The sequence below is a fragment of the Podarcis vaucheri genome (genome assembly GCF_965113315.1).
Source record: "Podarcis vaucheri genome assembly, chromosome: 3".
In the NCBI taxonomy this organism is placed as follows: domain Eukaryota; kingdom Metazoa; phylum Chordata; class Lepidosauria; order Squamata; family Lacertidae; genus Podarcis; species Podarcis vaucheri.
In genome coordinates, this window is record NC_138761.1 from 12780251 (window position 1) to 12898524 (window position 118274).

The 118274-nt window shown below is 46.9% G+C and overlaps 3 protein-coding genes across 8 annotated transcripts; 2 read left to right on the forward strand and 1 right to left on the reverse strand.

Annotated features, from left to right (window-relative positions):
- Positions 1 to 2132: 2132 nt before the first annotated feature.
- Positions 2133 to 29046, forward strand: MTIF2 (mitochondrial translational initiation factor 2). 2 transcript variants are annotated; one of them, XM_082217540.1, is made up of 15 exons: positions 2133 to 2560; positions 3159 to 3185; positions 4995 to 5211; positions 5621 to 5741; positions 7164 to 7335; positions 8938 to 9098; positions 9739 to 9915; positions 10467 to 10606; positions 11586 to 11710; positions 13403 to 13607; positions 22240 to 22492; positions 24658 to 24798; positions 26150 to 26314; positions 27846 to 27986; positions 28680 to 29046. In XM_082217540.1, the coding sequence occupies exons 3-15, from the start codon at positions 5002 to 5004 to the stop codon at positions 28847 to 28849; spliced, it is 2181 nt and encodes a 726-aa protein (XP_082073666.1). In that variant the 5' UTR covers positions 2133 to 2560; positions 3159 to 3185; positions 4995 to 5001; the 3' UTR covers positions 28850 to 29046. The 2 variants fall into 2 exon arrangements, with proteins under 2 accessions (XP_082073666.1, XP_082073665.1); XM_082217539.1 differs by lacking the exon at positions 3159 to 3185.
- Positions 29047 to 31624: 2578 nt separating this feature from the next.
- On the reverse strand, positions 31625 to 36942 carry RPS27A (ribosomal protein S27a). The gene is made up of 6 exons (XM_082218031.1): positions 36852 to 36942; positions 36702 to 36766; positions 35226 to 35280; positions 34599 to 34684; positions 32782 to 32913; positions 31625 to 31809 (listed from the first exon to the last, which is right to left on the reverse strand). The coding sequence occupies exons 2-6, from the start codon at positions 36747 to 36749 to the stop codon at positions 31660 to 31662; spliced, it is 471 nt and encodes a 156-aa protein (XP_082074157.1). The 5' UTR covers positions 36750 to 36766; positions 36852 to 36942; the 3' UTR covers positions 31625 to 31659.
- A 163-nt stretch (positions 36943 to 37105) lies between these two features.
- CLHC1 (clathrin heavy chain linker domain containing 1) lies at positions 37106 to 53199 on the forward strand. Of its 5 annotated transcripts, none has more exons than XM_082217620.1 (12): positions 37106 to 37230; positions 38910 to 39177; positions 40352 to 40539; positions 41973 to 42106; positions 42384 to 42585; positions 44804 to 44922; positions 46031 to 46118; positions 47974 to 48080; positions 49372 to 49546; positions 50331 to 50533; positions 51423 to 51602; positions 52869 to 53199. In XM_082217620.1, exons 2-12 carry the CDS (start codon positions 38995 to 38997, stop codon positions 53063 to 53065), a joined length of 1776 nt encoding a protein of 591 aa, XP_082073746.1. In that variant the 5' UTR covers positions 37106 to 37230; positions 38910 to 38994; the 3' UTR covers positions 53066 to 53199. The 5 variants fall into 5 exon arrangements, with proteins under 5 accessions (XP_082073746.1, XP_082073750.1, XP_082073747.1 ...); XM_082217624.1 differs by having other exon boundaries at positions 38910 to 39015; XM_082217621.1 differs by lacking the exon at positions 37106 to 37230 and adding an exon at positions 37296 to 37396.
- Positions 53200 to 118274: the final 65075 nt, after the last annotated feature.

A 118274-nucleotide genomic window follows, 5' to 3' on the forward strand; every position in this document is an offset into this window, starting at 1 on the left:
GAGTCGGAGACAACTAAACGACTAAACAACAACAACATCCCGCCTTTTTCATAGTTGAACACCAAGACAGTTCATGTTAATTACGTAAAACAACACAGATAAAATACAGGTGGCTAAAAAAATTATTAATAACAATAGTTAAAAAGTAATGAAACTATAGCAGAATTAAAACATAAAAACAGAGGAGAAAATAGTATAAGTTTCAAAGTGATTTTTCACTATGGGTTTAGTAAAAAGGAGACAATGGAAATATGGCAAGGTATGTTCTGACCAATCCCAGTCAATAATCTGACCGCTGTATTTTGAACCCATTGAAGTTTCAGTGTCATCCCCCAAACCATCCCATGTACAATGCATTGTGAAAGGCATAGCAGACTCTTTTGCCAAATGATTAGCAACCGGCACAGGGAAGCATAAACCTGAACTTGGATATGTAAAATGTATTTGCAGAGTCTCTCAAGTCCTTTCCAAAGAAAACTCTACAGAATGCTGTTTGTCTGTTAAGGACAGCACCTGTCAAAAGCACTTTCACTGACATGGCAGCAGTCAACATATGTCTGCTGTGCTCACTGATTGCCTGTGTTTTCCTCTCACCACCACCCCCAACCCCCCACTGCAGTCAGATTACAGATGGCTGGGTCTTTTCAATGAAATTCTTCCTGGCACACACATGACATCAGTCCCATAGATTAGAAGAAATTCTAGGCAGAAGCAGTGGTCCTTTTAAAAGCCTTTGAAAACCCTTAATCTTCTTCTGCCCTCCCCTCACATTAACAATGCAGAGAAACCCCAGGGATAATCCCAAATGACACAGTGCAAGCAAGTGCTCTTTAGCCTGAGGAGAGGAAGGCGGATTTTTTTATTGGGCCTGGGAGGAAGGAGCAGAGGATTGCTGCAAATTATAGTGCCTTGGCAGGAAAGAAAATTAGAGCTTAGACTATCAGTACAACCCTATGCAAATTTACTCGAAAGTAAGCGCCACTGAACCCAAATAGGTGCAAAGGGGATTGCAGCTGGTGTCATGTCAAAATTACTGTGCTTGAATACTTCAGAAACTTTGTATGTGATAATGCATGTTAAACAATGTTTGAACGCCCCAAAAGAATGTGTCTGACTACCCAAAGGAGAAAAAAGAAAAATGAATTAAACATGGGCTGTAAAATGGAGAATCAAAAGAGGAACTAAGTAATATTGTTTCAGTCTTCCAGTTTTGCTTAAGAAACAGCACACACAGCCATAATCTGGGAGTGGGGGTGGGGTTCGTCTTTGTCACCATAAATTTCTATATTACATCCATGCTTTTTATTGTTAAATTTGCAGCTGTTAACAATCTGCCCATCCTTGCAGCTGCTAAAAATTCCAATCGCTCGCCAGCATATGGAAGACAGAACTTCTGCCTAGTTTAATAGTATAAGTCTAGTATACATGTCTACTCAGTAGTTCATCCCATTGAGGTAAGTACATGTAGGAATGCCAACTCAATTCTGCAGAAACCAGTAATGGAAAAACTCTCCTTTTGCTTAAAAACAAACACCATCAAGGCTAGGGCAGACTAAAGCTGCAATACGCCACCACAAATAAGGCTGCAAATATTCTCCCTGCTTATTTGGATGCAAATGTCATTGAACAATCAATGGATGCGGGTGGCGCTGTGGGTTAAACCAGAGCCTAGGACTTGCTGATCAGAAGGTCGGCAGTTTGAATCCCCATGACGGGGTGAGCTCCTGTTGCTCGGTTCCTGCTCCTGCCCACCTAGCAGTTCGAAAGCACGTCAAAGTGCAAGTAGATAAATACGGTAGGTACCGCTCTGGTGGGAAGGTAAATGGTGTTTCCATGCGCTGCTCTGGTTCGCCAGAAGCGGCTTAGTCATGCTGGCCACGTGACCCGGAAGCTGTACGCTGGCTCCCTCGGCCAATAAAGCGAGATGAGAGCCGCAACCCCAGTGTCATCCACGACTGGACCTAATGGTCAGGGGTCTCTTTACTTTACCATTGAACAAAGGAGTGGGTTGCATTTATTTATTTGCATTTATTTTGCAGCACCGAGTACAGTGGAACTTCTGCCTCATATAAGTGAGGGAGGCAAATGCAACCCTCAGGGACGACTCAAAATCAGGACTGACCCCAACATTACACTTTATACGGTTTATTTTGTGGCTTCAGTTTTAACATTGTAAACCAACTTTTGCGTCCTGGCAGGACGTGGGTATATAAATAGACAGCTTCAAGTAAACTTGCGACAAACATCAGCTGAAAATTAATTACTAGGAAGCAAAACCTATAGAACTCAGCCAGGGGCTTACTCAGCTTTCACTCAGCAGCTATCTAACATCCCTTTTCACCACGTGAGTTGCGGCCCCGCCCTTCCCGAGTGAGGGCAAGAGAAGGGCTACAGGGCTTCGGCCGCCGCTACCGAGCATGCTCGGGAAGGGTGGCGCATGCTCACTGAAGAACTCGGCATGAAGAACACCTTTCCTCTTCTTTTCTTTTCAAGGGTTGCGCTGGGGCCTTTGATTCCTCGCTGAGGAAGGAGGAGAGGGCAGGCTTCTTCCGGGGAACAGGTAGCTACAGAAACACACGCACCCGGGTGGGGGTGCTCGGTGCGGGGGGTGGCGGCGAGGACGGCGCGGAATACCAGCACGAGAAGCGGCGGCGGCGACAGCGGCTTTCCTAACGGCCCTGTCTCGAGACGCGGCGGTTGGGCTGCGCAAGCGCGAGGGGTGGGTGGTTTTGGTTTTTTAAAAAAGAGCCGTTAGCGGCCGAGGAGCGCGAGCGCCACCTTCAGGCAGGGTGGTGGCAAAGCAGGAGGGAAGCCGCACGGCGAGGGGACTGAAGCAATGAGAATGTGGGCGGGGCTTGTCAGTTTTCTCCCGCTGATTTGAATGGACGAACGGGAGCCTTGGAGCAGGATTGGCTGTTCCCTCACCCGCCCTGTTCCTTTTCTCTCCATATATGGAAGAGCGGCCCATTTGCCATAGAATTCATGTCACAAAGCCCACGGCCATCATCATCATCATCATTATTATTATTATTATTATTATTATTATTATTATTATAATACCCCTGGCCCCCTTTGAATGTCTGTGTCCCTGTTTTCTGTCTTCTACTACTGTTATTGTTACTGTATTTATTTATCCCCCCCTTTTTTTTGCTTGACAGTGACTCAAGGCAGGCTTACAGATAAAAATAAGACCTTCATATCCTGTATATATATATATATATATATATATATATAGTGTGTGTGTGTGTGTGTGTGTATATATATATATTTCATTTTTTTATTATTAAAGATTTTCTTGTTTTACAGAAGTATTTGTAATATATGTGTGTGTGTACACACACACACACACACACACACATACACATACACACACACAGCAGTTTACAACAATAAAGAAACAAAACCAGAGAAATAACATCAAGAAAAGTTTAAAATGAGTTAAAAGCAAAAAAAGAAGAAAAGGAATTAAAAGCAGACGTATGGAACTAGGGGTACTCAGGTGGTGTTGTGGTCCAAACCACTGAGCCTAGGGCTTGCCGATCGCAAGGTTGGCGGTTCTAATCCCCGCAACGGGGTGGCCTTCCGTTGCTCGGTCCCTGCTCCTGACAACCTAGCAGTTTGAAAGCACGTCCAAGTGCAAGTAGATAAATAGGTACCCCTCCGGCGGGAAGGTAAACGGCATTTCCATGCGCTGCTCTGGTTCGCCAGAAGCGGCTTAGTCATGCTGGCCACATGACCCGGAAGCTGTACGCCGGCTCCCTTGGCCAGTAAAGCGAGATGAGCGCCTCAACCTCAGAGTTGTCCGCGACTGGACTTAACGGTCAGGGGTCCCTTTACCTTTACCTTTTATGGAACTAAGACTTTGGGAGGTTCAAATCTCCCCTTAGGCATGAAGCTGAGCTTGGGGGCCTGACACTTGTTTACCAGCCTAGTTCAACTTACCGTGCTGCAAGGTTATTGTGTAGGTAAAATACGGGAGAGGAAGAACCATTTATGGCACCCTTTGGCTCCTTACAGTGGGAGGTGGGACACAAACCAAGCAATGAAACAATTAGCAGAGGGTATGCAGCACCTAGTCAAACTATGGAACTTGCTTACCCAGGAGGCAGTGATGGCCTTAAGAAAAGGATTAGGCAGACTCTTGGAGTAGAGGACTGTTGATGGCTACTGGTCATGATAGTTATGCTCTACATCCACAGTTAGAGGCAGCTGTGGCGCTTTGGACTAAACCTATGAGCCGCAGGGCTTGCCAGTCGGAAGGTTGGCAGTTCAAATCCCCACAATAGAGTGAGCTCCTGTTGCTGTATCCCAGCTTCTGTCAACCTAGCTGTTCGAAAGCACACCAGTGGAAGTAGATAAATAGGTATCGCTGCAGCGGGAAGTTAACAGTGTTTCCGTGTGCTCTGGCACTCATCATGGTGTCCCATTTCACCAGAAGTGGTTTAGCCATGCTGGCCACATGACCTGAAAAAGCTGTCTGTTGACAATCTTCTCATCTTTGCCGTGTGCAGCTTCTTCCATCACTGCAGCACAGTCCACATCTGGGGAGATTCCTCCTTTTGATTCATAACGTTGCCAGATTTCTATCTTGGGGTCTGGACATGACAACCTATTATTATTTTCTGATTAGGGTGCCAGGAACAAAGGAGGATTGGAGCCTCTGTGGTTTACAATAGTTATGTAGAATATTGAATTACAGTAAGCATGTCGAAATAAATTAAAAAATTGTCCAGTAGCACCTTAGAGACTAACTAAGTTTGTTCTGGGTATAAGCTTTTGTCTGCATGCATACTTTTTCAGATACAGTAAACATGGTTTTCTCTCTCTCACACACCCCAATAAACATTTCCTGCTGCCATTTCCTCTTCCACATAGCCATGGAAGACACAGCATTCCTGTTCCTCTTTTGCATCTGGTGCCACTTTTTCTTCCCATTTGTGGCTTCTAATGGTCCATATATCTTGAAAGGTGACTCGTTATATCCTTTCCTTCAGAGAAGAAATGAACTGGAGGGTGATGCTGACGCTGGAGAACTTGGGCCAGTTGCATCGTGCTTGCCGGCAGCTGCACTCCCTCGCTTATGGGAAAGGACACCGAACACAGTGGAAGCCTGTCTTGTCATCTGCCTACCCCATGTGCCCAGTTCAGCTGCACCCTCTGCTCTGGCAGCCAGACACCAGCTCACAATTCAGGCTTTTAACAACCAAGGAGGTAATTAACAGCTACTTTATTCTTGCTTCCAAGAATTCCTGTTGTGTGTGCCTGTGGAATGAACGATGGTTAATGCAAAAGAAACGTTGAGTAAAAGTGTTTGATCTGTTCCGAACAAATTCAAGTGTGCCTTTTGCCCAGCCCATCTTGAAATGACAAAAGTGGAAACCATTGGAAACAAGATGAAAAATGGTAATACGGCACAACATATGGTTTAATTGTTCCTCTTTCAAAGTGCATCAGCACTTTGTTCACCGGAGCTGAGTCCCTGTGGATCTTTCTTACATAGCTGTGTGTGTCCGGCTGCCGTATAAGCAAAGCAGGCATTGCGTTTTAAGATTTTACAGCTTTGCTTGAAACTTCTTCCCCTTCCATCCATCCCATGTGCACTCCTTGAACTCCCTTGCAGAGAAAGAAATCAGCCAAGGAGAAACAGCGACCTGTACAACCAAAACCAGAGAAGCAGGAGGTTGAGATAATGTCCAGGATGACTGTAGAAGACCTTGCAAAAGCCATGCATAAAGACATAGGTGAGACTGTTTCTTTGACTTTGCAAAGGTTACCATCATCAGAATTCATTCTCAGCTGCTCCCACTTGAATCCCCTTTTAGTGAAGCTCAGTATAGCATCTGCCCTGCATGCATACAAGTTGGGTTCACAGCCTCTCCAGGCAGCGCTGGCAATGTCTCCTGTCTGAAACCTTGAAGAGACCCTGAAATAGATGGACCAATAGTCTAACTCAGTATATTGCAGTTTCCTTTGCTGACAAGACAGGAGAATGTGGGCCTTGTATCTGCTGACTTGGGAATCCTGCAGCGGAGCTTATGTCCCTCATTAGCCCATTTTAATTGTTTCAAGATTTCCTGCCTTTCCAGTGCCATAAAGGAGGTTTGTGTAAGATGTCTTTCATCCTCTAGAGAGCATTCCTCAGCCATCTGCTTCCGATGTGCTTGAGCTACTTTCATCTGAGAAAGGTTTGAATTAAATGAATTTGCCATAGAATTGGTCCCAGTTGGATGGGGTTTTTTTATGTGGGGGGTTGGGAGAGGAGAAGTGGGAAACCCTTTGTTGTACTTCTTTAGCTTGTTTCATTTAGAGTTTTTCCCCCACATGTGAAATATATTTTCCCAAGGTGGTAGTGATAAATTTTGTTGTTTAGTCATTTAGTCGTGTCCAACTCTTCGTGACCCCATGGACCAGAGCACGCCAGGCACTCCTGTCTTCCACTGCCTCCTGCAGTTTTGTCAAACTCATGCTGGTAGCTTCGAGAACACTGTCCAACCATCTTGTCCTCTGTCGTCCCTTCTCCTTGTGCCCTCCATCTTTCCCAACATCAGGGGCTTTCCCAGGGAGTCTTCTCTTCCCATGAGGTGGCCAAAGTACTGAAGCCTCAGCTTCAGGATCTGTCCTTCCAGTGAGCACTCAGCACTGATTTCCTTAAGAATGGAGAGGTTTGATCTTCTTGCAGTCCATGGGACTCTCAAGAGTCTCCTCCAGCACCATGATTCAAAAGCATAAATTCTTCAGCGATCAGCCTTCTTTATGGTCCAGCTCTCACTTCCATACATCACTTCTGGGAAAACCATAGCTTTAACTATACAGCACTGAAATCCAGGCTTGAATTCAGCAGCTGCTGTGGTGGTGACTGCAAGTCCCTGTGTGACAAAGACCCTATCCAGCTAGGCTCCAAGTAGTTCAAATTGCTATGTTTTACTTCCATTGTTGAAGGCAGTATGCGTCCAATTGGCAGTTGCTCGGAATCACAAGTGGGAGGGAGTGCAGTTGTTCTCACTTCCTGCTTTTGGGCTTCCCATAAGCATCTGGTTGGCTAATGTGAGAACAGGATGCTGCCCCAGATATGCCACTGGCCTGATCCAGCAGGCTGCTTCATCAACCATGTTCTTCCTGAGGTTGGTGCACTGACCAATACAACTTTCTGTTTCTGTTTTCAGATCATATATACGAAGCCTTGCTAAACACGAGCGTTGATATAGATGCACTAGAACCCGACTCGGTCCTGGATGAAGTGTTGATCAAGGACATCGTTCAAAAATCCGGCATGAAACACAAATGGGCCAAGTTGAAAGAAGACAAAATCAAAGAAAACAAAGATGCCGTAAAGAGGTAATGGCTTGGGTTAATTGACTTTGGTTGCTAGGTTTATGCAGACCCTGTTTTCCATCGCCCTTTTGCTATTCCGGCTTATGTTTAATGTCTATAGTCTTTGATACTCATTCACAAGCTTGGATCCTAACTTTTCGCTTAGGTTTTTGTGTGTGCTAATATTGATTTAAAAATATTAGTAACTTTATATGAATGTACAAATTATATCTAACTGCATTTTCATAATATTTTGTTTTAAGTTGTCTCTTGTTGCTTCAGTTATTTGTATACCGCTTAGAGATATTTTCAATGTGTTAAGCAGTATAGAAATTAAATAGTCAATCAAAGCCTTAATTAATATTGAGCCAATTTTGTTTTCTCTCTGTCCACACCCCTTTTGCTTTGCTTATCCTCTAGCCCAGTGGTTCTCAACCATTTTTCTCTGTGCCGCGCTTTCAGAATAAAAATATGCTTGCGCCACACTGAAATTTTTATTGATAAGAAATACGTTGGAAAATGATTCCTGTGCTTCTGTCTACAAGTCCAAATAAAAACCATTTTAGCCGTTATGGAAATCTCATTTGGTCAGTAGTATTTGAAATAAACCCTTCTCAGATCTTTTAGGTTCTATAACTCAATAAACAAAGAAGCACTGACTGAAGTAAAGCCCTTTGCTGTGAAGAGAGCACCCCGTTTCATTTAGCCACATATCCACGTGTACTCCATTTCCTGAAGAAGAAAATACCACATCTTGGCAGGCTACTGGCATTGGGCTGTGACTCGTTGCTGAGGATCGCATGCTGAGGTCATTGATGCTCAGGAATTTTAAGGGATCTGTTAAGAGGAAAATGTTAAGGAGAAACACAAGGAGGGTTTACTTCATGGGTAGGCAAACTAAGGCCCGGGGCCGGATCTGGCCCAATTGCCTTCTCAATCCGGCCCACAGACAGTCCAGGAATCAGTGTGTTTTTACATGAGTAGAATGTGTCCTGCCTGATGGTTTTACATGAATAGAATGTGTCCTTTTATTTAAAATGCATCTCTGGGTTATTTGTGGGGCCTGCCTGGTGTTTTTACATGCGTAGAATGTGTCCTTTTATTTAAAATGCATCTCTGGGTTATTTGCAAAGGGATCCCTAACCATTAGATCCAGTCGTGGCCGACTCTGGGGTTGTGGCGCTCATCTCGCTTTATTGGCTGAGGGAGCTGGTGTATAGCTTCCGGGTCATGTGGCCAGCATGACTAAGCCGCTTCTGGCGAACCAGAACAGTGCACAGAAACACCATTTACCTTCCCGCTGGAGCGGTACATATTTATCTACTTGCACTTTGACGTGCTTTTGAACTGCTAGGTGGGCAGGAGAGGGACCGAGCAACGGGAGCTCACCCCGTCGCGGGGATTTGAACCGCCGACCTTCTGAACGGCAAGTCCTACGCTCTGTGGTTTAGACCACAGCGCCACCCGCGTCCTGGGTATTTGTGGGGCATAGGTTCTCTTCCCCCCCCCAATATAGTCCAGCCCCCCACAAGGTCTGAGGGACAGTGGACCGGCTCCCTGCTGAAAAAGTTTGATGACCCCTGGTTGACTTCATTTGCAAGCCTTGCGTGTTTCTGTTCATTGCAGGCCGCCTGCAGATCCTGCTTCATTAACTCCAAGGCCTCCAGTTGTTACCATCCTTGGCCACGTCGACCACGGGAAAACCACGTTGCTTGACACGCTGAGGAAAACTCAGGTGGCAGCAATGGAAGCAGGCGGCATCACGCAGCATATCGGTGCCTTTCTTGGTATGATTTATCAGAGTCATTTTAACGTGCATTGATAATTACGCTGACTTTTCCTCAGATTGTCCCGTCCACACCATACATTTAAAGAACTCTTGGACCACTTTAACGGTCATAGCTGTTAAGGGTCTCCCCTCAGCACCCTTGAACAAACTACAGCCCCCAGGATTCCTTGGGATCTCCACACAATCTTGTTTCCTAAGGTGTTTTAGTGTCAGAAAACAGTCCCAGATCTAAAGGTTGAGTTGCTGACGCTACTGTGCTGTACAGTACGGAAATGAAGACCAGCTTCAAGAATAAGGGGCGCGGCTTCCAAGAAAATAATATTTATCATGAAGGCATACAGTGGAGCTTGGGACTGCAGCAGTGACAGTAAAAGAAACCTTTAAAAAATAAAACATATAAGAAATATATGTTTAGCAGATTCCCTGAGTTTGGCTTTGTGAAGAACTGTTGCTACCTTAACAGAATCCATGTTCAAAAGGAATTTGAGCAGTCTGCAATCGTGTAACCATTTTTTGGTGGGGAACAAGACCCATGGAGCTCTGTGGGGCATAGATTTTTGACATGCATTAATAATTTTTACAGTAGTGCTGTATAGATTTGATTGTTGTTGGGGTTTTTGTTTTGGGTTTTTTTGCAGTGCGTTTGCCTTCTGGAGAAAAAATAACATTTCTGGATACACCTGGCCACGCTGCATTTTCAGCCATGAGGGCGAGAGGTACACATGTCACGGATATTGTCATATTGGTGGTAGCCGCAGAAGATGGCGTAATGAAGCAGACTGTGGAATCTATTCAACACGCTAAAAATGCCAAAGGTACAGCACTTTTCTTTAAAGTGGGTGGGAGGAAGGGAGAGATAAGTGCCATTGGTCAAATAGCATACATACCGTATTTTTCTCTCTATAAGATGCACCAGACCATATGACGCACCTAGTTTTTGTAGGAGGAAAACAAGAAAAAAATATATTCTGAATCTCAGAAGCCAGAACAGCAAGAGGGATAGCTGCACAGCGAAAGCAGCAATCCCTCTTGCTGTTCTGGCTTCTGGGATAGCTGCACAGCCTGTATTCGCTCCATAAGACACACACACATTTCCCCTTACTTTTTAGGAGGGGAAAAGTGAGTCTTATAGAGCAAAAAATACAGGAATCACTGAAAGCCTTCACTTTTTTCCAAGGCCCTTAGGTCAGATGCTTACCTGTTTGCGAGCTGCTCATTCTGATATGGTGGGATCAAAACAGCTTCACAAATAAATATTCTTTCACTCGATTGAACTGTAGTTTTGGGAAAACGTCTTTGGTTTGCTGCTTCCCATGCTTCGCTGTTTGGACTTTGGCATTCTCCCCCGTTTTCTTTTCTCTCGCAGTTCCAATTATCGTTGCCATTAATAAATGCGACAAGCCTGAAGCCGACCCGGATAGAGTGAAGAAAGAGCTTCTGGCTCACAATGTGGTTTGCGAAGAATACGGAGGAGATGTTCAGGCTGTCCATGTTTCAGCACTAAAAGTAATTTTAACCTGTTGTCACGGTACTAACTGCAGGTCATAGGTGGGCTTCATTTCTGGAAGCGTGTTATTTCCAGAAGCATGTTTCCTTTTCCCATAAGCTGGTTCCAGCTAATTCTGGAAGGTAATTTGTAGTGCTTTTCACGGTGCAAAATAAAAATGCTTGTGCCATTCTTGTGTGTCCGCAGGTGTAGATCTACAGATCATTAGATTAACGCTAAGATGTTTCTTACATCGATCTGGGAGAGAATTAGTTGGGGCAAATGTTAATTTTCGAGGCTGAATAAACAACTAAATCTGCAGTCCTAAAATGAGTGGGACCCAAAGATGATTTCGCTGCCGTAGGCAGCTAAGCCCTGCTGTGTTTTCACCAGCAGGGCAGAAGGGAGGTCCATTTTGTGGGTTTTTAGAAACCCTGTTTTGGAGGGTAATACAAAGGTGTGATTTACACCATCACCTGGGCTTTTGGATCTGTCCGATTCAAGCTGTTTCCTGGTGCTCCCTCGAAACACCCTCTTTTTGACTCTACCGGCATCCATTGGTAGGGCCAGGTTTTGGTAGCAGCAAGGAGGTAGAATTCAACTTCTGGCCTCTCTCTGTTTATCCTGTAGCCCTAGGGTTGCCTCCTTAAAGAGCAGAGGCAGCAACAAAGCTGCTCTATGACGGACCATACAGATTGGATGTCTTTTCCTCATGCCTTTGCAAATGATCAGAAAACCCACAACCCAGCAAAGGAAGTACTGTGGGTTGGGGAAAAAATTCCCTGATGCTGATGCATGTTCCTAGACATGAAGGAATACCTGGCCACACCATGACAGTCTCCATGCAGAGGGGCTTAAATCATCCCCATCCTCAAACGGCCGCCTATGCAGTAATCCAGATTTTAGAGCTATTCATCTCCTGTCGTAACGTAACTGAAGTGTCATTTCCTTGATCCCAAGCGACTCAGCTCTTTTCTGAACTGTCTTTGTTTGGTGTAGGGTGACAACTTGATGGCTTTAGCAGAGGCAACCGTGGCTCTTGCGGAGGTGTTGGAACTGAAGGCGGACTCTACGGGCCCCGTGGAAGGCACCATCATAGAGTCTCGTACAGATAAAGGAAAAGGGTGAGCCACAGGCACAGGCCCCTTCATTCCTTGACAGAATCACTAGTCATTTGAGTCATTATTATTACTATTATTATTGGTAAATGTCAACCATGCTTTTTTCTTCAATGTTATCTCCATTAATTGCCACCACCAGTCCTCTGTATTTTCCCATCCATGTCCATGTTAAAATCTCTCTACTGCAATCACATATTGGAATTACAGTAAGAGCTGTTTGACAGTGGAATTTGCTGCCAAGGAGTGTGGTGGAGTCTCCTTCTTTGGAGGTCTTTAAGCAGAGGCGTGACAACCATATGTCAGGAGTGCTCTGATGGTGTTTCCTGCTTGGCAGGGGGTTGGACTCGATGGCCCTTGTGGTCTCTTCCAACTCTAGGATTCTATGAATAATATTCCATAATTTTCTCCTCCCTTGATATATATCCTTTAATTCATGCCCAGTTCCAGATGTCCAAATTCCATTTCCTGTTGCATTTCCATTTCCTGTTATTTAGAAGCAAAGTGGCTTCTGTTACTGCAACACTAAGCGAGGTTAGGCTATTGAACCCAGTGTGCAACCGATCTATCTCTTTCTGTGCTTCTGGGAAGCCACAGGAGAGCCACCGGGAATGTAGTGGGTGAACTTGGGACTGGTCCTTATCTCCATCATAATTCACCTAACAGGGGTAAGGAACTGTGGGGTTGGTGATATTAGCGAATCAGCGGCCCTCCAGATATTGCAGACCTACATTTCCCATCATACCTGATTGTTGGTTGGAGCTGAGGGGAGTTGAACCCCAGCAACATCTATAGGACCACTGATTTCCCCATCCCTGACTTAAGGAGTGGGGAATCTAGGTACAGTGGTGCCCCGCAAGTCGAATGCCTCGCAAGACGGAAAACCCGCTAGACGAAAGAGTTTTCCGTTTTTGAGCTGCTTAGCAAGACGATTTTCCCTATGGGCTTGCTTTGCAAGACGAAAACGTCTTGCAAGTGTTCTGATTTTTTTCCGCTTTCCCCCCTTTTTCTAAGCCGCTAAGCCGCTAATAGCCTTTTAGCCGCTAATCTGCTAAGCCTTTAATAGCCGCTAATAGTCTTTTAGCCGCTAATTCGCTAAGCCTTTAATAGCCGCTAAGCCTTTAATAGCCGCTAAACCGCTAATAGCGATAATCCGCTAAGCCGCTAATAGGGTTGCTTCGCAAGACGAAAAAACCGCTAGACGAAGAGACTCGCGGAACGGATTAATTTCCTCTTGCGAGGCGCCACTGTACACTGTCCTGATCTATTTGGAAGGGTCGGGCTCAAGTGTGATAAAACAGATATCAAAGTACAGTGGCACCTCGGGTTACATACGCTTCAGGTTACAGACTCTGCTAACCCAGAAATAGTACCTCGGGTTAAGAACTTTGCTTCAAGATGAGAACAGAAATCGTGCTCCGGTGGCACGGCGGCAGCAGGAGGCCCCATTAGCTAAAGTGGTGCTTCAGGTTAAGAACAGTTTCAGGTTAAGAACAGACCTCCGGAACGAATTAAGTTCTTAACCCGAGGTACCACTGTAAACAGAAAGCATATGCATTGCGAATTTGTTTGCTACCATCCACATATGCTATAAGCCACCTCAAGACAGCTCACTATGAAAAAAAATGCAAATAAAATTAGTGGCATAAAAATGGCTGTACGAATTCAAACGCGATCTTCCCTCCTTCTCCCCTCTAGTCCAGTGACCACTGCCATCATCCAGAGAGGCAGTCTGAGAAAGGGCTGTATTCTGGTTGCAGGGAAAAGCTGGGCCAAGGTGCGTATGATGTTTGACGAGAACGGCAAGGCCATGGAAGTTGCCCCTCCAAGCATGCCAGTGGAGATCGTGGGATGGAAGGAGGTTCCTTCAGCCGGAGAGGAAATCCTTGAAGTAGAGTCTGAGGTACCACAGATTTCCCATTCAGCATTTAAGCCTGGCGTCCCCAAGGTGGGTCCTCTCACTGGGCAACGAGGACACACTCACCTTGGGCTCCAGGCCTCTGGGGGGGGGGAAGCAGCAGGGACAAGCTACCAGGGCAGGGATGGAGAACCTGCGGCCTTCCCCATGTCGTTGGGCTGCAACTCCCATCTTTCTGAGGCTGATGGGAGTTGGAGCCCAACAATATCAGGATGGCCACATTGGGCTCACGTCCCTGTACTAGAGAGAAGGAGCAGAATTAATGAACACGGATTGGCTTCGGCTGTGGCAGCTCAAGAAGCTATTTACACTGCTGGAACGGAAGCTGCGTGCAAGCTGTTTGCATCCTGCTTTCTTCCACTCCATTACAGTGGTACCTCGGGTTACAGACACTTCCGGTTACATACATTTCAGGTTACAGACTCCGCTAACCCAGAAATAGTACCTCGGGTTAAGAACTTTGCTTCAGGATGAGAACAGAAATCGTGCTCCGGCGGTGCGGCAGCAGCGGGAGGCCCCATTAGCTAAAGTGGTGCTTCAGGTTAAGAACAGTTTCAGGTTAAGAACGGACCTCCAGAATGAATACTTAACCTGAGGTACCACTGTACCTAAGATGGCAGGGTGCAGCGGCTCATGGAGAGCACAGTGGGCCCCACAATCTCTGTGCACTTAGCAGCGCTTGTTCTGATCTTCCTCAAGCCACCAGAACCATAATAACCTCATTGACCACCTCTTCTCCACAAAAGGTCTGGAGGGTTGTAACATGAGAAGGGGCCTTCTCTGCAGTAGCTCCCTACTTATGGAATGCTCTCCCTGGGGAGATTTGCCTGGCACCTTCATTATACACCTCTAGGCACCAGGCAAAAACATTCCTCTTCATTTTTTTTAAAAAATAATATTTATTAAGCTTTTCCAGACAGTAAAATTACAAAATTATAAATAAGAAAATAAAAATACATAGCAATATTAAAAGAGAAAGAAAAAAATACAAAAATAGACAATAAAGAAGAGAACTAATAAAAAAGAGAAAAAGAGTCAATATTTTCATGTCATATCTTTCATTTACTTATTTCCTGACCTCCTCACACCCCCCTTTTCTGTATTCCAGTTCTCACATAGTTAGTTCAGCAAATCCTTACCCTCTATCATTTATCTTTACTTATTATCTTAACCTTTTATAACTATATATCTCTGTCAGGGCTGCCACCCAGTCCCAGCTCACATAGGACCAAGTCCGCCAGCGTTCACTTTATAAGAGTCTTTATTAAGTTACAGGTTTCATTTCCGAACTGCAGCGTGCAGCTCTACACCTTCTGCCCTAGGTCGGCGAAGACCCGTCTGAGTCCCCGCCTCTTGCACACCAGCTTAATACCCTAGCCTTGCTCCACCTCCTTCGCCTCTCCCTACGTCTCTGGGTCCTTCTGCCCCCCTGGGCCTCCTCCCTTCTACTCTCCTCTGACGCTGACCCCCCTGATCCTTCTGCCTCCTTGCGGCGGGCTTTAGGACCTGGCTCACTCTCCGGGCTGCTTACTGCTCCAGCTTCCGCTGCATTTGAACTTGGCGCGCGCGCCCAACTCTCTACTTTCCTCTTAACCGTTGCCTCGCTCTCTGAGGAGGGCGTGACCACCCCTGACTCGTGCCCTCCCTCCTGCTGACAGCCTCCGGAACCCGATGCCTGGCTACCTTCCTCCCTGCTGCTCTCAGTCTTGAGCGTGGGTCCCGACTTCCAGCTGCTGCCGCTCTCAGTTATGAGCGTGGGTCCCGACTTCCAGCTGCTGCTCTCTGAATCTCCTCTGTTCCCTTCCTCCTGGGGTGTCCCCCCGGATTCCCCCCTTGCTCTGCTCACTGGGGCTCCCTTTTGGGAGTCCTCTGACTCACTGCTTAGGCTTGGAGATCTCGGGTCGTCATCATCACTCATTTTCCCTTCGGATTCCTCCCCCTCGCTCTCTGCTTCCTCCCTTCTCTGCGTCTCTGCTCCTGAACCCCTGACATCCATCCCCCCCTCGAAGCCCCCCTTTCCCCCCTCCCCGCTTTCAGGTGTGGGTGCTGGGTGCTCCATCATCACGGGAGGGAATGCCGGATACAGTTCGCTCCCCGTGGTTGGCCGCCAACTGAAGACCTCCGAGTCTTCCTCCTCGCGGTCGCCGACGTTGACCTGTTCCGCTTCCATCTCTGTACCGCCGTGCTCGAACCCAAGGTCCTCCCCGAACACGTCCATGTCAGTCTCTGCGTCGGTCGCTCGACCTGGCATCTCCAGCCACTTCCGGCGCCATTGCTCCTCCGGTCGATCGTCCCACCAATACGAGGTGTCTGACGCCGAACCCGCCGGCGATCCTTCTGGGGAACGGGTGCTCAGTGCGGGTTCCCCGTCCGAGTCGAATCCATGGAACGTGCTGGAAGAAAGTGTGGGCGTGAACAGCCAGTCGTCGAAGAAGCTCGCTGGCATGGGTCTGTGTGGGAAAAGGGCATGAAACTCGTCCTTGAGCAGGGGTTCCTCCAAAGCGTAGTCTGGCACCCAGCTATTGGCGCTGGCCCGGGTGCCCTCTCTGGCTAGGAGGTATTCGACTCCCTCTTCCCCCCATCTGGAGTCCAAAATCTCCGTGACCTCGTTGATGGGGTCTTGCTGCGTCACCCCTCGCGTCTCCGTCCGCTCCCGGAACGGACTCGGTGCCGTCCCTGGCTCCTGGAATCTGTGAGGTGCCTTGTAGGGAGTGAGCACCGACCTGTGGAACACCGGATGCATTCTGGAACCCTCCGGCAGCGCCAGTCGGAAGGCTACCGGGTTGATCTGTGCTTCGACTTGGTACGGACCAATTTGCTTGTGCCCCAACTTCTTCTTGGCTAGTGACCTGGTCGGCACTGCGTGGGCTGCCAACCAGACCCAGTCTCCCACTTGGATCTCTTCGCCAACCCGCCTGTGCTTGTCAGCTTGCACCTTGTAGGCGTGCTTAGCTAGCTCCAGCTGCCGTCTGAGTTGATCGTGTACCGCCTGCAACTCTGACGCGAACGCGTCCGCCGTCTGTGGTTCTCCGTCCCCCACTCTCTCCCGTCCCGGGAAGGTTCTGGGATTCCTCCCATTGTTGGCGAAGAACGGCGTCACCCCTGTGGACACGTGCTTCGTGTTGTTGTAAGCGAACTCGGCGAGCGGCAGGTAATCCACCCAGGTCGCAGGTTGTTGATTGGCATAGCATCTCAGGTACTGCTGCATGATGGCATTGACCCTCTCTGCTTGCCCGTTGGTCTGCGGGTGTCTTGCTGATGCCAGATCGACCTTGACATTTAGAAAACTCATCAGCTTCTGCCAGAAATTCGAGACGAACTGGCGCCCGCGGTCGGACAGGATAGACCGCGGCAGACCATGCACTTTGAACACGTGATCTATGAACAGTTTGGCGGTTTGTTCCGCCGTGGCCACCTTCGCACACGGAATGAAATGTGCCATCTTGGTGAACAAGTCCACCACCACTAGTACAGCTGTCTTGCCTCTCGAGCTGGGTAGATCCGTAACAAAGTCCAGGGCCACTCTCTCCCACGGTTCAAACGGCGTTTGCAGCGGTTCCAGCAGTCCCGCCGGTGGTTTGTGCACCGGTTTGGCCCTCTGGCAGGTGTCGCACCTCGCAACGTAGTCCGCGACTTCCCCTCTCAGTCTGGGCCACCAAAAGTCCCTTGCGACTAATTCCACCGTTTTTTCCGTGCCAAAGTGCCCGGCCGTGGGTGCGTCGTGCAGCTGCTGCAGTACCCTGGCGCGAAGTTCGTCTCCCGGCACGTAGATGGCCCCTTTACGTAAGAGCAAGCCGTCTCGTATCTGGAACTCGTCGCCCTTCGCCGTGCCCTTGTGCACCTCTGCCACCTTCGCCTGCGCGAAGGAGTCGTCCTGCAACGCCCGCCGCACCGCATCCAGGTCTACTGTGGCTGAAGCGCACGCCCACGCTGTTGGCGCGAAGATGTGCATGGCTGCCGCTGGCGTCGCCTCTTCGAGGTATTGCGGTTTGCGGGACAGTGCATCCGCCATGACGTTGGTGTCGCCTGGGACGTACTCTATTCGGAAATTGAAGTCAGCAAAGAACTCCGCCCAACGTATCTGCCTCTGGTTCAGGAACTGAGCCGTGCGCCAGTGCTCCAGATTCTTGTGATCCGTGCAGACCTGCACCGTGTGCTTGGCGCCGATCAGGAAGTGCCTCCACGCCTTGAAAGCTGCATGAATGGCCAGCAACTCCCTGTCCCAGATGGTGTAGTTCTGCTCCGACTTGCTGAGCTTTCTGGAGTAGAACGCTCCCGGCCTCCAGACCCCCTGTGGGTCCCTTTGCAGCAGGACAGCTCCCACTGCTCTATCGGACGCGTCTGTCTCTACCCGCATCGGCCTGCTGGGGTCGATATGCAGCAGTTGCTCTTCCGACGCGAAGAGACGCTTGAGTGCCTGAAAGGACTGCTCCGCCTGCTCCGTCCAGATGAATTTCTTTTTCTTGGAGCTTAGCGTGTCCGTAATGGCCGCCGTCTGCATCGCGAACCCCTTGATAAACTTGCGATAGAAGTTGGCGAAGCCGACAAACCGCTGGACCTCCTTCCGGTTGCGCGGGCTCTTCCAATCCAACACCGCACGAACCTTGGCGCTGTCCATGGCTAGCCCCTTGTCCGACAACTTGTAACCCAAGAAATCCACCTCCGTCGTGTCGAACTGGCACTTCTCCAGTTTGGCGTACAGTCTATGCTGCTGCAGTCTCTCCAGCACCTCCCGAACATCTTGGTCATGGGCTTGCTGCGATTCGGAGAATATCAGGATGTCATCCAGAAAGCAGACGCACTTCTTGTAAAGGAGTCCCGCCAACACATGATGCATGAAAGCTTGGAAACAGTGAGAACCGTTTTGCAATCCAAACGGCATCACTCTGTATTCGTAGGTGCCCAGAGGCGTGAACATGGCTGTCTTCCACTCATCGCCCTCCCTCATGCGGATGAGATTGTACGCACCTCGCAGGTCCAACTTGGTGAACACGCGTCCCTTGCGCACCGTCGCTAGTAGGTCGTCAATCCTGGGCATGGGGAAATCAGAAGGCTTGGTCATCTTGTTTAAGAGGCGAAAATCCACCACCAGTCTTTTTTGGGGCGTGTCTTTCTTCTTCACGAAGAAAACAGGACTGCCCCCTACTGCCCTGGACTCCCGGATGAAACCGCGCTGCAAATTGTGATCTATGAACTGTTTGAGTTCCTGTAATTCGTCCTCAGACATGGAATACAGCTTCCCTTTCGGCAGCGTCGCCCCTGGTAGGAGGTCAATCTTGCAGTCATATTGCCTGTGCGGTGGTAGCTTGTCAGCCTCTTTCTCGCAGAAGACCTCCAGAAAGTCTGCGTATTTGTGGGGGACTGCTTGCAACGTTCCCAACTGCAGTTGTGATTCCTCCTCCTCTCCCTCCTGTCTGGGCAGGATGCAGTGTTCTGCGCAATAAGAGGAGCCGAAGATCAGCTGTCTCTGGTACCAAGCCAGTGTCGGACTGTGCCTGTCCAGCCAACTCATGCCCAACACAATGGGCGTGTCCGACAGTCGGGTGACATTAAAACTGATGACTTCCCTGTGGTTGCCAAGGCGCATCACCATCGGTGGCGTTTGCTTCACCACCTGCCCCCCTAGCAACTCTCTGCCATCCACTGTGACGACTTGCAGGGGCAGAGTGGCAGGCAGTAGCTGTATAGCGTGCTGCTCCACAAAATCCTGCGCTATAAAGTCTGCGTTGCTTCCAGAATCCACAGAAAGCGGCACTTCGATAGTGACGCCATCGGGTAGCTGGAGAGATGCTGTGAGCTGCACTACTGGTTTGGGTGGGAGGGGGTCCGTGGGTTGCAAGATCGCTGGGGACTGCTTCACTGATGCGTCTGGCTGGGCCCCAGTGCCTCTGTCTCCAGCCAGACATCGTCGTTTCCCTGCTGTGGTTCTCCTTGCTGCGTTGCTGTAGTCACCATTGCTGAGGCTGCAGTGTGCTTGTGGAGCCTCCGGGGACACTCTTTCGCCAAATGGCCTGGATCCTCGCAGATGTAACACTTCCTGTTCCCTCTAGGAGGCTTCGCTTTCACTGCTGTCGGTGCTTGGGCTCTGGCTGCTGACTGAGCCCTTGCACCTCCAACCTCCATCGGTTCCCCTCCCCCTCCAGGCGGAGGTGTGGATTGCGCACGCGCTGCTTCTCTTGGAACGAAAGAGAAACTTCTCGCTGCTTCGCGCCCTCCACGTCCTTCATCTCTGCACCATGGACGTTCTTCCAGCCTCACCCCCACAGTCAGCGCCCTTTGGACCACCTCCTGCGTGCTTCGGGGCCTCTCCCCCCTTGCAATTTCATCCTTGACCGCAGAGCTTAGACCCTCCCAGAACAGGTCTCTGACAGGGGGCGAATCCCGGTCCCACTCTAAGGCACTGACCAGCGCAAAAAAGCGGGCGTGGTACTGCCGGACGCTTGCCCTCCCTTGTTTTAGTCCATGAATCTCCCGTCGGGCAAGATCCACATCAATAGTAGACAAAAAACACGCATCCATCGCTTTGATAAAGGCATCTGCATTCTGAAGCGCCGGATCTTTATCCCTCCACAAATTGCGTAGCCACGCTTTAGCATCCCCATGCAAATGGGATAGTATGAACCCCACTTTCTCTTCCTCATCTCTAAAGTCTTTTGCCAGCAGTTGCAGTGCGCACATTACGTCTGCTCGAAAATTGGGGTACTGTTGTAAATTCCCATCGAAGTGAGCCACAAGCCCTCCTGCTCTCCGTGCCAACCCAACCCCCTCCGGTCTGGGTCCTGGCTGCCCGTGTTTAACCCATGCTTCAAACCTGGCGTGGAGATCTCTGTAGGCGGCTGCCGCATCCTCCTCCCTCTTCTTGGATGCCAGTACCTCCGCGTTCAATTGGGTAACTGCCTGTTGCAGCGCTGCAACTGTCTCTGCTTCCGTCATCTCTGCTAACCGTCGTGAGCTTGCTCCCAAACACCGATCCCCTCCTCCAGCTGCCTCTCTCTCCGCTGCGAGATATCAGGTGTCCGAAGCTTTTGTGAGACGGGTCTTACTGTCAGGGCTGCCACCCAGTCCCAGCTCACATAGGACCAAGTCCGCCAGCGTTCACTTTATAAGAGTCTTTATTAAGTTACAGGTTTCATTTCCGAACTGCAGCGTGCAGCTCTACACCTTCTGCCCTAGGTCGGCGAAGACCCGTCTGAGTCCCCGCCTCTTGCACACCAGCTTAATACCCTAGCCTTGCTCCACCTCCTTCGCCTCTCCCTACGTCTCTGGGTCCTTCTGCCCCCCTGGGCCTCCTCCCTTCTACTCTCCTCTGACGCTGACCCCCCTGATCCTTCTGCCTCCTTGCGGCGGGCTTTAGGACCTGGCTCACTCTCCGGGCTGCTTACTGCTCCAGCTTCCGCTGCATTTGAACTTGGCGCGCGCGCCCAACTCTCTACTTTCCTCTTAACCGTTGCCTCGCTCTCTGAGGAGGGCGTGACCACCCCTGACTCGTGCCCTCCCTCCTGCTGACAGCCTCCGGAACCCGATGCCTGGCTACCTTCCTCCCTGCTGCTCTCAGTCTTGAGCGTGGGTCCCGACTTCCAGCTGCTGCCGCTCTCAGTTATGAGCGTGGGTCCCGACTTCCAGCTGCTGCTCTCTGAATCTCCTCTGTTCCCTTCCTCCTGGGGTGTCCCCCCGGATCCCCCCCTTGCTCTGCTCACTGGGGCTCCCTTTTGGGAGTCCTCTGACTCACTGCTTAGGCTTGGAGATCTCGGGTCGTCATCATCACTCATTTTCCCTTCGGATTCCTCCCCCTCGCTCTCTGCTTCCTCCCTTCTCTGCGTCTCTGCTCCTGAACCCCTGACAATCTCCAACCATTGTCAATCCACATTTACATATTCTTGTTCGTCTTTTTACCAATACCGCTTATTTTCAGTCCAACATCACTTCAACATTCATTAATTTTACAGTATTTCTGCAGATAATCTTTAAATTTCTTCCAGTCTTCTTCCACCACCTCCTCTCTCTGATCTCAGATTCTGCCAGTCATTTCTGCCAATTCCATGTATTCCATCACCTTCATCAAAAACATTCCTCTTCAACCAGGCCTTAATGTTTTTTTTTGGGGGGGGTAGATTTTTAGTGTGTTATTGTTCTTATTTTTATTACGTATCTTGTGTTTTTTATATCGTGATTATATATTGCAAACCACCCTGAGATCTAAGAGTATAGGGTGGTACACAAATGAATAAAAAATTAAAATGAAGTAATAATAAAAAGTGTAAGGCAAAAAATATAGTTTTAAAAAAACCTAAGATCATTTAAACAGAACAGCTGTGTTTGGAGGCAACATAAATTTGAGTACCAGCTGCAATGGCTGACTCCATCCTAGTTTGAGCTGTTAATATCTGGCTGGTCAGTGCTGCAGATGTAGGTTTGACTACTACCTTCCCTTCCAGGTACCGAACACAGTTCCCAACTTCCCTCTGTAGCTCTCAGTGCACACCAAAAATAAATTGCTGGTGGGAGGGGAACCCTTGGGCTGTTGGGTGGGGGCTGCAGATGGAGGTGGGAGCCCAGATCCTGGGATCCCAGCTATCCTGCTAGATCAGAGAGGCAGTTTTTTTGTTCTTCTACCAAGCAAAGGGCTCGTGAAGTTGTTGAGTGGAGAAGCTACACCGAGCAACAAGAGAAGGCGAAGAAGGACCTAGAGGTCATTGAGGTGAAGCAGAAGGAGCACAGGGACGCCTACAAGAAGGACAGAGAAGGCATGGAAAACATGTCCTGGAAGCAGAGAAGGGCAGCTGTGTACAAGAGCAAAAAGCATCTCCTGACTATACGACCGAAAGAAAAAGGGGAGAGTGACAAAAATGTGCTGCACATCATCATCAAAGGTGGAGTCCTTTTGGTTTGTCCTGCTCCCAAGAGTTCCTGCTATTATTATTATTATTATTATTATTATTATTATTATTATTATTATTATTCCCCAGCACCGAGGCAGTGGGCTGGGCGGGGTACACTTCCCCATATAATATTAAATAGCACCTGTAATGGTATCAGGGGGTTGCTCGAGAGCAATCAAGCAATCAGGCCAATTCCTCCCTGGTCAGCTGTAAACCCTTGTTATTGGTGCCAAAAAAAACCTTCACCATGAAGAGCGCCTCTATTCCATGTCTTGCTCATTCACTGGCAGAATCTGAGAGTGGGCGGTCCTTAAACCTTCCCCAGCAAAGTAGTTTGTTGACACCCAGCCTGCGCTTCCCCTCTCTGCGCAGAAGCCTACTGCGCAGGGAGGGCGTGGGTAACAGAGGACCTCTCTCCTCCCCGCTTTGCCCAGGCGAGGTGTCCTGGCACCTCCTCCGAGCCCTGCAGCTCGTCTCCGCTGGAGGCGTGGTTACTCTCCTCCACTGAGGGCGTGCTGCTTCCCACAATCTTTGGGGGCTCTCTGTGATCCATCCTGCTTTTCCCCTCTCGCCCCTGAGCCGATGGCAGCTCCCTGACAGCACCATTTGAAGCCTCGAGAAAGCATGGCCCACAAGAGGGCACACATGGTACATAGGAAGCTGCCTTATATCAAGACAGACCATTGGTCTGCCTAGTTCAGTATTGTCTGCACTGATTGGTAGCGACTTTCCAGGATTTCAGACAGAGCTCCCACTGTCTTGCTTGGAGGTGTTGGAAAGTGGACTTAGGTCGTCGTCCTGCATCGAAAGCAAATGCTTTAATGCTTGAACCGTGGTCCTTCCTCATGCTGCTTAACTGACACACAGGTGTGGCTTAACTGGCATTGAGAATGGCACCTGTCATTGTTAGCCATTTATGATAAAATAGGCACCATACACAGGACGCGGGTGGCGCTGTGGGTAAAACCTCAGCGCCTAGGACTTGCCGATCGCACGGTTGGCAGTGCTGCGCTCCCGTCGTTCGGTCCCAGCGCCTGCCAACCTAGCAGTTCGAAAGCACCCCCGGGTGCAAGTAGATAAATAGGGACCGCTTACCAGCGGGAAGGTAAACGGCGTTTCCGTGTGCTGCGCTGGTGCTGGCTCGCCAGATGCAGCTTGTCACACTGGCCACGTTACCCGGAAGTGTCTGCGGACAGCGCTGGCTCCCGGCCTATAGAGTGAGATGAGCGCACAACCCTAGAGTCTGGCAAGACTGGCCCGAACGGGCAGGGGTACCTTTACCTTTACCTTAGGCACCATACACAAGACGTGAAGATAAATTGAGACTTGTCAAGTTGGCAACAGTTGAACAGCAAGTATTATTCACGTATATGTTAATGACTACAATGTGTTTCTCTCCCTTGAGCCCAAGATAGGCTTTAGTCCTTTTTGTTTTCAAAACGCCTTCATAGCGGTGCATAAGTTACTAGTTCATAGCTTGCCTGTCCTCACAAAATCCTCCAGACACCCTCACGGTTCTCAGCCAAAGAATCAACTAACAGAGTAGCTTGCCAACTGCCACCTCCTTTCCCCATACCAGTTATTCTTTGTGAAATGCATTTATAATGGAAATACAATACCAATGCTAACAGTCACGACTGTTAAAGGCTGTACTTGTAGACTCTTCTTTATTGAGCAAACCCACAACATTTTAATCAGACTGTTGGAAAGTCCTGGGAGGTTTTAATTTCAGAAGAGTTTGGATTTGATATCCCGCTTTATCACTACCCGAAGGAGTCTCAAAGCGGCTAACATTCTCCTTTCCCTTCCTCCCCCACAACAAACACTCTGTGAGGTGAGTGAGGCTGAGAGACTTCAGGGAAGTGTGACTAGCCCAAGGTCACCCAGCAGCTGCATGTGGAGGAGCAGGGAATCGAACCCGGTTCTCCAGATTACGAGTTTATTGCTCTTAACCACTACACCACACTGGCTCTCAGTGTGTCTGTGAGACACAGTTTCCGCGAGTTTAATCAAAGCTCTATTCATTGCTCAGCTCCTTCTCATTTAATTGCATGAGACTTAAGATCCTCATGGATTGTACAGTAATTAGTTGTGCTATTCTTTGTTTTGTGTGTGCCACTCGCATTTAAACTCACTGGGACTTTTGCTCCGCCCAGGTGACGTTGATGGTTCTGTGGAAGCCATCTTGAACATCTTGGACACCTACGACGCCGATGAGGAGTGTGAACTAGACGTGGTCCACTGTGGGATTGGGGATATTAGCGAAAATGACATAAACCTTGCAGAGACATTTAAAGGTAAAGGGTGGCCATTGAAGAAAGCAGTACAAAGTCATGTGTCTTAGATGGCTAAAGAGCCAGAGCACTTTGCCTTGCAAGCAGTCAGCAGCTCAGTAACCGGCCTTAAAGTACAGTGGTACCTCGGGTTAAGTACTTAATTCGTTCCGGAGGTCCGTTCTTAACCTGAAACTGTTCTTAACCTGAAGCACTACTTTAGCTAATGGGGCCTTCTGCTGCCGTGCCGCCAGAGCACGATTTCTGTTCTCATCCTGAAGCAAAGTTCTTAACCCGAGGTACTATTTCTGGGTTAGCAGAGTCTTTAACCTGAAGCATCTGTAACCTGAAGTGTCTGTAACCCGAGGTACCACTGTACACAGAAGGTGTGCTGCAGTGACTGCAGGCAGGGTTCCCATGGAGCAGAAGGGGATGCACTTTCCCACCCATGTTGCAAGGCAAGTCAGGAATGCGTCTCTCATCCCCTGGACACATTGTGTTACCTGTCAAGACTGTGGCCAGCTGGCACCTTTGATGCCAGCTATTGGAGCTGCACATTAACTCTCCTGGTTTAGGGGTAGTTGCTGCATGCACCATCCTGATTTCTGAATGCTTTGCATGCAAGATTAAGAGTCTTCACGTAATGCTTTTCATGTAAGTCAGCTTGAAGCCCTTTGTGGGACAAAAGGCAACTTGCAGGTTTTTATAAGCGAATTTTCGCTCTATAACACGCACCCGACCATAACACGCACATAGTTTTTAGAGGAGGAAAATCTGTAGGCATGCCACCCGTAGGCATTTCCTCCATAACACGCACAGACATTTCCCCTTACTTTCTAGGAGGAAAAAAGTGAGTGTTATGGTGCAAAAAAAAGGGTAAATGGTTTTCTGCATGGCTGTGGGAATTCAGGGCACAGAATTTAACATTGCAAGAAACTCATCTTTATTGTAAAGGAGGTTTCTCTCCCACATGGCTGCAAAGAGGTGTGTGTGTGTGTGTGTGTGTGTGTGTGTGTGTGTGTGTGTGGAATGCTTGGTGAAATCATGGAAGTCAGAGAGGAGTAGGGTAGGATTTTCAGTTCCCGAGACGTCTCTTCCCCATCTCTTTCTTTCAGGTGTGGAATAAATTATGCAAAATAAGCAGGTGCGTGTGAATGGGTGCAATTCAGTTGGGTTTCAGAATTTAGCATTCCTTGGTGCAGAATGTTACCATGCTGCAGGTGTTTTGGATTTTCTCTTCATGAATATACTCAGCCCTGCCCTTAATGTTTGGTAAATAGAGCAACTCTGGAACTTAATTATGCTTAATTTGAGCCATTAGAAAGAAGAAGTAAAATAGCAATTTTACACTTACCCTCTTTTGTTGCATTGTCAGGTGTTGTATACGGGTTCAACGTGGACGCAAATAAACCTATTCAGCAGCTGGCTGCCAAGAAGGGAATAAAGTTGAAAATGCACAAAATCATCTACCGGCTTGTTGAAGATTTACAGGCGGAGCTGAGCAGCACCCTGCCCTGTTCTCTAGAGGAGCATGTGTTGGGTATACTTCTGAATTTGAGATGGCAGAAAGAGGGGTGGGTGGGTGGTAAGCATTGCTGGCCCAGGTGGTTGGCTTCCCAAAAGCAGCTGTCTGGCCACTGGACCTTTGGCATGATGATACACCAGAAGTCTTTCATTCAAGGGATAGCAGTTTCAGCATGGGTATTTCTAAAAGCGGGATGCGGGTGGTGCTGTGGTCTAAGCCACTGAGCCTCTTGGGCTTGCCAATCAGAAGGTTGGTGGTTTGAATCCGCACAACGGGGTTAGCTCCTGTTGCTCTGTCCCAGCTCCTGCCTACCTACCAGTTCGAAAGCAGGCCAGTAGATAAATAGGTACTGCTGCAGTGGGAAGGTAAATGGCGTTTCCATGTGCTCTGGTTTCCGTCACGGCATTCCGTTGCGCCAGAAGCGGTTTAGTCATGCTGGCCACATGACCCGGAAAGCTGTCTGTGGACAAACGCCGGCTCCCTCAGCCTGAAAGCGAGATGAGTGCCGCAACCCCATTGTCGCCTTTGACTGGACTTAACCGTCCAGGGGTCCTTTACCTTACCTTTTTCTTAAAGTACTGATGTTCATGGAATAGTGACAAACCAGAGACAGGATTCTCTGCAGAAATGCGCAGTGCCGTAACCGGCTGCAGAAATTCCACTTCCTAAGGATCTATTTTCCTTTTTTAATGCAAATTTCTAGGACTTGTGGCAGCCAAGATAATAATTATGATAGTTCTTCATTTATATGGCACCCATCTGACTGGGTTGCCCCAGCCACTCTGGGCAGCTTCCAACAAATTAAAAACATCAAGCACAGTAAAACATCAAACATCAAAAGCTTCCCTAAACAGGGCTGCCTTCAGATGTCTTCTAAAAGTCAGATAGTTGTTTATTTCCTTGATATCTGCTGGGAGGGCGTTCCACAGGGCGAGTGTTGACTACTGAGAAGACCCTCTGCCTGGTTCCCTGTAACCTTGCTTCTCACAAGGTTAGAAAGCCCTCGGAGTTGGACCTTGAGTCCTGCTGGGCTGGACGATGGGGTTGGAGACACTCCTTCAGGTATACAGTGCTTGAAACTTTGCTTGTAATGTTTGCTGCAATCTTACAGCACTTGGTGAGGTGCAGTTTGAACAGAACTTCTGTAGGTCAAGACTAGGGGGGAAAGGGATGGGCTTCAACTTTTACTCAGAACAGACCTGCTGAGTTCAGTGGGTCTACCAATCACGTTCATTTCAATGAGTCTAAGCTCTGAGCTAAGTAAAACTTTGTTGAATGAAGTAAAACAGGCTAAAGCTGCAGAGTATTGCAAAACAAGAAAGGGGGAAGATTGCAGACTTGTTCAGTTACGTTATTTAAACGGCACAAAATCCAGCTTTTAACTTGAAAAGTCTGGATGCTGGGTTTTTTTTAGTACTGGATACAAGTCACCTTAGCTTTTGCTTTTTGATTGGAATTAATGTTCATATCCTTTTTAATGAGCAGAGACTGCCTAAATGGCACTTTTACACTTTTAAGGATTCTCATGCTTTTTTGTTTTCCTTAGGAACAGCTGTTGTTTTAGCAATCTTTGATGTCACAGTTGGAAAAAGTACAGTTCCAGTAGCTGGCTGCAGAGTACAGAAGGGGCAGCTGGACAGAAAGATGAAATTTAAATTAATTCGTAATCAAGAAGTTATTTGGACAGGTGAGTAGCGGTTGATTCCCTAAGCAGACAGTTCTACTGCCCAGTTCTCACAATTGTATGAAACTCTTGGATTTCGTAAGCCTGCTTTCTGCCCCCCCCCCCCCCGGTGAATTTCTTACTAAAAAAATAACAATAGACTGAATAAGGAGCCGATATTTAAGCACCTCTTTATACAAAAATAAAGTTTGATCCTCCTCAGTCAAATGTCAGTCACAGACACTTTCCCAATATGCTATGTAGAATTTTTTGTGGGTAGCAGAGCTCCAGGTGGAATCAGTTACTGATTCTCTTCCGCATGACTGTGTTGAATTATTGGAGAGGTGTGTTCATATAATCTCATGTGAGGTGTGTGTCTCCAACACTGTTAACTTTCGGGAGGAATTTGAAAACATTACTGTTTACCCAGGCATTTGATGGTTAAATCCCATATGTGGCAACCATGAGAACACTGGATGCTTTAGCTGAGATTCCTGCATTTCCGGGGGTTGGAGTAGTTGACTCTCAGGGTCCCTTCCAACTCTACAATTCTGATTCTGAGTAGTGTGCTCTGGAGTGCTGTGACTTGTATGAAAATTAGTTACTGTTAAGACATGGTCTGGATTGGAGCAATCTCTGCACTCTAAACATTTCTCACCTTGTAATAAATGTTGCACAATTTGGAGTTTTTGCTTTATGTACATCTGTTTTACCTAGGATACCTATCGTCAATGAAGCACCATAAAGATGATGTCCCTGTAGTCAAGACTGGCATGGATTGTGGGCTCAGTTTGGACAAGAACATAGCATTTCAAGTAGGAGATGAAATTGTTTGTTTCAATGAAAAGGAAGTTGAGCAGACGATCTCTTGGGACCCAGGATTTTAAATCTCCAAACAGCCAAATATGTGATGGGCTGAGAAACTTGGATTATATTATTTGCACTGCATCACAGAGACATTTGAGAAGCAGCTTGCATTGTAAAAATGACTAGGGGACTTTAATGTATTTTTTAATATATATAAAAAATCATTATGTTGTAAATTTCAATAAAAACTGTGGGAGAGCTTAGCTGTACAGTGAAACCACCTTGATCTCTATTTTATGTATTACAATAGGAGCATCCTGAAACTTGTGTCATAGGCTGTGCCAAAATAATACATTTTGCTGAACAGATCTAAGTGCTTGCTTAACTATGTGAGGATCTGTCACTGCAGACATGTGTGCCAAGCTATTATTCAAATCAGTTTGGGAGTACAGACAAATTCATACACTGAAATTACATGAGGCGATTACAGGGCTAGCACCAGCTTGCCACAAGTTCAAGAACCACATGATGGTAGTATCTCTACCTACATGCCATATTCAAACTGTGTGTATGTTGAAGGTAAAGCTACGTTGCTGCCACCTTTGTGCGCTTCCAGGGGATGAACAGGATTCCCATGACTCCCTATGTATTTCAAGCTGGAAACACATTTTCATGATCGTTGGGAGTCAATTCCTGCAGTGCTTTATGAGAATCGTATGCCCCTTCTTCCTCAAGCCTCCATGCTCAGATTGTACTGGGTGAATGATAGCAGCCATGGCATCTCTCCCCCGTCCCCCCGAAAGCCTTTTTACACCAATGTGGAACACAGCCATAGTTGTGAAATAGGTATTTGGGACGCGGGTGGCGCTGTGGGTTGAACCAGAGCCTAGGACTTGCCAATCAGAAGGTCAGGGGTTCGAATCCCTGCAACAGGATGAGCTCCCGTTGCTCAGTCCCTGCTCCTGCCAACCTAGCAGTTCGAAAGCACCTCAAAGTGCAAGTAGATAAATAGATACCGCTCCAGCGGGAAGGTAAATGGCGTTTCCGTGTGCTGCTCTGGTTCGCCAGAAGCGGCTTAGTCTTGCTGGCCACATGACTCGGAAGCTGTACGCCGGCTCCCTTGGCCAATAAAGCGAGATGAGCGACTGGACCTAATGGCCAGGAGTCCCCTTTACCTTGGTATTTAGTGTCTAAGCAAGGAATGCCAACATGGTACCCAGAGAAATCACAAAGAGTTTCTTCCCTCCTATTCCTAAAATGAGACTTTATAGCATTTTATCGTAGTCAGAACACATTGTGGTGTGGATAGTAGTACCTGGAGGGACAAAAAGGTTGGCAGCCCGCTGCTCCAAGGAACAAGGTCTTCCATCATTCCAGGTTTGGAGAGGGAACTAGTGATGGCAAGAATCCTCATACAGTGGTACCTCGGGTTAAGAACTTAATTTGTTCTGGAGGTCCGTTCTGAACCTGAAACTGTTCTTAACCTGAGGTACTTTAGCTAATGGGGCCTCCCGCTGCTGCCACTGCACGATTTCTGTTCTCATCCTGAAGCAAAGTTCTTAACCCGAGGTACTATTTCTGGGTTAGCGGAGTCTGTAACCTGAAGCGTTTGTAACCCAAGGTACCACTACTTTTTCCGCCATCAATCCATACTTTAGAATCAGTATTGCTGTTTTAGTTTTTTCTGTCCCACCCAACTACCGTATATTAGAAATGGGCCATAAAATCCAGCAGGCCTAAGAATCTTAACATTTTGTGTTTTTTAAGTTTATGACTTCAAGGTGTGGAAACTAGGCAATAAGAACCCCCCCCCCCAAAAAAAAAAGCAAGCAAGAAAAAATGTGCCCCCGTCTCTGCTGTAGGCCCTGTTGGATTCACCTGACCAGCCCAATGAGCAGTAACCCTCTGTAAAGAGTTCTGCAACAGGACTTCTGTCCTCCCCCCACCCCGCAAGAGTGACTCTAGATTGTTCCAGCTGCCAATATGCAACACTTGCAGAGAGAGAATGACTAGAAGAGTGCAATGTTGCATTCCACGCAATGTATGCAAAATAAAGCAAGAGCTGTATCTGCTTATGTACTGTAACGGAAACAATTGCCCTCATTTTCTGTAAAAAAGGGGCCATTTGGAATAGATAAAAGGTAACTTGTACTATCTCATTGTTGGATCAGAGCAAGTATTTTATACTAAACAGGTAAGTTACAAGGCAGTTCAGTTGGTCAGAGCGTGGTGGTGATAATGCCGAGGTCGTGAGTTCAATCCCCATACAGGCCAGCGGCATGCTTTAGTTGAGATTCCTGCATTCCAGGGAGTTGGACTAGATGATCCTAAGTGTCCCTTCCAACTCTACAATTGTATTATTCAATGAAACAAAGCAAGCAAGAAAGAGTGTTTGTACTGGTCAAGAACTGCACAAAGGGCTGGCTCTAAAGTAGCCTTAGTTTTTAACAGATATGAGACAGGGCTTTCACTGAAGTTTCTTACAAAGGAGCCAGTGTGGTGTAGTAGTTAAAAGCGGTGGACTTGTAATCTGGTGAACTGGGTTTGCTTCCCCGCTCCTCCACATGCAGCTGCTGGGTGACCTTGGGCTAGTCACACTTCTCTGAAGTCTCTCAGCCCCACTCACCCCACAGAGTGTTTGTTGTGGGGGAGGAAGAGAAAGGAGAATGTTAGCCGCTTTGAGACTCCTTAGGGTAGTGAGAAAGCAGGGTATCAAATCCAAACTCCTCCTCCTATCAGCAATGCTCATGAGTAGCCCCATGTCTTCCATTTATCTACTTTCCCCTCCTCTCTGGTCCATTTAGCAAACATGTTAGAGCCCCTGCTTTGCACACTCAGAAAAAAACACAGCAAAATTCAAAGCAACTTTTAATTATTACAATAGACACATTTACTTGTCTTCTGGTTTGTTGAAGCAGTATGTCAAGCAGCACTTGCCACAGTAATGTCTGTCAAAGTGGCTAGCCATGAATACTCCAGCCCCACATTCCTCGGAGGGACACTCGCGTCGCAGGCGGCTGATTTTCCCATTCTCATCCACCTGCAAGAATAAAGGCTTTAAATCATATTGCATTTTCCATCTCCCTTGGAAAAAAAATACAGAAGCTTGACTTATGCAGTCCAGACTACCACTGCTTGCAATTTTTAGAATCACCAAGTTATCATTTAAGGTTACACTCTCAACCCCGATAAAATTTAGTCAAGCGGAGTGACCATATTTGTTGTTTAAGCATTAAATGCAAGAAAATAACTTATGCCCCCCCCAACAATTCAGCATAACTAAATGCCCTAACCAGTACTATTAATCAGTTGTGCTTATGCATTATTTCCAAACAGACTAAAAGGTTACATTTGTCACCAGGAGACGGCTCATGCTGGCTTTCTAACTAAATGCAGAAACAGCCATCAGTAGAAAGAATCTGTATCTAGCAAGAACCCGCAAGCTCTTCATAGGCAATTAATTACCGTATTTTTCGCTCCATAGGACGCACTTTTCCCCCTTCAAAAATGAAGGGGAAATGTGTGTGCGTCCTATGGAGCGAAGACGCCATAGCCCCGCGACCCTCTCCTGGCTGGAGAGGTGACGCGCGGCTATGGCAGGAGCCTCTCCTCTGCGCCTTTCCGCTGCTCCCTGACCTGCTCTTTGGGGCTGGTGGTGGGCTTCCCCCGCCCCAAAGAGCAGGTTGAAAGGAACCTGAAGCCTGGAGAGCGAGAGAGGTCCGTGCACACCGACCCCTCTCACTCTCCAGGCTTCCAAGGTAGCTGCCTGAACGCACCTTAAACGGCACCTTGTTTTACAGCGGGAAAACAAGAGGGGGAAAGTTCTCCCCCTCTCTGTGCAGCGCCTCCTGCCGCTTCACTGAAGGGGCGCTGGGCAGAGAGGGGGAGATTTTTTTTTCTTGTTCTCCCCCCTCTAAAACAAAGTGTGTCCTATTGTCTGGTGCGTCCTATGGTGCGAAAAATACAGTACCGCTGACCCAGTATGTCAATTCCCACATGAAGTTGCTCTTACCTTATAGTACTTAAGGACAGCGAGTTTCACCTTCTTTCTCTTATGCTTATTCTTCTTAGGAGTGGTGTAAGACTTCTTCTTCCTCTTCTTTGCTCCACCACGAAGTCTCAGCACAAGGTGAAGGGTCGACTCCTAGTTTTAGAAAGCGAACAAAGGACACAAAAATTTTGACAGCTGTAGTCATGCAACCGTTGGGAGTTGGGATGGACACAAGAAACCAAGATATAGGTGCTCTGCTCAGCCACAAAGCTTAATAGCCCTGGACAAGTTGCTTAGCACAGCCTACGTCCCAGGTGCTCTTTTAAGGAGGAGTGAGATAAAGAGTAGCAAATGGATAAAATACCAAAGCACATAACTGGCACTTTGCTGATGCGCTAAATAGACTGGAAATAATCTCAATGACTGGTAAATACTACAGAAGTCATTGGGTTGCTTTAAATAGAGTTGCGCACAGCAACTAGAAGGGCTTGTATGAGAAGCAACTCCCCCTGAAGCCCCCTGCAGACACACCCAAATTCTGTGAACTGTGCTGGATATTGTGTGAGAGAGAGAGAGAATAATTTATTCCAGAAACTGAGAAGAACAGAGAAGTTTAAAGCAGAAGGCTGAGATTGCTTTGTCTATGCAAGGACTTTTTCTGTGGAAACTGTTCTTTGGACATACGCAGTGTGACAAGAAGTGCTGATAACAATGGTTCTGTGTCACTTCTTGTGAGTCTCTTGCTTGCGCCTTGTGGTGAGAGAAGCAGAGTGAGTCTTGGACTCTTGCTGGACTCTAAGCATGCCTTGACCACGGCAGTGGTGAATGTCTGTATATATTTGCTACCAATATGCATTTATGCCTGTCAAGTAAACTTCTACACTCAACTGAATCTTTATGGTGTCCATGAGTGTTTACTGCCTACTGTGTGTACCCTTCAACCCCAAAGATGCTTCCAAGGAAGAAGCTGTGTTGAGATGTAACTCTGCAGAGTATGGATACTGGCACACATGCGCAGCAAAAGTGATGCAGGACCCAATCCTCCTAAATCATCCATCAAAGGTTGATGGATTGATCCAACAAACTGCTCTGGAATCCTTGGATCGGAAGCAGTGTATGAATAGATCTGTAGAAGGTCCCCCAACCCTCCAGAGTAGCTGCAATGGGAATGTGGGGCACATGAGAGATGGCAGAAAATTGATCCCTCTCCACTCTGCTGACAGAACTCTTATCGTCAGCTGAACAACACTGCTGGATGCAACCTACTGTGCTTTTCAAATCCAAGTTTGCTACGCTCACCTCACATTTGATCAGGTCAACACAACTTCTGATATTTGGGATAAGCTAAAGTCCAGTATATTCAGTTCACTACGCTCTTTGTTTTCATGTAATTAAAGCTCCAGCTTGTTTCTACTAAGGTTCTGTGTGCCTTTAAAGGCAGACAGGTTTAGATGCTAAAAGGAAAACGGCATTTTTCATGAAGTCTCCATCTTTAGGAGAGGCCACAGCCAACTGTTGTATCCTATTAACAATGAATATGTGGGACCAATGTCCACCTGCTATTACCACCTGGTCATCTTGTCTACTAGAAGCAGAATAATTCATCCTACTGGTACAAGATTACAGCATGCTCTTGCATTTTATGGTTTAGCAAGTACATGGGGTTCCACAATGGGGCTCCCCTCACTCAAACTGACTGGGATCGGGAGAACCCCCAGAACAGGCCAGGTGGAGGGAGGAACATTCCGCCTAGCAAGATGAAATGTTTGTGCAGACAGAACATTTGTAATAGAGTAACAGTAAATTCCACCCACTGTATTAGAACACTTAGTACATACCTTTTGAATGTTGTAATCAGACAGAGTGCGCCCATCTTCCAATTGTTTCCCAGCAAAAATCAATCGCTGTTGATCAGGAGGAATTCCTAATAGAGGAAAAATGGTGGAGTATGAGTAACTGATTCAGTTTTTATAAGAACATTTTAAAATGGCCTTTTAGCTCTAGGAAATACCAGGGCAATTTACAATATATTAAAACCGTCTAACATGCCTTTCTCTCAATGTATTCATGCCATGTCATTCATGTTAAGACACATTATTTAGTTTCCGATTATGTCAATAAACACCTTTTTGTTCTAGACTAGATACTTAGGCATTTATGCTTTTTTTAAGTATGTTTCCATCTATTTATTATCCTTTTGGGGAAAGCAAAATAAGCCTCATTCTACATGTACCCCAATTATACTTGCTAGCTTTTATTTTTAAATAAAGAAGGCATCATTCCTAACTGTATCCTGTTTGCTGCAGCATACTGAATTGACTCTGCAAGCATCATTCTATGACCTCCTTGAAGACCAAATTTGATGGAAAAGAATGGTACGGGTAAACAGAATTCTAGCAAGGAAGCTTTACTCCATAGTAGAATAATTTTTAAACCACAAGTTCCAAAACAAAAGCAACACCTACCTTCCTTATCCTGAATCTTGGCTTTGACATTTTCTATGGTATCAGATGGTTCAACCTGTTTATAAAAAAAGTCACCATTGAATTGCTTTACAGACTTAAAATAGTTATAAATTCATTACTGCTCCCATCCAGGTATTAGAACAGTACATGTATATTAGCTCAGTAACTTTGTTTAAACTAGCAATTCTTAAAATACACACACAGCCTTGGACAAGATAATGTTGGTTAACAGAGCAAACACTGAGTTCTTGTCATATTCTCTGTAGCAACATACAAACACGAATACTGCTCCTGTACTTTTAACAGCAGTTTTAACATACAGGAGACAAGGTTTTTCACAGCACAGAGATAAAATGGTTAGGAAAATGTTGATGCTTGGGCTTGTCAGCTGTCTCCCTTGCCATCACCAGGCTAGAATGGAAAGAATGCACATCTCCTTCTCAAACCTTTCAGCAACAGCAAGTGGTAGAGGCAAAGAAGGCGGTTATATTATTGCTGGCTGGGTTCTTTCTTCAGATATAAAAACACCTATCTTTATTGTGGGGACATGGGATGGGGGCAAGAGGAGATAAAAAAGTGCATTCAACTTATTATTGAATTTATATACCGCCCTATACCCGGTGGCAGCGAGGGCCACCAATTTAGGCAGCTTTAAAAGCAGATTAAACAAAGACATGAAAAACAAGGGCTATCAATGGCTACTAATCGTCGTGCCCACACACCAACTGCACAATCAGAAGCAGCATGCCTCTGAATACTGGGTGCTGCTGGGCAGCATCAAGCTGTGATGGAACTGCTGTGGTCTTCGGTTAACGCAAAAACGGGTGGGTTGGTTACAAGGCCTTTGAGCCCGGAAAAGTGATGGGATAGCCATCTTCATAAATATATAATTCTCTCATACAAACACACACACACATAAATATATCAGCTTGGTCTAAGGACCCAACTCAATGGATTCAAGAAAGGAGATCCCGGCCCAACATCAGCTAAGACCTTTCAGCTCGGGAGGTGGTGGGCTCATCCTCAGAAGATGGTGGGATCTTCTTCCTTGGAGGTTTTTAAGCAGAGGCTGGGTGGCCATCTCTCACGGGTGATCTAGTTGAGATTCCTGCATTGCAGGGGGTTGGACTAGATGATCCCCAGGGCACCCCCCATTCCCTTTTCTTGCAAGGAATCCTATTCGGAATAAGGGAATTTCCCTTTAAAAAAAGGGAAAAGTTGACAGCTATGCACTCTACGATTCTGTGATTCTATGAGCCACAGGCTTTCTCCCCCCCCCTTTTTTTCTTCTTTTTGGGAGGGAGCAGGTGGCGGAATGGAACTGCGCAAAATCCGCCCTTTCCCTCTAGGCCACAAACTACGGGGAGGGGGAAGAAAGGCCTGGAAGCCCAACTCTGGGGACACGAGGCGAAGAGGCCCGAGGATCAGCGGCCTTGCTCTGAACCCCTCATATGCTTTCTTTCTTCCCTCCCTCACCTCGAGGGTGATGGTTTTCCCCGTCAGGGTTTTCACAAAGATCTGCATGGCGGCGGCCGTCGGACCTGAGGAAGCAACGAGAGCGAGAAATGAGGCGAAGGAAGGCTGAGGGAAACGGAGAAGCAGGCCCCGCACAGAGCAACCACTCACCAACGACCCGCTCCCGGAATGGCGGACGCCGGAAAGAGAACCCGCTCGGCCGCGCACGGGGTTTCCAAGGCTAGGGAGCGGAAGGGAGGGAGGAAAACGCCGGCTGAGGCAAGGACTGCAACTCCCGTCGTGCACCGCCGCCTGGAACGTATGAGGAGGCATGACGGGAGCGGTAGTTTTTAAAGGCGGGCGCGTCCTCGGTTGATCCGGTGGCGAAAGGGCTCTTGGGAGTTGTAGGTTGGAACGTTGTAGGCACGCGGGGAGGGAGGGAGGGGAGCTATCTTTCCCAGCATGCACCGCTCCGAATCCACCCACGCAACCTGCGCCTTGCTTAGTGATTTAGCTCAGAGTTGGTTGCTTGCCGACAGTTGGCTCCTGGGTGAGTCCGCTGGGGCAGAGGGGCGGGGCGAAGGGGCAAAAGGGGCGGGGCGGGGCCGGTTGGCAGTTGGCTCCCTCAGCTGAGGGGAAGAAGAGGCGCTTTTCGCGCGCGTTGTTAAAAGGGCCCCAGAGCTCCCTCAGTGTGAGGCAGAAACCCTATTTCCATTGTAATTCTGAAGGACCTCCCCCTTTCCACATAATATCCTGGGCCGTATTTATATTAATTTTTTGAAGGCACCGCCCATTGGCCCAAAATAGGCTCCCAGAGAAGCCTACCAACGTGGTCTCTGAGATGGTCCCTGCCCTCAGGCACACGCAGTCTCCTCTCATAAAAAGACATGGCAACTTAGGAGGAAAGGGGATTTGGTAGGGAGGAGAGGAAAAAGCAAGCATAAGCACAGGTTCTCGCTTATTCATTTCATAAAAGTTGTGCTTACCGACTAGGGGGAAAAGCCTCAAAGTGGCTTATGAAAAAGGCAGAAAATTAAGGAAATCACGACCATAAACACGCAGAAGGTGAAACCTGCCACAGAATAGACTGCAACAAATTAAAACTCTGTATGACTGTAATCTGGATAACCAAAATGTTTTGCTCAGGCGCCGAAACGAGGAGTTCCAAAGTGTGTGTGCTGCCACACTAAACAACCTGATTCTTACAGATGTGCCACAGCTCTGGCTTCCTAGGAGAGTCAGGCCAATGGTCTGTCTAGTTCAGTATTGCCTACACTAACTGGCAACAGCTGGACAGGATTCCTGTCTCGGCCTTAACTGGCGATGTTGGGGATAGAACCTGGGGACCTTCCACACAGTCAGTGGGTCTTGTTGGCACTTAGGATCCTCATGGGACGGGGCTGATGGAGTTACACTCCTTCCTCGCTGATCTCCATGGCAGTTCAGCCTATAAAGATCTAATGGGTGTGCAAGGTCTGATGCGACAGTTTTGCAAGTATCCCAGTCCCAAGCTGCATAGGGCCTTACCATACCCTCCAACATTTCGCCAATGAAAATAGCTGCATCCTATTCCATAATCAGAATAATTTTATTATTTATGCCCCACCCATCTGACTGGCTTGCCCTAGCCACTCTAGGCGGCTTCCAACATATATAAAAACATGATAAAAAATTAAACATTTAAAAAGAAACCGTTCCCTATACAGGGCACCCTCAGATGTCTTCTAAACTTTGCATAGTTACTTATTGCCTTGGCTTGGTCACATAAGCGCCAGCATTTATGCGATGAAAATAGAGACGTCCTAAGGAAAAGCGGGACATTCTGGGATCAAATCACAAACTGGGACGGCTTCTGTAAACCCTGGAAAGTGGAGACACTTGGAGGGTTTTACATGCTAGTACCAAGACCTTGAACTTGGCCCAGTAGCAGACTGGCTGTTGCACATTCCAGAAACATGGTGTTTCACGCTGGCGGTAGTTTGCCCAGCAAGCAAACTAGTTGCTGCAGTCTGCAGTAGTTGCAGCCTCTGGACCAGCCTCACAAAGGACACTACTACTGCATACTTGCACAAAGATGAATTTAACATGACTATTCCACAGTGAGATGCTTGATTGCTGCATTCAGACCAGCACCAGTTTATCTGCGAATAAGTCCCACTGAAGACAGCGAGACAGGCCAGAGAAGTTCTAAATTATTTTAACAGTGTCCCTTTCACTTTTTTCTTTTAGGTTTTGACTGAAGTGTTTCGGTCGAAAGAAACAGCTGAGAATTCTTAACTTCTGTCTGCAGTAGAAGCTTAGCTGCTCCTCCGTCATGAAAGCTGCCAGTGTCAAGGCAAGAAAGTGCTCAGTGTTGCCTCCTATCATCCCCGAGGCGGAGAAGGAATTTCTGGAGAGCATCCAGAGTTACATCCACTCAGAAATCGAGAAAGTGGGCTGTACTGAGCAAGGACTGGCTGAAGAGTATTACATAATATACAGAAATGTGTTTGAAATGGTAACCAAGCACTGCTAAGAATATTTCGCTTTTCAAGACAAATGGGTGCGATCTTAGGAGTTTGGGAATGTATTCTAACTTTCACTGAAATCAGTGGCAAAATAATAATGCGCAGCGTTATATAGGACTTCTTAAGTGTGCAAAATGTTTCCCATCCATTTTTACCTGTAAGGTAGATCAGTAGTATTATCCCCCATATTGCATGTGGGAGGAGATCATAAATCTGCTCTGCATGAAGGAAGATCCCAGATTCAATCCCTGGCATCTCCAGGTGGGACCTGTCTGAAACTCTGGAGGGTCACTGCTCGTCAGTGTAAATGATAATGAGCAAGAGAAACCAATGGCATGACTCAGTCTGAGTCCACTTCCTATGTTCCTATGAGGCTGAAAAACAGCAGCCAGTCTGGTTCATGGTCCATCCTGCTAGCTACTATCCTGTGTTCCGCCCTGAGACCTTCGGGTATAGGGCGGTATATAAATTCAATAAATAATAATAAATATCCTGTACCTATTCCCAGTGGCATTTGCCAAGGAATCTACTGGGCCTGTGTTAATCAGTACTAATATGGATATGAACATTTTGTGACTGAGCTAGGCTTCATCATACCGGGCCTTAGTCCTGGAATGTGTCAAATAGCAAACAAACAAACTAACTAACTAACTAAACAGGTGTCTTAGTGACATGTAGCCAGTCCATCAATGTGGTGTTGGTGGGGAGAGGCATCTACACTGGCCCTTTCTCCACATGCTTGCTCATGGAGAGAAGGCTCTTTTTGCACCTATCCTCTTTTCAGAACAGATGGGCGGGTGGCTGTCCAATCCTGGCATTCAGTGAAATGTGGGCATGTTTAAGGGAGCTCAACGTAGGAGAGACTTAAGCAGTGAAAACAGCAGGAAGAACAAGCAGTCTCGCTTGTAGTGTAGATTTTTGAGGGGATATTTATGTACTTAGACCTTTCGCAGGTGCCCTAGGAGGTACTGGTGGGCACACTGGGAACCTCAGGCACCACACTAACAAGCAATATCTGCCATATGGAAGGGGGAAGGCTGCTTTGGTCTGACCTGGCAAGGAGGGGTCTTCCAGAGATTTTGGAATGAAGCTTTTTCATAACTTGTGCCTAGTGTGCTATAAAGCAGGGAAAGCAAATGACCGGCCTCTATATTATTGACACAGATAATAGAGCATGCTAATGCGTACAAGAATATCCTCACTACAATCAAGCAGGAATATGATGCCTTCATAGAAGCAATAAAGAAGGGCCAACAGAATGCCTTTTATCTTCATGGGAAATTAAAGATTTTAGCCTGCGAGTCTACAACTCTCATGTATTATAAGAACAGAATTAGTCAGCTGAAAGAAAAGTAAGGACCTCTTTGGCAACTGTTAAGTACATGAGGTGGGGTGGATGACCTTTCATAGCATATTTTTGAGCAAGTCTAGCACAACAGCATGGACTGTTTAAATGGACCCATTTAAAATGGGGTTAAAAACTTTTAATTATGTGCGGTTTAGTATCATATTTTTCATGGATCATGTTTCAGTCTAGTTCTCTGCCAGAATATACATTTAAAGTACTCTTAACACCACTTGAACTGTCATGGGTTCCCCACAAAGAATCCTGGGAACTGTAGATCGTTATGGGTGCTAGGAATTATAGCTGGGATTCTTTAGGGTGAGCCATGCCTATTAAAGTGGTATGAGTGCTTTAAATGTATGGTGTGGCTTCAAAGCCACACAAGAAAGTAGTGAAACTGCAACTCTTCAGAGTACAGTGGCAAGCTCTTGGGGAAGAAAAGTCAAGTAAAAGCAGCAAACAATGCTTTCTTTTAAAATTTGGGATGATTTTCCTAGTCTACTTTTAAACAAGCTCTTGACAATTCTGTCCTGGCAAGCATATTTTTCAGTCAGAGCCTTTGGTGGCTTGTTATTTAGTTTACTGTCTACTGATATGCTTTATTTATAAAATGTCTCTCCCTTCACCCCCCCCAAACCCCCTGCTCTTTATTGTTTTTAATCTGCTGTGGGTTGGTTTTTTTTTGGTAAGTTGTCTTGAATAGGACATCCCTATTTCCATCAGAGAAATGTTGGAGGGTATGTGAGGTAAAGAAATGCCTCCACATAAGAGCCTTTGTAATTTATAGGCCTGTGGACTCCATGTTTGTGGGTTCCCACGCAGCTGCTGTTCTGTTTGACTAAGTAAAGTTGCCTCAGACATCCCATTGGTGTACTTACTGAAGAAATCCAGCACAGGGCAAAATGCAGACCTCCAGACTTCTCTGCCTGACCCTTGGAACTGTCCCGAGGCTGCTCTCCTCACCAGTGCTTTTTTCTGGGGGGACGCAGGGGTAACGCATACCCCTAAACATTTTGTGAATCTAAGTTTGGCCTCATTGAGGGGCAGTATTTCAATATGAGTAGGAAAATGAGAGCACCCCTAAACATTTTTTTAGAAATAAAAGCACTGCTCCTCAATGTCCCTGCCCTCCAATCTCCTCTAGTCCTTTCCCCTGGCAACAATATGCCCTTGAACAGAAATAATGCTCTTTTGCTTGCCTGAATCAAGAGATGTGTATGTAGAAATCTCTGGTTTTGCATGATTGAAATTTCACCTACTGTGCAAAGGTAAGAGTAACAATTATCCCCCCTTCACTTTTGCCTCTGGCCCTGCCCATCATTGCCGTGTGGCCCCCACAAGGTGGCACATGTCAGAATGGGTGGGGGTGTCTTTGAACATGAAAGCCACTTAACGCAAGAGAGGCTGGATTAATATTTCAATGACTGTTTCTTTTCTCAGGATAAAAATAATTGAGAAAAATTCTGAAAGAATCACAAACTTGATACAGAAAGTAAGAGCATTAAGGCAGACATTCTCTGCAAAAGACTCTCCAATCCCGACCAAGACAATCAACCCTGCCACCCTCATTCCAGGTGAGAAGCAGCTCTCTTTAATATTGCAATCAAGTTTCTCTTAAATTTGGAGCATGAGCTGGCCATAGTTACAGACTTTTCACTTAAGTCTTGTGGATTTTAATGAAGGAAAATCAAGTAATGCAATTTAGCTGTCACACTTGACTTTGAGAAAATTGAATCTAATGAAAAATGACCACAGCTTTGATTTTGTTTTAACAAAGTTGAATTTCCAGGTAATCGGTGTGCTATCACAGCTGCGAGTTCACCGGAACCTATGCTCCTCCTTTCCCAACAGGCATCAGCATGAAAGATTCTCTCGACATCAATGCCCTTTCTGTCCACCTGGCTCACCTCCAACAGAGGGTGAGGGACCTGAAAGAAGACATGTTGACAAAGTACATCCCCCTGGAGAACACTGTAGACATTGAAGAGGACCTCAACCGTGCCCTTATCCAGCGAAATGAGGCTGAAAAACAGAATGAGCTGCTGAAGTTGTGGTATAATGATCCCCCTTGCAACATGAAATTTACCTTGTATTTAAAAGAGCTCTGCAGGGTATTATTTCTTTCAACCTCTACCGCACTCCTCTATTTTGGAGCTGCAGTAGCAATGCAGTCCTCTCTAGGTACAGACCTCATAATCAGGCTGGATCATGGCTTAGATCCCAGAGGTGGAATGCCTAATACGGTCATACCTTGTGTTGCGTCTGCTTCATGTTGCGTCTTTTTGCATTACGTTCCACGGCAACCCGGAAGTACCGGAACGGGTTATTTCCGGGTTTCGCCGCTCGCGCATGTGCAGAAGCGCCAAAGCACAACTGTGCAGACGCAGCGCTTTGAGTTGTGGGCATTTGACATCACAGACGGGCCTCCGGAACAGATCCCATCCGTAACACGAGATACCACTATAGTTATTAATTCAACCTCTGGTACGCACGGACACACCCAGAGTTGTTATTATTTTTACACTTTTATTTACAGTCAAAGCTTGGTTCCCAAAAGCCTCCGTTTTGGAACATTCCGGCTTCCGAATGCCAAAAACCCAGAAGTAAGTGTTCCAGTTTTTGAACATTTTTCGGAAGCCAAACATCTGATGTGGCTTCTGCTTGAGTGCTCCTACAGCCAATCAGAAGCTGTGCCTCAGCTGTTGAACATTTCAGAAGCCGAATGGGCTTCCGGGACGGTTTACATTCAACAACAGAGGTTTGACTGTATTTGTATCCCACCTTTTCTGCCAGAACTCAAGGAGGCACACAAAAATTAAAGCAAATACAGATAAAATGGGCAGAGCTGAAAACATATAAAGGGTTATCTTTCAAAAGCAATTAAACCACCTGAGGAATTAATGTTAAAAAGTATTTTCTAGAATGCAGATACTAAAAAATAGTACAGAGCCCTTTCCTTAAAAACCAGTCAGTTCCTAAAAGCCTGCCGGAATAATAATAATAATAATATAATAAGGCTTTACCTGCCAGTGGGAGGATAACAAGAAAGGGAGACAGTGTAGCTTGTCTAGGAAGAGAGTCCCAAAGACTAGGAGCAGCCACTGAGAAAGTCTGTCCTGCATCTTCACCGGGTGTGCTCGTGAAGGTAGTAGGACTTCCTCTGAAGATTGCAGAGCCCATTTTTGGGATGCGGGTGGCGCTGTGGGTTAAACCACAGAGCCTAGGGCTTGCTGATCAGAAGGTTGGCAGTTCAAGTCCCCACGACGGGGTGAGCTTCCGTTGCTCGGTCCCAGCTCCTGCCAACCTAGCAGTACGAAAGCAGCTCCAAGTGCAAGTAGATAAATAGGTAAGGTAAATGGTGAGAAGGTAAACAATGTTTCTGTGCGCTGCTCTGGTTCACCAGAAGCAACTTAGTCATGCTGGCCACATGACCCGGAAACTGTATGCCAGCTCCCTCGGCCAATAAAGCGAGATGAGTGCCGCAACCCCAGTCAGTCACGACTGGACCTAATGGTCAGGGGTCCCTTTACCTTTACAGATAGCTTTGACCTAAGCCATATAGTTAGGCTAGTACCAGGCAGATGGATCAGTGGTTCTCAACTAGAACATAGTGACATTCATTTCATTTGATGGGGAGGACCAACAGCACTTAGGCCCTGGTTCAGTTCCCTAGCATCTTCTTGTCAAACAACCGCTGCCGAATCCAGCACCTCTCCAGCCCTGTTCAAAGGATGTTTGGGTTGGTCTCTGTTAGAAACTAGCCATGAGTATTACTAATATACAAAGTAATTATGACAATATGTTTATCTTTGCATAAAAATTGGGAGAGAGATTGATAAGGATTTATACAGAGATTTATAGATATTTGTACACGTTACTTGGCTGGACAACTGCATTTCAGTATTCAGATAAGTGAGAATTTTGAAGGATGGCTGTGTTTCAGTCTGCATATTGTTTTGGAAATTGCTAATTAAAAAGAAGAAGAAATGGCTAAATTAGGTCAGTTTGCCTGTAAACGCAACCGGAATTGAATTTCTCCCTCATCCCAAATTGTGAGCCACTTGATGAAGGAACATGCAGTAGGAAAGGTCTGTAGCAAAGAAAACTCAAGTCCTCTGTTTTGAAGAGTAAAGGGAGCAAGATGATAAGAATAAAGGTGTGGTTGGGGGAAAAGAGAAATTTAGGAGGAATCACTAACAGGGAGCTAACAAGAGCCTTTTGATGAGCCACAGCCAGGCAGCCAGTTTCACGCACTATTCTCTCCTTTGTAGCTTTTATCGACTATCACAGTTTGTCAACATTGTGAATATCTGGGAGAGTTCAGACAGGAGTTTAGAAACCTTGCAGCAGCTCATCATTCAAATGATAGAAAATGAGAAACTTTCAAAAGGTAAAATATACGAGTTCAGATTTTGCCATCTAACAGCAAACCATCAAAGGAGGACAGGGAAGAACATTTGTCTGTGATGCATGCTGAAACAATTGATCCATGTGGCAACCAGCAATGCTAAAGTTCCCTTTCATTTTGAAATTATTTGCCAAGGTAGGGCTTGCCTTTTGCCCCTTATGCCAATCTTTCGGTCCCCTGATCTGTTCTAGCTCATTCATGCGGGCGGGAGAAGGCATTGTTTTCTGTTTCTATCACATGCAACACTGCTGCAGTTCCTCTTCTTGCTGTCTGCAGAGGTGAAACTGCATAATTTATGTAATTATGTAACTTATGTAAAATAAATTTGTCATTATGTTATTCTGCCCCATTCATTTCGCTGCAAAGGAAACACTGTGCAAATGAGAGGAAACATAATCAATTATGTATCGTGTGCAGATTGAAAGAAACAGCCGATTGTATTCACTGGGTTGTTTTTGCTTCTGGACACATGAGACAAATAAGAGAACACTGGCAACTTCTGCTCTCATTTCTGTTTTCATTGGAATGCTCCGGCATCCTTATTTGTCAGTTTTCAAATTTATATCTCTGGAGAATTCCGACAAGCTACACCTTATGCTCAAGCTGATTCGTTTCCTGCACTCTTTCCTTTGACTCATGTGCTAGCAAATCCTTTCCTGAACCATCCTAACTTCACCTTTCATGTTCCATCATCTCCAGCTGACCTCCCCTTACTTCTCTACTACATCCAGTCCACACCTCTCATTCCTGTCTTTCCTGCCCACTGCAACCTAAGCCTTTTGAACAGAGACTATGTCACTTCTGAATGCTGCACAGTGTTTGGAAAACAGCTGGCAATGTCTTTGGGCACACATTTGCTATTGGCTAAAATTAGTTTAACAGACCTTCCTCTCCCCTGAGAACCCTGGGAAATGTAATTCTGCGGTGCAGAGTAGAGCTCTCTAAACAGAATTCTCAGCACTTTCACCAAACTACAAGAAGCCATGTCATTTAAAGTAATACTAAAATGATGTAAACCTGTGGTTCCTGGTGGTTCTGTTTTCTGAGAGCATAAAATGGTAACTTGCTATGAATGGCTTTCTCTATTCAGATACACTTGCCAGCAGCATTTCCAGCGTATTTGAACATGACCCCAGCAAAAGCAAAGAGGCTGAAGACCTGATTGAATACATTGAAAGGTAAGGTGATGGAGCATGCCCTTTAGTCTGTTCCCACCACAACTAGCGCATCAAGCACATTGTGGTCATTAGACTGCTCGACTGAACAGAGAGCAGCAGTACAGTGGAGATCCTCTGACAGCTGCAGCAGTGGGCACAAGCAGTCTCCCTCTCCCCTCTGTGACATACTGTTGGTGTGCAGATTGTGGGAACATTAAGGAAGGTAGGAGAGGATATATTGTTTTGATACTATCCTTCCTCACTCACGCTAGTGAGTAAACAGCAGAGCACATTCCCTTTGCAACATATTGGAAGCAAGTTGATGATTCATTAGAATCCTTTAATTAAGCAATCCAGTCTGGCTTGTCCAGTCTGGATTGTTCCTGGTAAGTTTCCCCTTTATTTCCCCCTTAAAATAATAATAACACGACACAATCTTCTTTAAAAGTAAGAATAAAGTTTTACTCGCATTCAGTTCACAGCAGTAATCTGAAGGCATGCTTTATCTTGTGGTTACAGTAAAAAGAAGTCTGAGCTACATCTCAGACTTTCTGCTTGTGGGCTACAACCTATGTGAAGGTTGAGCCATGCGCTGGCTAAGAGCCATGAGACTCCAAAAGTAAGAGACTAAGAGTTCAAGAGAGAGATGGTTGTGTGGCCAACCCTTTTTATCTGGTCAGTTAGGGTCATCTACCTGGTCACACACGGGGAGGAAGCTCCACACAGGTATGACAGGAAGTCCTCCTTGTCTGGAGCCACATTCCCCTATGTGTCCATTCTAGGCAACAGGAAAATGTTGTACTTGACTGCTCTAGTAATAATACATCCCACACAGATGGGGACATGGCATACACAGCCAGCAAAACTGCAGGGAAAAACAGAACTGGGGAGATGTAGCAGGAAGCAAAGAGCATCCCTTACCAGTTGGCTGTGCCAAACAGAACTGCTTCTTCTACTCCTTAATAGACAGAAGTATTTGAGGGCCAAAGTTAGTCATTAGCATGGGCTGCCCCAGAGATCTTGGATAGGCAAGACACTGGTAGAGAATAATGTCAGGAATTGATGTAAGCTTATGAGGAAAATGGAGGTGTAGGGAAGGAGAGAAGCAAATGGCGTCTTTGGGCAAGAGTTTGCTGGAGAAATGGATTATGAAGAGAGCCGTAACCAAAAAGACTAATGGAACCAGAGAGATGGTTTTCTCTTTCTATTCAGATGAGAAAACGCCATTTCCCTGTTTCACTTCCCTCTTACCTCTCCACGGCCCCCTCCCATTTATTTAACATCTATACAAAACCTCAGAGCCGGGTTATTCAGAGGCCCTTCTTTGTGTGCCTCCTCTATGAGAGACCTGGAGGGTGGCAACACGAGAATGGGCCTTTTCTGTGGTGGCTCCCTATTTGTGGAATGCTCTCCCCAGGGCTTCTTGCCTGCCGCCTTCATTACATATCTTTAGGTACCTGGTGAAAACATTTCTCTAACCAGGGGCTGATTAACATTTTATGTCCTTTTTAAATGGGTTTGCGGGAGGGTTTTGTTTGTTTGTTTGTTTGTTTGTTTGTTTGTGTTTGTTTTTATTATATATTTTATGTTCTCATTTTATATTTTTATGTTTTGAATTGCCCTGTGGGTGGTATACAAATTGAATAAACAAAACAGATAAAAATGGGGTCAGCAGGCTGGAAAGAGATGGTTTGCTCCTCACCACAGCTGTCCTGCTGTACACAGCAACATAGCAAGAGCATGAAAGAAGAACATCTTGCTATGTATTTCTAGTTTGACTATCATACCCATGTTACACAGCTTCTGGGGTTGTGTCTGGCTAGTGTACATCCACTGCCTGTGCCTTTGAACTTGTATGTTCTTTAACCTGTGCCAGGTTCAATGAACTGTTTTCCCGTAGTCAGTTTGAAGCTGCTGCAATATATGCAGCAAACTGTCCAAGAGGAATCCTCCACAATGAAGAAACCATGGAGAAATTTAGGGGTATGTATGTATGTGTGTGTGTGTGTATGTATATGATTTATTAGTCACTCAATAGATATATATAATTTTCTAAACTGCTTACAAAAAATTATTAGTAAGGCATAACATAAAAGCAAATAAAACACATTGCAGTAATAATTTTAGTGACCCATAAACAGATCCAGCAAAATAGCAAACCTTTAGCAGCAGAAAACAGCAATAAAAAGGGCATTTACCATAACCTTTTAAATCCTTGGGTGAAGAGAGAAGTTTATGTCTGGTGCTGAAAGGATGTTAATGAGGGAGATCCTCGGATGTGGTCTTTCTCCCTTGCAGTTTCTTAGATCAGCTAACTTCCTCTAGCCGTGCTGTTTCTTGTAGCACAAACCACTTAAAGCACCTTAACAACTAACATTTATTAGGTATGAGATTTCATGGACAACACTTCCTGCATCTGATAAAGTATAGTCTACAAATGCTTATGTCATAATACATTCATTAATATTTAAGGTTTTATATGACTTTCCTGTTTTAGATCAATCAATATAGTGCTCTGAGTAGCATAATTAGTATGTCAGATTAGACTATTAAAAGAGTGCAGAGAGATACTCTCAGTAGCAGACACTGAATAGCCAACCTATCAGGGATGCTGTAGCAGAAGATTTTCTGCGCTGGAAGGGGCTTTTGAGGTACCTTTCAATTTTCTGATTCTGTAAGGTACTACAAGACTCTGACAGCCAAACAGACAGAATCAACCAAAAGAGCACCCTAAGTAGTTGCATTAGTGTAGCAGGTTAGAACATTATGTAGATAGATTTTCTCAGATTTCTTTACACCTGAAGGCTCATCAAAGCCTGTAGTATTAAAATGCCATTTTTTAAATATTCCTGGTTGCTACCTTACTTTGTGATTGCGCTGGATTAAAAAAATTAAAACTGATAGCTAACTAAATATATTTGTCCCTCTGTCCTTTTAAACCCATCATTCCCCACTTTCCACAACTTGTTTCCCCCCTCCCTCCTTCTCTCTGAGATTTTCCTCATTTCTTTAAATCTTATCAGCCCTAAGATCAAGCAATTATATAAATCCAAGGTTGGAATTAAGGCTCCCTTAGTGGAGAATCTGAACTGAGGAGGAATCAGCAGTGCAGAGAAGAAAAATGCCCAAGCAAAAGCATGTTGTTGTTGTTGTTTAGTTGTTTAGTCGTGTCCGACTCTTCGTGACCCCATGGACCAGAGCACGCCAGGCACTCCTATCTTCCATAGCTTGCTTAATTTTTTTTAAAAAGAAACTTACTGACTTCCCCTTTCAGGTGCTGGCCCAATCAAAGGGAAGGTTCTCCCTCTGCTCATGTACTGCGAAGCTCTAATAAGCACATGCATAGCTACTAAGCAGCCACTTTCAAGCCATTTGGTAGCTGAAGCCATCCAGTGTGCCTTGAATGAGAAACGGTTAGACCTGGTGATGCACTGGGTCACCATCCACAGGTAAGTGGCCACTCGGAGCATGGGTTAAACCACAGAGCCTAGGGCTTGCCAATCAGAAGATCGGCGGTTCGAATCCCTGCGACAGGGTGAGCTCCCGTTGCTCGGTCCCTGCTCTTGCCAACCTAGCAGTTCGAAAGCACAAAGTGCAAGTAGATAAATAGGTACCTCTCTGGCGGGAAGGTAAATGGCGTTTCCGTGTGCTGCTCTGGTTTGCCAGAAGTGGCTTTGTCATGATGGCCACATGACCCAGAAGCTGTCTGCGGACAAACGCCGGCTCCCTCGGCCTATAGAGTGAGATGAGCGCACAACCCCAGAGTCAGTCACGACTGGACCTAATGGTCAGGGGTACCTTTACCTTTACCTTTTACAGGCCAGGATGAGAAGTAGGGGAGCAAGCAGGTTAGTGGTCAACAGGAAGCACCTGAGCAGAATCTCAGAAGTTACTTTCCCAGCATGGGAATCATTTGGGTAATGCTCAAAGTCCTGGAATGTGCAGAGAGAGTCCTACACCAACATTGCCTTATGAGCAAGACTTTTCTCAATTCCTTGTTTTCTCTTCCTGTTCCTTTCTTTTTTTACTTTGCATCACTTAGATTATAAATTGTTATTGTATTATTATTATATTTTATATTAGTTATTCTCCCCCGCCACTGAGTCTAAAGTCAAAGTGAGTTACAAAATGATCCTAGGTATCATTATTTCAATTATTCCACATTGAAATCCTTCACAATACCCCAAAGCCTGATAAGTCCCTAGAATGTTTAATTGCTCTTGTTTCCCCTAGACTGGCATTCTGTGAGGAAGCCGGCGATGCGATCTTCAATTATGCACAGATGGATAAGCACAATGAGTCCCAGTGCTACGCTTTGGCTCAGATTGTCTACCTTGAATGTGGAGCGCACAAAAAAGCTGCCCTGTGCTTGTGCAAACAGGGACAGATCTACGGAGCCATGGATTACCTTCAGCAATGCAAACGCTTTCCCAGAGGTAGATTCCCAAGTCTTGTTAATTTATATCTCACTGCAACCTCGACAGCAGTGAAATTAACCAAAGATCTGTTTAAATCTTAATCTTCTTCTGAAAAATGGCAAGTGAAAGAGCCTAGTGAGCATCCTTCAGCGAGGAGTTTCACAAGAACAGCACTAATACTTAGAAGTCCCTGTTCCTTGTAGCTCACATGCCTGACTCCAGAAGCCAGAAAAGGGCTTCCCCTCCTGATCTCAAATGTTGGGGATGGTGATGATGCATCAAGTAGCTGCTTTTTCAGGCCTGAATTACATGTGTTATTTTCCTCATTCAATGTTAAGCTATATGTTGAATGAATACAGTGGTGCCTCACAAGACGAAATTAATTCGTTCTGCGAGTTTTTTTGTCTTGCGAATTTTTCGTCTTGCAAAGCACGGTTTCCCATAGGAATGCATTGAAAATCCAAAAGGAAACAAACTAGCAAGACGTTTTCGTCTTGCGAAGCAAGCCCATAGGGAAATTCGTCTTGCGAAGCAACTCAAAAAACGAAAAACTCTTTCGTCTTGCGAGTTTTTCGTCTTGCAAGGCATTCGTCTTGCGAGGTACCACTGTAAATGCTTCTCAGCCATTTTCAAACACTTTTGCAATGCTCTGTGTGTGAGAAAGAGGAAGTGATTATGGCTCTTCCCCTCTCTCTGTTGCTTATGGTTTGAAACAAGCATTAGCTCTACATGGAAAATAGTTCATTTGCTGTCCATCCATGGGATCCTCAAGTCCACCTTGCCTTTTTAAAGATGGTAGATCTCTGCTTGCCAGCAAAGAACTGTGCACCTCGTGCCCCACTTACTGGCATGGTTGATTGTATTGTTTGCAGATGGCCTTTCTAACGGAATTGCTGTTTGTTTTCAGAGGACTATATCTTCCTACTGCAACATTGCCCAAATGTAGAACTCATGCGCTGCCTAACTCAAGAGTGGAATGGGCATCCACCCTTCTTGTCCCTCGGGGAAACAGTCCTGACGCTCATCAACACAGAACACAAAGTCATTTGCATACGATTGTTGGAAGATATTTCCAAGGAAGGCAGGGGTGAGCACAGCTGGGTTTTTTTCAGTAGAAATGTCACTGCATGTACTTGCAATTTATCCCATATCTACAGGCACCTGTATATTGCAGGTATGTTTGGCCTCACAAGGGTAGGTAGTGGATGGGGACAGGTGGAGGATTTTAATCAGGAGCAGGGGCTGCAGGGATGCAGTCCCAACTGGATCCCTCTCTGCTCTCAGCTTCAATTAAACTTTTAAAAACAGGTGAGAGGTCTCCCACTGCCATGTCTGTTTTTGGCCTTCATACCATGGGCTTCAGGGACACAGGTGGCACTGTGTGTTAAACCACAGAGCCTAGGACTTGCCGATCAGAAGGTCGGTGGTTCGAATCCCCGCAACAGGGTGAGCTCCTGTTGCTCGGTCTCTGCTCCTGCCAACCTAGCAGTTCGAAAGCCTGTCAAAGTGCAAGTAGATAAATAGGTACCGCTCCGGCAGGAAGGTAAACGGCATTTCCGTGCGCTGCTCTGGTTCGCCAGAAGCGGCTTAGTCATGCTGGCACATGACCCGGAAGCTGTACGCTGGCTCCCTTGGCCAGTAAAGCGAGATGAGCACCGCAACCCCAGAGTCGGTCACAACTGGACCTAATGGTCAGGGGTCCCTTTACCTTTACCTTTTAAGTTGGAGAAAGGTGCTTTAATTGGATATGTGATGCAGATGTTCATTACGTTTATGTGATAGATTAACTCTGTTGCTTTTACTTAATTAGCTAATCAGTTAACATCCTTTCATAGAGGACAATCTGACTAAAAAGTCAGCATGTTTAACCTGTGACTAAATGTAGCAATTATTTATGGCTTCATTTTACCCCAGCTTTAAGATTTAAGCTTTGAAACATAATATTAACATGGATGCCATTGTTCTAAAGACCTGCTCTACCGTGGCATCTTACGTCTGCTGGGACATAGTTCAACCTTGCAATCCTCAAAAGTCAATCTGAGTCCAATGGGGCTTGCTCCCAAGAAAACATGCATAGGTTGCAGTTAATCAGTGCAGACCTCTGTGGTGTTAGGTTCCAATCCTTTGCATACTATCTTGGGCAAAACCTGAAGAATGCAAATTTACTTACTGAGAGTAAATACCATCAAACTCAGTGGGGCTTCTTCATAGACATGTATAGATCGCCCTGTAATGGATGTAGGATCCTATCCAAAGGTATGCATGTTTCTGTTTTCTACAACTCATGATTCAAGCAGAAAGGAAAAGCAGCAAGACTTTATTTCACATTTTTCTTTGTTGAATGTCCTTACAGACGTGCTGGAACAAATTATTGTAAAGGATAAAGAATGTAACGTGGATGGCTGGAAGGAAATAGCTGAAATATGCCAGAGTATTAGGAGAGAAAAACTATCCAAGTTTCTTATCACGATCCTGGCTGCCCAAGCAGGAGTGGTTGAAATTCCTGATAGTGCAGAGGATGCCAAGTTAATGGAACACGTTTTCTGGTAATTTCCCTGCAAATCACACGGGGGAGCTCTTGGCCTCCAGAGTCACTTCAACTGGGTGAAGACTCAACAAAACCTGACTTGTGAATGTGCTTTCTTCTTAGAAACAATAATATATTAAACACCTGGGTGCCTGTCCTTATTGGGAGAGATGTTTGTCATGGCAAAATATGACTGTGTTGTTTGAAGTCTGTATTTGATTTGGTTTTGGATACCGTCGTCCTTGTTTCACATAAGACTTGTTCCAGAAGGGTAGCTGTGCTAAGTCTGTTATAGCAAAAAGCCTGGGGCAGATTTAAAGACTCTGTTGCTAGCAGTTCATGGTCATGGAGTTTCACGTTCATACTAAAATTATTTTCACTTCATTTCTCCTCTGATTTCATTTTTGTCGCCCAACTTTTTCTTCTTCCGAAATAGTTTCTGTCCACATGACTTGGTCTATTATTTCAAATTGAAAAATTCCATATTTGCACAATTGCACCTATGCCACTGGGCCCAGTGGTTGAAATGCTCTCTCACTCCCTCACTCCCTCTAACTTACATGAACACAATACCCACCCCAAAAGACTTACTCAGGGCCTTCCCACATGCCATACAGGGCTAACATTTTGATATATATTTTTTAATTTCTCCAACATCTCTACTCCCAGGTAGTTGAAACAAAAAATAAATCCTTCCAGTAGCAGCTTAGAGACCAACTAACAGGTAGTTAGGCTTGCAGACTTAATTTATCAGAGAAGCTTTTTGTAAGACAATGTAGCCAGGATCATTCATTTGTGAAGGGGTTGTTGTTGTTTAACAAAAAGCAGGTGAGGTGGGGAGGCTGGGCAAATCAGAAGTCACTTGAAGACACCCACAATACATTTCTTTTGGAAACCCAAGCACCAAGTTTACCCCGTTTCCATTTCTTCTTCTTCTTCTTCTTCTTCTTCTTCTTCTTCTTCTTCTTCTTCTTCATTAACCACCCTTCGCTCTAAGGCCCTGTGCTGGGTTGCAGCCATTTAAAATACAGCGTTAAAAGCAATTTTAAAATTACAATCACTAAAAATAAAAAGAAGCAGTAGCATCTTATAAAAAGTGCCAGTGCTGGGTTTTATTGGAAAGGGTTCTGTTTTGCAGGCGTTAACATAGGTGTAGAATATGATCCTATGCATGATTATTCAGAAGCAAGACCACCTTATTAGTACTAATGTCTTATTAAAACACCTGAAGCTGCTAAAAGAATGAAGAATCCAGGACTTTAACAAATTTATTTAGGGGTCCACCTGGCACCATCATAAACCATCTTTCTGGCACTAAACTAAAACTTGATGGATTATGATTAGCTAGATAATGGCTTATTTGATGAAATATTCTGCAGGGAGGGGGTTCTGCTGGGTCTGTTTATGGATTATTGAAATGGTGTTACTGAAATGTATTGTTATGGTTTTGTGCTACACATTTGTGCCTTAACTTTTTTATAAATTGTTTAGAGATTTCTTGTAGTAAGTGACTAATAGGTCATATAGTTAGCAATACTATTATTTAAAATGTTTTAAACATTGGAGTAAAATGACTATGGAATGTATAAAATATAGGCTGAGATTATTATGCATTTATTCAACAGAATTTGCATGCCAGTTAATTGTAAAGAAAATCTCTTAAGTGGTAGAGTTTAAAGTATGCAACATAAACACAGTGATCATTCACAACAAAAGTAATTAGTGATAACATAATCGGCCTTAATTTGCTATGTTAATTAATATATGTAGTTAGATAGAAAACCACTGCATTTATAGCCATAGATATAGACGTGATCTTCTTTTTTAACAATATTTTTATTCATTTTCAAGTTGCACATCACACTTAAAACAACATAACAAACAACACATTAACTACATTGCTTAAAATATCAGATCAGATTCTTACAGTTCACGCCAAAAAAACTTCCCACATATTACCATGATTATTCGGTTAAGGTTGGGGAGCCGGCTGCTGTTGCCATTAGACAACTTCCCCCCCTGCCCTTGCCCCCATGGCTAGGAAGCTCACTTTCCCCTCCAGAACCAGCCCAACCACCCAGCCCAGACAGGCGGAGAATGCAGTGGATGCGCCTGGGGCATTCGCTTGGCCAGACATTGCTGGCAAGGTGCAGAGGTGCCTTCAGAGACTGGGGCAGCTCCGGTGGGCCGATGTGACAAACAAAAAAATCCGCACTGCCTACCACCTGACTTTGCTACGCCTCTGGTTACTAAGAACTTGTTATAATAATTTTAAGGTCTTACATATAAAAAATAGATGTTCATAAATTTACCAAGCAAACACAAATATGTAAACCACATGTCTGAAACCCACAGAGAAGTCCTGTAACCATTTTCTCTCTTCCAAAATGACCTCAAATATTTCTCTGCAAGGTTGAAGGAAATGGGAAATCTCCCCATTGTCTCTTTCACAAATCCTGTCTTAAGGGCACATCTAAGATATGAATAGGGTGTGAGCCTGTGACCTGTGACCCATATTCAGGAATTGAGTAATAAAAGAGTGGCCAGGATGCCTTGGTAACGTAAAGGTAAAGGGCCCCTGACAGTTAAGTCCAGTCGCGAACGACTCTGGGGTTGCGGCGCTCATCTCACTTTACTGGCCGAGGGAGCCGACGCTTGTGCGCAGACAGTTTTTCCAGGTCATATGGCCAGCTTGAGTAAACCACTTCTTGCGAAACCAGAGCAGCGCACGGAAACGCCGTTTACCTTCCCACCAGAGCGGTACCTATTTATCTACTTGCACTTTGATTTGCTTTTGAACTGCTAGGTTGGCAGGAGCTGGGACTGAGCAATGGGAGCTCACCCTGTCGTGGGGATTTGAACCACCAACCTTCCGATCGGCAAGCCCTAAGCTCAGTGATTTAGACCACAGTCCCACCAGGATGCCTAGGCAATCCAATCAAGCAACCTAGCAGACAAGAAAAAAAACAACGCACTCAGATTTCTGTTGTAGGCTGCCCCTTCTGTGATGTATGTATGATGTTTCTGGGGGTGGTCTTGGACTCCAGGGCGGGCAATTTAAAATGTCTATATAAGGGCTTGCGCACATGGCTTGGGTTCCCTCCCCCCACCCTTGGGGGGGGAAAGCACCTTGTTGCAACAGCTTTAATAAAGATCAGGCTTACTGGCTGCTTTGCTTCTCAATATTCTCTGGTTGGTCTCTGTTATTTTCTCCTACCGACAGAGAACCTACAAAAGGGCTGTTGGGTACCCCATAAGGGAAAGAGCAGTTTTTTTTCTCATAACAATCTAAATATATGTCTCTTTTTCCATGGGAAATAGCTTTTTGAAAGTGTGTGATTAAGTGAGTCTATGTGGGTGTTAAGGGTGTTTAAATTATGTGTGCATCCAGCTCAGCCCTGCACTTGAATGTGGCCCCCAGCAGGTTTCCACCAAGGTAATGTGGCCTTTGTCTAGGAAAGGTCCCCCACGCCTGGTTCAAGGCATGGCAACAACTTCCCTTCTTTCCAGGTGCAATGCAAAACATCAAATGAGCAGAACCAGGACCAAAGTCAGAATTTTTGCAGCAGCAACCAGAGCTGGTCAGCTCTCTTACACGCAGGGCCAAATAAAAATGTAAAACAGCTAAAAACTCAATGCAAGTCCTCAATGCCTTTAAATACAAGCAATTTGAGTTTTTCAAATAATGTTAATGAGATTCTAATTAAATTTAAACATTGGTGCCAACCAGGTACTGTGAAACACATCACTGGCCAGAAGGCTTAAAGGCAGGTGAGATGACTAGATAGTTTTCTTTCTTTCTTTCTTTCTTTCTTTCTTTCTTTCTTTCTCTCTCTCTCTCTCTCTCTCTCTCTCTCTCTCTCTCTCTCTCTGCTAAATACAGTGGTACCTCGGGATCCTGAATGGAACGTAAGATGCGACGGCGCGTCTGCACATGCGCGGATCGCGTTTTGCCGCTTCCACGCATACGCGTGACGTCATTTTGAGCATCTGCGCATGTGCGAGCAGCAAAACCTGGAAGTAACACATTCCGTTGCTTCCGGGTTGCCCCAGAGCGCAACCCGAAAATGCTCAACCCGAAGCACATTCAACCCAATGTATGACTGTAAGACGAGTTCAGACTTGCACTCTTGTTCTCTCTCTCTCTGAAACTTGAATATTTTTAAATCAATATATCTTTGAGGGCCCTCACAGACACAGACGTAGCATATAGTCGCGTTGTGGTATATTAAACGCTCAGATGAGCACAGCTGTGCTGGCTGGCTTATATTAGCAGAAACTGGGGAGACTGTTATCTCTTTTTCAACCTGCAAAGGCTTTAATAAGCTAAAACTCCCCTCTGGGTACAGTAACCAATGAAAAAGCAGACTGTTGGATGTTTCTGGCTCGCCTGATGTGTATTCTGACTTTGCCACTGGCTAGGACTGAATGCAAGTCAATGTCTCAGGGTGAGGGTTTGCTATGAAACGGTCCAGGGTGGAGGCGGGGGAGAATGCCATGGCAACCAATGGGAAGCTTGAGCATTTTGGACATTCGCAGTTGGTCTCTCGTCAAGACTGAGCATGCTGTTGTGTGCTCAGTTACAGCAAATATTGTCTAAATGACTTACAGTGTGTGAGAGCGAGGGACTCTCCAGGAAAATATGCAGTACTCCGAGAACAATCACACCGGGATACTCTCAGTGATGTACAATGAGTTTGGTTGTTCACACCTGGTATGCAAAAGGTTTATAACATTATAACAACTTATAACAGGGGGAAAACCCAGACCATTCAAAAGGAAAGACTATTTTCAACTAATCCAGTGGTTCCCAGTTAACTAAGCACTGTCGACCCTCTGTTTTTCAAGAGCCAAGCTGCTTTTGAAAATCTCGACATCTCTGAGGCGTTCTCAAAGTAAAGGAAGGATTGAACTCTGATTAATAAGAATATACACAGAGGCCTGAACCAGCAAGACTGTGGGAAGGGTACGTATAATAATCTGTCTCCACCCTGTGGCCCAGGTCGGTTTATTCACAAAAGAACTTTTTACAGAGTGTTCGTAAGAACCAATCAGATTTCTTCTGAGCATTTCAACAAACCCCACATGGGGACAAAGTTAAACTACCAAAACTAATTAAGCATGGGGTAAATAAAACAAAACTACAAATGAGTTTCATAAACAAGCAATACACATGATAAGAAGGATGGCCAGGAAGACAGCGATCATTATCACTTTCAGGTGAGATCTGTTTCCTGGCCCTAAGATTAACATCCTAAGATTAACATATCAGAAAAGCTACATCAAAAGAAGCTGCCCACTGTCTTTGATGACCCAGGATGCCTGCCTGCAGTACGTGACTTGTCAAGCAAGAGAAATGGACAGTAGAGGAAGTGGCCAGAGACGCAGAGGGCTGGTAGGATTTAATCAGAAATTGTCAATGAATTAAACCCAGTCAACGCCATGCTTTCACAGCGGATGCAATGGCTTGATGCATATTTTATAATTCCTCATAGTAATCCCATCTGACCCCACACTCTGGATATTTGCACTCCTACAATCTCTGTGGTAGTTTTTGTTATGTGTATGGTACCATGGAAGCCCTGAGTGAGTTACAAGGACCCTCCGGGGCTGTGGATCACCAGTTGGGAGCCACCGACCTAATCCACAGTTAAAACTGAAATAATTCAAGGCTGAAGGATACAGTGAAGGCCAGTAGCTGAAATGGCTTTGATAAAGGATTAGGCATATTCACGGATGATGTGTTTGTCAATAGCAATTAGCTATGCTAGAAGCCTGCAGGCAGTGAACAGGTTATTTAGCTGGAATCGATGTGAAATTCCTCTCCCTTGCTCCTTGGCCCCTAACACTGCCCACCCCAGTCCCACTAGCCTTGCCTGCTCATAATACAGCTGTGATTCAAGAAGCCCCACATGACAAAGGGTCTCTTCTATTAACCGCTTTGCTGCCCCTCCAGACAGGTGTTTATGGCAAGTGCATTTCTGCCACATGTTCATTACACTGATAGTGACTAAGTGGTGGATTCATTCTGCTTTATTAGGTTGTCCTGCAGGACTTCCCCTAACGCTGCCACCCATTGCTTTCTGGAGGGGCTAAAACTCAACAAAAGTGCAGGAAAGATAAGTCAAAGCAACAGTTGTTAGTGACTCTTCTTCTTTGGAAATCACTCGTAGCCAAGTAAGATTGTCTTCCATGAACACGGTCTTAACGGTGAGTCCGTAAGTGACTGTGGAGGGCAATTCTGGATCCACACGTCCTTCCACAGTGGGGACACAGGTTTCCGGGTGGGAGTTGATCACGGTGAGGGTTTGCCAAACATACCTTCCTCTTAGCATGTTTCTTCCTTTCGTCCTGAGTCTGAGCGTCTTCAAGGTCCATGACACCTTTGGGTAAAGGCTGGAGTGCTCGCAGGCCAGTGTTTCCCAGTTATCGGTGTTTATCCTACACTTTTTTAGATTTGCCTTGAGAAAGTCTTTAAACCTCTTTTGTTAACCACCAGCATTATGCTTACCATTTCTAAGTTCGGAAGAGAGTAATTTCTTTGGAAGACGATAATCAGGCATCCGAACAACATGACCAATCCAACCAAGTTCATGTTGAAGAATCATTGCTTCAACACTAGTGATCTTTGCTTCTTCCAGTACAGTGGTACCTTGGGTTACATACGCTTCAGGTTACATTCGCTTCAGGTTACAGACTCCACTAACCCAGAAATAGTGCTTCAGGTTAAGAACTTTGCTTCAGGATGAGAACAGAAATCGTGCTCCAGCAGCGCGGCAGCAGCAGGAGGCCCCATTAACTAAAGTGGTGCTTCAGGTTAAGAAGAGTTTCAGGTTAAGTACGGACCTCCAGAACGAATTAAGTACTTAACCTGAGGTACCACTGTACACGGCATTAGTTCACCTGTCTTCCCAAGTGATGCGTAATTTTTTTTCAGAGACACCGTTGATGGAATCTTTCGAGGAGTTGGAGATGGTGTTTGTAAGTGGTCCATGTTTCACAAGCGTACTTTAAGGTTGGTAGTACGATAGCTTTGTAAACAAGCATTTTGGTTTCCCTGTGAATGTCCCAGTCCTCAAACACTCCGCACTTCAATTGGGAGAAAGCGGCACTCGTAGAGCTCAGGTGATGCTGGATTTCAGCACCAGTGTTGGCCCTTGTGGAAAGGTAACTGCCCAGGTAGGAGAAGTGATTGACACTTTCCAACGTTACACCACTGATTTGGATTTGTAGCGCTGCAGAGGTGTTGTTTTGTGCTTGTTTGTATAGCACCTTGGCGTTTTGGATGTTGAGTGACAGGCCAAGCTTTTCGTAAGCTACTGTGAAGATATTTAGGATGGTTTGGAGGTCATCAGAGGAGTGTGTACACTTCTTCCTTGTTGTCATGTTTCTTTCTTTCAAGGCACAGCAAATCTAGGGTCTCTAGACAACTCCTGATCTACTCTAGCCCTCTGGCCAATGCAGGCAATGTGGTGTCCTCCAGATGTTGTTGGACTCCAACTCCCATCAGCCCCTGCCAGCATGGCCAATGGACAGAGGTGATGGGAGTTGTAGTCCAGCGGCATCACATTGCACGTCCCTGGACTCAATGGCCTACAAAGCCTCTTCCATCACCATCATTTATCATCATTGCCCTTCACTTGTCTGCCTCTTCCCCATTAAATCATGCCAAAGGTGGCTCACAACATTAAAAAACCAACTTCTAACAGTAGCAAAAAATATAACAGAACAGTCATAAACAAAACTTTAAGAATAAACCACAAAAATATACAATAACATTAAACAATCTGCACATACTTCACAACACGATCTAACAAGAAAAATACAAAGCCATACAATTGTATGTTTTGATTTCTGTATGTTTTTCTATATGATTTCTGTATGTTTTTAAATACCTGGGCTTTGTGGTCAAGAGGTCAGGCCGTCATATTGATTGCAAACTAGCTGTAGTAAAAATGTGTTGCTGAAAGAGCTTGACAATTGCACAGGCGTCTTTTTTAAAAACAACAACAACAGCATTGTTTTCTTTAACGACACGGATAAAAGTGTGGCTGTTCCTTGTTTGCTGTTTTCTCTCAGCGGGGAGACATTGCACAGTTTGGCTGCCAAAATCCATACAAGCAAGAAAGGGCCATTTTTCGCTCGGTTTGCTTCAAAGGAATCTGTTCATGTGCTGGATTTCCCTTCTACTGCTGCATTGATTTTCTAAAAATTGGTCCATTTCATTAACCTAGGCTCAGCATTTTTCTTGTTAATACCCGATACATCCTTTCCTGAGAATCCTTTGAAATGTGCTGATGTGTTTATTGTTCTGTGGGTGAACCAGGAGAGAAAGAGGCCTTTACCATATTTTTTGCTCTATGAGACTCACTTTTTCCCTCCTAAAAAGTAAGGGGAAATGTGTCTGCGTCTTGTGAAGCGAATGCAGGCTGTGCAGCTATCCCAGAAGGCAGAACAGGAAGAGGGATTGCTGCTTTCGCTGCGCAGCGATCCCTCTTGCTGTTCTGGCTTCTGAGATTCAGAATATTTTTTTTCTTGTTTTCCTCCTCCAAAAACTTTTGTGGTCTGATGCGCCTTATAGAGCAAAAAATATGGTATATTTTTTTGAGCATGCCCTGTCTGATTATTTCAAATAGGTCTACCATCGAATCATAGAGTTGGAAGGGATCCTGAGGATGATCCAGTCTAACCCCCTGCAATGCAGGAATATGCAGCTGTCTGATGATGGGTTTATGCCAAAGGTGAGGGCTGATGGAAGTAAAAAAAAGATTAATGAGTCATCTGGTCAGACCTCACCTGGAGTACTGTGTCCAGTTCTGGGCACCACAGTTCAAGAAGGACACTGACAAACTGGAACGTGTCCAGAGGAGGGCAACCAAAATGGTCAAAGGCCTGGAAACGATGCCTTATGAGGAACGGCTAAGGGAGCTGGGCATGTTTAGCCTGGAGAAGAGGAGGTTAAGGGGTGATATGATAGCCATGTTCCAATATATAAAAGGATGTCACATAGAGGAGGGAGAAAGGTTGTTTTCTGCTGCTCCGGAGAAGCGGACACGGAGCAATGGATCCAAACTACAAGAAGATTCCACCTAAACATTAGGAAGAACTTCCTGACAGTAAGAGCTGTTTGACAGTGGAATTTGCTGCCAAGGAGTGTGGTGGAGTCTCCTACTTTGGAGGTCTTTAAGCAGAGGCTTGACAACCATATGTCAGGAGTGCTCTGATGGTGTTTCCTGCTTGGCAGGGGGTTGGACTCGATGGCCCTTGTGGTCTCTTCCAACTCTATGATTCTATGATTCTATGATCTTTATTAGATATGAATTCTAGCTTTCTCTCCAAAAAGGATCCGGTAACACTGCAAATTGGATGGGAGCCCTTGTGCTGAAATTCCTGCATTGCATGAGATTGGACTAGATGACTCCTGGAGTCTCTTCCTGCCCCAAGGAGCTCACAATCAAACATTCAGCGCAGTGAAAACAATGGGAGTTGTCATTTGAGCCGCATCTGAATGAAGGCATGTAGGCTCCTGAGAAACTGAGCGGATGAACAGTCGTACAAAAAGGCCGGGAAGGAAAATGCATCTGGAATAGAAGAATTTTTGAAAAAAGAAAATGTGCAAAAGATCCCGAAGGAGAAGAAAGACTGACTGAATGAACCAATAGAAGAAGAAATACAGCGAGCAATAAATGGGGAAAGCGCCAGGGCAGGATGGAGTTCCAGCAAAATATTACCAAAAATTGAGTCAAACCCTAATTGCACCCTTGAAAGGAGTAATGAACAACATATTAGCAAAGGGAGAAATCTATTAGAACGTAAGACATCATGGTGGCTCTCGCTGCTTGAGGCACTGCATGTAAAAAAGACAAATACTGTATGAGTAAAAATTGGGCCACCTATGAACAATTAGTAATAGAGATGGAGAACCAATGGAAGCTAAAGGCATAGGAAGGTGTAAAATGTATGGTGAATGATTGGTTGCATTATCGTCAAGTTTGTAGGGTTAAAAGAAGTTTTGTAAGGAGTAATATATAAATTATTGTGAAAAGAATTAGGAATAGGTATTAAGATTTGAATTTATAGCAATAACTGTAGTAATAAAATGCATAACTAGAAAGGATTTTAGAAAACCATCAGTTGAGGTTGAAGGAAGTCATAGGCTGTGATAGCCGAAGATTTTGAAATGATGTTTAAAAGGATGACATGCTGGAAAATGTGTGTAAAAACGAATAAAAAATTATTTTAAAAGAAGAGAGAGAAACTGAGCTGATGGGAATTCATTGCAGATGAAGAGGTTCTTCCAAGGTAAACTATTGCGTGCAATAAATGCGTGTCTCTCCCCCCCCCCCGGCTTTCATTGATAGCTGCCAATGCGCCCCACACCTTTCGAAGCATATATTAGCTCAGAACTGAACACATCTTAACTTGGGGAAGAGGCTAGACAGAAATGCAAAAGGAACATATGACATTGGGATTCTTGTCCCCGAGCAAGCTCAGACAGTTCAATTAAACTCCGCTGAATTATGCCCGCCATAAAGTCGGTTATTACCCTCGTTTGTCTTAACTTTTAATTACTTGTTTATTCAAATATTTATAAATTGTGCTGAGCACAGCCAAGCCTGACTGAAAACTTCTGAGAAATCAAACAAAGGAGTCAGGGTGGGCGGTGGACCCCTTTGCAGCTGATCCTAAAAATTCTTACTTGGAAGTAAGTCCCACTCCGCTGAGTGAGACTTACACTAAAGTACGTGTGCATAACATTTAAGCTACGGATAACAGCGTGAGGGCTCGCTTAGTTGAGTACACGTAAAGGAACCTAATCACATGAAATATACTTGGAGTCAAGTGTGAATTTCATGCTCTTTATTCAGCTCATAGTAGCAATGAATGAAACTTTCCCAAAAACATCCAGCTATATATATATTATTTACACAATGAGCCCTGCGTGATTGGCGAATTCTAGGCTGCTCTTGTAGGCCAATCAGGTTGCGGATTCACCTCCTCCAGAAGCCTGATTGGCTGCTCCTGCAGGCCAATCAGGTCGCTGATTCACTTCATCCAGGAGCCTGATTGGCTGCTCCTGCAGGCCAATCAGGTTGCGGATTCACTTCCACCAGGAGCTGGATTGGGTGGCTCCTGCAGACTAATCAGACTGCTGCATTCTGGATCCTATTGTTCTAGGATTCAGCTCAGTACATCATGATTACTCAGAAGTCAGTGTCATTATCCTATACCTCCTGTTGCTCAGTGAGTCAGTGTGCCTGGCTGTTAGACCAGAAGGTTGGTGGTTCGAGCCCACCTAGGGATGGCTGTGGGTAGGATTACTGCTTTCCAGGGGGTTGGACTGTATGACCCTTGGGGTCCCTTCCAACTATACAATTCTATGATTCTATGATTCAGTTCAATGCAACTTATCAACTACTACAGGGGTGGGGAACCTCAGGCCTGAGAGCCCTCTATCTGGTCCCTGGGCCACAGAAGTTCCCCAGCCACCCATACTAGTCACCCTGCTTCATACCTCCACCTTGAGTGTTTTTTTTCGTCCAGCTAGACTACACCCTTGAATGCCTCCTGCTTCACTGGATAGAGGGTAGAGGGGGTTATATGTAGAACTATAAAAGGGGAAGAAATGGAGGCAGTGAGAGATTTCTTGGGCTCCATGATCACTGCAGATGGTGACAGCAGTCACGAAATTAAAAGACGCCTGCTTCTTTGGAGAAAAGCAATGACAAACCTAGACAACATCTTCAAAAGCAGAGACATCTCCTTGCCAACAAAGGTCCGTATACTTAAAGCTACGGTTTTCCCAGTAGTGATGTATGGAAGTGAGAGCTGGACCATAAAGAAGGCTGATCGCCGAAGAATTGATGCATTTGAATTATGGTGCTGGAGGAGACTCTTGAGAGTCCCATGGACTGCAAGAAGATCAAACCTCTCCATTCTGAAGGAAATCATCCCTGAGTGCTCACTGGAAGGACAGATCATGAAGCTGAGGCTCCAATACTTTGGCCACCTCATGAGAAGAGAAGACTCCCTGGAAAAGACCCTGATGTTGGGGAAGATGGAGGGCACAAGGAGAAGGGGACGACAGAGGACGAGATGGTTGACAAAACTGCAGGAGGCAGTGGAAGACAGGAGTGCCTGGCATGCTCTGGTCCATGGGGTCACGAAGAGTCTGACATGACTAAACGACTAAACAACAACAACAACAACAACTGTTGCAAATGTACACTTTGGCCGGCACTCAGGGCCAGTGGTTTCAGCATCTTGGGGATATTCTTATTTAATTAAGTCCTGGCTCAAGCCTCCACTTTAGGAAACCAGCGACTCCAGTTTGGATATCTGAGTGGCAATCTTCTCGCACATAATATGCACACGCTCCCATTGAACGCTGCTCACTAGCAAGCAGGTGTGGATCAAGAGATGAACAATGCAGCACAAAAATGTATTTTAGTCTGGAATGTCCCGTCTTCTCCCAAGGTCCAGCTAATGCATAGGAAGTCTGTGGGAACCCTGACCAGCAGGCGGCAGTAGAGAGGCTGCAGCAGCGACTCGGGTACAATGCAAGAGAGAACTCCAGCAGGTGGCAGCAGAGAGGCTGCAGCAGCAAGGTGGGGATGGACGCGTTGCAAGAAAGAACTCCAGCAGGTGGCAGCAGAGAGGCTACTGTGGCTGCAGCTCCAAGCTCTAAGGCAAACTAAGGCCCTGGGGCCGGATTGGCCCAATCGCCTTCTAAATCCGGCCCATGGACAGTCTGGGAATCAGTGTGTTTTTACATGAGTAGAATGTGTCCATTTATTTAAAATGCATCTCTGGGTTATCTGTGGGGCCTGCCTGGTGTTTTTACATGAGTGGAATGTGTGCTTTTATTTAAAATACATCTTTGGGTTATTTGTGGGGCATAGGAATTTGTTCTCCCCCCCCCTTCAAAATATAGTCCGGCCCCCTAGAAGGTCTGAGGGACAGTGGACTGACCCCCTGCTCAAAAAGTTTGCTGATCCCTGCTCTAAAGTTCTCCCCACTTAGATGGAATTCAGCAATTCAGCCAGTAAAGTTTAGCAATCCAGCTAAAAGCATTCTGCAGCTGACAAGTTCATCTCTTCAGTTGTCTCTCCCCTTCTTAAAGAGAGTCTCTCCCTTTCACCTGTGTGGCATAGTGCTTAGAGTGTCTGACTGGGCTCTGGGAGATCAGGGTTCAAATCCCCACCCAAACATGAAGCTCCTTTGGGCCAGTTCCTGCCTCTTAGCCTAAACTACCGCACAAGGTTGTTTGGCTAAAATGAGAAGAGAGAGCGCCATGTGCACCAGCTTGAGCTCCTTGGATGAAAACAGGTGGGTTATAAGTGCAATAAATAAACAAGGAATAAAGTTTTCCCTCTCCCTGACCAGATCTGTGACCCCTGAATATTTTGCACAATATAGGGCTTGAACCCACAGCCCTGAGATTAAGAGTCTGAGGCATTTCCACACGGTATTGATTGGCACAAACAAGCACCAGTGCTCTTACTGAGAGTAGCTAGCTCACAAAGAAAGCACAAAGGGTTTGTTAATTTATCTCAACAGTTACAATAAAACACAGGAGTGCAACTCTATCCAACGTGCAAAGAATACAGTACAGTGGTACCTTGGTTCTCAAATGCCTTGGTTCTCAAACGCTGAAAACCCGGAAGTAAGTGTTCTATTTTTTTTAATGCTTTTCGGAAGCCGAACGTCCAATGTGGCTGTCGGCTTTTTTTTCCAGGGCACCTGCCCCAATCAGAAGCTGTGCCTTGGTTTTTGAACATTTCGGAAGTCAAACGGACTTCCAGAACGGATTAAGTTTGGCGCTTTTGTTTTTGCTATTTCTTTTGCATGTTTGTTTCTGAGGCTTTTTCAGTTAATTTGTTTTTGTGTGGAACTCAGTTCAGTTACTGATGGATTGACTGCGGAAATGGATATAAAAGTCATCCAAACAATGACTATCATCAGTGCAGGTAAGGATTTTTTTTAATTTTTTTTTAATCATCTACAATACTGTCTTACTTATTTTGTAGTACAGCACATTGATTTGTTGCTTTCATTTTATGGATCAGTGGTCTCGGTAGGCAGTAAAATTCATGTTAAATTGCTGTTTTAGGGGTTGTTTTTAAAAGTCCAGAACGGATTAATCCGTTTTGCACTGCTTTCTATGGGAAAGTGTGCCTTGGTTTTGGCACGGACTTCTGGAATGGATTAAGTTTGAAAACCAAGGTACCATGTTACTGGCTTCTAGGTTTCCTCTGCACTTTCTTGCTTTCACCACTCGGTGGAGGGTAACTATTTTCTCTGCGACTTTGCACAGATGTAAATTTTGCATTCATTGCCCTGCATACTTTTGCTGACTCTCTGCCCAGAGCTGCCATGTGTCTCCCGCTGCCCACAAGGTACTTCGGAAGGGAATTTGACCCTCGATCTGAAGGATGTTCCTCTCTCTTGACCCTATAAATGTTCTCAGAGTTACAGGAAGCCTCTCCAATCCAGCTGCTGCATTCTATAAGGATGGTGTTATGTGCTGAGTTGAATAGGATCCAAAATGCAGCAGTCTGATTGGTCCTAGAACAATGCAGCAGTATGATTGGTCTGCAGGAGCCACCCAATCCAGCTCCAAGTGGAGATGAATCCGCAACCTGATTGGCCTACAGGAGAATTCCGGAATTAGCCAATCACGTGCAGCCCATTGTGTAAATAATGTATATAAAGCAGATACTTTGGGGAAACTCCCATTCCTCCTCACCACTATGAACTGAATAAAGAGCATGAAATCCACTTTCGACTCTGAGTATATTTCAGATGGACTTTCGAAGGCTGTTATCTCCCTCTTGTCAAGATCAAAGAAGAAGGTTTTAAGAGAGGCTGGATTTCACCCTGCAATTTCTTCTCGAGAAATTCTGCTTGGGTTGTATAAAAACCCTTGGAAGCCTAACCCGTATTTGGGAGGGTGCATGAGGAAGTCGCCCATGACCTATTTATGGATCTTGCTGGAACTTGAGCTAAACAAACAATTCCCAAAGCACTCCAGAGCAAGGAAGCTAGATAAACAGAATGCAAGGTGCCAGAAGGCAGACATCGGTTTGCAAGCAGTTCTCAGACCTGCAATCCGGAGCATTCTCAACTAGAAAGTGAGTTTTGTTGAATTCAATGGGACTTACTTTTGATATGCATACATATGCACACACGAAACCAGAAACTGGACTTCCCACAGGTATTTGGTTTGCAACTGCAACAACACAATGCTGGACTAGATAGGCCTTTGGTCTGATTCAGTAGGACTCTTCTTAAGTCCTTATAGGATTAGTCTGTTCCCCCAGAAGCTCAGAGAACACATAGCATTACTGGTTATTTGGTCAGTATTTTCTGAAGATTGCTTCATAAAATCCTAGAATTGTAGAGTTGGAAGGGACCCAAGGGTCATCTAGTCCAATCCCCTGCAATGCAGGAATCTCATCTAAAGCATCCATGACAGATGGCCATCCAAGCTCTGCTTAAAAATCTCCAAAGGAGAAGAGTCCATAACCTCCTGAGGGAGTCCATCCCGTCGTTGAACAGCTCTTACTGTCAGAAAGTTCTTCCTGATGTTTAGTCAGAATCTCCTTTCCTGTAACGTGAAGCCATTGGTCCTTCGGAGGAGGAGAAAGCAAGCTTACTCCATCTTTCATGTGTCAGTCCTTGGGATATTTGAAGGTGGCCACTTACTATCTGGCCCAGGGTGGGGCCTCACAAGGATGGTTGTTGCCATTGATGCTGCTACTGCCCAGGAGGACCCGGAGGAGTGCAGAGCCCTTTTTAACATGTTTTGTTTTGTTTTTGTTTTTAATATTTCCTTTCCTTTTCGATTCTATATATGGGGTGGGATGGATGTTTGGGTGGGCTGGGGAATTTGTTAGATTTTGATGAATTTGTAATGTTTGCAGTTTTTGTTTGTATTGTTGTATTGTTTTCTGGGTTGTTTTTGTTTTTTGTTTTTACTGTTTTAAGGTTTTATTGTTCTAGGCTGCGAAAGAATAATATTAATTGCCATCAATGGAGGCCACTATGAGGCCTGGGATTGCTACCGTGGAGGGGCGAGGGAGGTATGGCGGTGGGGGCAGATGTTACAGGCGAAGGGGATCGAGATATGGATACGCTCGTACCCTTTCCAATCTGCGCCCCATCCCGAGGGACGAGGGTAGGGTGAGCAAGGATTACTCACCTCCGTCACTGGTGCTGTGCAATGCCAGGTCTATAGGCAATAAAACCGCCACCCTGCGAGATTTCTTTATCTTGCAGGGGGTCGACCTGGCTTGTGTGACGGAGACCTGGGTGCGCGAAGGGGCAACAGTTACCTTACGAGAGATGGCGCCCCCGGGTTTCTCTGTCCTCCACCAGTCGCGGACTGTGGGCCGGGGGGGAGGGGTGGCATTATTAATCCGGGAAGATTGTCCTTTCAGGGCTCTACCATCGCCATCGATCCCCGGCATCGAATGTGTTGGCCTAGTGTGGGGCTCCGAGGAGAGCTTGGCTGTCTGGCTGGTGTACCGGCCACCTAGCGCACCAGCAGCCACCCTGTCAGGCCTGCTGGAGGCGGTGGCCGGCTGGGCCTTGGAGTTCCCTAACCTATTGGTATTGGGGGACTTCAACATCCATGCCGATGCCACTCCCTCCTCACAGGCTCTGGACCTGGTGTCTTCCATGGCGACACTAGGGCTCTCCCAGTTTGTTTCGGGCCCCACACATCAAGCAGGCCACACGCTGGATTTGATCTTTGGCGTCGGTATAGATGTGATCATGTCTCCTCCGACGAAGGTGCCATGGTCTGATCACTACGCTCTGAAAGCCAGGATTGACTTTCCACCCCCACCCTGCTTAGGTGGCGAGCCAATTTGGGCTCGCCCGCAGAGGCTGATGGACCCCGAGAGATTCCGCCAAGCCTTGCGGGACCTTGCTCCCCCTGGCGACTCATTGACTGAGCTTGTTGAGGGCTGGAATGCCCAGCTCCTGGCAGCCATCGATGAGATCGCACCTAAGCGCCCTCTGCGACCCCGCAGAAACCGGGCTCCCTGGTTTACCGAGGAGCTTCGGAAAATGAAGCGGGACCTCAGACGGCTAGAGCGAGTATGGCGGGGTGCCCGTGACGGAGCCTCAAGAACATCTTATAGGGCTTTTATGAAAACCTACGAGATGGCGGTGAAGGCTGCTAAGAAGTCATACTTCTCGGCCTCCATTGCATCCGCTAGCTCTCGCCCAGCGCAATTATTTAGTATTATTAGGTCTTTAACGTCCCTTGAGGGACAGCCAAATTTAAATAACAAATTGACACACGGCTGTGAGGCATTTGCGAGCTTTTTTGCGGAGAAGGTCTTGTCGCTCCGCCATGACCTCCCTGCCAATTTGGATACAATAAAGGAACTGGAGGCCCCTCGACTGTCCTCGGGTCCAGTATTGGACCACTTCGACCAGATATCCCCAGCCGATGTGGACAGACTCCTCCGAGCTGGAAAGCCCACCACTTGTCCTCTCGACCCGTGCCCGTCTTGGCTGATTAGAGCGTGTCCAGACGAGGTGCGGGCCCTCCTGGGGAATATCATCAATTTGTCCCTTGGCACGGGGACATTCCCAGGGGAACTGAAGGAGGCAGTGGTGCGCCCGCTCTTAAAGAAAACATCATTAGATCCTTTAGATCTATCCAATTACCGCCCGGTTTCGAATCTTCCGTTCCTGGGTAAGGTGATTGAGAGAGCGGTTGCTGAACAGCTTGGTGGGTTTCTGGATGAAACATTGGCTCTGGATCCATTCCAGTCTGGCTTCCGCGCTGGTCATGGGACCGAGACGGCTCTGGTCGCCCTAACAGATGACCTTCGTAGACAGCTGGATCGAGGCGGGTCAGGGCTGCTGATTCTTCTAGATCTATCAGCAGCTTTCGACATGGTCGATCACGAACTTTTGGACCACCGCCTTACCGACGTGGGGATCCAGGGCACAGTCCTTCAATGGCTGCGCTCGTTTCTCTCTGGTCGGGGACAGAGGGTGGCGCTTGGGGGGGAATTGTCATCGCGCCACTCCTTGGTGTGTGGAGTACCTCAGGGCGCGATACTCTCCCCGATGCTTTTCAACATCTTTATGCGCCCCCTCGCCCAGCTTGTTCGGAGTTTTGGGCTGGGTTGTCATCAGTATGCCGATGACACCCAACTCTATCTGTTGATGGATGGCCATCCTGACTCGGCCCCAGACACACTGACCAGATGTTTGGAAGCTGTGGCTGGATGGTTACGTGGGAGCCGGTTGAAGCTAAATCCTTCGAAGACAGAGGTCCTGTGGCTGGGACGGGGCGATATGGGATTGGGGGGGCAACTCCCATCTCTTGCGGGGGCGCAATTAGTGCCAGCACCGTCCGTTAAGAGTTTGGGTGTAATCTTCGACACCTCCCTTTCCATGGAGGCGCAGATTGCAGCTATAACAAAGGCGGCATTTTTCCATCTCCGCCAAGCTAAGCAGTTGGCTCCTTACCTCTCTCGCCCTGACCTAGCCACTGTGATCCACGCGACGGTCACCTCCAGACTGGATTATTGTAACTCGCTCTACGTGGGGCTGCCCTTGAGACTGACCCAGAAACTCCAGCGGGTGCAGAATGCTGCAGCGAGACTCCTTACGAGGTCTTCGCTGCGAGATCACATTCACCCGGTGCTATACCAGCTGCACTGGCTCCCGGTGGAGTACAGGATCAGGTTTAAGGTGCTGGTTTTAACCTTTAAAGCCCTATATGGCCTAGGACCCTCGTACCTACGGGACCGCCTCTCCTGGTATGCCCCACAGAGAAACCTACGGTCTTCAAATAAAAACATCTTGAAGGTCCCAGGCCACAGAGAAGTTAGGCTGGCCTCAACTAGAGCCAGGGCTTTTTCGGCTGTGGCTCCGATCTGGTGGAACACTCTGTCACAAGAGACCAGGGCCCTGCGGGACTTGACATCCTTCCGCAGGGCCTGCAAGACAGAGCTGTTCCACCAGGCCTTTGGCCAGGGCACAGCCTGACTCCCTCCCTCGGCAATCTTCGCAGAGCTCTGGCCCAATGGTTGCTAGTGGCTTGAATTAATTAATTTTTATAATGAATGATTTTAGAATGTTGTTTATGTTGTACCTTTGTACTGTTTTATTGTTGTTAGCCGCCCTGAGCCCGGCTTCGGCTGGGGAGGGCGGGATATAAATAAAATTTATTATTATTATTATTATATCTCCTCTCAGTCTCCTCTTTTCCAGGCTGAACATACCCAACTCCCTCAACCGTTCCTCATAAGGTTTGTTTTCCAGACCCTTGATCATCTCGGTCGCCCTCCTCTGCACACGTTCCAGCTTGTCAACATCCTCCTTAAATTGTGGTGCCCGGAACTGGACACAGTATTCCAGGTAACCTGTGGCCGTACAGATGTTGACAGACTGCAAGCCACATCTGCTCCAACCAGCAGTGGTGGGAGTTGGATTCTGCCCATGTAAGGAGGGTCACAGGGCCGCAGGTGACGCTGTGGGTTAAACCACAGAGCCTAGGGCATGCCGATCAGAAGGTCAGCGGTTCAAATCCCCGTGACGTGGTGAGCTCCCGTTGCTCGGTCCCTGCTCCTGCCAACCTAGCAGTTCGAAAGCATGTCAAAGTGCAAGTAGATAAATAGGTACCGCTCTGGCGGGGAGGTAAACGCCGTTTTCGTGCGCTGCTCTGGTTCGCCAGAAGCGGCTTAGTCATGCTGGCCGCATGACCCGGAAGCTGTATGCTGGCTCCCTTGGCCAATATTCTCTGTCTCTGTCTCTGTCTCTGTCTCTCTCTCTCTCTCTCTCTTTCTCCGCCCACACTATCACAAAGCAAGGGGCTAGGAACCCGACGTGTGGCACCAGCGACACAAACGGATGCATGAGCACATCTCTGGCAGCCGAAACCCGCCAAAGGGTTAATGAGGAACAAGGCAGCTGCCTTGCTAAAATAGACCCCATCTGCTAAAGCCATGACTTATAAATCACGCCAATTGATACTGCAGTGGCATTTGCTCTGATACCAGGACAAACATGGCATTATATCTACTCTGTAAAGACCACATGCTTCCGGTGTTTTTATTTCAACTGGGGCTAAAGCCCATGGGTGTAGCCAGTGCAGGACAGGGGGGGCAGCTGCCCCCCCGGATCAAGTAAATCAATAGAAATATTTAACTAACTGATCAGTTAGGTCAGTTCTGCCACCCCCCAAAAAAATGACCCCCCCAAAAAAATGACACCCCCCCAAAAAAAAATCCTGGCTATGCCCATGATGGGCAGAGCCTGGGCACAGTCAGGAGGGGGAAACTATATGCAAAGTTTCTCATGTGGTTTGCTGATGTATAATCAATCTTTTTTATGAAGCAAATAACCAGCCCGGGGAGGGAGCCAGATCAGGATTATGGCAAAAGGACAAAGAAGCTTTAACCCAGTGGGGGAAGGGGTTGTTTTCAGGCTCCGTGGGCTGAATGCGGCCCTCGAAAGCTTTCTATCTGGCCCTCGGGACTTTCCCCAAGCCGTACCCCTTCACTGGCCCTGCTTTGCATCCTCTTTGAGTGGCTTTGCCAGGGTGGAATGTACCACTGAACCCTGCTTGTGTCTCTTGCTTGCCTGGAAGGAGCATAGAGGAAGGCTGTGTTTGTGTGTGGAAACCAGCCTGATGCAAAAAAAGTAAAAACCCACATGTCTGCTGAGAGCAACTCCTGGTTTCTTGGTAGTGTGGTTAATCTTCTTGATCACAGTGTAAAATGCACCTCGGTTGTTGTTGTTTAGTTGTTTAGTCATGTCTGACTCTTCATGACCACATGGACCAGAGCACGCCAGGCACTCCTGTCTTCCACTGCCTCCCGCAGTTTGGTCAAACGCATGCTGGTAGCTTCGAGAACACTGTCCAACCATCTTGTCCTCTGTCGTCCCCTTCTCCTTGTGCCCTCCATCTTTCCAAACATCGGGGTCTTTTCCAGGGAGTCTTCTCTTCTCATGAGATGGCCAAAGTATTGGAGTCTCAGCTTCAGGATCTGTCCTTCCAGTGAGCACTCAGGGCTGATTTCCTTCAGAATGGATAGGTTTGATCTTCTTGCAGTCCATGGGACTCTCAAGAGTCTCCTCCAGCACCATAATTCAAAAGCATCAATTCTCCAGCGATCAGCCTTCTTTATGGTCCAGCTCTCACTTCCATACATCACTACTGGGAAAACCATAGCTTTAACTATACGGACCTTTGTTGGCAAGGTGATGTCTCTGCTTTCTAAGATGCTGTCTAGGTTGAGAAAAGTAATGACAAACCTAGACAGCACCTCGGTAACAGGTTAAAAACCAAACGGTTCTGCATTTATTTTAATTTTTTCCCAAGTACCCTTTTTCACATGGTTCCGAAAGAGCAACAAGAGGAGCGTTTATTCTAAGAGCTTGCGAAGCATATGAAGTGGCGCGTGCCTTTGCCAAAACCCATTCATCACAATGATATCCTGGCAACTGCTCACCTGTAAGCTGACCAGCTTCTCAGTGCAGCTGGGCTACCTGAAAGCTTGGCACCGCCAGGTAAGCCTCAGAGAATAGATATCTACAGGGATCTCATTATCTCTCATTTCTAACATTGCTTGTTGAGAAACATGACCGCACAAACACCAGAACTGCCTCGCTGAAGCAGACAAAGGCCTGTCTAATTCACTGCTCTGTTTCCTTCTACAGAAGCTAACTCAGTGTCTTGAGGAAGCTCCAAAACAGGGGATGGAGTTGATCAGAACAACCCTCCCCACCACTTTTCCAGAATAGTCCTAAAGTTAAAGGTAAAGGGACCCCTGACCATTAGGTCCAGTCGTGGCCGACTCTGGGGTTGTGGCTCTCATCTCGCTTTATTGGCCAAGGGAGCCGGCATACAGCTTTTGGGTCATGTGGCCAGCATGACTAAGCTGCTTCTGGCGATCCAGAGCAGCGCACGGAAATGCCATTTACCTTCCCGCCGGAGTGGTACCTATTTATCTACTTTCACTTTGACGTCCTTTTGGACTGCTAGGTTGGCAGGAGCGGGGACCGAGCAAAGGGGGCTCACCCCATCGTGGGGATTCGAACCGCCGACCTTCTGATCGGCAAGTCCTAGGCTCTGTGGTTTAACCCACAGCGCCAATAGACCTAGGGCCTACTAAATACTTAGACAAACACTGCCCACTCCCTTTGAGAAGGTAACAAATGAATGAATAAGAAGCATGAATATAAGAAAGCGGAATTCATCTCCTTCTCTCTCTATCTGTGCTTTCTATTTATTTTGCCATACTGTTCTTCCTCACAGTTTCAGACAGCTTCACTTCCCACCCACTACTGAATCTGGATCCAACTGCTCGAAGCAGGTCTGAGACATCAAGATGGAGATTGGAGAGATGGCACCATGCTGCTTGTTCAGCTGTTTGGTCCTTTTGCAATATTTATTAGAGGTAGTTGTGAAGAATTCAGAAAAATACAACCCTCGTTTGCACATATATTTTCTTGGGAGCTTTACCGTTTTTTTCTCACCACGGCTCTTCTGTAGGTTTTAAAAAAATGGTTTAAGTGCATTGTGACTGTCATTTAATTTATTTGAAGCATTTTAATCCCAATATTCAGCCTCGAAAAGGCTCCCAGTGCAGTCTACAATTCTCAGTGAAAAGGCAGTTCCTGCTCTCAGGCTTACAATCTAAAAGGAATCTAAAAGGAAAAGGAATTGGGATGGGGAGGGGAGGGGAGGAAAAAAGAAAGTTTAGGTACAGTGGTACCTCAGGTTACATACGCTTGAGGTTACATACGCTTCAGGTTACAGACTCTACTAACCTAGAAATAGTGCTTCAGGTTAAGAACTTTGCTTCAGGATGAGAACAGAAATCGTGCTCTGGTGGCGTGGCAGCAGCAGGAGGCCCCATTAACTAAAGTGGTGCTTCAGGTTAAGAACAGTTTCAGGTTAAGAACGGACCTCGGAACGAATTAAGTACTTAACCCGAGGTACCACTGTACTACTGTATCACAGTTGAATATAACACCCAACATTATGAGTGATATGCTTATTATTTTTTAAAGTAAACACCTGGCAGTTTTACCCCTGCAGACACATGCTTCTCCTCCTATATACATAACATCCTCACACAGCCCCCATGGGCAGATTTGTAGTTCTGCATCACAGTCCAGGATTTCCAAAATGTTCAGGCAGGAGCAAAAAGAGCAGAAAGGTTTTAAAATGGCTGTTGTGAACAACAGCAGATGTTTGACTAAAGCAAGGATGTAGGAACATAGAGCAACAGTCAGGATATGGTTTCCAGGTGGGTTGTGGGAGGTTGGCAAGGAATGAAGGCGGCACCAGCCCCCTGTAATAAGAATAAAAAGAGATCTTTTTCATTTCAGTTTCATTTTCCAAACAGCTGCAAACTGCAAAATCAAATCCAGCTACCCCATGTTTCAAAAACCCAACAGACTCTCAGTGTTATACCCCCCCCAAAAAAAATAACCCCCTACCACTGTTATGCACCACCCATAGACAGAGGGCCTACCGGATAAATAAAAGTGAATTTAAAGCATGGGTAAGCTAATGCAGCAAGATGATGTTCCTTAAAATAAGGGATGTACTGTATAGTGATCCCATCTGCAACATGCACTCACAGGTCAATTTCTAGCCGCGATGATGAGGGTAGCCCTGATGTTGTAACAAGGAGGTTTAATGTTCTGGGAATGCATTCAGTTGTGAAACTCAGAAATGGCAGGAGGTAATTATCAGTGGATCGTTGCACTTAAAATAGGCCGGAGTTCAGCCTATGCATCAGTGGAACAAACAAAGACCTGGCTCCTATTTTCTGCTTGTTACGTTAATTTATTTCAAGCGGCTCCTCTGCGTAGAGCAACTCGACAAATGCAAATATTGTTTCCTCCGCATTTAGAACCATGTACCAAATTTAGAGTGACTCCACACTTGGGGGAGGGGGGCAGTAGGTAGCTCAGCTGTACAACACAAGCTTTTGCATGCAAAAGGTCCTGGGTTCAGTTCCCAGCATCTCCGGGTAAGGCTAGGAAAGACTCGGGCTGGATCAAAAAAGTGCTTCAGGAAAACGCATTGTAAACTTCATTATGGGAAATCACGTTGGCGAAAGACGGGACTCCACAGAGCCACCTGGTGTCACAGTGTTATGTTGTTGTTTAGTCATTTAATCGTGTCCGACTCTTCGAGACCCCATGGACCAGAGCACGCCAGGCACTCCTGTCTTCCACTGCCTCCCGCAGTTTGGTCAAACGCATGCTGGTAGCTTCGAGAACACTGTCCAACCATCTCATCCTCTGTCGTCCCCTTCTCCTTGTGCCCTCCATCTTTCCCCACATCAGGGTCTTTTCCAGGGAGTCTTCTCTTCTCATGAGGTAGTCAAAGTATTGGAGCCTCAGCTTCAGGATCTGTCCTTCCAGTGAGCACTCAGGGCTGATTTCCTTCAGAATGGATAGGTTTGATCTTCTTGCAGTCCGTGGGACTCTCAAGAGTCTCCTCCAGCACCATAATTCAAAAGCATCAATTCTTCGGCGATCAGCCTTCTTTATGGTCCAGCTCTCACTTCCATACATCACTACCGGGAAAACCATAGCTTTAACTATACGGACATTTGTTGGCAAGGTGATGTCTCTGCTTTTTAAGATGCTGTCTAGGTTTGCCATCACCTTTCTCCCAAGGAGCAAGCGTCTTTTAATTTCGTGACTGCTGTCACTGTGTTATAACACATATTAAACACTTTTTCTTTACTAATGTAGCTGAGTCCTCAAGGCCTGGAACCCTGGATAGTTGCTGCCATTCAGTCTAGACAGTACGGAGCCAGGCTGGCCAGTGGTCCAACTCGGGGTAAGGCAGTCTCCAATGTTCAGGCTGTAAATTTGATCGTTGCCATCGATGCACTGATAATGCTACCCACAGCAGACGCATGAACTGCGGGTGACTTACGCATGTCTTTGAGCACATGGATGCACTTGTCAAAGGGCCTCAACTTCACAGGTGTCTTCACAGGTCTCATGTAGGTCTAGGAATGAGTGAACCTGCCAATTTCAGTTCCTCTCGCTTTCTCATTGCCCCAATCTTAAACTCAGTTGTCCTCAATCCGTTTTGCAATTTAAAAAAAAAATCCTCAAGAAAATTAATCAGCACAACTTTCTGCTAAGATACACATTTATTTATTTTTGCAAAGCAATTTCCCCAGATATAATGCAGTTTTGCATGTTATTCTCACTAACATATGCATTTTAATGCATGCTTATACGTATTATCTGGCTGAAGAATTGCATTGCAAAATTCAGAGAAGTGCGAATTTTGAAGGATGGCTGTTTATTAAATTTTATTACATTTATGTAGTGTTTCAGACAGTGCAAATTAGGCAGCTTTACCTTTAAAGGCAAACTGAATCAAATTTCTGCCGTATCCGTATGTATATTATCCACTCAATAATGTTTCTTCTATTGCATCTGCAATAACTGTGCTGAACATTTGAAGTTCCTTTTTATACTAAGTCAGGCCTGGGCAGGTCCTTCTAGTCTGACTGATCATGGCTTTCCAGAGCCTCAGAAAAAGAGCCGTCTCCCAGCCCTGCTACCCTGAAATCCCTTTTTGGCTGCAGATGTTGAGCATTGTACTGGGACCTTCTGAATACAACATGAGTTCTACCACTGAGGCATCACCTAAGCCCAGTGTGATGCATAGAGTCACCCAATATGAGACGTGCTGAATTCCTATAAAGCAGAGGAGATTGAAAACACAACAAGGATGTGCAAAATGCAGTGCTGGACATTTTGGGTGAGGAGAGTCTGTTTTAGGGGACAAGCACTCATTCCAGCGCTTTTGAAGATCCCCTCTGCCTAGTCCATAGGGATTCTGCAAGCAGTGACCTGATTCTTCTCAAAGCATCGGCCGCCATCACGTTCAGTCTGGCTCTGCGTAGCGGCATTTAATTGGAATTAATCAAATCTCAACATTTGTTTCGATTCAGCTTCACGCACGGCACAGCTTCCTCTCCCGTCTCTTGAGCGCTTGGCCGGGTGTTGACACAACACGATCCCTCGCCCCTGAGCCGAGCCGAAAGTTTCTGAAAACTTTCCGTGTCACGTAGCAGTGTGTAAGGTGAGTTTTGCTGTTTTAACACATCACGCAGCACCGTTTTGGAAGGAGTTAAGGAAGAGCGCTCGTGAACAGGGCGCCCTGTGTACTTGCCAATTAAAAGTTTGTTGTTGTTTTCCCAATCCTGCTCTGTCACTCAGTCATTAAAAAAAGGGGGGGGAGCTGTTTCTGTCAGGCCGGCAGGCGGGGAGCTGTTAATGAAGGAGTTATGAATGAAGCGATTGTGTTACACTTTGCATAGGTTCCCTCTTCCAGTACCAGGCACGGATCCCAACAATAATTCCCCCCCTTCCCTCCATTGTCCTTTCATCTTCCCCCTTAGCTGACCTGCGCTGGCAGATTAATCGCTGGCTTCAAGAAGAAAAAGGCCCAGCATATTTTGTCCTCCCTTTGCCAGGGCAGAACAATATGTTTGTGAAAGTGTCAGTCAACATCTCCTGACAGTGATGGACACAGTTTTGAACTTGAGATGCCCAGGTTCACCGCCAGCCACTAATATGCTTTTTTAAAATATTTTTTTTATTAATTTTCAACATATCATTTTCAACAGTAATTAAACATACTTTCATATCTTGTACCATTTTTTTGACTTCCATCAATCACATCTGAAAAATTTCCAATCTATTCACTTAATATACATTTCTTACTTCCACTATTACATTTAAATCTCATAACTAATATCTCTATTCTTCCTATACTTTGCAATGTTTCATATATTTTTCCTTACAAAACTTCTTGTAGTCCTACTAGCGTAAACTAATATGCTAGGTACAGAACCTGTCTGAAAATCTCTCTATGGAGCCAATAATCTGTGGTCGCACCTCCTCCCACAACAGTTGCAAAAAGCAATTAATTCCGATTGCCAGAGTGATGTACATTGCAGAACGGCGTTCTGTGTAATAATACATTTTGATTTATGTTTTCAGGTAATCTGGAATTTGGTGGGAATGAAATGAGTTCCATAAAAAGAGAGAGAGAGGACAGAGGTGTTTTTACAGCATGCAAGAGGACCACAAACTTGATTTCTTAATGGGAATCTCATGCCACATAGAGTTATTGCCGTGAGTTTAGTTGTTGTGTTTGCAGTACAAAACAACAACAACTTGTAGGGTTTGTGAATTGCTGCTTCTCTCCAGCGGCCCCACAAACGTTTGATTTTCTTCCAGCCAGTTTTTAAATAATAATAATAATAACGTTGCAAGAATGCATCCTTTGTACCATTCAGGAAACAAACCTCTCTTTTTGGAATGCCAAGCAGAGGTGGACATTCAGTGCCTTTATGCTTGCATCTTTCCCTAGCTTAAGTCGGCTGCTCACAGATGGCCATTGAACACGGTCAACATTGGCGGCCGCTATGCCAACCTATGACTTCATCCGTGTGACTCCGCATGCGAACACTTCGCTTTTCTCCCTCTCTTGTTAGTAGGAGGCTCTTTCGACACATTGACAGTTCCATGGCGCAGGGACAACAGAGGATCCCTTTGTGAAAACATTTGAGCGTTGCACAGAAGCGCCGCAAAGTGGCCTTTCGGTTTCAAATTCCCCCACACTCGCACATTCTCCCGCATTCAAGTACACCCACGAATGTTTGGGCTAATGTTAGAAATCAGATTTCTACACGGACATGCAAAATCAGAAAACTTCGCTCTCGTAGCTAGCCAATTTCACAGCAGCAGTCGCGATCAATAGCTGCTAGCCATGACAGCAACGTTCTGCCTCTACGGTCGAAAGCAATATGCCTTTGAATAGCAGTCTGTGGGACTCAGAAGTGGAGAGAGGGCTGTTGCACCCGGGTCTTTGCTTCTGGACTTCCCAGTGCCTGATTACTTTTTATTGCAAATATTTAATTTAATTTATTAGGAGAGGACAGTGCTCATGCATGCCCCTAAAAATTCAGCGAGTACTTCCAGTACGGTCAAGACCAGTTGGCAGTTGGCATCTATCTGTTCTGGGAGACAATGGAGGAGTGAGCCTTTGGGGTGAAGTAAAGCCATTGGAAGGTTGTGGTTCCTGCTGTGGCTGTAGAGACCGATGCTGGACAGACATGTTTTGTTGCATCTGGGGAAGATGGAGGCATCCCGTTGTGCTGGACCAACACAACAAATATGGAATTGAGGCACCAGGCCACGTTGGCCTGAGTCATTTGCTACTTTGAGGCAACAGACAAGAGGGATGGCTGGGAGGTGAAATTCTTGGACCAGCACAAGACGAACCAGAGTGAAAGCATTTGCCAAGAATGTTTTCATTAGTCAAGAACAAAAGTCGGAGGTTAGAAGACGATCAGATACCGCTGTAGTTCTGACCATAAACGGTGCTGACTAGTGGCAGTATTCCAAGAAAGAAAGAAGGAAAGAAAGAAAGAGAGAGAGAGAGAGAGAGAGAGAGAGAGACTATGGGACAACACCATCCACTGTACCTGAGGGCAGCATGCTGGGTTTGAGGGTTCAGAGGCTCAGAATTCACCACCTGAGTGTTACGGAAAAATCTAGGTGTGAGGCTGCTCAGTCACCCAGCTCGTCGGGCAGAGCCCGCGGTTCCCTGCGGAATAAAGGAAGGAGTCCAGCCACCAACCGGAGCAAATAGCTGTAGACCAAAGTTTATTGCGCAACAGGTTCAAAGAGGAATTTTGAACCCCGAGGATGGGGTGACAAGGACTTTTAAAACTTTCCCACCATATCCCAGAATACGGTTCGTACAGCATCATTGCTACATCACTGACATGTCACCAAAGGGGAGGGGTAGACAGGGGTTGCACTACTTTAACCTTGGCAAACATGTCCAGACAAGTCCTTGGTACAAGATTAGCATAAGCAGACATGTCAGGGCAAGACCCAGGTATAAGATTAGCATAGGCAAACACCTCTGAAGTCCCACCACCCAAAGTACAATAGAACTTCCTTTGCATGTCTGGCTCCTTGGCACGTCTGGTGATGGGATCAAGCTTTCCTTGGCCAGCAATCAGCTCAGCAATTGTCACCTCTGGGAACTTCCTGGAGTCCCCTTTTCAAGGGCAAAATAGCGTTGGAATGGAGGACACTGGCAAAGGAGTTGATTTTATATGATTTTTAAAGCTAGGTAACTTTCCTGAGCTGTCAAGTCGGAAGGATGTTGTTGTTGTTTGTTATGTACTGAAGTTCTCACCCTGGGCCAGCAGGGGGATACTGTAGATAGTTTTCACTCAGGTCCACGTCAGTTATTTTAGGCGGGAAACCCTGGGTTGTTGTTGCTACAATGTTGACAGCCGGCTGCCTATAAAAGCAGGCCGGCTGAGCTGTTTGGTGTGCAGTTCTGTTCCAGCTTACAAAATAAAGAGCTGCTTTGGAGAAATCGCTGTGTCGTCTGCCATGTCTACCCACTATTCAACATTGCTGTTTAGTCGTTTAGTCGTGTCTGACTCTTCGTGACCCCATGGACCAGAGCATGCCACGCTCTCCTGTCTTCCACTGCCTCCCGCAGTTTGGTCAAACTCATGCTGGTAGCTTCGAGAACACTGTCCAGCCATCTTGTCCTCTGTTGTCCCCTTCTCCTTGTGCCCTCCATCTTTCCCAACATCAGGGTCTTTTCCAGGGAGACTTCTCTTCTCATGAGGTGACCAAAGTATTGGAGCCTCAGCTTCACAATCTGTCCTTCCAGTGAGCACTCAGGGCTGATTTCCTTCAGAATGGAGAAGTTTGATCTTCTTGCAGTCCATGGGACTCTCAAGAGTCTCCTCCAGCACCATAATTCAAAAGCATCAATTCTTCGGCGATCAGCCTTCTTTATGGTCCAGCTCTCACTTCCATACATCACTACTGGGAAAACCATAGCTTTTACTATACAGACCTTTGGATACACTTATGCATAATATTTGTAACATTTAACAACTTTAAAGATGTCCCCCCCCCCCTGTAATTTCCATAACATGAGGCACTTCCCCAGTCTGCCAGATGGTAGGGCCGGTCCTCTGAGCCGGTATCTCATCATGTGGCTCCTCAAAATGGCCCGCTACCTAACATCTTGAGAAAAAAATTGCATCAGCATGAAGCTTGTGCACCTCTGCTGTGTGAAACACTTCCTGACTGCCCTCACGGCAGGGAACAGAAAAGATTGCTCAGTGCTTTTTGTCCTCGTGATCAAGACCTGATGGGTCCTTTAGCCTCAGCCGGTTCCTGCAAGTCTGCATGGCTGATGGGCAAAGGCAGAAGCTGTGCAGTCTCCGAGGTTTATCTCCAGGCAAAAGAGTCAAGCAAATGGGTGATTTGGCTCCCGGCTGGCAGCACTGAGTTCGAGGCATAACGCTGTTGGCCCGGTAACAAAATGGAGCCCGCAGAAATGTCCAGAGAGGTCAACAAACAACGGTTACCTAACAATCTACTTTGGAAATGGTGAATCATCTGCCCTAGGCGTGATCCGAACTGCTATTCCCTGCGCTGGAATGTGTACGAAACTGTCTCTCATGCCAAGCTACTCTGCACATGTCCTGCCTACCAGATAACGCCCCTTCCTAGAAGCTGAAAGAGATAATGGAGTGTAATTGTCTCCCCCCCTTTTTCTTTCAGACCACAGGCAACATTTGCTCAGGAGCAATCTCTGGCAATCATTAGGTATCTTTTTCTTTTCTTTTTTTAAAGGCAGCTACAATTAAGACGTGGGTGGGACGCGGGTGGCGCTGTGGGTAAAACCGTAGTGCCTAGAACTTGCCGATCGTATGGTCGGCGGTTCGAATCCCCACAGCGGGGTGAGCTCCCGTCGTTAGGTCCCAGCTCCTGCCCACCTAGCAGTTCGAAAGCACCCTTAAGTGCAAGTAGATAAATAGGTACCGCTTTATAGCGGGAAGGTAAATGGTGTTTCCGTGTGCTGCGCTGGTGCAGGCTCGCCAGAGCAGCTTTGTCATGCTGGCCACGTGACCCGGAAGTGTCCTCGGACGGCGCCGGCTCCCGGCCTCTTAAGTGAGATGAGAGCACAACCCTAGAGTCTGTCAAGATTGGCCCGTATGGACAGGGGTACCTTTACCTTTACCTTTACAATTAAGAAGAGGAGGGAGAAATTCAATTTGGTTTGAATTTAAAGGTGAATGGTTACCAGATTTTTTTCAATGAATCCGGGGACACTTTATTATTATCATTATTATTAATTATTATTATTGTTATTATTTTGAAGCTGAGTAGCAACAGCGGGAAATCAGCCCTGAGTGCTTACTGGAAGGACAGATCGTGAAGCTGAGGCTCCAATACTTTGGCCACCTCATGAGAAGAGAAGACTCCCTGGAAAAGACCCTGATGTTGGGAAAGATGAAGGGCACAAGGAGAAGGGGGTGACAGAGGACGAGATGGTTGGACAGTGTTCTTGAAGCTACCAGCATGAGTTTGACCAAACTGTGGGAGGCAGTGGAAGACAGGAGTGCCTGGCGTGCTCTGGTCCATAGGGTCATGAAGAGTCGGACACGACTAAACGACTAAACAACAACAACAACAACAACAGGGAGTCAGTAGTGGGGATGGTGAGGCAAAAGACCCTGGGCCCAAACACACCTGTATATTGTATAAAGGTGCAAAGCCCTTCTTTCACACTCTGTGAAACATAAATGAGCAGAGTTTTTAAAAAACTGGGGACATCTGGTAACCCTAGTGTAGCACTTTCCATGACAATGCATGAATCAAAACGCAGTCATCCTTCCCTGTTGGCACTTTACGAATTTGCGGCTGATTAGATTTCTGCGTGGAGAGATGAAATCAGATAATTTCACAATGGGAGCTACTCAGGCAATTTCACAACAATAGCAGCTATCAACAGTTACTAGTCATAATGGCTACGTTCTGTCTCCATGGTCGGAATACCAGTCGCTGGATACCACAGGAGGGGAAAGGGATGTTGCGCTCATGTGCCTCTTGCAGGCTTCCCACAAGCCAGCCACTTTGAGAACAGGATGCTGGACTGGACGGGCCATGGACCTATCCAGTATGCTCTTCTTATCATAGACGGGGTAAGATCCCATTGTTCGGTCCCTGCTCCTGCCAACCTAGCAGTTCAAAAGCACGTAGATAAGGTGCAAGTAGATAAATAGGTACTGCTCCGGCAGGAAGGTAAACGGTGTTTCTGTGCGCTGCTCTGGTTCACCAGAAGCGGCTTAGTCATGCTGGCCACATGACCCGGAAGCTGTACACCGGCTGCCTCGGCCAATAAAGCGAGATGAGCGCCGCAACCCCAGAGTCGGCCACGACTGGACCTAATGGTCAGGGGTCCCTTTACCTTTATGTATGCATTTACGAATATTTATTCCATATTTTGATACCTTAGAATTCTTAAAACAAGCAAACAGCATAAATGATATTAAAGTTCATTTTTAAAAATATTGTTTTGTGAACCCCAATCTCAGCAAGAGACTCCAGGTGCCGGCACTTACACAGGGTTCGATTACCTGGGAATGAAAGTATCATCATCATCATTTTTAATTTGTATACCGTCTTTCTATCTTACAATACTCAAGGCAGTCTACAAGTTGAAGAAACAAAAAATGTACATCTTATAACAATCTAATGCAATATAGTATGTGGAGGCTGTGGTGGCTTCATTTACACATGCATACAACCTGAGCATAGGATACCAGTTGCTGGAAACCACAGGAGGAAAGAGTGTTCTTGTTACAAGAAATGAGATTCCAACTCCCATATTTTTCGCCCCATAGGACGCACCGGCCCATAGGACGCATCACGTTTTTTGGGGGGGAAATAAAGGGGGGGAAATTATTTTTCCCCCAGGCACTTGTGGGGCCGGCAGCGGGGAGAAGCGCTCTTCTCCCCGCCGCCCGCCTTCAGATCAGGTCCGGGGACAGCGGGGAGATGCGCTGCGCCTCCCAGCTGTCCCCGGAGCTTGCGGGGCTGGCGGCAGGGTCTCCCCGCCGTCAGCCTCCAAACCACTTTGGGAGACAGCGGGATGGCGGCGTTCCGCCTCCCTCTGTCCCCCGACCTTGTGGGGCTGGCGCTGGGGCTCTCCTGAAGCCTGGAGAGCGAGAGGGGTCGGTGCGCACCGACCCCTCTCGCTTTCCAGGCTTCAGCGAAAGCCTGCATTCGCCCCATAGGACGCACCCAGATTTCCCCTTCATTTTTGGAGGGGAAAAAGTGCATCCTATAGGGCGAAAAATACGGTAACCATTAGGAGGAACTTGATGGCCATAAGAGCTGTCAGACAGACTGCCTTGGGAGGTTTTAATCTCTCCTTCCTTTGGGTGTTTTTAAACAGAGGTTGGGTGGTCATCTGTCAAGGATTCTTTCACTGTGATTCCTGCATTCCAGGGGTAGGACCTGATGTCCCTTGGAGACCCGCTACCAACTCTACAGTGCTATGATTCTATGAGCTACTATTTATTTCCATGGAACCTGCCCTGGAGAACTTCCTGGTCAATTGTGACTGAAGCCTATAAATCTCAACAGCTGGAAGTGGAACACAAATATAAGGTTAGCACACAGCAGAACAAACCTAACCTGCCACCTGCTACCAATTGTCTTGCAGTAATTTACTGAAGTTGTTGTTGGTGCCCCAGGTTCCCATGAATGCAAGACTTCCAAACTTAAGACTTCCAAAAGCAGCCAAGAATCACAGCCAAGGTGTGCTGTGTTTCACAACTCTTCTTTTCAAACATCCTAGCTCTCCGGCAACTTTCGAACCACGGTGCAGATATTAGTAATGCATTGAATACACCCAAGGCATTAAAATAATCTGCCCAAAATAAATTGCTCTGAAGGGTTTGAGAACTTAACTTATTGGCCAAGCCCAGATGTATTTTGGGATCCCTGAATCCCTTCTTATACCAGTTTTGTTTTGTGTTTTCATGCAAACCTATACACAAAAAACTATTTGTTTGGCAACCCTGTACACACCTGTGCCTGGGAGTAAGCCACATTTAATTTAATGGGATTTACCTTTGAGGAGGCAAGTATAAGAGTGCAATTAAGTTTAATTAATCTGACATGAAGTTGGTCTTTAAAACAAAACGTCTTGTTTATCTCTCGTTACAAGCTCTTCCCCATCAGGGCTCTTTTATTGTAAATGTCCATATATATATATCTTTAAGGCAGCAGGGTTGTCCATGGCTACCTGCTCCCAGCCTTGAAATCCCATGGGCAAATAAGTAAGAAATGGCTTAAGGTTTACTTAAAGCTTATTAAAGATGTGTATTGTCAGGAGCCAGGGTGAGGAGTAGCTCATCAGCAATAAAAACACCAGTGTCTGTGAAGTCAACTCTATATTCAAAGAAACCAAAACAGCACAGGCCTAGTGGTTACAGCAGCTCTTCCCAGTAGGTCTTGCCACAATGAAGCAGTTTTGAAGACTGGAGGTCCCCGCCTTCCCACTTCTCTCTAAGGCTCCTCCTCAGGTTCTTTTCCCAGCAGCCTCATCATCTCCAGCCTCTGCTTCTGTCTCTGCTTCTGGACTACTTTCTGCCCGAGCCTCTTCCTGCTCACTAAACCCTGTTACCGCTTCAGCTTCCGACACCTTCTCCTCCCCATCTGCTCCCTCTGACCACTCAATGTCGTCCCACCACCAATCCCCTGGCTCTGAGCCTTCTTCCCTTGGGGTTGCCCTTGTGGGGGGGGTGTCCCCAGCTGGTGCTGTCCACCATTCCTCTACATCCAGCCGGTCCATTGCATGTAGAAATAATGACTAAAATTGTTTACTGGGGAAGGGTCATAGCTCAGCTGGGGGGGGGGGGCTCGCTTTGCATGCAGAAGATGCCAAGTTTACTTCTTAGCTACTCCAGGTAGGGCTGGGAATGTTCACCTTCTGAACCCCTGGGGGAGTAGTTGCCAGTCAGTGTTGCAAGACTGGGCTGGTTGATCGTTTAGTTAACTAATCAGCTAAAACATTTTCTAACATTTGTTGTTTTGTTTTAATATTATGCTTTTGAATTTTAATTGATCAGGGAGTTACCTACTAGACTTGTCGACCAAAAGGCATACCTGCATATATTTGCATGTGTGTGTGCGTACACACACACACACACACACACACACACACACACTGCTTTTTTCTGGGGGGACACAAGGGGACGCATACCCTGAAACATTTTATGAATCTAACGGGAGAAGAAACTAAAAGAAATTCCAATTTTAGTTTCTTCTCTAGCACAGTGAATTGCCAGTACTGTTGAATAGCATGGCGATTCATCTGTTCCATTGCTACCCCCAATGGCAGCCTCATTTCCTTTCCCTGTGTTTTCTGAGTCTCAGACGGAAGCGAGCATTTAATGTGTGAAGCAGTGTGGAATGTGGATGTGTGGTGTTTTACTGATGAAAGTTTGGTCTCATTGAGGGGCAGTATTTCAATATGAGTAATGCATGTTCTTTGTACTTTTGTCCATTTACGGCATTTATTTTCCCCGATTTGAACTGTAAAATGGTGATTTTCTTGAGTCAAAATGAGAGTACCCCTAAACATTTTTTATAGAAAAAGCACTGTATACACACACACACACACACACACACACACACACACACACACAAGTTACCTCTTGATTGAATGAAAAAAAAACTTGAAGCCTTCAACAAAATGAACAAAACAAGTTATCAGCAAAAAAACAACAACCCAAACCAGTTAAAAACAGCTATTTAAAACGTTTAAAAAATAATTTAAATTGATGATAAGCTGAAACAATTGCATCCTTTTAACTATTTGGGTCACTTTGCCTAAAAAAACCCCATGTAACAAGTACAATGAAGGCGTCTGCTGAGTATCAATAGGCAGAGAGTTCCCAAGTGTAGGTGCTGCAAAACAAATAAATCTCAAATGATTACTTTGGCAGGAGAAAAACAGATCAAGTGAGAGGCCTGCTATTAAGAGCATGAATGTTCCTTCTCTCCTTTGTTCCTGGGGTCAGACAGCTCAGCGAGATATACAGATGAGTCTGGAGACTGTTGTTAACCACCCCATAATATCACACGGCTCTGCCTTTCTATCCACAGCAGAACCTTTCCCCCCAGGACAATATCAGAACATCTGAGTTGAGCAGCATTAAAAAGAATGAGAGAAAAAGACCCTGGAATGTCTCCAGCTTTTTTTGAGCTATTTATAGAACATTGTGCCATCGACGGGACATTCAGGTTTTGATAGCAGTTCCCAAAATGCAGTTGGGTAGGAGGGGGATGACTCAGCAGGACCACGAAACAATGCTGTGTAATTTTAACTCTCCTCCCTCCCTCCCTCCGTGCCAAGTTCGCTTTCATTTCGTTTCCCCAAAGGATAACTCTTCTGCTGCTGTTGCTGCAGCCTCTGTTTTCATTCCGCAGTCGACTAGCTTATTGATAGCACACTCCAGCAGCATCCCTCCCAAACACACACGCAATCATCACATTTTATATCCACAACATTGTCAGTCATACACTTCTTCTGGTGTTTTTCACACGCCGCAACCCCAAAATCCTTTTGTTAAGTTGTGGGTGAACATATCAGACAACACAGCAATTCTTCAAACAGTTCTTGTTTATTCACAGGCCAGAACAGAACTGAACTGAAGGGTTCGGTCAGTCTGCTTATATAGAGTTCCAGTACAATGTAACTGTAACAATTTTCTAAAACTATCCAATCACTGAACGTCACTTTCGATCCCTTATTTGCATAACTATCTACAGTATCCCCCTGCTGGCCCAGGGTAAGAACTTCAGTACATAACACCTTTTTTTTTTAAACATAATTTTTATTGAGTTTTCCATATTTCATTATATTTTCATTACACAAATCCATAACTTTGCACAAACAAAGCATCGACCTCCTTCCCTTCCTCTTTCTGACTTCCAATCATCTTTTACAAATTCTTCACACTTCTATAGCCACTTTTTTACCTCATATCTTCTTTTGACATTCACCTCCTTCTATGTAAATCAGCTCCTTATTTTCACATTACCAAACATTTCAACTCAAACCTACAAATGTTTTCAAATGTTTACAGTTTTTTCATATAAAATATAAATTTGCTCCAGTCCTTTTGAAACAGTTCGTCACGCCAATTCCGGATCTTCCCCATCAGCTTTGCCAACTCTACGTATTCAACCATCTTTGTCTGCCACGCAAACCCAAAAGCCAATGTACGATCAAGTGGTTGGACCTGTGAAATGTCTCTAGGTTTGCTGTGGGGCCGTCTAAGAAGGACATGCAATGCAGCAGACTTTTGGAAGGTTCAGAACAGATCAAAGTATTGCTTTATGCCAGGGGTCAGCAAACTTTTTCCGCAGGGGGCCAGTTTGTCGAACTTCTTCCCACAGGAGACAGTGAGGGCCATCAACTTAGATGACCTTAAAAGAGTACACAGATGCAAGGAGGAGAGGTCTAACCATGGCTGCTAGACACAATGGCTATGCTCTGCCCCTCCAGCGATGCTTCTGAACAGCCTTGGTCCAGTATATCTGAAGGAGCGTCTCCACCACCACTGTTCTACCCAGACACTGAGGTCCAGCTCTGAGGGCCTTCTGGCAGTTCCCTCACTGCAAGAAGTCAAGTTACAGGGAACCAGGGAGGGCCTTCTCGGTAGTGGCGCCCACCCTGTGGAACACCCTCCTGCCAGATGTCAAAGAGAACAACTACCAGATTTTTAGAAGACATCTGAAGGCAGCCCTGTTTAGGGAAGCTTTTAATGTTTGATGCATTACAGTGGTACCTCGGGTTGCATACGCTTCAGGTTACAGACTCCGCTAACCCAGAAATAGTACCTCGAGTTAACAACTTTGCTTCAGGTTGAGAACAGAAGTCTTGCTCCGGCAGCGGGAGGCCCCATTAGCTAAAGTGGTGCTTCAGGTTAAGAACAGTTTCAGGTTAAGAACGGACCTCCAGAACGAATTAAGTTCTTAACCTGAGGTACCACTGTACTGTATTTTCAATATTTTGTTGAAAGCCAAAATAATAAATTATTATTATTATTATTATTATTATTATTATTACTACTACTATTATTTTCTGAAGCTGGTACCCTTTAGAAATGTCTCCAGCCTTTGCTAAATAGCTTGTGAGCGGCGACGTTGCTTTAACAATGGAACTCCTGGCATTGGTACTCTGCAATTGCATGGGGGAACACATTTAATGAATGTGGCTGCCAATGAAGGCCTACTGCAGGTCTCCTTATCCGTGCTGAGCCTGACCGGCAGCCTTTGAACACTCTTGTATCTGCATGGCTTGAATATCTGACCTCATTCCATAAACATTAGTGCTTAAACAGGACCTGTCCCTAAAAATAAATATCTTGCAGACTTTCCTCAATTGCAGCAAACAAAAAACCTCCCACTCCAGAACCTCTGTCAAGTGCAAAATATATTACATCCTACTGAGCGTTTTCACAACCCTCAAATTGATTGGTGGTACGTCGCGGCTGCCCTGCACATAAACCTCATTGCTTGTGTTCCTTTGACATTAATTTCCTATTAATGTCACCACGCACTGATGGAAAACTCGGCTGTAATGAGGAGGCGCAAGAAAAACAGAGGCTCCGACTTAAATGTTAAAGAACAGGAACGATTTCATTTTCTTAACAGGAATTAATTGGATATTTCAGGGAGCGAGCTTGGCGGCTGATTAGGAATAGCTAATTGTAGCAACAGTTGAAATTGAACCAACATGTTGGGTAGGATGGTAGTGGCGGGGAGTACGGAGATAATAGAATCATAGACTTGTAAAGCAATGACAAACCTAAAGGTAAAGGTAAAGGTACCCCTGCCCAAACGGGCCAGTCTTGCCAGACTCTGGGGTTTGTGCGCCCATCTCACATCTATTGGCCGGGGGCCAGCGCTGTCCGGAGACACTTCCGGGTCACGTGGCCAGCGTGACAACGCTGCTCTGGCGAGCCAGAGCCGCACACGGAACGCCGTTTACCTTCCCGCTGGTAAGCGGTACCTATTTATCTACTTGCCCCCGGGGGTGCTTTCGAACTGCTAGGTTGGCAGGCGCTGGGACCGAGCAGCGGGAGCGCACCCCGCCGCGGGGATTCGAACCGCCGACCTTTCGATCGGCAAGCCCTAGGCGCTGAGGCTTTAGCCCACAGCGCCACCCGCGTCCCTAATGACAAACCTAGAGAGCATCTTAAAAAGCAGAGACATCACCTTGGCGGCAAAGGTCCATATAGTTAAAGCTATGGTTTTCCCAGTAGTGATGTATGGAAGTGAGAGCTAGACCATAAAGAAGGCTGATCGCCAAAGAATTGATGCTTTTGAATTATGGTGCTGGAGGGGACTCTTGAGAGTCCCATGGACTGCAAGAAGATCAAACCTCTCCATTCTGAAGGAAATCAGCCCTGAGTGCTCACTGGAAGGACAGATCGTGAAGCTGAGGCTCCAATACCTTGGCCACCCCATGAGAAGAAAAGACTCCCTGGAAAAGACCCTGATGTTGGGGAAGATGGAGGGCACAAGGAGAAGGGGACGACAGAGGACGAGATGGCTGGATAGTGTTCTCGAAGCTACCAGCATGAGTTTGACCAAACTGCGGAAGGCAGTGGAAGACAGGAGTGCCTGGCGTGCTCTGGTCCATGGGGTCACAAAGAGCCGGACACGACTAAACGACTAAACAACAACAACAGACTTGTAAAGCTGGAAGGAACCACAGGGGTCATCTAGTCTAACCCCCTGCAATGCAGGAATCTTTTGCCCAACATGGGGCTTGAACCGGTGACCTTTAGATCAAGGGCCTCATGCTCTACTGACTGAGCTATTTGTTTCACCCTTTTTCAATCATTGGCATATCCAGGTAGGCCTGGAAAAGACTTGTCTGGGGCCCACCTCTTCTTGTTTTTTGTTAGCCATGTGGCAACCAAAACATTAAACTGTGGCCGCTAGCATCTTGCCTTGAAACCACAACATGAAACCATGGTTTGTTTGTGAACCATAGTCTCAAAACTAGTATGCCAGTCCAGACATTGTAGTAAACCGTGGTTAACAGAAACCAGGAAGTGTAGTAAGGAATAATAATAATAATAATAATAATAATAATAATAATAATAATATGTTGTTGTTGTTGTTGTTGTTGTTGTTGTTGTTAATACCCTGCCCATCTGGCTGGGCTTCCCCAGCCACTCTGGGCGGCTTTCAACCAAATATTAAAATACAGTAATGCATCAAACATTCTGTACATGAGGCAGGAGAAGGAAGAATCAGACATGCCTCTAGGGACCTACTGATCACTAAACCTTGGTTGGGTGTTATGCCTGAATTGAGCGAATGGAGGAAGGAAACGAGATTGCTCTATGTCTAAAACCATATCTTAAAAATATCTGACAGCAACACAAACGCCTTCGATCAAAATGCAATCTGCAATGTCATGCTGGCAATGGAAAACAAAGGGCAAAAGGACAGCCTTCAGCTGCCTAGCAATAAAAGCTCTGTCTAGACATCAATATGCTGTGTCAGGTTATCTGATGGTCCAGTCATCCAAGTGCTTGCTCATACCCTCCAACATTTCTCCGATGAAAATAGGGACGTCCCATTCCATGATGATATTTTTACTGTTTATACCCCACACATCTGACTGGGTTGCCCTAGACACTTTGGGGAACCACAATAATATGCTGATAATATGCTTTGAGGAACCGCAATAATATGCTGATTATTAGGAGTCACATACCCTCCAACATGTCCTAGAATAATGTTGTTGTTGTAAATAAACAGCCTTGGTCCGGTATACCTGAAGGAGTGTCTCCACCCCCATTGTTCTGCCCGGACACTGAGGTCCAGCGCCGAGGGCCTTCTGGAAGTTCCCTCGCTGCGAGAAGTGAGGTTACAGAGAACCAAGCAGAGGGCCTTCTCTAAATCAGAGACGTCCCTGGAAAATAGAGACACTTGGAGGGTCTGCTAGGCGTTTAACCTGGCTTGTTCTTGGGACAACATGTAGGAATTGGATAACTTGTTGAGGCATTTGGGATTGCGGTATTCCAATGGTCGTTTTGGCTTGAGATTCCACCTGGTTTAATGGGTCCCAAGGAAGCACCTTGAAGCTACATGACGTTGTCTGGCAGCCCAGGCTAGCTGAGGCAGGAAGAGAATTAGGAGCTCACCGCAGCCGGTGCCAACAGGAATCTTGCCAGCACCCCTTTTCTGCCACAACAGAAAATGAAGCTTCTTGAATCCTTCTGTTACTCACAGAAGCAGAGATCTGGAGGGAGTGGGGGAGGCTGGAAAGGGAACAAAGCAAAGGCATAAAAGAGACATCATTATCAAGAAGCGGCAAAGCATTAGCCTTTAATACTGAAAGGAGTGGGAATTCACCCTGGAGCAAATATGTAGAACTCAGAAACTCGTACTGAACTTAAACACTGGCAAAGGAGACCGATGCCCAGTAGTAAATACAGACTGCATTCTCTGCTGGAAATGGACATGCATTCCTAGCCGCTCCTCAGTCCCCGTCCCCCCCCCACCGCTCCCCATCCCAGCTAAAGCATATGAAAGAGCAAGGAAACTCTGATCCCAGAGTCCAGCATCCCAGGCCCTTGGCAGTGTGCTTTGGGTCTATGTTGCAGTGATGCCCTCTGTTATGTATTGAAGTTCTCACCCTGGCCACCAGGAGTATTGTGTATGTAGTTTTCACACAACTTAACACTGGCGACGAGGATGGGATCGATGGACATCAGAGCACAGCCAGATGCGACCACCCTCTGAGATGAGCTGAATCACGGAGATGAAACACTGAGCGAAATCACGGAGCAGAACCAATTCAGAGCTGACTGTTCTGGCTAGAGCACGGTGTTCCATCCATCGCCTCCACGTCGGCATCGGAATCATGGCTTCACTTGTGCCTCTACCGCCATTTGCCCCAGCCTCTGAATCATGGGACTCCTACCTCGCTCGGTTTGACTGCTACCTCCAAGCAAATGAGCTGACAAGAGGGTCTGTAGAGCAGAAGCAGGGCCTCTCCTCAGCCTTTGTGGCCCCAAAGTGTTTGCAACGGCCCAAGCATTGGTTGCGCCTCTAGCAGTCCAGGCAGCACCTTGGGACATGATTCAAGAGAAGCTCCGCAACCACTACGCCCCAAAGCCGTCCAAGATGCGTTCTACCACCGGAACTAGACAGAGGGGGAGTCAATCAACAACTACACCACCGCCCTCAGACAGGCTGCGATGCACTGCAAGTTCCGAGACTTAGACGATGCCCTGGCGGATCGAATCGTCTGCGGGGTCTGGGACATCTGTCTGCAACGGCATCTCCTCGCCAAGCCAGACCTCACACTGCAGAAAGCCACTGAGGAGGCCGTGGCCTCAGAAGCTGTTGAACTCTCCGCCCAGGAAATCCACAAGGCCAGTAGAAAGGACTATGCTGTTGGACATGTAACACTGTTGGTCTAATGGAAGTATGTGAAATGTAACCGATATGCTTTGTGCCTAACTGAACCATTGCGTGTAGTGCTGTATATAAGGAAACCATTACGATTGTAACTAACGCCTTATCTCGGTGGGGAGGGGTGTTATGTATTGAACTTCTCACCCTGGCCACCAGGAGTATTGTGTATGTCGTTTTCACTCAGGTCCACGTCAGTTACCGTATTTTTCGCTCTATAGGACGCACTTTTCCCCCTTCAAAAATGAAGGGGAAATGTGTGTGCGTCCTATGGAGCGAAGATGCCATAGCCCTGTGACCCTCTCCCAGCTGGAGAGGTGACGCATGGCTATTGCAGCAGCCTCTATAGCTGCACGCCATCTCTCCAGCTGGGAGAGCGTGCGCAGCTAAAGAAGCCCTCCGTGACCCTCTCCCAGCTGGAGAGGTGACGCTTGACTATGGCAGCAGCCTCTCCGCTGCACCTTTCCGCTGCTCCCTGACCTGCTCTTTGGGGCTGGTGGTGGGCTTCCCCTGAAGCCTGGAGAGCAAGAGGGGTTGGTGCGCACCGACCCCTCTTGCTCTCCAGGCTTCCAAGGTAGCCGCCTGAAGGTGATTGAACACACTTTAAACAGCACCTTGTTTTAGAGCGGGAAAACAAGAGGGGGGAAATTCTCCCCCTCTCTGCGCAGTGCCTCCTGCCACTTCGCTGAAGGGGCGCTGGGCAGAGAGGGGGAGAATTTTTTTTCTTGTTCTCCCCCCTCTAAAACAAGGTGCGTCCTATTGTCCGGTGCGTCCTATGGTGCAAAAAATACGGTATTTTAGGCGGGAAACCCTGGGTTGTTGTTGCTACAATGTTGACAGCCGGCTGCCTATAAAAGCAGGCCGGCTGAGCTGTTTGCTGTTCAGTTCTGTTCCAGCTTACAAATAAAGAGCTGCTTTGGGAGAATAGCTGTGTCGTCTGATATGTTCGCCCACAACTTAACACCCTCTATCAGACCCTCCATATGTCCTAGATTTACAGAAGCCATCCCAGCTTCTGACTTGACCCCGAAATGTCCCACTTTTCCTTAAAAGGTAAAGGGACCCCTGACTATTAGGTCCAGTCGTGGCCGACTCTGGGGTTGCGGCGCTCATCTTGCTTTATTGGCCGAGGGAGCCGGCGTACAGCTTCCGGGTCATGTGGCCAGCATGACTAAGCCGCTTCTGACGAACCAGAGCAGTGGACGGAAACGCCGTTTACCTTCCCGCTGGAGCGGTACCTATTTATCTACTGTGGGTTAAACCACAGAGCCTAGGACTTGCCAATCAGAAGGTCAACGGTTTGAATCCCCGCAACGGCGTGAACTCCCGTTGCTCTGTCCCAGCTCCTGCCTACCTAGCAGTTCGAAAGCACATCAAAGTGCAAGTAGATCAACCAGAGCTGCTGTCAGTCAGCGCAGACAGTTCTGATGTAGATGGACCACTGGTCTGACTCAGTGTAACTTAATACAGCTTTACTTTATATAGGTGAAAAATGCAAGTAGTTGTGTAATTTTCCATTGGTCTTGAACTAGTCTGTATTGATCTCTTTCAGAGTGCATTCCTGAGAGTTAGATGTGGCTAATTCCACTCATCAGTTAAATTCTGGCCGTAGCAGCGAATCTTCTGAGGTTTCTTGGATGCGATTCTTCTGCTGATGGGTCCTAAAATAGCATTTTGTCTCGTGTTAATACAGTAGATCCTGCTGACTCACGCCTACTTTGTGAACCACTGCACAATATCCTCATCTCTGCTGATGCTGCACCAGAAATGATGTGCAGGATTAATATGCTTAATTTTTCTCCCGGTATGCAGCTGGCGGTGGATAATTCTTGTCCTTCACATCAAGGGTCCCCAAAGCTTGCACAGAAAGATTTAATATGATACTAAAAAGTATTGATGCAGGGGGACGAGGACGGGACGGACAACCTACCTGAGTGACCTATTTATTGCACCTTCCATTGGGCACCTTCCATTTATTGCACCTTCTCCTTGTGCCCTCCATCTTTCCCAGCATCAGGGGCTTTTCCAGGGAGTCTTCTCTTCTCACGTGGTGTCCAAAGTATTGGAGCCTCAACTTCCGGATCTGTCCTTCCAGTGAGCACTCAGGGCTGATTTCCTTAAGAATGGAGAGGTTTGATCTTCTTGCAGTCCGGACTCTCAAGAGTCTCCTCCAGCACCATAATTCAAAAGCATCCATTCTTCAGCGATCAGCCTTCTTTATGGTCCAGCTCTCACTTCCATACATCACTACTGGGAAAACCATCGCTTTAACATGGTGTCATGTTATGTGTTACTCAGGCCATTGTGTTCAGTGGGAAAGTGTGAACAGGACTGCAGTTAAGCAATGAAGGCAGGGCCAGTCCTAGACCTCAGGCAACAAGCATCTTCAAGACCCTTCTTCATTTGTTCATTGTTTCAATCTGCAAATGATATTGATAGATCCACGAGCACACATTTATCATATTTTCTATTAGAGGGATGAACCATGAACTTAAATTATGCAGCAAAGCCGTGAAATAAGATACACATACAATTAAATGTAATGTGCCTCGGGAAACACTGGTTTTAAATAGTAGATTTCATACTGTAAGGCTGCAGTGTTGAGATCAAAGCACCTTCCCCATAAATCCATCCTTTGAATTCCACTGGGTTGCTTTTGCCGTTCTTCCACGGAAGGTGGATCACTAATAGCTCTCCCACTCTCCCGCAGTGACCGCGTTAAATGCCTTCCCGTCTCTCTCTCTTGTTCTCTCTCTGCACATCAGCAGGAGAAAATACTGGAAGGTATTTACGAACTCACACAAAGGACGGGAGGAGGGAAACAATTATTGTACTATTTGAGTAGGAGAGGATCAGTTGCGTCCAAAGGATGCCTCTGCAGGCTTCCATGACATCAGTCCACAGCACTAGAAAAACATGTACTTTGGAGGAAAGACTTCTACAGCAGACATAGGTGGAATCTACACACATATAAAAAATGCTGTGAAACATTTTGAAAAATATATTGAATTTGCCATAGCTCACTTTCGCCATCTAGTGTCACATTTGTATATTGCACTTTACAAACACACTTGAAACATTTTATTTGCATCTGTATAGCTGAGACCACAGCTGGTCTACTGCCTGATATACTGAGGTTAAACCAACAGAGCGAAGAAGGCCGCCAAGATGTTGTGAAACTCCCATCTCATCAACCCCAGCTGGCCTAGCCACATGTGAACCATGAAGAGCCATGTAGACTTGGGTTTGAATCTTTCCTCTGCTCCCCAACTCAAGAGAATGCCTTGCAGGGAAGACATGTGATTTCCTCAGTCCCCCTCCTTCCTCTCTGGCCCACATATTTATAGTAGAGTCTGAGATGCTCTCAGCTGCCAATGCTATGCTGAGAATTAAACCTAGGACCTGGTAATGCAGGACGCTGCCTTGCCCCACCATCAGTGCATTGGGCTACCTAACTTATTATTGCCCCCATATGATGTCACAGATAGTCCAGAGCACAATTCAAAGTGTTGGAGCTGACCTTTAAAGCCCTAAACAGCCTCGGTCCAGTATACCTGAAGGAGCGTCTCCACCTCCATCATTCTGCCCGGACACTGAGGTCCAGCGCTGAGGGCCTTCTGGTGGTTTCCTCACTGCGAGAAGCCAAGTTACAGGGAAGCAGGCAGAGGGTCTTCTCGGTAGTGGCACCCGCCCTGTGGAACGCCCTCCCACCAGATGTCAAAGAGAAAAATAACTACCAAGCTTTTAGAAGACATCTAAAGGCAGCCCTGTTTAGGGAAGCTTTTAATGTTTAATAGGTTATTGTATTTTAGTGTTTTGTTGGAAGCCGCCCAGAGTGGCTGGGGAAGCCCAGCCAGATGGGCGGGGTATAAATTAATAATAATAATAATAATAATAATAATAATAATAATAATAGAATAGGACGTCCCTATTTTCATCTGATAAATGCTGGAGGGTATGTAAGGGTGCTCTGTAAGGGGATATAGTTCTCAGCATTCATTGGGGAAAGCCATGCAATTTAAGCGTGCTTTGAATGCATGGTGTAGATATGACCCTAATATCCACTGCCTATCTCCAGTGTTGGAGGGAGTGTGGATACCCGTGGAAACCAGTTGCTTGAATTTCCAAGCAGGAGAACACTGTTGCACTCAGGTCCTGTTAGTGGGCTCCAAAAAGCTGTTCACTGTAAGAGCAGGACATTGGATTAGATGAGCCTTTGGCTATCAGGACTCTTCTCATGTCCTTATCTGTGCTGTTACAGCTGCAACGGATCATTCGTGCATTGCGGTCATCACTTGATGCGGTTTGTCGTCAGCCAACCGGCTGGAAATCTTAGGCAAAGGGAAACTGCCTGGAACTGCTTAGACTGGAATCTGTTCTTCTAGGGTTCCCATACAGTGGTACCTCAGGTTAAGTACTTACCGTATTTTTCGCTCTATAAGGTGCACCAGACCACAAGACGCACCTAGTTTTTGGAAGAGGAAAACAAGAAAAAAATAAATCTGAATCTCAGAAGCCAGAACAGCAAGAGGGATTGCTGCTTTCACTGCGCAGCAATCCCTCTTCCTGTTCTGCCTTCTGGGATAGCTGCGCAGCTTGCATTTGCTCCATAAGACGCAAACACATTTCCTCTTACTTTTTAGGAGGGAAAAAGTGAGTCTTATAGAGCAAAAAATATGGTAATTCATTCTGGAGGTCCATTCTTAACCTAAAACTGTTCTTAACCTGAAGCACCACTTTAGCTAGTGGGGCCTCCCGCTGCCGCCGTGCGATTTCTGTTCTCATCCTGAAGCAAAGTTCTTAACCTGAAGCACTATCTCTGGGTTAGCGGAGTCTGTAACCTGAAGCGTATTTAACCTGAAGAGTATGTAACCCGAGGTACCACTGTATTTCAAAAAATAAGAACCAGGACACCCCAAAGGTTTTATGAAGACCCCAAAATTGTTGAGCTTTTTAAAAAGAAACCCACCAAAGTGGGTTGGGTTTTTTTACAAACATGTTTTCCGGTAATTCCCCCCAGACGGGCACTTCTGCCTTTGAAATCCCAGCCTACTGAAGCATGCGACCACTGTCTCGAAAACCAGCAGTGCCTGACTGACTGAGCCACAGGCATGAATAACCAATCGAAGAAGAAAATTGTCATGGTGTCCAAAACACTACAGCTGCTACACTTTTGTCTGTGATACTGGTTGGCTTGGAAAGCTAACCTATTGCATCATCATAATAAGGCCCTCTGGAGCCCCAGAAAATTTTTCAACAATTATGTGCATCGCTAATTATGTTTTGCACACATCTATAAATATGCCCTGGAAGGGGACAATGAAAAGCCTCTAGGTATAAACCATGTCAGCAGACTGGTTGGGTTAGTCTGGTTTTTAAGGAGGGGACTTTGACATCTGATGGTGACTAAGACAACAGCTCCATAGAAATAGCTGAAGAGGGCTGCAATTTCATGGGTATTTGCCTGTGAATAAGCCCAAGTCAACATGGTAATTGGATCAGATTTGTTTGTTTGTATCTAGTCATTAGACCATCACAAAACAAAACTTAATAGTATGAAAGTAACGCCAGGTAATTTCAATGTAAACTACAGCTTGAACAAACTTTAAACTTCAAATTTCCTTGCCAGATCACAACACGCCCATTTCAAAAGGAAATGTTGTTCCTCTTTTAGCAAATATTAAAATGAAATCTTAAAAACTGGGATGCAATAAAATTAATTTATGCAGATCTGAATAATATTATGCAAAATCTAAGTGAATAACAACATAAAATAGAATTCTGAGTCATCTTGACAACATTCTCTCTTAGTAACTTTCTCATCACTTCTGTCCTGCAGACAGAAAATGTGCAGTTGTACAGTGGTGCCCCACAAGACGAATGCCTCGCAAGACGGAAAACTCGCTAGACGAAAGAGTTTTCCGTTTTAGAGGTGCTTCGCAAAAAGAATTTCCTGTGGGCTTGTTTCGTAAGACGACAATGTCTTGCGAGTTCCTGCTGGTTTTTTTTCCTTTCCCCCCCTTTTTCTAAGCCGCTTATCAGCTGATCCGATCAGCAGATAACCCGCTAAAAGCCGCTAATAGCGCTAATCCGCTAATCCGTCAATGGGCTTGCTTCGCAAGACGAAAAAACCGCTAGACGAAGAGAATCACAGAACGGATTCTTTTCGTCTTGCGAGGCACCACTGTATACTTATCTTGTCCACCCAATAGATAAATTATGAAGTATTGTCCTAAGTATTAGGGAGAGAGGGGAAGAGGTCTGTCTTTGAGTCCGTAATTTATCTAATGGTGGGATACAGACTGATGTTTGCATTTAGGATTAGGTTGCGTATAGAAGTTTCTTGCAAGGAGGGGCAGAGCTGCTACCCAAGCGTCTAAGCAGGTGGGTTGCTGTTGCTTCCTGGGGACAGGAGGTGAATAGGTGAGTTGTCAGAAAGGTCAGCACACTGCAAGCACACCAACAGAGTGAATCTGCTGTTCCTGCGGGCGTGTTTGCACCATGCTGACCTCACTGCTGCCTTTCTTCTTCCCCCTTCTAACAAGCAACAGTGACCCACCTGCTGGGAATCTAGCGTAGCTCGGTGGTAGGAGACAGGCACGTATTTTTCGCTCTATAAGACGCACCAGACCACAAGACGCACCTAGTTTTTGGAAGAGGAAAACAAGGAAAAAGATATTCTGAATCCCAGAAGCCAGGACAGCAAGAGGGATCGCTGCTGTCAGGGTTACTTCCAGATCCTAGCTCACAGAGGATCACGCTAGCCAGCGATCGTTAAATAAAAGTCTTTATTGAGTTACAGTCTCCATTCTCGAGCTGCTGCGCGCAACCCTACGTCTTATGCTTAGATCGGCGAAGCTCCGTCTGAGTCTCCGCCCCTTGCGCACCAACTTAATATCCTAGCCCTGCTCCACCTTTTCCGCCTGACAGTTCTCCTCTGGGTCCCTCTGCCCCCCTGGGTCTCTTCCTTCCGGGATTCTTCTGACGCTGACCCCCCTGACTCTCCTGTCTCCTTCCGCCGGGCTTTAGGACCTGGCTCCCTTTCCGGGCTGCCTACTGCGCCACCTTCCTGCGCATTTGAACTTGGCGCGCGCGCCCAACCTTCCACTTTCCGTCTAACCGTCACTTCGCTCCCCGATGAAGGTGTGGCCACTCCTGACTCGTGCCCTCCCTCCTGTTGCGAGCTGCCAGCGCTTGATCCCTGGCGCTCTTCCTCTTTCCTACTCTCTGGCGGTGACGCTGGTCCCGATTTCCAACTGCTTCCCTCTGAGTCCCCTCTGGCTCTATCTTCCTGGGGTGTCCCCCTAGTCTCCCCCCTTGCCCTGGCCACTGGTGCTCCTTTTTGTGAATCTTCTGATTCACTGGAAAGACTCGGAGATCTCGGGTCGTCGTCATCACTCATCCTTTCTTCTGCCTCCTCCCCCTCGCTCTCTGTTTCCTCCCTTGCCCTCGCCTCTGCTCCTGAACCCCTGACATCCATCCCCCCCTCGAAGCCCCCTCTTCCCCCCTCCCCTCCTCCCGGTGCGGGAGCTGGGTGCTGCAGTGTCAAGGGGACGAATGTCGGGTACAGTTCGCTTCCCGTGGCGGGCCTCCATCCGAAGTCTTCCGGTTCTTCCTCCCTGCTCTCGTCGACGACGGTCACCTCTGCTTCCATCTCTGTGCCGCCGTGCTCGAAACCCTGGTCGTCCCCGAAAACGTCCATGTCCGTCTCTCCCTCGCTTCCTTCTGGAGGCGTTGCTCGTCCTGGACCCTCCAGCCACTTTCTGCGCCACTGCTCCTCTGGTCGATCATCCCACCAATACGAGGGTTCTGAAGCAGATCCCGAGGGTGACCCCTCCGGGGAACGGGCGTCTCGTGTCGGTTCCTCATCCGAGTCGAACCCCCGGAACGTGCTGGCTGAAAGCGTGGGCGTGAAAAGCCAGTCGTCGAAAAAGTCCGCTGGCATTGGCCTATGGGGGAAGAGGGCATGAAACTCTTCCTTGAGCAGAGGTTCATCTAAAGCGTAGCCCGGCACCCAGCTGTTGGCACTGGCCGGGGTGCCCTCCTTAGCGAGAAGGTATTCTACCCCCTCTTCCCCCCATCTGGAGTCCAAAATCTCCGTGACTTCGTTGAGGCGCACCTCCTGTGCCACTCCCCGTTGCCTGGTTCCCTCTCGGAGCGGACTCGGCGCCGTTCCGGGTTCCTGAAACCTGTGCGGTGCCTTGTAGGGAGTGAGCACCGATCTGTGGAACACCGGATGCATTCTGGAACCCTCCGGAAGCGCCAGCCTGAAAGCCACCGGGTTGACCTGCTCTTCGACTTGGTAGGGCCCCAGTTGCTTATGCCCTAGTTTCTTCTTGGCCAACGACCTGGCCGGCACTGCGTGGGCTGCTAACCAGACCCAGTCTCCCACATGGATCTCTTCGCCAACCCTTCTGTGTTTGTCTGCCTGCACCTTGTATGCGTGTTTGGCCAGCTCCAGGTGCCGCCGCAGCTGATCGTAGACCTCCTGCAACTCCGACGCGAACGCATCTGCCGTCTGCGGCTCCCCCTCCACCAGTCTTTCCAGTCCCGGGAAGGTTCTGGGGTGCCTCCCGTTGTTGGCGAAGAACGGCGTGACCCCCGTGGACACGTGCTTCGTGTTGTTGTAGGCGAACTCGGCGAGAGGCAGGTAATCCACCCACGTCGCAGGCTGTTGATTCGCATAGCATCTCAGGTACTGCTGCATGATGGCATTGACCCGCTCCGCTTGCCCGTTGGTCTGCGGGTGTCTCGCCGACGCCAGGTTGATCTTGACGTTTAGGAAGCCCATCAGCTTCTGCCAGAAATTCGAGATGAACTGCCGCCCGCGGTCGGACAGAATAGACCGTGGCAGACCGTGAACCTTGAACACGTGGTCTATGAACAGTTTGGCGGTTTGTTCCGCCGTGGCCACCTTCGCACACGGGATGAAATGTGCCATCTTGGAGAACAAGTCCACCACCACCAGCACGGCCGTCTTGCCCCTCGAGCTGGGCAGATCCGTGACGAAGTCCAGGGCGACTCTCTCCCATGGCTCGACCGGAGTTTGCAGCGGTTCCAACAGTCCGGCCGGCGGTCTGTGCACTGGTTTGGCCCTCTGGCAGGTGTCGCACCTCGCCACGTAGTCCACGACCTCCCCTCTCATTCCGGGCCACCAGAAATCCCTGGCGACTAATTCCACCGTCTTCTCCTTGCCAAAGTGCCCGGCAGTGGGCGCGTCGTGCAGCTGATGCAGTACCTTGGCGCGAAGTTCGTCTCCCGGCACGTAGATGGCCCCTTTGCGGATGAGCAATCCATCTCTCAGCTGGAACCCGTCGGTCGCTGCCGTGCCCCTTTGCATCTCTGCCATCTTAGCTTGCGCGAAGGAGTCATTCTGCAACGCTCGTCGCACCGCCTCCAGGTCCACTGTCGCCGCAGCGCACGCCCACACTGTTGGTGCGAAGATGTGCATGGCGGCCGCTGGCGTGGCGTCCTCCAGATACTGTGGCTTACGGGAGAGCGCGTCCGCCATGATGTTGGTGTCCCCCGGGACATACTCTATTCGGAAGTCGAAGTTCGCAAAGAACTCAGCCCAACGTATCTGCCTCTGGTTCAGGAACTGTGCCGTGCGCCAGTGCTCCAGATTCTTGTGGTCCGTGCAGACCTGCACCGTGTGCTTGGCTCCAATCAGGGAGTGCCTCCATGCTTTGAACGCTGCATGAATAGCCAGCAACTCCCTGTCCCAGATGGTGTAGTTCTGTTCGGACTTGCTGAGCTTCCTGGAGTAAAACGCTCCCGGCCTCCAAACCCCCTGCGGGTCCTTCTGCAGCAGGACTGCTCCGACGGCCGTGTCCGAGGCGTCTGTTTCAACTCTCATCGGCCTGCTGGGGTCGACATGAAGTAGCTGTTCTTCCGACGCGAAAAGACGCTTGAGTGCCTGAAAGGACTGCTCCGCCTGCGCTGTCCAGATGAACTTCTTTTTCTTGGAACTGAGCGTGTCCGTGATGGCCGCTGTCTGCATAGCGAAGCCTTTGATGAACTTGCGATAGAAGTTCGCGAAGCCGACAAACCGTTGGACCTCCTTCCGGTTGCGTGGGCTTTTCCAATCCAACACCGCTCGAACCTTGGCGCTGTCCATGGCGAGCCCCTTGTCAGATAACTTGTAGCCCAGGAAATCCACCTCCGTCACGTCGAATTGGCACTTCTCCAGCTTGGCGTAAAGCCTATGTTGCTGTAGCCTGCTCAGCACTTCCCTGACATGTCTGTCATGCTCCTGCTGCGATTCCGAAAAGATCAGGATGTCATCCAAGAAACAGACGCACGTTTTGTAGAGGAGCCCCGCCAACACGTGATGCATGAAAGCTTGAAAAACGTGGGAGCCATTTTGCAATCCAAAAGGCATAACCCTATATTTGTAGGTGCCCAGGGGCGTGAACATGGCTGTCTTCCACTCATCTCCTTCCCGCATGCGAATGAGGTTGTACGCCCCTCGCAGGTCCAACTTGGTGAACACGCTGCCCTTGCGTACTTTTGCGAGGAGGTCGTCGATTCGGGGCATGGGGAAGTCCGATGGCTTGGTCACACTGTTCAAAATGCGGTAGTCCACTACGAGTCTTTTTTGGGGCGTGTCTCGCTTCTTCACAAAGAATACAGGACTGCCCCCCGCTGCCTGGGACTCTCGGATGAAACCGCGCTCCAAATTATGATCTATGAACTCTTTGAGTTCCTGCAGTTCGTCTTCAGACATGGAATACAGCTTCCCTTTGGGCAGCGCCGCCCCCGGCAGCAGGTCAATCTTGCAGTCATACGGTCTGTGGGGGGGTAGCTTGTCTGCCTCCTTCTCGCAGAAAACCTCCAAAAATTCTGCGTACTTGTGGGGAATCGCTTGCAGCGTGCCTAGCAGCAGCTGTGACTCCTCTTGCTCCCCTTCCTGCTGGGGCATGATGCAGTGTTCAGCACAAAAGGAAGAGCCAAAGGTCAGCTGCCTCTGGTACCAAGCCAGCGTCGGGCTGTGCTTGTCCAGCCAACTCATGCCCAATACAATAGGCGTGTCCGACAGTTGAGTGACGTTGAAGCTGATGATTTCCCTGTGATTTCCAAGCCGCAGCACCATAGGTGGCGTCTGCTTCACCACTTGCCCCCCTAGCAGCTCCCTGCCATCCACCGTGACAACCTGCAGGGGCAGCGTGGCAGGCAGCAACTGTATAGCGTGCCGGTCGACAAAGTCCTGCCCTATGAAGTCTGCATTGCTTCCCGAGTCGACGGTGATTGGCACGTCCATGGTGATTCCATTGGGTAGCTGGAGCGATGCGGTGAGCCTCACTACTGGCTTGGGCGGGAGGGGGTCCATGGGCGGTAAAATCTCTGGGGACTGCTTCACTGACACGTCTGGCTGGGCCCCAGTGCCTCTTCCTCCAGCCAGACATCGTCGTTTCCCTGCTGTGGTTCTCCGTGCTGCGTTGCTGCAGTCACCATTGCTGAGGCTGCAGTGTGCTTGTGGAGCCTCCGGGGACACTCTTTCGCCATATGCCCTGGATCTTCGCAGATATAACACTTCCTGTTCCCTCTAGGAGGCTTCGCTTTCACTGCTGCCGGTGCTAGGGCTCTGGCTGCTGACTGAGCCCTTGCACTCCCAACCTCCATCGGTTCCACCCCTCCCCCTGTTGGAGGCGTGGATTGCGCACGCGCTGCTTCTCTGGGAAGGAAGGAGGAGCCCCTGGCTGGTTCGCGCCCGCTGCGCCCTTCGTCCCTGCTCCACGGACGTTCTTCCAGCCGCACCCCCACCGCCAGCGCCCTCTGAACGATCTCCTGCGTGGTCCGGGGTCTCTCCCCCCTCGCAATCTCATCTTTGACCGAGTTGTGCAAGCCCTCCCAAAAAAGGTCTCTGACAGGAGCCGAATCTCTGTCCCATTCCAGGGCACTGACCAAAGCGAAAAAGCGGGCATGATACTGCCTTACGCTGGCCCTCCCTTGCCTTAGTCCATGCACCTCCTTTCGGGCAATATCCACGTCAATGCTTGATAAAAAACAGCCATCCATCGCTTTAATAAAGGCGTCCGCATTTTGGAGCGCAGGATCCTTATCTCTCCACAAATTACGCAGCCATGCTTTAGCGTCTCCATGCAAATGGGACATGACGAACCCCACTTTCTCTTGTTCATCTCTAAAGTCTTTGTGCAGCAGTTGCAGTGCACACATTACGTCTGCTCTAAAGTTGGGGTACTGTTGCAAATTCCCATCGAAGTGAGAGACCAGACCGCCTGTGCGTCTCCCCAACCCAATCCCCTCTGGTTTGGGTGTCTGTTGCCCTTGCTTCGTAAGCACGTCCAACCTGACCTGGAGATCCCTGTAGGCGGCAGCTGCTTCCTCCTCTCTCTTCCTGGACGCCAGCGCCTCGGCATTCAGTCGTGAAACTGCTTCTCTGAGTTCCGTTATTTGCTGTTCGGCCGTCATATTGTCTGCCGTTCGTGAGCTCTCTTGTAGGCACCCGCTTTCTCTCCTCTCCGCGAGGCCGTGGATGCCCACAATTTGATGAGACGGAGCTTACTGTCAGGGTTACTTCCAGATCCTAGCTCACAGAGGATCACGCTAGCCAGCGATCGTTAAATAAAAGTCTTTATTGAGTTACAGTCTCCATTCTCGAGCTGCTGCGTGCAACCCTACGTCTTATGCTTAGATCGGCGAAGCTCCGTCTGAGTCTTCGCCCCTTGCGCACCAACTTAATATCCTAGCCCTGCTCCACCTTTTCCGCCTGACAGTTCTCCTCTGGGTCCCTCTGCCCCCCTGGGTCTCTTCCTTCCGGGATTCTTCTGACGCTGACCCCCCTGACTCTCCTGTCTCCTTGCGCCGGGCTTTAGGACCTGGCTCCCTTTCCGGGCTGCCTACTGCGCCACCTTCCTGCGCATTTGAACTTGGCGCGCGCGCCCAACCTTCCACTTTCCGTCTAACCGTCACTTCGCTCCCCGATGAAGGTGTGGCCACTCCTGACTCGTGCCCTCCCTCCTGTTGCGAGCTGCCAGCGCTTGATCCCTGGCGCTCTTCCTCTTTCCTACTCTCTGGCGGTGACGCTGGTCCCGATTTCCAACTGCTTCCCTCTGAGTCCCCTCTGGCTCTATCTTCCTGGGGTGTCCCCCTAGTCTCCCCCCTTGCCCTGGCCACTGGTGCTCCTTTTTGTGAATCTTCTGATTCACTGGAAAGACTCGGAGATCTCGGGTCGTCGTCATCACTCATCCTTTCTTCTGCCTCCTCCCCCTCGCTCTCTGTTTCCTCCCTTGCCCTCGCCTCTGCTCCTGAACCCCTGACAGCTGCGCAGTGATCCCGCTTGCTGTCCTGGCTTATGGGATAGCCGCGCGCAGCCTCTCCCATCCAGGGAAGCTGCGCGCAGCTAAACAAGAGCTCTGCTGGCACCCAGGTTTCCCCCGCCAGCCCCAAAGAGCAGCTCAGGAGCATGCCACACTCCGGCAATTTAGCTCCAGGGACCACACATTCTCTCCATAAGACACACAGACATTTCCCCTTAGTTTTTAAGAGGAAAAAAGTGTGTCTTATGGAGTGAAAAATATGGTAACTTGAAGGAAGATTCCCAGCAGGTCCAAATTCAGCTCAAACCCAGCTTCCTATCCAAAGCATTGACGGCTGGGATGTTTTGCTTTTGGAATACTGTCATGGCTGATCTTGTAGCACACAGTAGACGCTGACCCATCAGTGGGGAATTCCATTCAGCTTAGTGGTGTCTTACAATAGTGGGGGATTTATTTACAAATAGAAGTTGGATGGGGGGGGAGGGAAGCAAGTATCATCAGCCAGAGTATCAGCTGATCTGGGCCAAACTGTTGTTCCCCTGCCAAATACAGAGCGGGAGGGAGAGAGGGAAACAGAGAAAGAGAGAGAGAACACCTGACTCTCAGCCCCTAACTTTGCATACTTGTTGGCAATCTGTGCTCAGGAAGTAAGCATTTTCAACTATCCAGCATGATATATCACGGAGGTGAGGAACCTTTCTCAGCGGGAGAGTTACATCATCATCACCATTTTATTTGTACTCCAGCCATCTGACTGGGTTGCCCCAGCCACTCTGGGTGGTTTCCAACATATATAAAAAACATAACAAACCATTACACATTAAAAAGCTTTCCTATACAGGGCTGCCTTCTAAAAGTTGTATTGTTATGTACTGAAGTTCTCACCCTGGGTCAGCAGGGGGATACTGTAGATATCCACATATGCAAATAAGGGACTGAAAGTGACGTTCAGTGATTGGGTAGTTACAGAAAGTGTTACAGTTGTGTTGTAGCGGAGGTCTAGATAAGCAGGCTGGCTGAACCCTTCAGTTCAGTTCTGTTCTGGCCTGTGAATAAACAAGAGCTGTTTGAAGAATTGCTGTGTCGTCTGATAGCGGTATGTTCACCCACAACCTAACATGTATAGTTACTTATCTCTTTGACATCTGATGGGAGGGTGTTCCACAGGGCAGACGCCACTACCAAGAAGGCTCTCTGCCTGGTTCCCTGCAACGTCACTTCTCGCAGTGAGGGAACCACCAGAAGGTCCTTGGAGCTGGACTCAGCAACCATGCTGAAAGATGGGGGTGGAGACTCTCCTTCAGGTATACTGGGCCGACCAAGGCTGTTTAGGGCTTTGAAGGTCAGCACCAACACTTTGAATTGTGCTGGGAAGCATACTGGAAACCAATGTAGGTCTTTCAGGACCGGTGTTCTATGGTCTCTGTGGCTGCTTCCAGTCACCAGTCTAGATTAGTTGTAGTTTCAGAGCCACCTTCAAAGGTAGCCCCACAAAGAACACATTTCATGTCCTCCTGGGAACCTTCAGAGGGCTGCATGCCAGCATAAGGTGGAACCAGTGGGCGAAACTACAAACACAAATTTTTACATTGAAGGAGGTGGGATTAGATTCCAACTCTACAATTCTATTATTCCAAACCCTCCAAGTGTCCCTATTCTCCAGGGACAGTCCTGGATTTACAGAAGCCATCCCAGCTTCTGACTTGATCCCAGAAAGTCCCTCTTTTCCTTAGGACGTCCCTATTTTCATTGGAGAAATGATGGAAGGTATGGAGTTATGCAACCCGAGTCAAGCAGATAAGTAACTATATAGTCGCACCTTGGTTCTTGAATTTAATCTGTTCCAGGAGTCCGTTTGACTCCCAAAACGGTTCAAAAACCAAGGCACAGCTTCCGATTGGTTGCAGGAGCTTCCCGCAGCCAATCAGAAGCCATGGCGGACGTTCAGCTTCAAAAAAAGTTCGCAAAATGGAACACTCAATTTCAGGAGCTTTTTTGTTCGACAACTAAGGTGTTCGACTACCAAGGTAGGACTGTACAACCTTTAGAAGACATCTGAAGGCAGCCCTGTAGAGGGAAGCTATTCTAATGTTTAATGTTTTATTATCTTTTTATATATGTTGGGAGCCGCCCACAGTGGCTGTAGCAACCCAGTCAGATGGACGGAGTATAAACAATAAAATTATTATTATTATTATTATTATTGACATCCTAGGACATGTTGGAGGGTAAGTGATTCCCAATAATTAGCATATTAATGCGGTTCCTCAAAGCATTTTTGCTAGCCAGTTCCATAGATTCTTCTCTTGACCCAGGATACTATCTTTTATATTAAAAAAACAGACATAGGTGTGTTATGAGTGCATAAATAAATAAATAAATAATGTGAGGTTTGCTCCTAGATTCAGTTGATCAATATTTGTTGTTAGAAGACTAGGTTTTTCAGGAAGGCGAAATATGGCTCATAACAGCAAGTTATGTTCTGTTGTCTGCTGGCGCAATCAGGCAGGATTTATTCCAGACCCTTTTCAAATTCCTTTCCCCTTAAAAGCACATGAGCTTTGAGGAGTGGGTGAGGTGTGCTGCAGATTATCTTGCGGAGGTATCAGCGAGGTTCCAGGGCTGTTAGACGGAGATCTGGTTTCGATAAAGGACTATTGCCAAGGCAAGATGAATGGCTATCGCATTAGCAGTAGCGGAAACCTGATCTGAAAAAGCACCCGTCTGTGGAAGATTGGATTACAGGCCGCATTCTCTGACAGGAGATTTGCCTTTCCCTGCTTCTTCTTCAGGCAAGAGAAGATACAAATCAGAAATAGCCCATCAAATATTGGTGAGGCCTTCTGCATGCTTCCCGTGCTTGCTTATTTTAAGGCCAATGCTTTAAAGCTGCATCCTATAAACACCCAACTGTGAACGTGATGAGGCACCTTGTGCCCAGGGGATGAATGCGGCCCCCCAAGCATCGCTACCCGGCCCTCAGGACTTTCTCCAGGCCATCCCCCCTCTCCCCAGGCTTCTGCACAGCGTTGCCCCACATTTTTTCCAAGTGCTTTTGTACAAAGCTAAGAGTAACATCCGTTACTCGGGCCACTTTTACCTCTGTCAACTCCCGCCACTAGCATGCGGCCCCCAGAAGGCTGCCAAGGAAGCCATGTGGCCCTCAGGCTGCAAAGGTTACCCTACAAAGGTTTCCTTTCAGTATACCTGAAGGAGCTTCCCCACCCCCATTGTTCAGCCCGGACACTGAGGTCCAGCGCCGAGGGCCTTCTGGCGGTTCCCTCCCTGTGAGAAGTGGTTATAGGGAACCAGGCAGAGAGCCTTCTTAGTGGTGGCACCCGCCCTGTGGAATGCCCTCCCATCAGATGTCAAGGAAATAAACAACTATCTGACTTTTAGAAGTCATCTGAAGGTAGCTCTGTTTAGGGAAGTTTTTAATGTTTGACGTTCTATTATGCTTTTAATTTTCTGTTGGGAGTCGCCCAGAGTGGCTGGGAGAACCCAGCCAGATGGGCATGGTAATAATAATAATAATAATAATAATAATAATAATAATAATAATAATAAATTTCTATGCCACTTTATCTTTTTAATAAAAACATCAAAGCAGTGTACAGCATAAAATCAATAAAACAAAAAACAATAGCCGGGCGATGTTCCTCCGGCCTCATGAGGACCCTCTTCAGTAGGGCTGGTGAATGTGGGTCTCACCCCCTAGGCCAGGTGGAAAGGGCTTTGCAGGGGGCGGCCCTCACGCCTTACAGCTGGGCGATTTTACAATTATTGGTAATAATCAGGCGATTACAGTGGTACCTCTGGATCCGAACGGGATCCGTTCTGGAGCCCCGTTCACATCCAGAGCAGAACGCAACCCGTGTCTGCGCAGGTCATGATTTGCTGCTTCTGCACATGTGCATGATGTCATGTTGAGCATCTGTGCATGTGCGAGCAGCGAAACCTGGAAGTAACATGTTCCGTTACTTCCGGGTCGCAGCGGAAACCTGAAAACGCTCAACCTGAAGCAACTTCAACCTGAGGTCTGACTGTATTACCCCTGCTCTAGACATTCTGCTCTTTAGGCAGCCATTCTTTACACCATTACCTGGGAACAAGTGATGCTTCACTTATTGTTTAGGTCCGTAGATAGGCTTCAGATTGCATTGTTGGAGGGGTAGTGAAATTCCCTCTTGCAACACGGTATCCTGGTTGCTTTTAACCAGGCAAACATCTGTAGATGTGAGTGTGCAAGCTTGCTGCTTTCCAAACAGCTCTGCGTAGCTCTTAAAAACCCGCTTCCTGAGCATCGGCCCATTAGCAGCAGAAATCACCACCTTACCTGTCGGAAATTCACGCTTTGCTTTTGGCCTTTGAACATTAGTGCGTTGCATTGACATGTGCTGATTCAGGGAACATGCTCCTCCTTCCTTTGTTTTATAGCTAACTAGACATTTGTAAGCCCGTAAGATTCAGACCAGGTTGTCTTTCTTCAAAGGTAGAGGCGCGACCCAGCTGTGAATTCCTATTGCAAGCTTTCGTGTTTGTGCAGTTTACTGGTTGGTTGACAGGCCTTGATATTATACTACTTCGCGACAAGATTAAGCAGGAAATGGTGCGTGTGCTTTGCAAGCTTGTAAAAACTCAAACATAATAAAATCAGACCTGTAACCAGAAATTTTCTATGGGTGGGCAGCAGAGAGAAACTGGAGCATGAATATTGTGGGGAGAGGCACGGTAGATCAACTCAAAACACAAACATCTAAATAGGCTTTTTTTTTTTTGCAATAAAGTTTCATTCATTCACAAATGATCAAGAGAGTAACCCTATACACCAGCTGATGTAAAACAAGTCGGCACCCATAAAGCCAAATTATGCCTTAATTTGGGTGTCAAGTCTCACCCAAGCACACTCATGCGGAGTGAGATACCGTATTTTTTGCTCTATAAGACTCCTAAAAAGTTTGGGGAAATGTGTGTGCGTCTTATGGAGCGAATGCAGGCTGCGCAGCTATCCCAGAAGCCAGAACAGCAAGAGGGATTGCTGCTTTCACTGAGCAGCAATCCCTCTTGCTGTTCTGGCTTCTGAGATTCAGAATATTTTTTTCCTTGTCTTCCTCCTCCAAAAACTAGGTGCGTCTTGCGGTCTGGGGCGTCTTATACAGCGAAAAATACAGTATATTGCTCAAAATTAAACTGGGTTTGTTTTTATGCCACATCCTTCACACTGTGCGTTTACTGCGGTCCGTTTGATGGAGACAGAGAATCAATATCCAGCTTAAAGAGAAGCGGAAGAATTTTTCGTGTAATATCGGAAAGAGGGAAGTGACTCAGTATTGGAGATAAGAGACGGGGGAAGAGCGCCAAACAGATTGAGCAATACAAGGCAGCAAACTGAAAGGACGAGAGGAAGAAGCTCTTGAGGACCACCATTTCCAGACTCAACAAGCAGCGCTGAGAAACACCTCTGCCTGAAACCCTGCAGCAGCTGCTGCCAGCCAGTGTTGACAATACTGTGCTAGATGGACCAAGGATCTGATTTGGTTTAAGGCAGGTTATTATATTCCAGTTCACTTACAGGCAAAAGCTGAGGCACATTTTCAAACATTTGGCTTCAGCTGGTGGCTCATGGACCCAAAATCTGGTTTCAGACTGGAGCCTAAATCAACCGTTCAAACAGGTAGCTTACTTCTGAATAAACGTGCACAGGCTGGCAGCCCACCATTGTCTTTGTTGCCTCACAAACAAAGTTGTGAGCTGTTAAGTGGTTGGATTCTGTCCCTTGCAACCTGCCCTAAATCCTAGTGGGGCAGAAATAAATCTCCTAGCATGTTTGCAAAGCTAAGCAGGGCCAGATAAGGTTTCAAAATGGATGGGAGTCCTGAACTGAAGGGAATTGGACTAGTTGATTCCTTGAGATCCCTTCCAATGTTACAATTCCAATTATGTCGGAAGGATTTTGATGTTTGTACTAATTATTATTAGAAAGCAAAGTTCTGCCTGTGTTTCAGCCCCGGAATGTCTGTCAGTGGCGTGTATCCATGGAAACGGACCAGTCAAGCAGACAAAAGATGGAGCTATGAACACCTCCCCCACCCCCCACGTTTTATCCAGTGGAGAACCAGTTGCCCTGTGTCTGCAGAACATTTTGAATTTTGTTGTTGTTTAGTCGTTTAGTCGTGTCCAACTCTTTGTGACCCCATGGACCAGAGCACGCCAGGCCTTCCGGTCTTCCACTGCCTCCCGCAGTTTGGTCAAACTCATGCTGGTAGCTTCGAGAACACTGTCCAACCATCTCGACCTCTGTCGTCCCCTTCTCCTTGTGCCCTCCATCTTTCCCAACATCAGGGTCTCTTCTCATGAAGTGGCCAAAGTATTGGAACCTCAGCTTCAGGATCTGTCCTTCCAGTGACAGGCAATTACACCGAGGCCGATTCAGGAAAAGGAAATCACATTTTACAGATCCAATTATTCATATTGGGACATGGGTGGCGCTGTGGGTTAAACCACTGAGCCTAGGGCTTGCCGATCAGAAGGTCGGCTGTTCGAATCCCCATGACGGGGTGAGCTCCCGTTGCTCGGTCCCTGCTCCTGCCAGCCTAGCAGTTCGAAAGCACGTCAAAGTGCAAGTATATAAATAGATACCGCTCCAGCGGGAAGGCGTTTCCGTGCGCTGCTCTGGTTCGCCAGAAGCGGCTTAGTCATGCTGGCCACGTGACCCGGAAGCTGTACGCCAGCTCCCTCGGCCAATAAAGCAAGATGAGCGCCGCAACCCCAGAGTCGGCCATGACTGGACCTAAGGGTCAGGGGCCCCTTTACCTTTAATTGTGCACTTAAACCTCTGCTCATGCAGTGAATGGGGCTTCAATGCACTTAACTGAGCTCCTTCCCATGGTTAGCAAGTGCTACTGATATTAACAGAAGAGCGCTTTCTCTCTCTCTGTCTGTCTGTCTCTCTCTGTCTGTCTGTCTCTCTCTCTCTCTCTCACACACACACACCCTTCCAGTTCAGAAGACCAGCACCACCAAGCTCCATATCTGATTTTCACAGGTGCCCATGGAGTCTTTTCTTCAGGCAAAGCGGAGAGATCAACTAATCTGCAGCCAATATAAGCTTCCGCCAGGGGCTCATTGCCAGACACTGACAAGCTGGTGCAGATTCTCCTACTGCTTGGGATGAAGTAATGACACAATTTGCATCCCTCGCTTTTCACCGTGGACTTTATAAATAGTGGAATGAGTCAGGGCCATGAATGACACGGCTAAAAAAAACAACAATACCTTGTTTAACTACAGAAATATGTCTTACTTTTCTTTTCAAATCACAAAATCCTTGGCTTAGATGTCTAATACCTTCGGGCGGGTGTGTGGAACTAGAAATTTAGCACTGCCACTCTGTACCAAGGCTACATTCACAATATATACCGTATTTTTCGCTCTATAACACGCACCAGACCATAACATGCACATAGTTTTTATAGGAGGAAAACAAGGAAAAAAATATTCTAAACGAAATAGTGGATATATGATTTTTGTGGTTCATGCTGTGGCCACAGACATGTGATCTGACAGTGAGTTTGGAGTAGCCCAATGCAAAAATCCTGAGGATCCATGTGGATCCATGCTTTGTAACCACAGAGGAGGGAAGGAAGGGGAACCATGGATCCTCTGCTCACGACTGGAGCAAATCCCCCCCCCCCGCCACCTGCAGGCATTCACTCCATAACACTCACAGACATTTCCCCTTACTTTCTAGGAGGAAAAAAGTGAGTGTTATGGTGCAAAAAATACGGTATTTAAAGCAAATGACTTCCCCCAAAGGATTCTGGGAATGGTCATTTCTCTATCACAGGGCTACAAGTACCCTTATCAGATTAGGTAAAGGTAAAGGGACCCCTGACCATTAGGTCCAGTCGTGGCCGACTCTGGGGTTGCAGCGCTCATCTGGCTTTATTGGCCAAGGGAGCCGGCGTACAGCTTCTGGGTCATGTGGCCAGCATGACTAAGCTGCTTCTGACGAACCAGAGCAGCTCACGGAAACGCCGTTTACCTTCCTGCCGGAATGGTACCTATTTATCTACTTGCACTCTGACGTGCTTTCGAACTGCTAGGTTGGCAGGAGCAGGGACCAAGCAACAGGAGCTCACCCCGTCACGGGGATTCGAACCACCAACCTTCTGACTGGCAAGCCCTAGGCTCTGTGGTTTAACCTACAGCGCCACCCATGTCTTATTAGATTACAGTTCCCATAATTCTTTGGAGGGAAGTCATGTGCTTTACATGGATGTGCACACAGCCTGAGTAGCATAATCTGGGTCTCCACATCACTACCACCATTTCTTCCTGGCTTGATGGGGCACCGGAAGTGAGTGGTCCAGTTAGAAAATTTTAGACTATGGATTGTTAAGAGGGCAATGTGTATGATGTCACTAAATCCAAATGTGGTAAGCCAGCCTTGGATTGTGCTTGTGCATTCTGCTAAGTGCCACCATTGATGTCTGAGTCATAGCCCTGGAGACACCACTGGCTATGAGTACATACAGAAAACCATGCACATTGCCAGACAGGCCCTTTCTGTCCCATTAATTTGTCACCTAAAATAAAGTCACAATGTGGAGAGCACCAGCGTTCTGCTCCTCCCCGTGTTCTCCAAAGCAGGAAACCAAGCTGTTGCTTCTCAGTTATGGGGAAGCAATATGAAAAAGTTAAGTCCTCCCATACAATGTATGTATAATAAAGTTGCATGACAGGGTGTGGGTGTTAGTCTGGATGTCCTATCCAAGTCCCCTCCAGGCTTGTAGTTCTATCATCTGTAAAACAGGATTGTGTAGAAGGAACTGCAGAAGCGGTCAAACCAGTCTCCTTGCAACCATCGCCAAGTCTGATAAGTATCTCTTTGCTTGACTCAAGAGTTGGCCAAGCATAGGAATGTTGCCAGAGAAATTACTAGCTACTGATGCTTCCAGTAGGGAGCAGACCTTCACCCATGACCTGGCCTGAGGCAATGTCATCTTGGATGAAGGAGAACAGGTCAGTGGCCAATCTTATACTGGTGGTAGCTGGGAAGGATGCTTGGCTTGCTTGATGCACTGAAATGAAAGCGGTGACTTTGGGAACTTCCCTAGAAACCTAATGGGAGGGAGCAGGATCAGTTGGGATGTTAAAGCTGTGAGCTCTCCCATCTGATGCTGAGCCTGTACGTGTGTGTAATTAAGCCGCACTATCACAAAACTAAAAGGGATGTGGGTGGCGCTGTGGGTTAAACCAGAGCCTAGGACTTGCTGATCAGAAGGTCGGCGGTTCAAATCCCTGCAATGGGGTGAGCTCCCGTTGCTCAGTCCCTGCTCCTGCCCACCTAGCAGTTTGAAAGCACGTCCAAGTGCAAGTAGATAAATAGGTACTGTTCCGTTGGGAAGGTAAACGGCATTTCCGTGTGCTGCTCTGGTTCGCCAGAAGTGGCTTAGTCATGCTGGCCACATGTACGCCGGCTCCCTTGGCCAATAAAGCGAGATGAGCGCTGCAACCCCAGAGTTGTCCACGATTGGACCTAATAGTCAGGGGTCCCTTTACC

Bases quoted from the DNA above. Each gene is read 5' to 3' on its own strand.
- MTIF2 (XM_082217540.1), top strand. From the start codon at position 5,002: ATGAACTGGAGGGTGATGCTGACGCTGGAGAACTTGGGCCAGTTGCAT. The intron at 9,099-9,738 runs GTATGATTTATC...GTTTTTTTGCAG, and splicing joins GCATATCGGTGCCTTTCTTG to TGCGTTTGCCTTCTGGAGAA. The intron at 22,493-24,657 runs GTGGAGTCCTTT...TGCTCCGCCCAG, and splicing joins GCTGCACATCATCATCAAAG to GTGACGTTGATGGTTCTGTG.
- RPS27A (XM_082218031.1), bottom strand. From the start codon at position 36,749: ATGCAGATCTTTGTGAAAACCCTGACGGGGAAAACCATCACCCTCGAG. The intron at 35,281-36,701 runs GTGAGGGAGGGA...TTTTATAAACAG, and splicing joins GGAAAACCATCACCCTCGAG to GTTGAACCATCTGATACCAT. The intron at 32,914-34,598 runs GTATGTACTAAG...TTCTAAAACTAG, and splicing joins CTGATTACAACATTCAAAAG to GAGTCGACCCTTCACCTTGT.
- CLHC1 (XM_082217620.1), top strand. From the start codon at position 38,995: ATGAAAGCTGCCAGTGTCAAGGCAAGAAAGTGCTCAGTGTTGCCTCCT. The intron at 39,178-40,351 runs GTAACCAAGCAC...TTATTGACACAG, and splicing joins ACAGAAATGTGTTTGAAATG to ATAATAGAGCATGCTAATGC. The intron at 40,540-41,972 runs GTAAGGACCTCT...TTCTTTTCTCAG, and splicing joins ATTAGTCAGCTGAAAGAAAA to GATAAAAATAATTGAGAAAA.